Source organism: Oncorhynchus nerka, linkage group LG27, assembly GCF_034236695.1.
Source record: "Oncorhynchus nerka isolate Pitt River linkage group LG27, Oner_Uvic_2.0, whole genome shotgun sequence".
Classification (NCBI taxonomy): domain Eukaryota; kingdom Metazoa; phylum Chordata; class Actinopteri; order Salmoniformes; family Salmonidae; genus Oncorhynchus; species Oncorhynchus nerka.
This window is the reverse complement of record NC_088422.1, coordinates 87,543,660-87,672,619: the sequence shown is the minus strand read 5'-3', so window position 1 is coordinate 87,672,619 and position 128,960 is coordinate 87,543,660. Positions and strand designations below refer to the sequence as shown.

Genomic DNA, 128,960 nt, shown 5'->3' with positions numbered 1-128,960 from the left:
GTTCATTCCACACCTCTGCAGTTAGATGGATAGTATTACCTCTGTTCATTCCACACCTCTGCAGTTAGATGGATAGTATTACCTCTGTTCATTCCACACCTCTGCAGTTAGATGGATAGTATTACCTCTGTTCATTCCACACCTCTGCAGTTAGATGGATAGTATTACCTCTGTTCATTACCTCTGTTCATTCCACACCTCTGCAGTTAGATGGATAGTATTACCTCTGTTTCATTCACACCTCTGCAGTTAGATGGACAGTATTACCTCTGTTCATTCCACACCTCTGCAGTTAGATGGATAGTATTACCTCTGTTCATTCCACACCTCTGCAGTTAGATGGATAGTATTACCTCTGTTCATTCCACACCTCTGCAGTTAGATGGATAGTATTACCTCTGTTCATTCCACACCTCTGCAGTTAGATGGATAGTATTACCTCTGTTCATTCCACACCTCTGCAGTTAGATGGACAGTATTACCTCTGTTCATTCCACACCTCTGCAGTTAGATGGACAGTATTACCTCTGTTCATTCCACACCTCTGCAGTTAGATGGATAGTATTACCTCTGTTCATTCCACACCTCTGCAGTTAGATGGATAGTATTACCTCTGTTCATTCCACACCTCTGCAGTTAGATGGACAGTATTACCTCTGTTCATTCCACACCTCTGCAGTTAGATGGATAGTATTACCTCTGTTCATTTTCACACCTCTGCAGTTAGATGGATAGTATTACCTCTGTTCATTCCACACCTCTGCAGTTAGATGGACAGTATTACCTCTGTTCATTCCACACCTCTGCAGTTAGATGGATAGTATTACATTCCACACCTCTGCAGTTAGATGGACAGTATTACCTCTGTTCATTCCACACTCTGCAGTTAGATGGATAGTATTACCTCTGTTCATTCCACACCTCTGCAGTTAGATGGATAGTATTACCTCTGTTCATTCCACACCTCTGCAGTTATGATAGTATTACCTCTATTCATTCCACACCTCTGCAGTTAGATGGATAGTATTACCTCTCATTCCACACCTCTGCAGTTCCTCTGTTCATTCCACACCTCTGCAGTTAGATGGACAGTATTACCTCTGTTCATTCCACACCTCTGCAGTTAGATGGATAGTATTACCTCTGTTCATTCCACACCTCTGCAGTTAGATGGATAGTATTACCTCTGTTCATTCCATCTGCAGTTAGATAGTTCTATTACTCATTCCACACCTGTTCATTCCACACCTCTGCAGTTAGATGGATAGTATTACCTCTGTTCATTCCACACCTCTGCAGTTAGATGGATAGTATTACCTCTGTTCATTCCACACCTCTGCAGTTAGATGGATAGTATTACCTCTGTTCATTCCACACCTCTGCAGTTAGATGGATAGTATTACCTCTGTTCATTCCACACCTCTGCAGTTAGATGGACAGTATTACCTCTGTTCATTCCACACCTCTGCAGTTAGATGGACATTACCTCTGTTCATTCCACACTCTGCAGTTAGATGGACAGTATTACCTCTGTTCATTCACCTCTGCAGTTAGATGGATAGTATTACCTCTGTTCATTCCACACCTCTGCAGTGGATAGATGGTTAGATGGATATATTACCTCTGTTCATTCCACACCTCTGCAGTTAGATGGACAGTATTACCTCTGTTCATTCCACACCTCTGCAGTTAGATGGATAGTATTACCTCTGTTCATTCCACACCTCTGCAGTTAGATGGATAGTATTACCTCTGTTCATTCCACACCTCTGCAGTTAGATGGATAGTATTACCTCTGTTCATTCCACACCTCTGCAGTTAGATGGATAGTATTACCTCTGTTCATTCCACACCTCTGCAGTTAGATGGACAGTATTACCATTCTCTGTTCATTCCTGTTCATTCACACTCTGCAGTTAGATGGACAGTATTACCTCTGTTCATTCCACACCTCTGCAGTTAGATGGACAGTATTACCTCTGTTCATTCCACACCTCTGCAGTTAGATGGATAGTATATTACCTCTGTTCATTCCACACCTCTGCAGTTAGATGGACAGTATTACCTCTGTTCATTCCACACCTCTGCAGTTAGATGGACAGTATTACCTCTGTTCATTTCCACACCTCTGCAGTTAGATGGACAGTATTACCTCTGTTCATTCCACACCTCTGCAGTTAGATGGATAGTATTACCTCTGTTCATTCCACACCTCTGCAGTTAGATGGATAGTATTACCTCTGTTCATTCCACACCTCTGCAGTTAGATGGACAGTATTACCTCTGTTCATTCCACACCTCTGCAGTTAGATGGATAGTATTACCTCTGTTCATTCCACACCTCTGCAGTTAGATGGATAGTATTACCTCTGTTCATTCCACACCTCTGCAGTTAGATGGACAGTATTACCTCTGTTCATTCCATTTTCACACCTCTGCAGTTAGATGGATAGTATTACCTCTGTTCATTCCACACCTCTGCAGTTAGATGGACAGTATTACCTCTGTTCATTCCACACCTCTGCAGTTAGATGGATAGTATTACCTCTGTTCATTCCACACCTCTGCAGTTAGATGGATAGTATTACCTCTGTTCATTCCACACCTCTGCAGTTAGATGGATAGTATTACCTCTGTTCATTCCACACCTCTGCAGTTAGATGGATAGTATTACCTCTGTTCATTCCACACCTCTGCAGTTAGATGGATAGTATTACCTCTGTTCATTCCACACCTCTGCAGTTAGATGGATAGTATTACCTCTGTTCATTCCACACCTCTGCAGTTAGATGGATAGTATTACCTCTGTTCATTCCACACCTCTCTGTTCATTCCACACCTCTGCAGTTAGATGGATAGTATTACCTCTGTTCATTCCACACCTCTGCAGTTAGATGGATAGTATTACCTGTTCATTCCACCTCTGCAGTTAGATGGATAGTATTACCTCTGTTCATTCCACACCTCTGCAGTTAGATGGACAGTATTACCTCTGTTCATTCCACACCTCTGCAGTTAGATGGACAGTATTACCTCTGTTCATTCCACACCTCTGCAGTTAGATGGACAGTATTACCTCTGTTCATTCCACACCTCTGCAGTTAGATGGACAGTATTACCTCTGTTCATTCCACACCTCTGCAGTTAGATGGATAGTATTACCTCTGTTCATTCCACACCTCTGCAGTTAGATGGATAGTATTACCTCTGTTCATTCCACACCTCTGCAGTTAGATGGATAGTATTACCTCTGTTCATTCCACACCTCTGCAGTTAGATGGATAGTATTACCTCTGTTCATTCCACACCTCTGCAGTTAGATGGATAGTATTACCTCTGTTCATTCCACACCTCTGCAGTTAGATGGACAGTATTACCTCTGTTCATTCCACACCTCTGCAGTTAGATGGATAGTATTACCTCTGTTCATTCCACACCTCTGCAGTTAGATGGATAGTATTACCTCTGTTCATTCCACACCTCTGCAGTTAGATGGACAGTATTACCTCTGTTCATTCCACACCTCTGCAGTTAGATGGATAGTATTACCTCTGTTCATTCCACACCTCTGCAGTTAGATGGACAGTATTACCTCTGTTCATTCCACACCTCTGCAGTTAGATGGACAGTATTACCTCTGTTCATTCCACACCTCTGCAGTTAGATGGATAGTATTACCTCTGTTCATTCCACACCTCTGCAGTTAGATGGACAGTATTACCTCTGTTCATTCCACACCTCTGCAGTTAGATGGATAGTATTACCTCTGTTCATTCCACACCTCTGCAGTTAGATGGATAGTATTACCTCTGTTCATTCCACACCTCTGCAGTTAGATGGACAGTATTACCTCTGTTCATTCCACACCTCTGCAGTTAGATGGATAGTATTACCTCTGTTCATTCCACACCTCTGCAGTTAGATGGATAGTATTACCTCTGTTCATTCCACACCTCTGCAGTTAGATGGATAGTATTACCTCTGTTCATTCCACACCTCTGCAGTTAGATGGACAGTATTACCTCTGTTCATTCCACACCTCTGCAGTTAGATGGATAGTATTCCACACCTCTGCAGTTAGATGGATAGTATTACCTCTGTTCATTTCACACTCTGCAGTTAGATGGATAGTATTACCTCTGTTCATTCCACACCTCTGCAGTTAGATGGATAGTATTACCTCTGTTCATTCCACACCTCTGCAGTTAGATGGACAGTATTACCTCTGTTCATTCCACACCTCTGCAGTTAGATGGATAGTATTACCTCTGTTCATTCCACACCTCTGCAGTTAGATGGACAGTATTACCTCTGTTCATTCCACACCTCTGCAGTTAGATGGATAGTATTACCTCTGTTCATTCCACACCTCTGCAGTTAGATGGATAGTATTACCTCTGTTCATTCCACACCTCTGCAGTTAGATGGATAGTATTACCTCTGTTCATTCCACACCTCTGCAGTTAGATGGATTCCACACCTCTGCAGTATTACCTCTGTTCATTCCACACCTCTGCAGTTAGATGGATAGTATTACCTCTGTTCATTCCACACCTCTGCAGTTATAGTATTACCTCTGTTCATTCCACACCTCTGCAGTTAGATGGACAGTATTACCTCTGTTCATTCCACACCTCTGCAGTTAGATGGATAGTATTACCTCTGTTCATTCCACACCTCTGCAGTTAGATGGACAGTATTACCTCTGTTCATTCCACACCTCTGCAGTTAGATGGATAGTATTACCTCTGTTCATTCCACACCTCTGCAGTTAGATGGACAGTATTACCTCTGTTCATTCCACACCTCTGCAGTTAGATGGATAGTATTACCTCTGTTCATTCCACACCTCTGCAGTTAGATGGATAGTATTACCTCTGTTCATTCCACATTCCACACTCTGCAGTTAGATGGATAGTATTACCTCTGTTCATTCCACACCTCTGCAGTTAGATGGATAGTATTACCTCTGTTCATTCCACACCTCTGCAGTTAGATGGATAGTATTACCTCTGTTCATTCCACACCTCTGCAGTTAGATGGATAGTATTACCTCTGTTCATTCCACACCTCTGCAGTTAGATGGATAGTATTACCTCTGTTCATTCCACACCTCTGCAGTTAGATGGACAGTATTACCTCTGTTCATTCCACACCTCTGCAGTTAGATGGATAGTATTACCTCTGTTCATTCCACACCTCTGCAGTTAGATGGATAGTATTCCACCTCTGTTCATTCCACACCTCTGCAGTTAGATGGATAGTATTACCTCTGTTCATTCCACACCTCTGCAGTTAGATGGACAGTATTACCTCTGTTCATTCCACACCTCTGCAGTTAGATGGATAGTATTACCTCTGTTCATTCCACACCTCTGCAGTTAGATGGACAGTATTACCTCTGTTCATTCCACACCTCTGCAGTTAGATGGATAGTATTACCTCTGTTCATTCCACACCTCTGCAGTTAGATGGATAGTATTACCTCTGTTCATTCCACACCTCTGCAGTTAGATGGATAGTATTACCTCTGTTCATTCCACACCTCTGCAGTTAGATGGATAGTATTACCTCTGTTCATTCCACACCTCAGTTAGATGGATAGTATTACCTTCATTACATTTACCTCTGCAGTTAGATGGACAGTATTACAAATCTGTTCATTCCACACCTCTGCAGTTAGATGGACAGTATTACCTCTGTTCATTCCACACCTCTGCAGTTAGATGGATAGTATTACCTCTGTTCATTCCACACCTCTGCAGTTAGATGGATAGTATTACCTCTGTTCAGGGAGTTTGTTCACACCATCTGCAGTTAGATGGACAGTATTACCTCTGTTCATTCCACACCTCTGCAGTTAGATGGATAGTATTACCTCCCTGTTCATTCCACAGAGCCTGCAGTTAGATGGACAGCTATTACAAGCACTGGTCTTCCACACCTCTGCAGTTAGATGGACAGTATTACCTTGTTCATTCCACACCTCTGCAGTTAGATGGACAGTATTACCTCTGTTCATTCCACACCTCTGCAGTTAGATGGAGATGACAAGTATTACCTCTGTTCATTCCACACCTCTCTGCAGTTAGATGGATAGCATTAACCTCTGTTCATTCCACCGCCTCTGCAGTTGAGATGGACAGGGTGTTGTCCAGGATCTGTTCATTCCACACCTCTGCAGTTAGATGGACAGTATTACCTCTGTTCATTCCACACCTCTGCAGTTAGATGGATAGTATTATCCTCTATTCTTCCAGACACAGAGATGCTCTGCAGGTCATAGATTGGGAAAGGAGAAGATTAATTGTGTTCATTCCACACAATCTGCAGTTAGATGGACAGTATTACTTGTTCATTCCACACCTCTGCACCAGTTAGACGTGGAGAGGATTACCTCTGTTCATTCCACACCTCTGCAGTTAGATGGATAGTATTACCTCTGTTCATTCCACACCTCTGCAGTTAGATGGATAGTATTACCTCTGTTCATTCCACACCTCTGCAGTTAGATGGACAGTATTACCTCTGTTCATTCCACACCTCTGCAGTTAGATGGATAGTATTACCTCTGTTCATTCCACACCTCTGCAGTTAGATGGACAGTATTACCTCTGTTCATTCCACACCTCTGCAGTTAGATGGATAGTATTACCTCTGTTCATTCCACACCTCTGCAGTTAGATGGATAGTATTACCTCTGTTCATTCCACACCTCTGCAGTTAGATGGATAGTATTACCTCTGTTCATTCCACACCTCTGCAGTTAGATGGATAGTATTACCTCTGTTCATTCCACACCTCTGCAGTTAGATGGATAGTATTACCTCTGTTCATTCCACACCTCTGCAGTTAGATGGACAGTATTACCTCTGTTCATTCCACACCTCTGCAGTTAGATGGACAGTATTACCTCTGTTCATTCCACACCTCTGCAGTTAGATGGATAGTATTACCTCTGTTCATTCCACACCTCTGCAGTTAGATGGATAGTATTACCTCTGTTCATTCCACACCTCTGCAGTTAGATGGATAGTATTACCTCTGTTCATTCCACACCTCTGCAGTTAGATGGATAGTATTACCTCTGTTCATTCCACACCTCTGCAGTTAGATGGATAGTATTACCTCTGTTCATTCCACACCTCTGCAGTTAGATGGATAGTATTACCTCTGTTCATTCCACACCTCTGCAGTTAGATGGATAGTATTACCTCTGTTCATTCCACACCTCTGCAGTTAGATGGATAGTATTACCTCTGTTCATTCCACACCTCTGCAGTTAGATGGATAGTATTACCTCTGTTCATTCCACACTTCTGCAGTTAGATGGACAGTATTACCTCTGTTCATTCCACACCTCTGCAGTTAGATGGATAGTATTACCTCTGGCTCCTTCACAGGGTGGGGACCTTCTTCTCCAACCCCCCCCTGCTTTCCCTCTCTCTTACTGTCTTTCTCTCTCTCTTTCTCTCTGTCTTTCTCGCTCACATCATTGTCATAATAGTGACATAAACACATTAATACATTACAGATGATGTCATCTAATGGTAACTGACTTTACACCGTCACGACACAAACTGCTGTGTAGGTAACCTTGTTGGCTCATGTATACATTATGATAATTCAGCTCCACTTCTCCCCCTTCTCACTCTCTCTCCCTTTCTCTCTCTCACTCTCTCTCTAGGATGGGTTCGTTCTTCTCTCCCTGTCTGCCTGCCTTTAACGTGTTGAAGCTGATAGGCTTGATGTACCTGAGGAGTTGGGCTGTGCTCACCTGTAACGTCCCTCACCAACAGGTGTTCAGAGCATCCAGGTCAGGGGCAGAGACACACACACACAGTCACACACACAGGCACGCACACACACACAGTCATGCACACAGTCATGCACACACACACACACACACACACACACACACACACACACACACACACACACACACACACACACACACAGTCACACACACAGGCACGCACACACACACAGTCACACACACAGTCACACACACAGGCACGCACACACACACAGTCATGCACACACACAGTCACACACACAGTCATGCACACACACACACACACACACACACACACACACACACACACAGGCACGCACACAGGCACGCACACACACAGTCATGCACACACATACAGGCATGCACATACATAATAAACCTTATTTACATAAGTATTCAGACCCTTTGCTTTGAGACTCAAAATTGAGCTCAGGTAGATGGGTCAGGGAGGTGACCAAGAACCCAATGGTCACTCTGACAGAACTCCAGAGTTCCTTTGTGGAGATGGGAGAACCTTCCAGAAGGACAACCATCTCTGGAGCACTCCACTAATCAGGTCTTTATGGTAGAGCCTCTCCTCAGGTAAAGATTAACGGAGGAAAATACAGGAAGATCCTTGAAGAAAACCTGCTCCAGAGCGCTCAGGACCACAGACTGGGGCGAAGGTTCACCTTCCAACAGGACAACAACCCTAAGCACAAAAAAACACAGATTTCATCCATTTTAGAATATGGCTGTAGCAAAATGTGGAAAAAGTCAAGGGGTCTGAATAATTTCCCAAAGCACTGTACATATACACACACTCATACTGGACGAGCATGTTCAGAAGACACAGCCACTCTACCATTCACTTCTCTCGCTCTCTCTCTCTCTCGCTAGTACTGATGAATACATAATTAACAGTACCACAAAAGACTAACATTACATAACAGCATTGTGCGACACTGCCTCTTCTGGACAGTGAGTGAGTCTGATTCACTCTGGGCCTATAATCCTGGTTCTGTGGTTCTGGTTCTGTGGTTCTGGTCTCATTACTCCTCTCCTCCCCTCCCATCGGATCTTATTTTCCAGCTCTGTGGAGAGAGAGAACAAAATGAGCACATCTCTGTGATGAGCTACTACACTGCTCCCTCAAACACGCGCACGCACGCGCACACACACACACGCACGCACACACACACACACACACACACACACACACACACGCACGCACACACGCACGCACGCACGCACGCACGCACACACACACACACACACACACACACACAGAGTGGGCCTGCAGGCACTCAGCCCACTCTGATTTATGTAACGAGTCTGTTGCTGCCTCTTTCAGGCCTTATCAGTCACTCTCAGATGTACAGGAAAATACACACTTATGCAAGCGCACACACACACCATACACTTCACTTGGTTATGTAAAATAGCATGATAGTTTAAAGAAATAGCATATAAGTTTATTAAAGAAATAGAATGATATGAATAAATAGTATATGTGACTCACCACCTGGATTTGGTCTTCATTAAGTAGCAATATTTTAAATGATGTATTTTACATTTTTGAGGAACAATGGGAAAGTAATTATTTGAAAGTTGATAAGCTTTGAAACTTACTTTTGAGAAAATGGCATTTGAATGTTTTGATATCTAGTGAAGAGCTCTCCTATGTCTACACCCATTCAGCATCGTTCACACCCTCTTAAGCTTTATCCCCACCCATCTCGTTTCATTCTCGGAGCATTCAGAGCTCAAACTTGACACTCTGAACGATGATTTGTTTACCTCTGGATAACATGAAAACAGCCTAACCAGCTCTGCTGGCAACAATTTCATTACACTTTTTTGCAGACCGCCCATATACAACGGGTGTTGTACACTTTACCTTAAGACATCTAGCTAGCTAGGTAAACAAAGCTCAAATAGACAGAAGCCGTCTATATGGCAGACCAATCCAAACTCCTCTCTTTGCATGTCCAGCCTACTCATTAGCTCAGCCAATCATGGCTGGTTGGACGGTTGCTGGCTTTATCTGTGGCTTAACCAACAAGTCTTGTAATTTAACAATTTTATTTGCATTTACAGATGGCCTGCAAGTTTGTTATTAAGGCACATGAAAGTTGACATGTTCCAGAAGGCATTTCTGCCAAAAATCTTCTTTAAAATAAATGGCTCTCCTGTGAATGCGTGACTTGCGACATGAGCCTAGTTTCCTGAAACGGGTCACATATGATCAACCTTACCAAGTTCTCTCATGTCACCACGCTCCTCTGCACACTCCACTGGCTTCCAGTTGAAGCTCACATCCACTACAAGACCATGGTGCTTACCTACAGAGCAGCAAGAGGAGCTACCCCTCCATACCTTCAGGCTATGATCAAACCCTACACCCCAACCTGAGCACTACATTCTGCCACCTCAGGTCTCTTGGCCCCTCCACCTCTACGGGAGGACAGCTCCCGCACAGCCCAGTCCAAGCTCTTCTCTGTCCTCTCACCCCAATGGTAGAAACTTCTACCTGAAGCTAGGACAGTCCCTGATAGCTACATTATTGAGTTATTTATTTTTTTGATGAGTGTGATATGTGGTTGTCCCACCTAGCTATCTTAAGTTTAATGCACTAACTGTAAGTCGCTCTGGATAAGAGCGTCTGCTAAATTACTAAAATGTAAATGTCAAAATGTATAACCAAACAATAATATGATAGTATATTAAAAATATATTCCTATTGTCTCTAACCAAACATTGTCACGTTCTGACCTTAGTTCCTTTATTATGTCTTTGTGTTAGTTTGGTCAGGGCGTGAGTTGGGGTGGGTAGTCTATGTTCTTTTTTCTTTGTTGTATTTCTGTGTTTGGCCTGGTATGGTTCTCAATCAGAGGCAGCTGTCGATCGTTGTCTCTGATTGAGAATCATACTTAGGTAACCTGTTTTCCCCATTTTGGTTGTGGGTGATTCTTTTCTGTTTAGTGTTTTTCGTCACCTTTACAGGACTGTTCACTTGTCGTTTTTGTTGTTTTGTTCAGCGTTCAGTAGTTTTATTAAAATAATGGACACTTACCACGCTGCGCATTGGTCCTCCTCTCTTTCTCCAGACAACAACCGTTATAAACATGGATTATGGTTTTTGATTATCTTTGATTATAGTTGATCAGGATTACAAAGACAGAAAAACTTGAAATAACACAGATAAATAAACAATATAGAAATAAAAGTACCATTTTATTTCTCTCATTTGTTTCCAGATCAAATAATTTCTACCTGGCTATGCTGTTGTTCATGCTTTTTCTGTGTATGCTGCCCACCATCTTCGCCATAGTGAGATACAGACCTTCCCAACACTGTGGGCCATTTAGGTAAGCGATTATTCCCGTGAAGCTCTTTAAATGTGGTGCCCATTTTAAAGTTAGCCCTTGTAATTTAAGGTCATTTAAGGTAAGCCACACTTTCAATAGTGTTGCAGTATACTGTGTGTGTGTGTGTGTGTGTGTGTGTGTGTGTGTGTGTGTGTGTGTGTGTGTGTGTGTGTGTGTGTGTGTGTGTGTGTGTGTGTGTGTGTGTGTGTGTGTGTGTGTGTGTGTGTGCATGTTTGTGTGTGTTAGTGGATGATCTAACTCCTATTGAGAACCTTGAAAATCGCTATAAAACATCAATCCATGATTATTTTTATTATCATCACACATCATAATCTGCTGAAATCACAATAAGGCCAAGAAGAAAAGCCTGTAAAGCTTTAATTCTGCTGTGTGTGTGTGTGTGTGTCTGTGCGTGCGCGTTCGTTCCCCTGCAGCGGTCAGGAGAAGATTTATGACATCATCTCAGAGACGATAGCCAATGACTTCCCGCTGTGGTTCAGTAAAGTGATGAGTTACGTCACCAGCCCTGTCGTAGCGTTGCCCGCTCTGCTGCTGCTGTTGTGAGTGCACTCACACACACAGACAGACTCACACAGACTCACACACAGACTCACACACACACACACACAAACACACAGGAATGCAGACTCTCTCACACACAGACTCACACACACACGCAGACTTACACACAGACTCACACACACACACACACACAGACTTACTCACACACACACACAGACTTACTCTCACACACACACACACACACACACACACACACACACACACACACACACACACACACACACACACACACACACAATGTAGCCTGACTTGCTCTATGCATTGTTAATGTGTCAGTGCTCTTGGGGTAACTCTCTCTGTGTCTTTCAGCATGTTGATCAGTCATTGTGTCAGTCCTCTTGGGGTAACTCTCTCTGTGTCTTTCAGCATGTTGATCAGTCATTGTGTCAGTCCTCTTGGGGTAACTCTCTCTGTGTCTTTCAGCATGTTGATCAGTCATTGTGTCAGTCCTCTTGGGGTAACTCTCTCTGTGTCTTTCAGCATGTTGATCAGTCATTGTGTCAGTCCTCTTGGGGTAACTCTCTCTGTGTCTTTCAGCATGTTGATCAGTCATTGTGTCAGTCCTCTTGGGGTAACTCTCTCTGTGTCCTTCAGCATGTTGATCTACTACCTTCAGGCCATTGCCAGATCCCTTAAATTCACCAACAACCAGCTGAGGATGCAGCTTCAGACTGTGAGTTATAGACGCTATAGTTATAGTTCTCGAAGTCAGTCACTATTATACATTAAACAAAAATACATATGAACTTAGAGTGCATCCCAAATATTCCCTAGACAGTGTACTACTATTGGCTTTGGTTAAAAGTAGTGGACTATGTAGGCGATATGGTGCCATTTGGGATGCCCACTTAGTCTCATGACTGTATGCTGAACAGAAATGTATTTGTCAGGAGAGAACAGAAGACAAGAAGAAGGTATTACAGCTGGCTTCAGGTAAACCTCATCATTCTACTTTCTGGTTGGTTGGTTCTATGTAGTCTATGTCTACATATCCCCTAACATCTTACATCTTAAAATGTTGAACTTTTGAACACCTAAGCTATAATCTCTGACCTGTAACCCCTGACCTCTGACCCCCAACCATAGCGAGGCTACAGGCCCCAGAGGTCCCCGGGGGGGACAGGAAGCCTGACCAGCAGGATGGTGACATCACCAGCCGCGAGTCGTCCATTCGCACGCCGTCGCCACGACCCAACGGCAGTGTCACAAACTTCCAGTCGCCCGATCGTCGTGGCAACGGCATCCGCACCATCACCCAGTCGGCATCGAGAGTCGAGACCGCTAGGGCGACATTTGCTGCTGGGGCGCCTAGAAGTCCAACAGTGTCCATACTTCACAAGCAAAGGCCGGAGATAATCCCTAACAGGTGTGTCACACACACACACACACACATATTATGTGTTATTCTGTCTGGTCAGTCACAGGCTTTTATACAGTCCTCTACAGGTGTGTCTACGGGAGGATTAAGGGTTAGTGTCCATGTTGTTAGTCCTAAATAAACCTCTGAAGGGGGACTCCAGCACCTAGCCCAAAGTTTGAACTTAGTCTCCCATTAACATCAATGCATGACGAAGTGAAAATTACACTTAGGTGGAAGTCAGGATTCACCCCTAAGAAATTGAATGGGATTCCATCTCATTGCTTTCACTCAAGTCAGGGGTCAAAGGAAAAGAAAAGTGTAGTTTTCTTCAACAGTAGCTAATAAGCAGTGGGGTATTTAAGTTCTTCTAAAGCCGGTTTGGGCATACTATGTCCTGGACTACTGTCACTACCAAAGGAATCAACGATACACAGTATCAGTAGTATTTGTTACTGTAATGATTCAAGTCGAAGTGGTCTCTCATTACGACCACATACAGTAGTAACATTTATCATCCGTATTTCCCTCTGTCACCAGACACCCTTCCTACCTGGGGGGCCCTAGCGGTACCTGCAGGTCCAAGTCCTACCATCATGTGGCGTACAACCCCCCGACACGCTACTCCTCAGAGAACATCCACTCCGACCCACTCTACAGGAAGACCATCAGGCCCATGCACTCCGCAGAGGCAGCTGGGATAGTGACCGCCCAGAGCTACGTGGGCCGTCGCCCCTACACCACGCGCTACGTCATCGTCAACGAGCACGAAGCTAGGAAAAAGTTGCTTCGATCAGCCACACGCGTCCCTCGCCACTTCCGAGCGGAGGACCCGGGGGGTGAAATCGTAGAGCTGATCCCGCGGAATACCAAGCGGTATAATCCAAGGGCTCCGCATCTGCATGGGCACCCACACAGGTCGAATCCGCCGCAGTCACACCTGAGTGATGAAGAGGAGGAGGAAGAGGCAGGGGGGAAGAGGGAGTCTAGGAGGGGGTCGTTCGGGCAGACTCACCGGCCCCGCTCACTCTCCGACCTCCAACAGCCAGCTCGCTTCTACATCGGAGAGCGCCTGGAGACCAAGCTGTCTATGGCGTCAAAAGACAGCCACACTGCTAGGGGGCGCTACGGCGGTGAAGCTCAAAAAGGGGACTGGGAGGATATGGAGACGCGCTTGCACTCCCTCTCCCAGACCAGCATCAGAGGAGCGGAGCTTCCACCACCAGTCAGGCACACACAGTCCCCAGCCAGACACCCCCACTCCCCCAGCAGACTTGTACACTCAACCCCCCAGGGCCCTGGAAGACGCCTGGAGCCCCAGGTCAAGCCCAAGACATCCAGGTCCAAGCTGGAGCCTTCCCTGACTGAGTCGGACTCGGCCTCTCTGGCCTCCAGTAGCGACCAGCAGAACAGCAGCACAGACCAGTACATCCAGGTCATTCACAACAAGGAGAAGTATCTCAAGTCAGAGGCAAGGCAAGGCAAACTGGCTAAGAAGAAGTCCAAAGCTAGTATAGATCTCAATGTGTCTGGGTCCAAAGACCTGGTCTGCTCCAACGTGTAGTTGGTGTATTTGCAATGTGAATATATCTAGGTTTATTTAACCTTTATTAATCCATGTAAGTTATTAACAGTAGTGTAAAGTACTTAAGTAAAAAATACTTTAATGTACTACTTAAGCAGTTTTTTGGGGTATATGTACTTTACTTTTACTCAAATCAAATCAAATGTATTTATATAGCCCTCCGTACATCAGCTGATATTTCAAAGTGCTGTACAGAAACCCAGCCTAAATACCCCAAACAGCAAGCAATGCAGGTATAGAAGCACGGTGGCTAGGAAAAACTCCCTAGAAAGGCCAAAAACTAGGAAGAAACCTAGAGAGGAACCAGGCTATGAGGGGTGGCCAGTCCTCTTCTGGCTGTGCCGGGTGGAGATTATAACAGAACATGGCCAAGATGTTCAAATGTTCATAAATGACCAGCATGGTCAAATAATAATAATCACAGTAGTTGTCGAGGTGCAGCAAGTCAGCACCTCAGGAGTAAATGTCAGTTGGCTTTTCATAGCCGATCATTAAGAGTATCTCTACCACTCCTGCTGTCTCTAGAGAGTTGAAAATAGCAGGTCTGGGACAGGTAGCATGTCGAGTGAACAGGTCAGGATTCCATAGCCGCAGGCAGAACAGTTGAAACTGGAGCAGCAGCACGGCCAGGTGGACTGGGGACAGTAAGGAGTCATCATGCCAGGTAGTCCTGAGGCATGGTCCTAGGGCTCAGGTCCTCCGAGAGAAAGAGAGAATTAGAGAGAGCATACTTAAATTCACACAGGACACCGGATAAGACAGGAGAAGTACTCCAGATATAACAAACTGACCCTAGCCCCCCGACACATAAACTACTGCAGCATAAATACTGGAGGCTGAGACAGGAGGGGTCAGGAGACACTGTGGCCTCATCCGATGATACCCCCGGACAGGGCCAAACAGGAAGGATATAACCCCACCCACTTTGCCAAAGCACAGCCCCCACACCACTAGAGGGATATCTTCAACCACCAACTTACCATCCTGAGACAAGGACGAGTATAGCCCACAAAGATCTCCGCCACGGCACAACCCAAGGGGGGAGCGCCAACCCAGACAGGAAGATCACATCAGTGACTCTACCCACTCAAGTGATTCACCCCTCCTAGGACGGCATGAAAGAGCACCAGTAAGCCAGTGACTCAGCCCCCGTAATAGGGTTAGAGGCAGAGAATCCCAGTGGAGAGAGGGGAACAAGCCAGGCAGAGACAGCAAGTGCGGTTCGTTGCTCCAGAGCCTTTCCGTTCACCTTCACACTCCTGGGCCAGACTACACTCAATCATATGATCCACTGAAGAGACTCTTCAGTAAAGACTTAAAGGTTGAGACCGAGTCTGCGTCTCTCACATGGGTAGGCAGACCATTCCATAAAAATTGAGCTCTATAGGAGAAAGCCCTGCCTCCAGCTGTTTGCTTAGAAATTCAAGGAGGCCTGCGTCTTGTGACCGTAGATTACGTGTAGGTATGTACGGCAGGACCAAATCAGAAAGATAGGTACTACATTACATTCCTAAAGAAAATAATGTGCTTTTTACTCCTGACACCCAAAAGTACTTGTTACATTTTGAATGCTTAGCAGGACAGGAAAACTGTCTATTTCACACACATCAAGAGAACATCCCTGGTCATCCCTACTGCCTCTGATCTGGCAGACTCACTAAACACAAATACTTAATTTGTAAATTATGTCTGTATGTTGAATTGTGCCCCTAGCTATCCGTAAATTTAAAAAACAAGAAAATCGTGCAGTCTGGGTTTCTTCTGCCCCTGTGCAAGCCAGTTAACCCATTGTTCCCCGGGTGCCGAAGACGTGGATGTCGATTATGGCAGCCACCCGCACCTCTCTGATTCAGAGGGGTTGAGTTAAATGTAGAAGACACATTGTAGTCGAATGTATTCAGTTGTACGACTGACTAGGTATCCCCCTTTCCCTTTCCTAAATTAATATAAGGAATTTGAAATGTACTTTTTATACTTAAGTATATTTTAGCGATTCACATTTACTTTTGATACTTAAGTAGATTTAAAACCAAACACTTTTAGACTTTTACTCAAGTAGAATTTTACTGGGTGACTTTCACTTTTACTTGAGTCATTTTCTTTTAAGATATATTTACTTTTACTCAAGTACGACAATTAGGTACTTTTTCCACCACTGGTTATTGAAAGCAAATGATATTTTACAATAATGACCTGTTGAGTTAATTGTTTTGTAATGGGTTACATAAAGTCCTATTGTAAACCACAGAAAATGTGAATAGCCCATTCATGGCCAATGCTATACTTTGTGTGTGTTAACAAACAGCTCTATGTGCATAATATGCATAACATATTATATGCTCACATTGTCATGGATACTGTGCTTGCTCTCAATCAAATAAATATCATGGTCAATGGTCCAAAGTAGTATACCTAAGCATCAGATTGTTTTGTTCTACTCAAGGTTATGTGTACAGCCCTTGATGTTTGTTTTGGGGTTATCACAAACAGGTGTTATATTGGCTATTATGTGTGTGTACATTACATTGTACCATTCAAACATGGCCTTCAATTCAGTAAAATTATGATACCGTAGTAAAGTATGATGTGCAACATATATAATATACTCTGCAAAAAAAGAAATGTCCCTTTTTCAGCACCCTGTCTTTCAAAGATAATTAGTAAAAATCAAAAATAACTTCACAGATCTTCATTGTAAAGGGTTTAAACACTGTTTACCATGCTTGCTCAATGAACCATAAACAATTAATGAACATGCACCTGTGGAACGGTCTTAAGACACTAACAGCTTACGGACGGTAGGCAATTAAGGTCACAGTTATGAAAACGTAGGACACTAAAGAGGCCTTTCTACTGACTCTGAAAAACACCAAAAGAAGGATGCCCAGGGTCCCTGCTCATCTGTGTGAACGTGCCTTGGGCATGCTGCAAGGAGGCATGAGGACTGAAGATGTGGCCAGAGCAATAAATTGCAATGTCCGTACTGTGAGACACCTAAGACAGCGCTACAGGGAGACAGGATGGACAGCTGATCATCCTCGCAGTGGCAGACCACATGTAACAACACCTGCACAGGATCGGTACATCCGAAGATAACACCTGCGGGACAGGAACAGGATGGCAACAACAACTGCCTGAGTTACACTAGGAACGCACAATCACTCAATCAGTGCTCAGACTGTCCACAATAGGCTGAGAGAGGCTGGGCTGAGGGCTTGTAGGCCTGTTGTAAGGCAGGTCCTCACGAAACATCACCGGCAACAATGTCGCCTATGGGCACAAACCCACCGTCGCTGGACCAGACAGTACTGGCAAAAAGTGCTCTTCACTGACGAATCACGGTTTTGTCTCACCAGGGATGATGTTCAGATTTGCGTTTATTGTCAAAGGAATGAGCGTTACACCGAGGCCTGTACTCTGGAGCGGGATCGATTTGGAGGTGGAGGGTCCATCATGGTCTGGGGCGGTGTGTCACAGCATCATCAGACTGAGCTTGTTGTCATTGTAAGCAATCTCAAAGCTGTGCGTTACAGGGAAGACTTCCTCCTCCCTCATGTGGTACCCTTCCTGCAGGTTCATCCTGACATGACCCTCCAGCATGACAATGACACCAGCCATACTGCTCGTTCTGTGCATGATTTCCTGCCAGACAGGAATGTCAGTGTTCTGCCATGGCCAGTGCAAAGAGCCCGGATCTCAATCCCATTGAGCACGTCTGGGACCTGTTGGATCGGAGGGTGAGGACTAGGGCCATTCCCCCCAGAAATGTCTAGGAACTTGCAGGTGCCTAGCTGGAAGAGTGGTGTAACATCTCACAGCAAGAACGGGCAAATCTGGTGCAGTCCATGAGGAGGAGATGTACTGCAGTACTTAATGCAGGTGGTGGCCACACCAGATACTGACTGTTACTTTTGATTTTGACCCCTCCTTTGTTCAGGGACACATTATTCCATTTCTGTTCGTCACATGTCTGTGGAACTTGTTCAGTTTATGTCTCAGTTGTTGAATCTTGTTATGTCTATACAAATATTTACACATGTTAAGTTTTCTGAAAATAAACACAGTTGACAGTGAGAGGATGTTTCTTTTTTTTGCTGAGTTTATAACACCTTGGGATATGTATAAAGTACTGTAATGACCCTGGGTTTATAATTTACAAAAGGAATGACATGTCATAACTTCTAGACTAAAAGTGGTCTGAGTCTGCTCTGTGGGTGGAGAAAAAAACGTGACATATTAACGTATGTGTTTCGATAACTGATTATCGTTGCAGTAAGAACATTGAAAGTACCAATTGTTTTCACCCTTCTATCCGGGGCATGATCTGGTGGACACGTAACTATCCTTTTCAAACTACAATTCCCAGCATTCATTTGAACACTGTTCCAAGCTTTTCCAACGAATCAGAAAGCGTACTTTCATCACATGATTTTTTTGTCATCAGTTGATGGGAACACGGCTAGCTAGCCTGCTGGCTAAATAAGCTTACTTTTTATTACAAGTTCGTGTTAGATGTTTATGACAATCAATATTTTATTTTAAGCAAGTCTGAGTCTTACTGACTTCAGGAACCTCGCGGCTAACGATAATGCAAGTCTTTCATTCAATATTTGCACTAGCTAACTAACGTTAGGTAGCTATTGTAAATTGTCTTATATTGGCTTACGGTCTCATATTCATAGTTCATATTTTACGCGTCATACTCTACGATAACTTCAGCTAGTTATCTTGTGTGTCAGTCTAAATCCATCCATTTGGAATCACGGCTAATGTTAACTATCTAACTAGTCAGTTAGCCTGACAGGTGGCTAGCTATTGAACAGGTTGTAAGTCCTCCATCATCACATCTGCCAGACGGACTCAACCAGCATGGATTACCAGAACACAGCGAATGCAGTTGGGGACTGTCTTTTGAGCTACACCAAGGACGAGTCTGGGTGGAAAGTCTGCAAGAAATCGGTGCGTAATGTTCTAGGTAGCAATATTAATATATTATAATTACAGGTGACGTGCCTTTCCGTGCACCGTGTTAACAGCTCCATTTTGCTGTGTCATTGTATATAACGTAGACCGTAGTTAGGTAAATGCAGTCAGTGGGTTGACAACAGCAACCAATGTTTTGTTTCTGATAAATGGATGTCGGTCCATTTGTAGAATGACGTCATCGTGTCCTGGCGGCCATCGACTGAGTTCCCTGGGAATGTGTAAGTATGAGCTGTTCTCCTTATCTAGGCCAAATCATCAATCATCATAACGGTCTAAAGAGGGCTACTTTCCCCTCCTCGACCAGTTTCCTTCAGCTGTTTATCATAACGGTCTAAAAAGGGCTACTTTCCCCTCCTCGACCAGTTTCCTTCAGCTGTTTATCATAACGGTCTAAAAAGGGCTACTTTCCCCTCCTCGACCAGTTTCCTTCAGCTGTTTATCATAACGGTCTAAAAAGGGCTACTTTCCCCTCCTCGACCAGTTTCCTTCAGCTGTTTATCAAAAGGGCTAAGTTTCGGTTTATCATAAAAAGGGCTACTTTCCCCTCCTCGACCAGTTTCCTTCAGCTGTTTATCATAACGGTCTAAAGAGGGCTACTTTCCCCTCCTCGACCAGTTTCCTTCAGCTGTTTATCATAACGGTCTAAAGAGGGCTACTTTCCCCTCCTCGACCAGTTTCCTTCAGCTGTTTATCATAACGGTCTAAAAGGGCTACTTTCCCTCCTCGACCAGTTTCCTTCAGCTGTTTATCATAACGGTCTAAAAACGGGCTACTTTCCCCTCCTTTCGCTGTTTACCAGTTTCCTTCAGCTGTTTTATCATAACGGTCTAAAAGCTGGGTCTAAAGAGGGCTACTTTCCCCTCCTCGACCAGTTTCCTTCAGCTGTTTATCATAACGGTCTAAAAAGGGCTACTTTCCCCTCCTCGACCAGTTTCCTTCAGCTGTTTATCATAACGGTCTAAAAAGGGCTACTTTCCCCTCCTCGACCAGTTTCCTTCAGCTGTTTATCATAACGGTCTAAAAAGGGCTACTTTCCCCTCCTCGACCAGTTTCCTTCAGCTGTTTATCATAACGGTCTAAAAAGGGCTACTTTCCCCTCCTCGACCAGTTTCCTTCAGCTGCATTGATATGAAAAAACTGAGAAAGAAATATCCACCATCTTGCTTTTACTGTTGCTGTTTTCAGTTCAGTGCAGATGATGGAGAGAACATGGAGATGAAGCCATGTTAGACTGTTAATTAAGAAAGCACCAATAACAGGCTGGCTTCCCAGACCCAGATTAAGCCTAGTCCTGGACTAAAAAGCATTCTTAATGGAAAATCTCCATTGACAACACTTTTTAGTTTAGGGCTTAATCGGTCTCTCAGAAACCGTCCCCCAGGAAGACCTATCTCTACATGTTATGTTTGATGTGTATTAGGGTTATTGTTCTGTCTATCTCTATGTAACAGTATAGACTTTATGTCCGTCCCCTCGCCCCGACCTGGGTGCGAACCAGGGACGCTCTGCACACGTCAACAGTCACCCTCGAAGCATCGTTACCCATCGCTCCACAAAAGCCGCCGCCCTTGCAGAGCAAGGGGAACCACTACTTCAAGGTCTCGGAGCAAGTGACGTCACCGATTGAAACGCCACTAGCGCGCATCACCGCTAACTAGCTAGCCATTTCACATCGGCTACATGTTATGTTTGATGTGTATTAGGGTTAGTGTTCTGTCTATCTCTACATGTGTTGTGTTTGACAGGTACAGTGCATTCACAAATTATTCAGACCCCTTCACTTGTTCTACTTTGTTACGTTAGCCTTATTCAAAAATGGATTTAATTTAGTTTTATCCTCATCAATCAACACACAATCCCCCATAATGACAAAGCAAAAACAGGATTTTAAATTCTTGCAAATGTATTCAAAATATTTAAAAAATGATATCACATTTACATAAGTATTCAGACCCTTTACTCATTACTTTTTTGAAGCACCTTTGGCAGCGATTACAGCCTTGAGTCTTCTTGGGTATGATGCTACCAGCTTAGCACACCTGTATTTGGGGAGTTTCTCCCATTCTTCTCTCTAGATCCTCTCAAGCTCTGTCAGGTTGGATGGGTAGCGTTGCTGAACAGCTATTTTCAGGTCTCTCCAGAGATGTTTAGATCGGGTTCAAGTCTGGGCTCTGGCTTAGCTACTCAAGGTCATTCAGAGACTTGTCTCGAATACACTCTTACATTGTCTTGGCTGTGTGTTTAGGGTCGTTGTCCTGTTGGAAGGTGAACCTTTGCCCCAGTCTGAGGTCCTGAGTGCTCTGGGGCAGGTTTTCATCAAGGATTAAAATATATATATATATATATATATATATATATATATATATGTATTTCACCTTTATTTAACTAGGTAGGCTAGTTGAGAACAAGTTCTCATTTGCAACTGCGACCTGGCCAAGATAAAGCAAAGCAGTTCGACACATACAACAACACAGAGTTACACATGGAATAAACAAACATACAGTCAATAATACAGTAGAAAAAGTCTATATACAGCATGTGCAAATTAGGTAAGATAAGGGAGGTATAAGCAAATAAATAGGCCATAGTGGCGAAGTAATTACAATATAGCAATTAAACACTAGAATGGTAGATGTGCAGAAGATGAATGTGCAAGTAGAGATACTGGGGTGCAAAGGAGCAAGATAAATAAATACCGTATGGGAATGAGTTAGTTGGATGGGCTGTTTACAGATGGGCTATGTACAGGTGCAGTGATCTGTGCGCTGCTCTGACAGCTGGTGCTTAAAGCTAGTGAGGGAGATATGAGTCTCCAGCTTCAGTGATTTTTGCAGTTCGTTCCAGTCATTGGCAGCAGAGAATTGGAAGGAAAGGCGGCCAAAGGAAGAATTGGCTTTGGGTGTAACCAGTGAGATATACCTGCTGGAGCACTTGCTACGGGTGGGTGCTGCTATGTTTACCAGTGAGCTGAGATGAGGCAGGGCTTTACTTAGAAAATACTTGTAGATGACCTGGAGCCAGTGGGTTTGGCGACGAGTATGAAGCGAGGGCCAGCCAACGAGAGCGTACAGGTCGCAGTGGTGGGTCGTATATAGGGCTTTGGTGACAAAACGGATGGCACTGTGATAGACTGCATCCAATTTGTTGAGTAGAGTGTTGGAGGCTATATTGAAAATGACATCGCCGAAGTCGAGGATCGGTAGGATGGTCAGTTTTACAAGGGTAAGTTTGGCAGCATGAGTGAAGGATGCTTTGTTGTGAAATAGGAAGCCGATTCTCGATCTAATTTTGGATTGGAGATGCTTAATGTGAGTCTGGAAGGAGAGTTTACAGTCTCACCAGACACCTAGTTATTTGTAGTTGTCCACAAGCCAGAACCGCCCAGAGCAATGATGCTGGGCGGGCGGGGATCTCTGTACTTTATTCCGTTAATCTTACTCTCAATCCTGACTAGTCTCCCAGTCCCTGCTGCTGAAAAACATCACCACTGCATGATGCTGCCACCACCATGCTTCACCGTAGGGATGGTATTGGCCAGGTGATGAGCTCTGCCTGGTTTCCACCAGATGTAACGCTTGGCATTCAGTCCAAAGAGTCCAATCTTGGTTTCATCAGACCAGAGAATCTTATTTCTCATGGTCTGAGAGTCCTTTAGGTACCTTTTGGCAAACTCCAAGCGGGCTGTCATGTTCCTTTTTCTGAGGACTGGCTTAATTCTGGCCACTCTATCATGAAGCCCTGATTGGTGGTGCTGCAGAGATGGTTGTCCTTCTGGAAGGTTATCCCATCTTCACAGAGGAACTCTGGAGCTCTGTCAGTGACCATCGGGTTTTTGGTCACCTTCCTGACCAAGGCCCTTTTCCCTCGATTGCTCAGTTTGGCTGGGTGGCCAGCTCTAGGAAGAGTCTTGGTGGTTCCAAACTTCATCCATTTAAGAACGGAGGTCACTGTGTTCTTGGGGACCTTCAATGCTGTAGAAAAGTTTTGTTAACCTTCCCCAGATCTGTGCCTTGACACAATCCTGTCTCGGAGCTCTACGGACAATTCCTTCCACCTCATGGCTTGGTTTTTGCTCAAACATGAACTGTCAAATTATATGTACAGGTGTGTGCCTTTCCAAGTCATGTCCAATCAATCATTTTTCTACTGTATTATTGACTGTATGTTTGTTTTACTCCATGTGTAACTCTGTGTTGTTGTATGTGTCGAACTGCTTTGCTTTATCTTGGCCAGGTCGCAATTGTAAATGAGAACTTCTTCTCAACATGCCTACCTGGTTAAATAAAAGGTGAAATAAAATAAATACAATTGAATTTACCACAGGTGGACTCCAATCAAGTTGTAGAAACATCTCAAGGATGATCAGTGGAAACAGGATGCACCTGAGCTCAATTTCCAGTCTCATAGCAAAGGGTCTGAATAGTTATGTAAATAAGGTATTTTCATTTATTTTATACACTTGCAAAAAATTCTAAACCTGTTTTTGCTTTGTCATTATGGGGTATTGTGTGTAGATTGGTGAGACCATTTTTTTATTTAATCAATTTTAGGTCTGAATACTTTCTGAATGCACTGTATTGTAAGAGTTAGGGTTAGTGGTGCTCTGTCTCTCTACATGTGTTGTGTCTGACAGATATAAGGGGGAGTCGGTGGTGAAGGGAAGCCCAGAGAAGGTATGGGAGTGTCTGAAGCCTGTTCCAAATGGACTGCGGGTGAAATGGGACAACAATGTCAAGAAGTTTGAGCTGGTAGAGCAAGTCACTGAGGTAGGCTGAGTTTCAAACCAATGGACCAGACTGTAGTCACAGTCATTCACAATTCTGTTGTTTTGTCCCCATCGTCATCATCTATGTTCTGAGTTTGCTTTAGAGAGTTGTCACTGATCATTTGATTCCATTGATTCTTTATCATTCCTCACTCACTCACACACCCACAAACAAATCACAGCTGAATAAATACTCTGTCATCCATTCTTGCTGTATAGTTCTGTCTACTCCCCCAACTTTGTTGATAAGCCTTAGGATTTTATGGAAGTGAGTTTTACCTGATCTCTATGGGACTTCCTGGTTACGTGACGGTTAAATAAGTTATCCAAGCAACCAAAGTGTGTGATCCAGTTTGTTCATGGTTTTGATACAGGTTTCCTAAAGGGCACCTGCCAGCGATCGCCACACCCACAACACCAATGCAGCACTCCTACCCTTTGTTCTCTATTCCATTAGTCATGTTAATATTTATTTGCTTTAGGGCAAACACAAGTACAGGGACATGCTCAGTAGGAAAACATAGATAAATGCTATGGATAGAACTGATGCCATACCTTATTCTGCAGATCAGAGGGGTACTTTTGTTGTGTCCTGTTGAACAAGGCCCAGCGTTTTATCTTGTGGAACGTTGCAGATAGAAATGTCATGAATAGAACTGACGTGATGCCTTATTCTGCTTATCAAAGGTGTTTGTTTCATTCTACTTTGTATATTTCTATATGAACATTCCACAACGCCTGCTGAGCGAGGCCCAGAGTTTACCTGCCTAGTCTCTCCCCCCTCACACAGAACGTCACTGTCTGCAGAACAGTCACTCCATCAGCAGCCATGGGCATCATAGCTCCCAGAGACTTTGTCGACGTTATTCTAGTGAAGCAATACGAAGACGGCACCATTACATCCAATGGTGCGTAACGCCTCTATATATCTCTCTTCCTTCTGTCTTTTCTCTCTCTCTTCGCTTTATGATAAATAGGTGTTCTAACAACAAGAAACAGTAGATCTAGAGCGAAGGGTAGTTCTAGAGCGAAGGTTAGCAGTAGAACAGTAGTTCTAAAGCGAAGGGTAGTTCTAGAGCGAACGGTAGCAGTAGAACAGTAGTTCTAAAGCGAAGGGTAGTTCTAGAGCGAAGGTTAGCAGTAGAACAGTAGTTCTAGAGCGAAGGGTAGTTCTAGAGCGAATGGTAGCAGTAGAACAGTAGTTCTAGAGCGAAGGGTAGTTCTAGAGCGAAGGGTAGTTCTAGAGCGAAGGGTAGCAGTAGAACAGTAGTTCTAGAGCGAACGGTAGCAGTAGAACAGTAGTTCTAAAGCGAAGGGCAGTTCTAGAGCGAAGGTTAGCAGTAGAATAGTAGATCTAGAGCGAACGGTAGATCTAGAGCGAACGGTAGATCTAGAGTGAACGGTAGTTCTAGAGCGAACGTTATCAGTAGAATAGTAGTTCTAGAGCGAACGCTATCAGTAGAATAGTAGTTCTAGAGCGAACGGTAGTTCTAGACCAAACGGAAGATCTATAGCGAACGGTAGTTCTAGAGCGAACGGTAGCAGTAGAACAGTAGTTCTAAAGCGAAGGGTAGTTCTAGAGCGAAGGTTAGCAGTAGAACAGTAGTTCTAGAGCGAAGGGTAGTTCTAGAGCGAAGGTTAGCAGTAGAATAGTAGTTCTAGAGCGAAGGGTAGTTCTAGAGCGAAGGGTAGTTCTAGAGCGAAGGTTAGCAGTAGAATAGTAGTTCTAGAGCGAAGGGTAGTTCTAGAGCGAAGGGTAGTTCTAGAGCGAAGGGTAGTTCTAGAGCGAAGGGTAGCAGTAGAACAGTAGATCTAGAGCGAACGGTAGATCTAGAGCGAACGGTAGATCTAGAGTGAACGGTAGTTCTAGAGCGAACGTTATCAGTAGAATAGTAGTTCTAGAGCGAACGCTATCAGTAGAATAGTAGTTCTAGAGCGAACGGTAGTTCTAGACCAAACGGAAGATCTATAGCGAACGGTAGTTCTAGAGCGAACGGTAGCAGTAGAACAGTAGTTCTAAAGCGAAGGGTAGTTCTAGAGCGAAGGTTAGCAGTAGAACAGTAGTTCTAGAGCGAAGGGTAGTTCTAGAGCGAAGGTTAGCAGTAGAATAGTAGTTCTAGAGCGAAGGGTAGTTCTAGAGCGAAGGGTAGCAGTAGAACAGTAGTTCTAGAGCGAACGGTAGTTATAGAACGAACGGTAGCAGTAGAATAGTAGTTCTAGAGTGAACGGTAGATCTAGAGCGAACGGTAGATCTAGAGCGAACGGTAGATCTAGAGCGAACGGTAGTTCTAGAGCGAACGGTAGCTCTAGAGCGAACGTTATCAGTAGAATAGTAGTTCTAGAGCGAACGGTAGATCTAGAGCGAACGTTATCAGTAGAATAGTAGTTCTAGAGTGAACGGTAGATCTAGAGCGAACGGTAGATCTAGAGCGAACGTTATCAGTAGAATAGTAGTTCTAGAGTGAACGGTAGATCTAGAGCGAACGGTAGTTCTAGAGCGAACGTTATCAGTAGAATAGTAGTTCTAGAGTGAACGCTATCAGTAGAATAGTAGTTCTAGAGCGAACGGTAGTTCTATACCAAACGGAAGATCTATAGCGAACGGTAGTTCTAGAGCGAACGGTAGCAGTAGAACAGTAGTTCTAAAGCGAAGGGTAGTTCTAGAGCGAAGGTTAGCAGTAGAACAGTAGTTCTAGAGCGAAGGGTAGTTCTAGAGCGAAGGTTAGCAGTAGAATAGTAGTTCTAGAGCGAAGGGTAGTTCTAGAGCGAAGGGTAGTTCTAGAGCGAAGGGTAGTTCTAGAGCGAAGGGTAGCAGTAGAACAGTAGTTCTAGAGCGAACGGTAGTTCTAGAACGAACGGTAGCAGTAGAACAGTAGTTCTAAAGGGAAGGGCAGTTCTAGAGCGAAGGTTAGCAGTAGAATAGTAGTTCTAGAGCGAATGGTAGATCTAGAGCGAACGGTAGATCTAGAGCGAACGGTAGTTCTAGAGCGAACGGTAGTTCTAGAGCGAACGGTAGATCTAGAGCGAACGGTAGATCTAGAGCGAACGGTAGTTCTAGAGCGAACGGTAGTTCTAGAGCGAACGGTAGCTCTAGAGCGAACGGTAGCTCTAGAGCGAACGTTATCAGTAGAATAGTAGTTCTAGAGCGAACGGTAGTTCTAGACCAAACAGAAGATCTATAGCGAACGGTAGTTCTAGAGCGATAGGTAGCTGTAGGACAGTAGATTTAGAGCGGACGGTAGATCTAGAGTGAATGGTCGATTTAGAGCGAGCGGTAGTTTTAGAGCGAACGGTAGCTGTAGAGCGGACGGTAGATCTAGAGCGGACGGTAGATCTAGAGCGGACGGTAGTTCTAGAGCTTTATGATAAAATAACATTTTGGAACATTTCTCTATCAATGTATTGTTGAACTAAATTTCTCTACTGACTCAATTCACGTTTCTATTGGAGTGTAGCTCTTTTTGTTCTTTATCTGTCCCAGGACTCTCCTTGGAAGACCGCGCAGACCTGTTTATTATTATTTATTTTAGTCAATGTTAGGCTATTTTTATTCAATGTTGAGGCATTTACAGAAGACATAACAGCACAGACATTAAGAAATATAAAGGAATAAATAGGTATTCTAAAAACATAATTAATGATATACAAATCAAGCACTGGGATGCACAGACATAACACGCCAACGGCAGTAGGCTGAAATCAGTAGAGTACAAGAGGAACTATCGTCACTTGTCACTAATGCAGTGCTAGTGTGTGGATGATGTAGCCTAATCATCAGCCCTAACCCTCAGAGAGGCTGGCTGGGTGGGGATCTCTGGAACAGACAACTGTCTTATCCACTGCCCCAGACTGAGGCCTAATCATCAGCCCTAACCCTCAGAGAGGCTGGCTGGGTGGGGATCTCTAGAACAGACAACTGTCTTATCCACTGCCCCAGACTGAGGCCAATCATCAGCCCCCCTCAGAGAGGCTGGCTGGGTGGGGATCTAACAGACAACTGTCTTATCCACTGCCCCAGACTGAGGCCTAGCCCTAACCCTCAGAGAGGCTGGCTGGGTGGGGATCTCTGGAACAGACAACTGTCTTATCCACTGCCCCAGACTGAGGCCTAATCATCAGCCCTAACCCTCAGAGAGGCTGGCTGGGTGGGGATCTCTAGAACAGACAACTGTCTTATCCACTGCCCCAGACTGAGGCCTAATCATCAGCCCTAACCCTCAGAGAGGCTGGCTGGGTGGGGATCTCTAGAACAGACAACTGTCTTATCCAATCATGCCCCAGACTGGCTGGGTGGGGATCTCTGGACCTAATCAGACTGAGGCCTAATCAGCCCTAACCCTCAGAGAGGCTGGCTGGGTGGGGATCTCTAGAACAGACAACTGTCTTATCCACTGCCCCAGACTGAGGCCTAATCATCAGCCCTAACCCTCAGAGAGGCTGGCTGGGTGGGGATCTCTGGAACAGACAACTGTCTTATCCACTGCCCCAGACTGAGGCCTAATCAGCCCTAACCCTCAGCCTGGGTGGGGATCTAACCAACTGTCTCAGACTGAGGCTGGCTGGCTGGGTGGGGATCTCTGGAACAGACAACTGTCTTATCCACTGCCCCAGACTGAGGCCTAATCATCAGCCCTAACCCTCAGAGAGGCTGGCTGGGTGGGGATCTCTAGAACAGACAACTGTCTTATCCACTGCCCCAGACTGAGGCCTAATCTCAGCCCTAACCCTCAGAAGGCTGGCTGGGTGGGGATCTCTGGAACAGACAACTCATCAGCCCCTCAGAGAGGCTGGCTGGGTGGGGATCTCTGAACAGACAACCCCACTGCCCCAGACTGAGGCCTAATCATCAGCCCTAACCCTCAGAGAGGCTGGCTGGGTGGGGATCTCTGGAACAGACAACTGTCTTATCCACTGCCCCAGACTGAGGCCTAATCATCAGCCCTAACCCTCAGAGAGGCTGGCTGGGTGGGGATCTCTGGAACAGACAACTGTCTTATCCACTGCCCCAGACTGAGGCCTAATCATCAGCCCTAACCCTCAGAGAGGCTGGCTGGGTGGGGATCTCTGGAACAGACAACTGGACAACTGTCTTACTGCCCCAGACTGGGAGATCTCTGGAACAGACAACTCTTATCCACTGCCCCAGACTGAAATCATCAGCCCCCCTCAGAGAGGCTGGCTGGGTGGGGATCTCTGGAACAGACAACTGTCTTATCCACTGCCCCAGACTGAGGCCTAATCATCCCCTAACCCTCATGGCTTAAAACAGACAACTGTCTTATCCACTGCCCCAGACTGAGGCCTAATCATCCATGTTAAAACGTGGGTTGTGTTCAGTAGGCACGAAAAGGAAGAAAACTCTCAAACTGTGATGTATTAGGCCTAGCCTACATGTTCTTGTCCAATAAGAAAGGCTTGGTTCTGTATACCGTTGCAAAACGCTTTGCTATGGTGTGCCCAAGATGAGATTTGCATTTTACCTTCACTATCAGTATACTAAGTAACTTTATGTGATTGATTGAATGAAAATAGACTTAATTATATCTACACATATTTGTATCCTCATATGTTCTCTCCCTGTGTTCTGTCCGTTAGCCACCCATGTGACCCACCCCAGCTGCCCTCCCCAGTCAGGGTATGTGAGGGGCTTCAACCACCCCTGTGGCTGCATCTGTGTCCCCATCTCTGGGTGAGTCACGCGCTTAGACACACTTCTGTTTCAGAATATTGTCATTGTCTGATAACCTCATCTCCAAAACAAACTTTTCAGGAAATTGAAAAAATGTCCATATTTTCCCGTTAATAAACAGTCATTAAACTTCTAAAGCTATTCTGAATACATTTTATTGGTCGTAGAACCGTACAATGTTCAGAGTACATTTCATTCAAAAATATAAATGAGCAAAAATGGAGTTCCGGTTTTCATCAGACAGCGACTTTACATACAGTACACATGCTTTAGTTTACAAACCCATCTGCAACATTCTGAACAATGTGTTGAGTTCTGTCAGAACCAAGGACATTGTTGTAGAGACAATGGTCCATCACAGGAGGGCAGTAGAGAGCTAAACTTCAGTTCACTCAGGTAGACTAATTGAGGTATCTATAATGTGCACAGCAACAGGTTTGGTTTGAGCATTGTCTCTCAACAACATTATCTCACATGACCACCTGTCTTGATAGCTATGTAGCTGAAGAAGCACTGTCTAATATTGTTCATACAGTATAGTGTATATTCAACCTTCTTTCTTTCTTTTTCCCTTCCCCCCCAGGGAGCCAAACAAAACCCAGCTGTTCAGTTTCTTCCAAACGGACCTGGGGGGCTTCCTGCCTCGCTCCGTGGTCGACTCTTTCTTCCCATCCAGCATGGTGGAGTTCTACAGCAACCTGGCCAAGGCCATCAAGTCCCTCAAGGACCACTGATACACTCCTACTATACCTTCCCTTAGCCCTGGTCCCAGATCTGTTTGTGCTGCATAACCAACTCCTGGCACCAGGTGATACTCAGATCTGGGACCAGCATTCAGCGGGACCAAAAAACACAATGATTAGCTATGTGAATGGTTTAGTTTTAAAGAGGCTATATGGAACTTTTCACCTCCGGGGGCTTTTTAACTGAAAGGGACAGATGGATGTAAATGGATTTGAAAGATCCTTATTTGAGAGCATGGGGCACACCTCCCCAGACCATATCTTTCTAGACTAAAAATAAGGATTGTGTTGTTTCATGAGTAAATAAATATTTTATATCAACCATACAGGCAACACTCAAGCCAAAAATGTAGATAAACAATTAGCAACTCAACTTCTGTACAGCCTCTTTAAAAGAGTGGTCACCTGGCCTTGGCTTGGAGCAAACTGTATCTGAGCTTAAAGGGAGATGATATTGGATGATATGAGGGAAGGAAGTGTGCAGCTTGTTTGTCCCAGCACTAAACACAGCTGATTTCAGGTCGTTGAGGTCTTGGTTCATTTGTGTAATAATGGAGTGTTAGTGCTGGAGCAAAAAGCCTGCAACCCTGGTAGTGTTGCTCTCTTGGACCAGGTATGGTGGCCACTAGTGTAGTCTTACAAAAAGGTTGAGTGTCTGTTCTAATTTCATTCATTCAACCCTGGAAAAATATTGAATATGAATTTCTCATAGAGGTTGATGTGCAATTTTCTTGAGTTGAAGCGATTGAAATGGAATTGACCTTAGCCCTGATGTTAAAGTTGCAATTTGTAAGTTATTTTTCCCTCTATTGTAACAAGAAAGAGTACCAAAAACAATAATCATGAACCCACCCCCAAAAAAACACGTTACATTATTGGACATAATGTAGTTCCTGTTCTTCTTGGTTAGTTTTTTTTCTTCATGTGGGTACACTAGCAAACACCCTGCCTCTTAGTCCTCGAACCGGAAATCCAACTTACAGACCACACCTTTAAGCACTCTGGGCCGCACCTTTAAGACTAGATCTAGAGAGGTCAATTTTGCCAAACTCTACTTACAAAACAAATATTTCCTGTACATTTCCTTTTTAGTGATGCATTTCCCCCCTTTTCCCACCACAAAAGAATGAGAATAGATTTGAAATTTATATTTTGTATTTAGTGTCCTAAACACAACGGAGGATATGTCCTCCTTCCCTTTTGTACTGTTGCTGTTGAATACAGTCCATTCTGTTACACTGGCTGCATCCTACCTACAGCACCATGCATGTTGCATGGACCTTACAGGGACCCCAGAATGGAATCGGATTCCATTGGGATGAGTCATACCTCATTTTTTGTTGTCCTTTGTATATGGTAGTACTGTACTTGAAATGTTCTGGTTTAACCTGTCTCCACAGCCCTTTAACCAATACCTAAAGATGGAATCCGCAGTAGGGGAAACGGTGCTAACGGATTGTTGTTGCTGAGCTGAGGAGCGTCGTGCAGCATGGTTATGAAATGCAGTACATATTGTGCTCTTCTATCGTGCAGCATGGTTATGAAATGCAGTACATATTGTGCTCTTCTATCGTGCAGCATGGTTATGAAATGCAGTACATATTGTGTTCTTCTATCGTGCAGCATGGTTATGAAATGCAGTACATATTGTGCTGGTTATGAAATATCTATTGTGCAGCATGGTTATGAAATGCAGTACATATTGTGCTTTCTATCGTGCAGCATGGTTATGAAATGCAGTACATATTGTGTTCTATCGAAATGAAATGCAGTACATATTGTGTTCTTCTATCGTGCAGCATGGTTATGAAATGCAGTACATATTGTGTTCTTCTATCGTGCAGCATGGTTATGAAATGCAGTACATATTGTGCTCTTCTATCGTGCAGCATGGTTATGAAATGCAGTACATATTGTGTTCTATCTATCGTGCAGCATGGTTATGAAATGCAGTACATATTGTGTTCTTCTATCGTGCAGCATGGTTATGAAATGCAGTACATATTGTGCTCTTCTATAGCATGGTTATGAAATGCAGTACATTCTATCGTGCAGCATGGTTATGAAATGCAGTACATATTGTGTTTCTATGAGCATGGTTATGAAATGCAGTACATATTGTGTTCTATCGTGCAGCATGGTTATGAAATGCAGTACATATTGTGTTCTATCGTGCAGCATGGTTATGAAATGCAGTACATATTGTGCTCTTCTATCGTGCAGTGCGATGATGTCAGAGATGGAAATAACAGTGTTTGTTGTTTGCAGTAACTGGAAAGCATTATGGACATGGTTGTTTTACCGTTGAGGATTCCAGCTTTAACCAGTAACCTTTAGAGGGTGTATATACAGCCGGCAGATGTTTCCACCCCCCCCTAAACTCTATCCTGTTCCTTACCTTAACATCTGCCCGCTTTGTAGACGCCTAACCTCCAAGCAAGGATTCCTGCCTCAGTTACTTTTCTCTATGTAGATGTCAATACTAAGAACACTGCATTATTCTTAAGCAAAGTTATTTGCAGTATGTCTGGGCAAATGGCAATATGAACAGCTTCATCTAATGAAAAGGGGACATCTGCTCGATTAGGAGAGCTTCTGAAGGATTTGGGGTTTTATTCAGTGGGGTACAACATGGTACGTGTCCCATAAGTCTCTGGTCCAAATTAGTGCACTATATAGGGAGTAGGATGCCATTTGGGACAGCTATGGATTCCAACATATTTTGAAGCGCAGCAGCATAGGACTGCCATATTCTGGCATCAGTTGTGACTAGTGTGTCATTTTACACTGTAAAGAAAAGTATTACCAGCATAGAATTGAGAAAACCACTGTCTTTAATATGGCACAAGGAGGGCATGGTCATCTGTCTTGGCCAGGGTGCGTCTCCATAGCTTTTATAAAAATCATCAGTGAAGGGAAACAATGAGAGCAAGCATGAATAGTATTGAGATATATCCCTAGTTGGTTGAGGAAGCCTCTTCAGAGTTTTGAGATACAGCCCTATTAGGGGGAGAGGAAGCCTCCACAGAGTATTGAGATATAGCCCTAGAAGGTGTCTTTACAGTGATGTACAGTCAACCATCTGCATGCCTGCTGAGTCCTCTACATGTATGATGATAAGCCATCATACTAATGATGTTTTAGATCAATCTTTTTAGAAGCTTTGTGGTTAAGTTTCCTTTTGAAATGAAAACACACTACTTAACGTCCTTTTCTTATCCCGAGTGGATAATAACCTTAAGTGACAAACCTTTACAAGTGCATTGCATTCCACCTCATCCACAACCAAGTCCTATATGCTTGCTTTTTTAAAGTCATTGTTTGCCTTTTGTTGGTGTAATACTATGAAGGCATTGTTTTGATGTGTGTTATTGTACTGTAAGTGGAGCCTGAAGATCATACCTACCTACAGTGTATTGCTGTCTTAATGTCAGAGTACACATTGTCTATTTGGTGGCTTGTTTTTCAAATGTACTCCATCATGCGTTTTGGGACAGATGTGTATGTTTTAGGGTATGTGTTGAATGCCGTTTGTTGTCCTCAGCTCCTGATTGGAAAGCACAGCTGCTATGGAAAATGGCTGCTATTGAAATATACTATGAGTTCAGTTGTCAATAAAAGCAACACAGGAAAATAACATGTTTTCTTAGGTCAGGATTAGGGTTATGAATTCTGGTCATTTTTCAAAAATGTTCAAGTTTTCCTGAAATCCCAGTTGGCAGATTCCTGGAATCAGTAGGGAATACGCAGGGAATCTGGAAACCCTCCAAACAGGATTTCTGGAATCAGTAGGGAATACACAGGGGATCTGGAAACCCTCCAAACAGGATTTCTGGAATCAGTAGGGAATACACAGGGGATCTGGAATCAGTAGGAAATCTGGAAACCCTCCAAACAGGATTTCTGGAATCAGTAGGGAATACACAGGGGATCTGGAAACCCTCCAAACAGGATTCCTGGAATCAGTAGGGAATACGCAGGGAATCTGGAAACCCTCCAAACAGGATTTCTGGAATCAGTAGGGAATACACAGGGTATCTGGAAACCCTCCAAACAGGATTCCTGGAATCATTAGGGAATACACAGGGGATCTGGAATCAGTAGGAAATCTGGAAATCCTCCAAACAGGATTTCTGGGAAATTGGGGAGAGCTACCACAATTTTGTGACCCTAATCCTGACCTGCACTCTACTGTACCGTAGGACTGTACTGTATGTTCCACCCAGCAGGTTTTGTGTTTCACCAGCATCTGCATTAAAAACTACTGAACGTTCCAATGTCCTCCTTTCTTGTTGTATTATATTACCATCACCACAGGTAGGAATGGCTAAACCCACTACATTCACCGGCTAGTTTTCAAACACCGGAGAAGAGAAATGAAGGATTACAATGATGGATGAATAATGGTTCCTCAACTTTCCCAGAAAGTTCCCAAAGCCAGAAGGGAGTAATCAGGGAATGCAGAATCCTCCAACCAGGATTTCTGGAAAACCTGGGAATTTTGGGAAAATAAAAGGAGTTTTGCCTAGAACTTGCATAGTCTCATTAACTGAGTGGTAAATGCATCTGTTTGTTCCATATGAAGTCAAATAACTACATAGGTTTTAAAACATTAATGGTTATTGGCACAACAGTCTTGTGAATACACTTTTGAAACATACAGATTGGGTTAAATTATTGTATTACTATAATGTATATTGCGATAAATCTTTAGTACCGATACACAGAGTTTTAAATATCTATATTCTAATAGATTTTGGTACAAAATGTTCACACCCTGTGTTTTCCTTAATATCAAACTAGGAGAGAAAACAAGGTGAGAATTTGCTCCGGTTTAGTTATATCTTTGGTTTCACCCATAGGGAGAATCTCAATTAGATATTCCTCACGTCCTCTCGCCTGGCCTCCTCAAAACCAATTGGAGAAGGTCAGAGGGGCGGGACCTCTGGCTTTCTCATCCAATGGGTTTTGAGAAGGAGAGAGGATGCGAGCACTATGCAATTGAGATTCTACCATTGTCATCTAATAAACGAACTAAGGACTATTAAATCCGTAGCTCTGAAGATCCACTTTATTGTGCGATAGACAATTAAAGGCAATGTTCCCGCGGTCGCGGAGACTGCATTCATGGTAAACGGAAATTAAGTTTACCTTTTGATGCTGATCTTCCGCGATATGGATTGAATCCAACTCACAGTCTTTGGTCTAAACAATGATTCCAACGTCAAGCACAAAACAACAATACTACAATTCCATGAAAAATGCAAATCCCATTTTAAATATTTTGCATCAGTATAATACTCTTTTGGACTACATTACAGTATTGTACACTATTTCTAACAGTCAAAAGCAATGGAATGTCTCTCCCTTCCTTCATGTAAATACTGTATATCTGTGCAAATCTCAAACTCACTGTGGTCCCTGGTCTAGAAGTTCTGGGTGTAGGAAGGCAATCAGAGCAAAGCACCTGTAAATGCACCTCTTTCTACAGTAACAGTCCCTGATTGTCATTGCAATATGATTTGATATAGAATATAGATGTTATATTCATAACTACAGTATGTTAATAGTGCTCATATGAAATGGTATGATGGCTTGTGGTTGATTTGTGTTCTAGTTGGCCCTGTTTATACCTGGTGCTAACTCTGATCTCGGGCTCTATTCAATCCGTAGCACTGAAGACCTGCACTTCAGCGTAATTGAAATATAAAAGCAATGTTCCTATGTTCACGGAGCCTGCATTCACGGTAAATTCATGTGTAGGCTCAATCGGAAATTACCTTTAATTTTCAATCACCCTATAACGCTAAACTTCAGCGATACGGATTGAATCGAGGCCGTTGTCCACATTCTAATAGATCCACATTTTTGCCGTTGCATCTAAACATTGTATTAAAATGTGTCTCTTATCCGTCCACTGTTTCCGCATTGTGACCAAGATTTACTGTTCCTCCCTGTATGCAAATTATTCTACAGATATTCTTTCAAAATAATATGTATTTTCTTTATTTAAAGACACATATTGATGCCATAAGACGATGGCGCCCCCTGTCAATGATTTTAGAGGGATAATGATGATTTAAAGGGTTTCTCTGTCCACATCCGTCTACACTTGGAAGACATCCAGACAACATGTGTGCCTGACTACCTCCAGTGGTGATCAGGAAGATCTGATCACAATCCAATCACAATAGATATTATAATTGCGGACACCTGTCAATAAATGTGGCCACAATCAATATGTGGCCAAATCTTGAGAATCAATAGCTCCGTTTATAGCTGGTGCTAACATGAGTCCTTTGTCCTGATCTTGTCCACATTCTGATTGTGCCCACATTTTTAAAGAAGTGTATTTGTGATCAGATCTTTCTGACTACCTCTGTAGGTAGTCAGGGACCTATTGTAACTGGAAATCAATTAAGTATAAACAGTGTAAACTGACCTGAAATCAGTGTCTAGGGGTAACTCCTCAATATCCTCCTCCTTCCTCCTCCTGTTAACTACAGTGAGATGTCCCTCAGGCAGACCCTTCTGCCTCATCCTCCTTCCTCCTCCGGATGACTAGAGTGATGTGCCCCTCAGGCAGAGCCTTGACAATGTTCCAGGCCTCGAAGCGGCTCAGCTCCTGTAGGGAGGTGCTCTGGACCTGCAGCAGCTCATCACCAGACTGCAACCCGCTCTGCTCCGCAGCACCACCTATTGGGGAGCAGGAGACGTCGTGATGTTTCCCCTAGGTGCAGATCTGGTATCAGCTTTCGCCTCCCCCAACTTATAAAAGTTCAAGCTTATAAAACTGTGCTTCTCTGCGTTGTTTGCATGGTTTCCTACTTTCCGTGACATCACAACTCCTTTAACAATAAATTACATTGTTAAAAGTGTTAAGAAAAGGTCCTGTGTGGCTCAGCTGGTAGAGTATGGCACTTCTAACGTCAAGATCGTTGGTTTGATTTCTGCTGGGGTCACCCTTACTAGAAATGTATGCACACACTACTGTAAGTCACTTGGATAACAGTGTCTGCTAAATTTCCTTACCCCCGAAGAGTTTAGGGACATAGTAAGGCAGCAATCTGTGCTTTTTCTCCATGGATAGTACTGTACCTTTAAATATCCTGTTAATGACCAGAGGCCTGTCTCCATGGATAGTACTGTACCTTTAAATATCCTGTTGATGACCAGAGGCCTGTCTGCATGGATAGTACTGTACCTTTAAATATCCGGTTGATGACCAGAGGCCTGTCTCCATGGATAGTACTGTACCTTTAAATATCCTGTTGATGACCAGAGGCCTGTCTCCATGGATAGTACTGTACCTTTAAATATCCTGTTGATGACCAGAGGCCTGTCTCCATGGATAGTACTGTACCTTTAAATATCCTGTTGATGACCAGAGGCCTGTCTCCATGGATAGTACTGTACCTTTAAATATCCTGTTGATGACCAGAGGCCTGTCTCCATGGATAGAGCCTTTCCCTCCATCCAAACTGAAGCCCACGCCCCCTCCTCCTGTCTCCAGCTCCACAGTCAGCATGTCTCCCCCATCCTCCACTACAGACAGACATACCGAGAGAGAGAGAGAGAGAGAGAGAGAGAGAGACAGAGACAGATCGAGAGAGAGAGAGAGAGAGAGAGAGAGAGAGAGTCGCTCTGGATAAGAGCGTCTGCTAAATGACTTAAATGTAAATGTAGAAAGAGACAGATCGAGAGAGAGAGAGAGATGAACAACCAATGTATACATACAGTACACACAGCCTGTACTGTATGTATACTCCACAAATGCAAGTATATGTGTGTGTGTGTGTGTGTGTGTGTGTGTGTGTGTGTGTGTGTGTGTGTGTGTGTGTGTGTGTGTGTGTGTGTGTGTGTGTGTGTGTGTGTGTGTGTGTGTGTGTGTGTGTGTGTGCTGTCTTACTAGGTGAACTTCTACCACCTTCTACTCACCTGTGGGGTTGAGGTCTGTACTGCTACTGCTGACAGAGGAATCATCAGTCTTGTTCCCTCCCTCTCTCCCCTTGCTCACCACCACCACGGCCAGTCTCATGGTGCGGGCCTGGCGCAGCGTGGCGGTGGCGTCCGCGTGTGTCGCACCCCTTAGTGTCTGGCCGTTGATGGACAGCACCTCGTCACCCTTCTCCACGGTCCCCTCTTGAGCCGCCAGGCCGTGGGGGAAAACACGATGCACCTGGGGGGAGGGAGGGAGAAAAGTCAGAACATTTACAATTGACATTCCCATTCTAAGCAATTCGCCTTGATTGGTGGAGCAGCTGGCAGACATTTTGTAGAGTTGCCACTATCTGGCCATGCTAGAAAGGACAGTACCAGGGCTTTATAGCCATGGGATCCTATCTTTAATATTTAACTCCAAAATCACGCTCCTAACTAATACAGACACTGTATTTTGTACAATACAACTTTATTGTCCATACAATGTTACAGTGAACAACAGAAATGTGTCTTCTGCAGAATTCTCAACTCCCTCAGATAGCACACATCATACAGAAATACAATCTTTAACATAAATTCTAAGGATCATCACTTTTCATCTGCTCTAGCATGACCTTTCAGTTTACTCACTGTGGTAGCCTTGCTCTCCAGGTCTATCCCACCTGCAATGCTGAAACCCAGACCTGCTCCTTCCTCCTTGTGCAGAATCACCACTTGGATGTGCTCAAATTGCTAGAAAGAGGGAAGGAAAAATGTCATCTCTTTCATTCTAACATTCAAAATAATATGTTCATGTTTTTCATTCACTTTACAATGTTACTGCTGGTTCTTGTTCTTATCTATTAAGTAGGTTTGCTGATCTAGGATCAGGTCACCCGTCCATGTAATCTTACTCAATGTGATCTAAAAGACTAATTTGATCCTAGATCAGTAGCCCTGTTACTCTGAGACGATTAATACTTTTATGATGTGAGTCAGACGATTCATGGCCATTCACAGAGATATCTCAGTTTGATTATTAAACCCCAGCTGTTGTTGACAGTTTCCAGATGATTGTATGTCTGTGAGAGAGGGGACCAAGTGTCCCACACACACACACACACACACACACACACACACACACACACACACACACACACACACACACACACACACACACACACACACACACACACACACACACACACACACACACACACACACACACACACACACACACACACACACACACACACACACACACACACACACACACACAGACACACACACACAAACAGACACACACCAGACACACACAAACACACACCAGACACACACACAAACGCACACCAGACACACACAAACACACACCAGACACACACACACACACACACAAACAGACAAACACACACACACACACACACACCAGACACACGTACACACTAGACACACACACACAAACAGACACACACACACACATTGTAGTAAGAGTGCGGTAATGACATAATGACATATCGAGAAAGGAAATGCATACAGATGTTCTCCTGAACACAGAGCCAAGTGGTCCTTCGAGAGAGGTGTTTGTGTGTGTGTGTGTGTGTGTGTGTGTGTGTGTGTGTGTGTGTGTGTGTGTGTGTGTGTGTGTGTGTGTGTGTGTGTGTGTGTGTGTGTGTGCGTGCGTTTGCATATACAAAAGCTTTGATTGCCTCAGAATGGAAATGGTAAACAGAAACACAATACACACTGTGATACTCTGTCCTCCCTGAAAGCCTCTTAATACACACGCACAAACACAGACAGACTCACACACACAGACAGACAGACACACACACACACACACACACACACACACACACACACACACACACACACACACACACACACACACACACACGCACGCACGCACATGCACACATGCACACACACACATACACATACACACACACACCTGCAGCTGAACACTCTAACGGAATCCTTAATGGTCCCTCCAGTCCTGTAGTGGAGCTCATTCCTACAGGCTTGTTGTTTTGCAGAAGCCAGTGGTGAGTATTGCATGAGAGAGCAGCTCTTACCAGGCTTCCCACACAGCACCCTATTATCCAGAGCCTTATGGGCCCTGGTCAAAAGTAGTGCATTTTAGAGGGAATAGCATGTCATTTGGGATGCCTTGGACTAGATTAGGGGGTATAGATTACCTCAACCCCATAGAGAGTAGACCAGAGCTGAGATATTCTCAACAGTAAGAGTTGACAGTCTGTCATGACTGGATGTTCATGTGGTGTTGATGTGGTGTTGATGTGGTGTTATCGTGGTGTTAACGTGGTGTTGATGTGGTGTTGATGTGGTGTTATCGTGGTGTTGATGTGGTGTTGATGTGGTGTTATTGTGGTGTTGATGTGGTGTTGATGTGGTCCTGATCTGGTGTTGATGTGGTGTTGATGTGGTGCTGATGTGGTGTTACTGTGGTGTTGATGTGGTGTTGATGTGGTGTTATCGTGGTGTTGATGTGGTGTTACCGTGGTGTTGATGTGGTGTTGATGTGGGGTCATTATTTGACATCCTAATGATGTGAGTCCTTCTTGTGAGGAAGAGGTGGACGGACCTCCAAATAAATGAAAAACAATGAAACAGACAGGCCGGACACACGGACAGAAAGACTGACAAAGTTTCACCTTCAGTGTTTCCTCATCCAGAGCTTTCACTTCCTGGATCATGGTCTGTATTTCCTGTGGAGGGATGGCTGAGATAACAGATGGGCACATGCTGATGTGGGCGCTGAGACCAGGTCCCCTCCCTCCTCCCCCGCTGGTGTGCCTCAGATGTGGCTGAGAGGAATAAGGAAGCAAACAGAGTTCAACTGACTGACACTGGTCGCTGATGTGGTGTTACTGGGTGTTGATGTGGTCTTAATCATGCATTTCACTGTATGAAAACTAAATGATGTGTTTTAGTCGCTGAATCTGGTGTTAAACTGTGGTGTTGATTTCAGTGTTACTTTGGTGTAATGATGTCAGAACAGGACTGATGTGTGACATCCTGTTTGTTACTGTGGTGTTGATGTTCCTGTTACTAAAGATGTTGATGATTGCATTAAGCCCTGTGATGTGGGACAAAATACAGAAAAGATTTGATGTAAAATGTGCCTGTTCCATGTGGTGTTATATATATAATATATAATGCCATCTCTCCTTTACAGAATCTGACTTGATGTGGTGCTATCTGTGGTTTTGATGTGGTGTTACTGTGGGTCCATAGACATACTAGACTGTATCAGCTCTTGTGAAATCAGTGTATACTATGGTGTTGATGTCACCTGGTGGTAGTATGATGTCTGGTATCAGATTGAAACAGAGGTGTTACTGGGTGTTGATGTTGTTACATCAATTTAGGTGTTGATGTGGTGTTAAAATTCTTCTCCATAGAGAAGCATTGATGTGGTGTTACTTCCTGGTTGTTGATGTGGTTGACCCCAACCCTGATGTGGTGTTGATGTTTTGAGATGTGGTGTTGACCTGTGGTGTTATTCTCATTGTTGATGTGGTGCCAGATGTGGTGTTCTGGGCCGGCGGGCTCCTGGGTGCAGACTGAGGGGATACAGTGGTGTTGACCGTGGGTTACCCGATGTGAGGGAGGTTACTGGGAGTGCATGGTGTTCAGGGCATGGTGCCTGATGTAGTGCTGATGTGGTGTTACTAGTGGTGTTGATGTGGTGAACAGAGGTGTTGATGTGGTGCAAAGATGTGGCAGAGCTGATGTGGTGTTACCGTGGTGTTGATGTGGTGTTACAGATAAGAGGTGTTGATGTGGTGTTATAAGTAGAGCAGTTGATGAGCAGATGTTATATAAGGTGTTGAAAAAAGTGGCAGAGCAGTGGTAGAGATGATGTGGTGTTAGCAGATGGTGTTGATGTGGTGTTACTGATAAGAGTAGATGTGCAGAGCTGATGTGATGATGTGGTGTTACAGAGCAGAGCAGTGGTGTTGATGTGGTGTTACTGTGGTGTGATGTGGTGCAGATGTGCAGAGCAGATGTGGTGTTACCGTGGTGTTGATGTGGTGTTACTGTGGTGTTGATGTGGTGCTGATAACTGTGGTGTTGATGTGGTGTTACCGTGGTGTTGATGTGGTGTTACCGTGGTGTTGATGTGGTGTTACTGTGGTGTTGATGTGGTGTTACTGTGGTGTTGATGTGGTGTTACTGTGGTGTTGATGTGGTGTTACTGTGGTGTTGATGTGGTGTTACTGTGGTGAGTTATAAGATGAGTGGTGTTACTGTGGTGTTGATGTGGTGTTATGTGGTGAGATCCTGAGTGGTGTTGATGTGAGGTGACCTACTGAGCAGATTTGACTGTAGTAGAGCAGATAAGAGTTGATGTGAGAAGATATCAGTGTTTCCTCATCCAGAGTGGACTTCCTGTGAGTCAAATAAATAAGAAAAACAATGAAACAGACAGGCAGATGAGCACACAGACAGAAAGACTGACAAAGTTTCACCTTCAGTGTTTCCTCATCCAGAGCTTTCACTTCCTGGATCAGAAGGTCTGTAGAGCAGAATATGTGGAGGGATGGCTGTAGATAACAGAGTGGACATGCTGACGGAGATGGGCGTGAGACCAGGAGAAGAGCAGAGCAGCTCATGGTACACTGCCTCAGATCAGACAGGCTGAGAGGAATAAGTAGAGTAAGTAGAGTTCAGTAGAGTAGAGTATATAAGAACATAGACAGGAGAAGAGCAGAGTATAGTCTGGTCAGTTACAGACTAAATAGAGGATTTCAGATAAACTCACTACAGAAATACACACAGACACACCTTTTGTAGAGTTCATATAAGCTACTCTCATAATCATGCATTTCACTGTATGAAAAAGAAATAGAGAATTGCCTGTTTTAGTCTAAGTAATATGTTACAGACTAAATTTTGAGAATCAGACAGAGTCAGTCAGTGAGTATAACACTTTTAGACATAATGACACATCTCAGAACAGAAATAACACGTGTGACTTCCTGTTTGTTCACTTCCTGTGTTCATACTATCCTCTTACTAAAGATGATACTGCCATGATTGCATTAAGCCCTGATAAGAAGAGCAGAGCAGAAGAGAAATAGCAGAGTTCCATACAAAATAGAGCAGAGCAGAGCAGAGTAGAGTAGAAATCTTAGAATGTAAAATATGCCTGTTCCAGCATCTCACAGAATCTGACAGGGAGCAGTGCTATCTTAGTTTTTCATAGCAAGCACTACTAAGGTCCATAGACATACTAGACTTCTATCAGCTCTTGTGAAATCAGTGTATATCTATACCTTTTCATCCAATCACCTGAGAGGTAGCATGTGTATGCCTGTCTGGTATCAGTCATTGAAACAGTGAACATGCTGTATATAGAACAGGGTAAGGGTCAATTAGATTTCAATTACATCAATTTAGGAAGCAAACTGAAATTCCAATTTAAAATTCTTCTCATAGAGAAGCATTGGGAAAAGCTGTAATAGGAACGTCCTTTACTTCCTGAATTGATTGAATTGTGAATTGAGAAGACCAGAGCAGGTATATGCAGTAGAGTTGAGTGAGTAGAGTATATAAGAGTAGAGTGGATTGACCCCATACCCTGGTCTATGCAGATATGTTGATGTTTTGAGAGAGTGTTTTACCTGACAGAGAAGTATATTCTCATTGCTGTCGGGGCCAGGGGAGAGGGGAGTGTTCTGGGCCAGATAAGGCAGGGCTCCTCCGGGCTGCAGACTAGAGGGGATACAGGGGTGGGTCTGACCCGGCAGTTAAGAGCAGAGCAGAGGACAGAGGGAGGAAGAGAGCAGGGAGTGCATGGAACGCATCAGGGCATGGGAAACCTGGAATAAAGTAGAGCAGAGCAGTTAATAGTAGAGCAGAGCAGAGCAGATAAGAGTAGAACAGAGAAGAGTAGAGCAGATAAGAGTAGAGCAAAGCAGAGTAGAGCAGAGCAGAGTAGAGCAGATAAGAGTAGAGTAAAGCAGAGTAGAGCAGATAAGAGTACAGTAAAGCAGAGTAGAGGAGAGCAGAGCAGATAAGAGTAGAGTAGAGCAGAGCAGATAAAAGTAGAGCAGAGCAGATAAGAGTAGAGCAGAAAAAAGTAGAGCAGAGCAGAGTAGAGATGAGCCCATAAGAGTAGAACAGAGCCGAGCAGATAAGAGTAGATAGAGCAGAGTAGATTATAGCAGATAAGAGTAGAGTAGAGCAGAGCAGATTAGAGTGGAGTAGAGTAGAGTAGAGTAGAGTAGAGTAGAGTAGAGTAGAGCAGAGCAGAGCAGATACGAGTAGAGTAAAGTAGAGCAGATACGAGTAGAGCAGAGTGTAGTAGAGCAGAGCAGAGCAGAGTAGAGTAGAGTAGAGTAGAGTAGAGTAGAGTATATAAGAGTAGAGTAGAGTAGAGTAGAGAAGAGCAGAGCAGAGTATAGTAGAGCAGATAAGAGTAGAGCAGAGCAGAGTAGAGTAGAGTAGAGTAGAGAAGAGTAGAGAAGAGAAGAAGAGCAGAGCAGAGTATAGTAGAGCAGATAAGAGTAGAGCAGAGCAGAGTATAGTAGAGTAGAGTAGAGTAGAGAAGAGCAGAGCAGAGTAGAGTATATAAGAGTAGAGTATATAAGAGTAGAGTAGAGTAGAGTAGAGTAGAGTAGAGTAGAGTAGAGAAGAGAAGAGAAGAGAAGAGAAGAGAGCAGAGCAGAGTATAGTAGAGCAGATAAGAGTAGAGCAGAGCAGAGTATAACACATGTTATGGTTAGGGCTCTGCTGTTATTTTCTACCCTTCATCCCACCTCAAGAGGCCATTATAGCACCTTCTTACACCATGGGTGAAACAACTGTCACGTGTTCTTTCGATAATAGTCTAAAATAATTATCCAATTAGTCCACAATAAGTTGAAAAATCCCAACCGGGCGAATTGACTTCAAATTGAATGTCTGCTGACACTCATTCCCATCAGCAGCCTACACTGTAGTAATTATTCATTATTATTATCTCAATGACATTAATCAACATAATGAACCACTTAAATCATTATCTGTTCACAACATTATATGATAATAATAGACCTTTTATCTAAGAAAATGGAGGGAAAAACAAATGAAAAAGAACAGAACAGCTGAGTTGACTATGTCACGGTGCTTAGACTGGCATCCCACTGGGCACACACTGTTTTAATCAACATTGTTTCCACGTCATTCCCACGTTACAGATGTTGAATTGACGTTAAATTGACGTCTGTGCCAGTGGGATGGCCTGTAGTTAATTTGTTCATTTAGCAGACAAGATACTTATATTTCTGTGCTCTTACCACAGTCAAAACACACATATTTTATAGTAAGAATATAATGAAATATAAGAGAATATTATATAAATGATATTGTTTCCCAAGCAAACTATTGCCAAGTGTCGCAGGTGCACACAATCCACACACTAAATGACAGTTACAAACGTTTTGCATGCACCTGTTACAGAGTAATTACATGGGTTATTCAACTGGTATGACGCTTATGTGACATTTCATACATTTCTTCAGTTAAATTGGACATTTTACAATTTACACTTGGACAATGTGATGTAATGTAAAGTGTGGACCAAAGACGCACCTGGTTACTGAAGGAAAGTATCTTCCCCAGGCTCTCTCCCTCCAGTCCTTGTAGAGTTGTTGACCCATCTGGGGAGGGAGAGGTAGGCAGGGGCAGGCTACGCGTCCGCAGGCTGGCCTGCTTGCCCTGAGCCTGGGCATGGCTCTGGTCTCCCTCCCCCTCCTCTGGTGGTTGTAGTGGACCAAAGCTCTCTCCCTTGGAGCTGCTGGACCTCCTGGGCACCGGGCCCGAGGGGGAGATGGAGGCCTCTACAGCCCCATCCAGGGGCTCTGTTTCTGGTTCAGCCTCGGGGAGAGGTGCCTCTAGGGTGGATGGGGAGGTGGTGGTGTCCTCGGGGGATGGCGAGTCAGAGATCTCTGCATTGGGGTCTGTTGTCTCTTCCACTGGGGTCTGGAGCTCCGAGGTAGGGTGGGGGGTCGGAAGAAGAGAAAAGCAGGTAGGAGGAGAAGGTTGGGAGGCAGGAGAGGGCGGAAGGATGGAGTGAGGAGAGGCTCCAGGGGGAAAAGAGGACATCCTCCTGTCCTGGTCCTCGTCGGGGATTGGAGAGGTCACTTTGGCTCCTTTGCCCATGTCATTTTGGATTGTGTCATTCTCCTCTAAGAGGGGGGGGTCACTCCTGACGGGTGCCTTGTCCTTCAGAGGGAGGGGAGTGGAGGGGGCTAGGGGCCTCCTGTTGTTGCCCTCCATCTCCTGACCCTTACCCTCAGGACTAGAGAAGGTCTCAAATGAATGGATCTTCTGCTTGATTGACAGCTGGGCTGTAGAGGAGGTGGGCCGCAGACGTACCCCGAAGGTGCTGTTGAAATACACATTTTTAACTGTTATTGTCCATCCACCTGGATAATTTACATGAGACAGAAATTATTGTTGGCTTATAACTCATGAACACACAATATTAGATGGACAGACTGGGAATCAAACCCAGGTTGCCTATACCCTTCAACACCACCTCAACCGACTGAAATAAAAGCCTACACTTTAGGCGCTAACACAAGTCTTCAGATGTCAGGCAAGACTGCACCGCCTCCGCTACATTTGCATAAAACACAAGATAAAGGAGAAATGTTATGGAGAAACACTACGTACGTTCCACCGCCTCTGATGTCAAGGGGTTTGGCCAGCTCAGCCTGGGGCCTCCCATTCCTAATACTCCTGAGGCTCTGACGGTTCCACACAGGCTTGGGGGCAACTGGGGGGCCCTTCCTCACCCCTGGGGGGTCCTCAGTCCTTGGGCTGGGGGTGGGGGTGGAGATTAGGGAGGCAGGGGTGGAGGGGGTGGTGGAGTCTGGGGCGGTGTGGTGGGTGGAAGTACAGTTGAGTTCAGGAAGCTCGGGAAACTCACTCGGTTGGCTCATGGCGACTGGGGAGTGTGTGTCGTTGGGGTGTCTGTCGGTTTGGGATGGAGTGTGTGTGGCGTCGTGGTGTGAGCTGAGATGGTGTGTTTGTTGTTGGTGTGTGCTACTGTGGGAGTGTGTGTTGTGACGGTGTGTGCTCGGATGAGTCAGACTCTGGTTCTGATGGGGGTCTTCAGGACCTCCAAGATCAGGGGCGCTGTCGGAGATCCTAACCCAGGGGTCGTGAAGCTTTTCTGGGGGGAGTTGCTCCACGCGGCCCTGCCTCCTCAGGCCCGGCCTCTTACTCTGGGAGCAGAGGTGGAAGGCAGATTCAGCACCTGAACACAGACAACACAGGAAACACAGTCTAAGAGGAGGAGAGATACAAGTACTTCATAAGGAGCTAGACTCACACTGCCCTCATTCAAATAATGCATTCATACCTGCACAGCTTTCTGCTTTACTAATAATGGTATATAGTAAGTTGTGGTGCCATTAAACGTCACAATGTAACAAATGATCCTAAAGATGGCGTTCACAACTAAATAACATGTTGTCTTTCAGAAAACAAACTGCAAATTAACAGCAAATGGCCCCTATATGTGTCTCAAATAACTGTATATTTGACTGCTCTGTATTTACAAATGGTGTACTCATACATTTTTGGAAATTGAATGAGAACGACAAAAAAAGTATTGAGGTTCCCCTACGATACCTGTGTGTAGTCTGTCTTCTGTGCAGGATGAGTATCGAGGGCAGTCAGTGATGGCAGCGGAGCGAGCCTCTGAGTGGGTGAGAGTCTCTCCACTTCCCCCTGAGTGTTCTCGCTCTCTTTCTCTCTCCCTTTCTCTCTCACTCTCTACTTCCTGGAACACAGATAAACAGGAAGTTAAAACGTTGAGCACACTACTCAGCCTCTGACCGCAGAACGGTGTAGTAATTCACCCTGCATTTACTAGCGCCCGTTACCCTCCACCACTTCACATGGACATGCATCCATCCATCACACTCACAACGACCAGATGCAGAACATAACTGAATCACACACACAGTGCCAAGGCAAGGCCATTCTATGATATCCAATAGCTTCATGCCTGATGTGGGTATAACACAAGCATCCTCCAGAATTACAGGTGAGTCACTTACAAACACACAAGCAAATACTTCCAGAACGGAGAGAAGCCATCCTTACTATAAAAGCTTGCATTGTGAGACAGGTTTAAGGTTGGATGTTTCAGGGACAGGATACATAGGGAAGAGGTGTCATATTTGTCCATCCATGCCGTTCAAAGGCATGAATGTACGACATTCTGTAAACAAAAATGTAAAGGTATGACTGGTATGTTCATGAAAAAGCACCATTCTCAGTCCAAAGTCATCTCCATGCAAAACATTCACCAACCCACATTCAGGAGGATGAAACGGTTCCACGTACATTTCTACACAGTAGCCTTATGATCTTTCCCAAAGCCTTGTACACACTGCTAACCAGCTGGTAGCATGTAGGTGTGGATGCAGAAACAACACATGGGACGATACACATTAGTTACAGGCAAATTATATTAGTATACTGTATTTAGTCAATTCAGCATGTTTTAGCATATTGCTTACAGACAGAGAAAAAGAAAAACAGTGTCTATGTCTAATGTTATCCTTCTCTGCACTAATGTCTAGTGTTATCCTTCTCTGCACTAATGTCTAATGTTATCCTTCTCTGCACTAATGTCTAATGTTATCCTTCTCTGCACTAATGTTATCTAATGTCTAATCCTTATCCTTCTGCACTAATGTCTAATGTTATCCTTCTCTGCACTAATGTCTAATGTTATCCTTCTCTGCACTAATGTCTAATGTTATCCTTCTCTGCACTAATGTCTAATGTTATCCTTCTCTGCACTAATGTCTAATGTTATCCTTCTCTGCACTAATGTCTAATGTTATCCTTCTCTGCACTAATGTCTAATGTTATCCTTCTCTGCACTAATGTCTAATGTTATCCTTCTCTGCACTAATGTCTATGTTATCCTTCTCTGCACTAATGTCTAATGTTAATGTTATCCTTCTCTGCACTAATGTCTAATGTTATCCTTCTCTGTACTAATGTCTAATGTTATCCTTCTCTGTACTAATGTCTAATGTTATCCTTCTCTGTACTAATGTCTAATGTTATCCTTCTCTGCACTAATGTCTAATGTTATCCTTCTCTGCACTAATGTTAATGTTATCCTTCTCTGCACTAATGTCTAATGTTATCCTTCTCTGCACTAATGTCTAATGTTATCCTTCTCTGCACTAATGTCTAATGTTATCCTTCTCTGCACTAATGTCAGTTATCCTTCTCTGCACTAATGTCTAATGTTATCCTTCTCTGCACTAATGTCTAATGTTATCCTTCTCTGCACTAATGTCTAATGTTATCCTTCTCTGCACTAATGTCTAATGTTATCTAAATGTCTAATGTTATCCTTATCCTTCTTCTGCACTAATGTCTAATGTTATCCTTCTCTGCACTAATGTCTAATGTTATCCTTCTCTGCACTAATGTCTAATGTTATCCTTCTCTGCACTAATGTCTAATGTTATCCTTCTCTGCACTAATGTCTAATGTTATCCTTCTCTGCACTAATGTCTAATGTTATCCTTCTCTGCACTAATGTCTAATGTTATCCTTCTCTGCACTAATGTCTAATCCTTCTCTGCACTAATGTCTCATGTTATCCTTCTCTGCACTAATGTCTAATGTTATCCTTCTCTGCACTAATGTCTAATGTTATCCTTCTCTGCACTAATGTCTAATGTTATCCTTCTCTGCACTAATGCTACCTTCTCTGCACTAATGTCTAATGTTATCCTTCTCTGCACTAATGTCTAATGTTATCCTTCTCTGTACTAATGTCTAATGTTATCCTTCTCTGCACTAATGTCTAATGTTATCCTGACACCAATGTCTAGTGTTATCCTTCTCTGTCTAATGTTAATGGTATCCTTCTCTGCACTAATGTCTAATGTTATCCTTCTCTGTACTAATGTCTAATGTTATCCTTCTCTGTACTAATGTCTAATGTTATCCTTCTCTACACTAATGTCTAGTAATCCTTCTCTGCACTAATGTCTAATGTTATCCTTCTCTGTACTAATGTCTAATGTTATCCTTCTCTGCACTAATGTCTAATGTTATCCTTCTCTGTACTAATGTCTAATGTTATCCTTCTCTGCACTAATGTCTAATGTCTAATGTTATCCTTCTCTGCACTAATGTCTAATGTTGTCCTTCTCTGCACTAATGTGGTTGTATTCTTACACAGGGACCTTCGCACTAATGTCAATCTGAAGTGAATCACTCTTTATTGTCAGCAGGTTGGACTAATGGTCCCAGTCAGACTTAGATACATATAGTAGCAATCTGAAGTGAGCTCTAACAGGTTGGACAGTCCCTTTAGTTCAATCTGAAGTGAGCTTATATACTGACAAGTTATATTTGCATGATTTAGCTTATTCATCATTCATAATTCATGTTTGTTTCATGCATGTGACAGACCAATACCTCACGAGGCTTCTTCTCTAAGCTGAGACCTTGAAACTGAGATATCATTTCTCTAAACAAGGTTCTGGGCCTTCTGCCAAATTGCAGATATTGAGAGTGAGGATTTGTTCAATCAGTAACTTGATTGAACACAGAAATTGGTTTATACAAAAGCACAAACAGAGAACATAGAAATTGGTTTATAGAAAAGCACAAACATAAAAATGTCCATCACATTGTCCTGTTGTGTTCATTAGGCACCAAATGGAAGAAACAGGGAGGGACTACCTGGACTTGTCCAATAAGAAACGGTCATTTTCGTATTAAGACGTTTCCGTTGCATGCCTTAATGAAGTCGACCCAGCTCTGCAGATCAGCTTCACAGACAATTGTGGTTTCAGAGAATATGCAAGCTGAAGAACCTTTGCAAAACAGAGTGATGTGTCTCAACCACAGCTGATGTCTGATGCATGGAGACTACGCAACTCTGTTTTACAGAGATTTTGATCACGCCCCCTTCTCCCCTACAGTAGCTACCATTTATGGGCAGTAGAAGCATGCAGTCTAGCTCTTCCTCAGATGTACGGCGGTATGAATGACAGCCAGTCATATCATGCTGCTAAAGTCCTGTTGAGATGCATCGATATTTACATTATTTTGATCCATCGATTCAAATTCATTACTTTAAAAAAGTTCAAACCTGCTTACAATATTCATCCATCCATCCACAGTAATACATGTTTAAGTCAATATGCCTGGTTAGATAAGTGTATACTTAGTAAATTCAGCATCTTTAAGCATATTACTTGGGAACAAAAAAATACAAAAACAGTGAGATTATGTGAGATGCTGTCCTTTTCTGCACTAGTGGGTTGTGTTCATTAGGCACCAAATGGGAGAAACCAGACTATCATTGTAAATAGGTGTAAATAATGTTGTCTCCCTACCTGACAGTTGGTATGTGTGGGACTCCATCCGTCCTCTCTAACAGGGGAGCCTCTACTGGAAACATTGGAGTCTGGCAGGCCCCCAGGGGCCCCCTCCTCACTAGTGACGTCCTGGTGTCGGCAGTACCTCCTTGGAGGTGCCAGGGCTTTGGGCCTGTTCTAGGGTCAGATTAGGAAAATATATGTTATATAAACATTTCTTATTGGACAAGTCCAGGTAGTCCCAGCCTGTTTCAGTGCATTATTCTTCCATTTGGTGCCTAAAGTGTGGCCTTCCAAAAGCTTGTATGGAGTTAAGCTACCTTATTTCCCCTTGTGGCCAGGTCTAACGTGCGCTGGCAGGAGAGGTTGGCTGCTGGGGAGTTGTAGGGGACGTTATAGTCGTCATCAGGGACAGGGTAGACCAATGCAGACAGTCTGTTATCACACCAGGGCTCAGGCGTGGACCCCTAGAACCATGAGATCAAGACGGATAAGGACCCTAGAACCATGACCCCTAGAACTCCAACACCAATGAGACAAAGAGGTATTTGAACCTCTAGAACCATGACAGATTATTCTGGGATGCTTGGTTGTGTTGGGTTACCATGGGGATGTCGAGGCTGTGGACCCTTTCCATCAGATTATGGTGCATGTTGTGGTTGTGGTTGGGTATAGTCAGGGTTTGACCATTAACCAGGTTGGTTCCTGGTCCGGGGCAGCGGTTGTGCTGATGGTTATGATGGTGGTTCTGGTTGTATGTGTTGCTGTCACTACAGGAGCGGGTCATGTTCTTCTGGGCTCGCCGGGCAGTCAGTTGGCTGAAGCTCCTCGCCACACAGCGCTCACACTTCCCTCTGGAGTGGGAGCAGGGGTCAGACCTACGCAGGCCTGGGTTTAGAGGTCACAGAGAGAGACCAGATAAAAAGAAAGGTAGGTAGGTAGGTAGGTAGGTAGGTAGGTAGGTAGGGTGCAGGTTAATAAAGGTTGTTACTGTCTATACTCCACTGTTGGTAAAGGTTGTTACTGGAGTAGGTAGGTTAGGTTGTTAGGTTAGGTAGGTAGGTAGGTTGAGGTTGTTACTGTCTATACTCCACTGAGTTGAGGTACTCCACTGGTTGATAAAGGTTGTTAGGAGTTAGGTTGAGGAGTTGGTAGGTGAAGGTTGTTAAGGACTGTCTATACTCCACTGAGTTAATAAAGGTTGTTATCCTGATGAAACACAATGCAGTAATATTCTATACAGAGTTAGGTAATGTGGTGCATGTATCGAGTCTGGCATCGCTGAACTAGCTGAGTTGATAAAGGTTGTTACTGTCTATACTCCACTGAGTTAATAAAGGTTGTTACTGTCTATACTCCACTGAGTTAATAAAGGTTGTTACTGTCTATTACTGAGTTAATAAAGGTTGTTACTCCACTGAGTTGATAAAGGTTGTTACTAAAGGTTGTTACTGTCTATACTCCACTGAGTTGATAAAGGTTGTTACTGTCTATACTCCACTGAGTTAATAAAGGTTGTTACTGTCTATACTCCACTGAGTTGATAAAGGTTGTTACTGTCTATACTCCACTGAGTTAATAAAGGTTGTTACTGTCTATACTCCACTGAGTTAATAAAGGTTGTTACTGTCTATACTCCACTGAGTTAATAAAGGTTGTTACTGTCTATACTCCACTGAGTTAATAAAGGTTGTTACTGTCTATACTCCACTGAGTTGATAAAGGTTGTTACTGTCTATAAGTTGATAAAGGTTGTTACTGTCTATACTCCACTGAGTTAATAAAGGTTGTTACTGTCTATACTCCACTGAGTTAATAAAGGTTGTTACTGTCTATACTCCACTGAGTTGATAAAGGTTGTTACTGTCTACTCCACTGAGTTGATAAAGGTTGTTACTGTCTATACTCCACTGAGTTGATAAAGGTTGGTTACTGTCTATACTCCACTGAGTTAATAAAGGTTGTTACTGTCTATACTCCACTGAGTTGATAAAGGTTGTTACTGTCTATACTCCACTGAGTTGATAAAGGTTGTTACTGTCTATACTCCACTGAGTTAATAAAGGTTGTTACTGTCTATACTCCACTGAGTTAATAAAGGTTGTTACTGTCTATACTCCACTGAGTTAATAAAGGTTGTTACTGTCTATACTCCACTGAGTTGATAAAGGTTGTTACTGTCTATACTCCACTGAGTTGATAAAGGTTGTTACTGTCTATACTCCACTGAGTTAATAAAGGTTGTTACTGTCTATACTCCACTGAGTTAATAAAGGTTGTTACTGTCTATACTCCACTGAGTTAATAAAGGTTGTTACTGTCTATACTCCACTGAGTTGATAAAGGTTGTTACTGTCTATACTCCACTGAGTTGATAAAGTTGTTACTGTCTATACTCCACTGAGTTAATAAAGGTTGTTACTGTCTATACTCCACTGAGTTAATAAAGGTTGTTACTGTCTATACTCCACTGAGTTAATAAAGGTTGTTACTGTCTATACTCCACTGAGTTAATAAAGGTTGTTACTGTCTATACTCCACTGAGTTGATAAAGGTTGTTACTGTCTATACTCCACTGAGTTAATAAAGGTTGTTACTGTCTATACTCCACTGAGTTGATAAAGGTTGTTACTGTCTATACTCCACTGAGTTAATAAAGGTTGTTACTGTCTATACTCCACTGAGTTGATAAAGGTTGTTACTGTCTATACTCCACTGAGTTGATAAAGGTTGTTACTGTCTATACTCCACTGAGTTAATAAAGGTTGTTACTGTCTATACTCCACTGAGTTGATAAAGGTTGTTACTGTCTATACTCCACTGAGTTAATAAAGGTTGTTACTGTCTATACTCCACTGAGTTGATAAAGGTTGTTACTGAGTTGACTGTCTATACTCCACTGAGTTGATAAAGGTTGTTACTGTCTATACTCCACTGAGTTAATAAAGGTTGTTACTGTCTATACTCCACTGAGTTAATAAAGGTTGTTACTGTCTATACTCCACTGAGTTAATAAAGGTTGTTACTGAGTTGATAAAGGTTGTTACTATACTCCACTGAGTTGATAAAGGTTGTTACTGTCTATACTCCACTGAGTTGATAAAGGTTGTTACTGTCTATACTCCACTGAGTTAATAAAGGTTGTTACTGTCTATACTCCACTGAGTTAATAAAGGTTGTTACTGTCTACTCCACTGAGTTAATAAAGGTTGTTACTGTCTATACTCCACTGAGTTGATAAAGGTTGTTACTGTCTATACTCCACTGAGTTGGTTGTTACTAAAGGTTGGTTGTTACTGTCTATACTCCACTGAGTTAATAAAGGTTGTTACTGTCTATACTCCACTGAGTTAATAAAGGTTGTTACTGTCTATACTCCACTGAGTTAATAAAGGTTGTTACTGTCTATACTCCACTGAGTTAATAAAGGTTGTTACTGTCTATACACTGAGTTAATAAAGGTTGTTACTGTCTATACTCCACTGAGTTGATAAACTGAGTTGTTACTGTCTATACTCCACTGAGTTAATAAAGGTTGTTACTGTCTATACTCCACTGAGTTGATAAAGGTTGTTACTGTCTATACTCCACTGAGTTAATAAAGGTTGTTACTTATTACTGAGTTGATAAAGGTTGTTACTGTCTATACTCCACTGAGTTAATAAAGGTTGTTACTGTCTATACTCCACTGAGTTAATAAAGGTTGTTACTGTCTATACTCCACTGAGTTGATAAAGGTTGTTACTGTCTATACTGAGTTAATAAAGGTTGTTACCACTGAGTTAATAAAGGTTGTTACTGTCTATACTCCACTGAGTTAATAAAGGTTGTTACTGTCTATACTCCACTGAGTTAATAAAGGTTGTTACTGTCTATACTCCACTGAGTTGATAAAGGTTGTTACTCCACTGAGTTGATAAAGGTTGTTACTGTCTATACTCCACTGAGTTGATAAAGGTTGTTACTGTCTATACTCCACTGAGTTGATAAAGGTTGTTACTGTCTATACTCCACTGAGTTAATAAAGGTTGGTACTGTCTATACTCCACTGAGTTGATAAAGGTTGTTACTGTCTATACTCCACTGAGTTGATAAAGGTTGTTACTGTCTATACTCCACTGAGTTGATAAAGGTTACTGTTACTCTATACTCCACTGAGTTAATAAAGGTTGTTACTGTCTATACTCCACTGAGTTAATAAAGGTTGTTACTGTCTATACTCCACTGAGTTAATAAAGGTTGTTACTGTCTATACTCCACTGAGTTGATAAAGGTTGTTACTGTCTATACTCCACTGAGTTGGTAAAGGTTGTTACTGTCTATACTCCACTGAGTTGATAAAGGTTGTTACTGTCTATACTCCACTGAGTTAATAAAGGTTGTTACTGTCTATACTCCACTGAGTTAATAAAGGTTGTTACTGTCTATACTCCACTGAGTTAATAAAGGTTGTTACTGTCTATACTCCACTGAGTTAATAAAGGTTGTTACTGTCTATACTCCACTGAGTTAATAAAGGTTGTTACTGTCTATACTCCACTGAGTTAATAAAGGTTGTTACTGTCTATACTCCACTGAGTTAATAAAGGTTGTTACTGTTAATAAAGGTTATACTCCACTGAGTTAATAAAGGTTGTTACTGTCTATACTCCACTGAGTTGATAAAGGTTGTTACTGTCTATACTCCACTGAGTTGAGTAAAAGGTTGTTACTGTCTATACTCCACTGAGTTAATAAAGGTTGTTACTGTCTATACTCCACTGAGTTAATAAAGGTTGTTACTGTCTATACTCCACTGAGTTAATAAAGGTTGTTACTGTCTATACTCCACTGAGTTGATAAAGGTTGTTACTGTCTATACTCCACTGAGTTGATAAAGGTTGTTACTGTCTATACTCCACTGAGTTAATAAAGGTTGTTACTGTCTATACTCCACTGAGTTGATAAAGGTTGTTACTGTCTATACTCCACTGAGTTAATAAAGGTTGTTACTGTCTATACTCCACTGAGTTGATAAAGGTTGTTACTGTCTATACTCCACTGAGTTGACTGTCTATACTCCACTGAGTTGATAAAGGTTGTTACTGTCTATACTCCACTGAGTTAATAAAGGTTGTTACTGTCTATACTCCACTGAGTTAATAAAGGTTGTTACTGTCTATACTCCACTGAGTTGATAACTCCACTGAGTTGATAAAGGTTGTTACTGTCTATACTCCACTGAGTTGATAAAGGTTGTTACTGTCTATAGTTAATAAAGGTTGTTACTCCACTGAGTTGATGTCTATACTCCACTGAGTTAAAAGGTAAAGTTAATAAAGTTGTTACTGTCTATACTCCACTGAGTTGATAAAGGTTGTTACTGTCTATACTCCACTGAGTTAATAAAGGTTGTTACTGTCTATACTCCACTGAGTTGATAAAGGTTGTTACTGTCTATACTCCACTGAGTTGATAAAGGTTGTTACTCTATACTCCACTGAGTTGATAAAGGTTGTTACTGTCTATACTCCAGTTAATAAAGAGTCTATACTCCACTGAGTTAATAAAGGTTGTTACTCTATACTCCACTGAGTTGATAAAGGTTGTTACTGTCTATACTCCACTGAGTTAATAAAGGTTGTTACTGTCTATACTCCACTGAGTTAATAAAGGTTGTTACTGTCTATACTCCACTGAGTTGGTAAAGGTTGTTACTGTCTATACTCCACTGAGTTGATAAAGGTTGTTACTGTCTATACTCCACTGAGTTAATAAAGGTTGTTACTGTCTATACTCCACTGAGTTAATAAAGGTTGTTACTGTCTATACTCCACTGAGTTAATAAAGGTTGTTACTGTCTATACTGAGTTAATAAAGGTTGTTACTGTCCACTGAGTTAATAAAGGTTGTTACTGTCTATACTCCACTGAGTTGATAAAGGTTGTTACTGTCTATACTCCACTGAGTTGATAAAGGTTGTTACTGTCTATACTCCACTGAGTTGATAAAGGTTGTTACTGTCTATACTCCACTGAGTTAATAAAGGTTGTTACTGTCTATACTATACTTGTTACTGAGTTGAGTTGATAAAGGTTGTTACTGTCTATACTCCACTGAGTTGAATAAAGGTTGTTACTGTCTATACTCCACTGAGTTGATAAAGGTTGTTACTGTCTATACTCCACTGAGTTAATAAAGGTTGTTACTGTCTATACTCCACTGAGTTGATAAAGGTTGTTACTGTCTATACTCCACTGAGTTGATAAAGGTTGTTACTAAACTGGTTGTTACTGTCTATACTCCACTGAGTTAATAAAGGTTGTTACTGTCTATACTCCACTGAGTTAATAAAGGTTGTTACTGTCTATACTCCACTGAGTTAATAAAGGTTGTTACTGTCTATACTCCACTGAGTTAATAAAGGTTGTTACTCTATACTCCACTGAGTTGATAAAGGTTGTTACTGTCTATACTCCACTGAGTTGATAAAGGTTGTTACTGTCTATACTCCACTGAGTTGAATAAAGGTTGTTACTGTCTATACTCCACTGAGTTGATAAAGGTTGTTACTGTCTATACTCCACTGAGTTGATAAAGGTTGTTACTGTCTATACTCCACTGAGTTAATAAAGGTTGTTACTGTCTATACTCCACTGAGTTAATAAAGGTTGTTACTGTCTATACTCCACTGAGTTAATAAAGGTTGTTACTGTCTATACTCCACTGAGTTAATAAAGGTTGTTACTGTCTATACTCCACTGAGTTGATAAAGGTTGTTACTGTCTATACTCCACTGAGTTGATAAAGGTTGTTACTGTCTATACTCCACTGAGTTAATAAAGGTTGTTACTGTCTATACTCCACTGAGTTAATAAAGGTTGTTACTGTCTATACTCCACTGAGTTGGTAAAGGTTGTTACTGTCTATACTCCACTGAGTTGGTAAAGGTTGTTACTGTCTATACTCCACTGAGTTGATAATCCACTGAGTTGTTACTGTCTATACTCCACTGAGTTAATAAAGGTTGTTACTGTCTATACTCCACTGAGTTAATAAAGGTTGTTACTGTCTATACTCCACTGAGTTAATAAAGGTTGTTACTGTCTATACTCCACTGAGTTAATAAAGGTTGTTACTGTCTATACTCCACTGAGTTAATAAAGGTTGTTACTGAGTTAATAAAGGTACTCCACTGAGATAATAAAGGTTGTTAGTGTCTATACTCCACTGAGTTGATAAAGGTTGTTACCGTCTATACTCCACTGAGTTAATAAAGGTTGTTACTCCACTGAGTTGATAAAGGTTGTTACTGTCTATACTCCACTGAGTTGATAAAGGTTGTTACTGTCTATACTCCACTGAGTTAATAAAGGTTGTTAGTGTCTATACTCCACTGAGTTGATAAAGGTTGTTACTGTCTATACTCCACTGAGTTAATAAAGGTTGTTAGTGTCTATACTCCACTGAGTTGATAAAGGTTGTTACTGTCTATACTCCACTGGTACTGTCTATACTCCACTGAGTTGATAAAGGTTGTTACTGTCTATACTCCACTGAGTTAATAAAGGTTGGTACTGTCTATACTCCACTGAGTTAATAAAGGTTGTTACTGTCTATACTCCACTGAGTTGATAAAGGTTGTTACTCCACTGAGTTGATAAAGGTTGTTACTGTCTATACTCCACTGAGTTGATAAAGGTTTTTACTGTCTATACTCCACTGAGTTGATAAAGGTTGTTACTGTCTATACTCCACTGAGTTAATAAAGGTTGGTACTGTCTATACTCCACTGAGTTGGTAAAGGTTGTTACTGTCTATACTCCACTGAGTTAATAAAGGTTGGTACTGTCTATACTCCACTGAGTTGATAAAGGTTGTTACTGTCTATACTCCACTGAGTTGATAAAGGTTGTTACTTTCTATACTCCACTGAGTTGATAAAGGTTTTTACTGTCTATACTCCACTGAGTTGATAAAGGTTGTTACCGTCTATACTCCACTGAGTTAATAAAGGTTGTTACTGTCTATACTCCACTGAGTTAATAAAGGTTGGTACTGTCTATACTCCACTGAGTTGGTAAAGGTTGGTACTGTCTATACTCCACTGAGTTGGTAAAGGTTGTTACTGTCTATACTCCACTGAGTTAATAAAGGTTGGTACTGTCTATACTCCACTGAGATAATAAAGGTGGTTACCGTCTATACTCCACTGAGTTAATAAAGGTTGTTACCGTCTATACTCCACTGAGATAATAAAGGTTGTTGCTGTCTATACTCCACTGAGTTGATAAAGGTTGTTACTGTCTATACTCCACTGAGTTGATAAAGGTTTTTACTGTCTATACTCCACTGAGTTGATAAAGGTTGTTACTGTCTATACTCCACTGAGTTAATAAAGGTTGTTACTGTCTATACTCCACTGAGTTGGTAAAGGTTGTTACTGTCTATACTCCACTGAGTTGATAAAGGTTGTTACTGTCTATACTCCACTGAGTTGATAAAGGTTGGTACTGTCTATACTCCACTGAGTTAATAAAGGTTGGTACTGTCTATACTCCACTGAGTTGGTAAGGTTGTTACCGTCTATACTCCACTGAGTTGATAAAGGTTGTTACTGTCTATACTCCACTGAGTTAATAAAGGTTGTTACTGTCTATACTCCACTGAGTTAATAAAGGTTGTTACTGTCTATACTCCACTGAGTTAATAACGGTTGTTACTGTCTCTACTCCACTGAGTTAATAAAGGTTGTTACCGTCTATACTCCACTGAGTTGATAAAGGTTGTTACCGTCTATACTCCACTGAGTTGATAAAGGTTGTTACTGTCTATACTCCACTGAGTTAATAAAGGTTGTTACTCCACTGAGTTGATAAAGGTTGTTACTGTCTATACTCCACTGAGTTAATAAAGGTTGTTACTGTCTATACTCCACTGAGATAATAAAGGTGGTTACCGTCTATACTCCACTGAGTTAATAAAGGTTGTTACCGTCTATACTCCACTGAGATAATAAAGGTTGTTGCTGTCTATACTCCACTGAGTTGATAAAGGTTGTTACTGTCTATACTCCACTGAGTTGATAAAGGTTGTTACTGTCTATACTCCACTGAGTTGATAAAGGTTGGTACTGTCTATACTCCACTGAGTTAATAAAGGTTGGTACTGTCTATACTCCACTGAGTTGGTGAGGTTGTTACCGTCTATACTCCACTGAGTTGATAAAGGTTGTTACTGTCTATACTCCACTGAGTTAATAAAGGTTGTTACTGTCTATACTCCACTGAGTTAATAAAGGTTGTTACTGTCTATACTCCACTGAGTTAATAACGGTTGTTACTGTCTCTACTCCACTGAGTTAATAAAGGTTGTTACCGTCTATACTCCACTGAGTTGATAAAGGTTGTTACCGTCTATACTCCACTGAGTTGATAAAGGTTGTTACTGTCTATACTCCACTGAGTTAATAAAGGTTGTTACTGTCTATACTCCACTGAGTTAATAAAGGTTGTTACTGTCTATACTCCACTGAGTTGATAAAGGTTGTTACTGTCTATACTCCACTGAGTTAATAAAGGTTGTTACTGTCTATACTCCACTGAGTTGATAAAGGTTGTTACTGTCTATACTCCACTGAGTTAATAAAGGTTGTTACTGTCTATACTCCACTGAGTTGATAAAGGTTGTTACCGTCTATACTCCACTGAGTTAATAAAGGTTGTTACCGTCTATACTCCACTGAGTTAATAAAGGTTGTTACTGTCTCTACTCCACTGAGTTAATAAAGGTTGTTACTGTCTATACTCCACTGAGTTAATAAAGGTTGTTACTGTCTATACTCCACTGAGTTAATAAAGGTTGTTACTGTCTATACTCCACTGAGTTAATAAAGGTTGTTACCATCTATACTCCACTGAGTTGGTAAAGGTTGTTACTGTCTATACTCCACTGAGTTGATAAAGGTTGTTACTGTCTATACTCCACTGAGTTAATAAAGGTTGTTACCGTCTATACTCCACTGACTGGCGTCCTGCTTTAGTTGGCTGGTCTCTACAGCCTGGGATATGGCATCGTTCAGCTGCTGCTCTGACACCTAAAGATACACACAGGCACATTGCATTTAACACACACACCACAAAAATCAACACTACACACATGTGCATCTGTACCACAGTAAACTAGTTTATTTAAGGCCAGACAGTGTGTGTACAGTATATTTTATATATTTTCATTTAACCGTTATTGAACTAGGCAAGTCAGTTAAGAACAAATTCTTATTTACAATGACAGCCTACCCCAGACAGCGCCTTATGGACTCAGACAGGGCGTGTATATAAGATTATATAAGGTTATAGCCTTATATGAGGTATATAAGGTCAGCCAGGGTGTGTATATAAGGTCAGACAGGGTGTGCATAGAAGGTTAGACAGGGTGTGTATATAAGGATAGACAGGGTGTTTATGTAAGGTCAGACAGGGTGTGTATATAAGGTTAGACAGGGTGTATGTAAGGTTAGACAGGGTGTGTATGTAAGGTCAGACAGGGTGTGTATATAAGGTCAAACAGGGTGTGTATATAAGGTCAGACAGGGTGTGCAAGGAAGGTTAGACAGGGTGTGTATATAAGGTTAGACAGGGTGTTTATGTAAGGTCAGACAGGGTGTGTATATATAAGGTTAGACAGGGTGTGTATGTAAGGTTAGACAGGGTGTGTATGTAAGGTCAGACATTGTGTGTATATAAGGTTAGACAGGGTGTGCATATAAGGTTAGACAGGGTGTGCATATAAGGTCAGACAGGGTGTGTATATAAGGTTAGACAGGGTGTGCATAGAAGGTTAGACAGGGTGTGTATATAAGGTCAGACAGGATGTGTATATAAGGTCAGACAGGGTGTGTATATAAGGTCAGACAGGGTGTGTATATAAGGTCAGACAGGGTGTGTATATAAGGTCAGACAGGGTATGTATATAAGGTCAGACAGGGTGTGTATATAAGGTCAGACAGGGTGTGTATATAAGGTCAGACAGAGTGTGTATAAGGTCAGACAGGGTGTGTATATCAGGTTAAATGGGGTATTTACTTTGGGGTCAGGGTGTCGACTGATGATGATCTGGACTGGCCCGGGGGAGCACTGACTCAGAACCGTGTACACATCATTCAGTACCATGTTGTACACCACTGTGTTGTTGATCTCCATAATCTCATCTCCACATCTAGGAGATGAAAGAGGGGGAGAGGGGAGGGGGAGATGGAGAGGTGAGGGGGAGGGGAGGGGAGGGGGAAAGAGAGGGGAGGTGGAGAGAGAGAGGGGAGGGGACGAGAGAGAAGCGAGGAAAGAGAGAGGGGAGGGGGAGATGGAGAGTGAGTGTGGAGATTAAAGTACATTAACTGATTCAAGTTGAGCATATGCACAGACTATGTGTCAACAATAAACTGCTCTGGATGAGTCAGTCTGCTAAATGACTAATGAAGAGCGGTTATGTAATGTCCTCTCCAGAGTCTCCTCGTTCACTCCCTCTCTCATGCATTGAAATGCATTGGATTAGTGCAAGCATGGCTGGAGGGAGTTTCCACGACATCGATTCCTTTCAAAATCCATGATAGTGAGGGTACAAGTGCACACTTGGTGGGAAGGTAAAGAATGGGACCACAGCCAGGGAATAAGGAAGTTGGGAAGTGTACTGAGGTAAGAGACTCCTTTTCATGACAAGGTGTGAAACGTTAGCACAAACAGACTGGTACCCAGGCTATGCGTATTCAGAATTTACAGAATGTTTGTTTAATCCTTACCTGAGTCTACTGTCCATGTGTGCCACCGACCCAGGGGACAGGGTGTGGATATAGACGCCACGGCAACCATCTCCAGACGGCACGCAACACAGCCCAATGCCCAGCCCCACTCCAGCCTCTACACACGCACGCACGCACGCACGCACACGCACGCACACACACACACACACACACACACACACACACACACACACACACACACACAGAAGACAGATAGGACATTGTGTATGTTAGATGCTCTAGGTCCAAGTCATAAGGCAACGTAGAACTTCTTATCTTTGACCCCTGACCTTTATGCAAGGTGATCTCCATCATGACACGATCTTGGGGTTTGGCCAAAGGTGGCTGAGGTACGGTGTTAGTGTGTGTGTTGGCTGTGGTGACACCACTGAGGTAATTGTAGTCCCCCATTTCAGTGCTGACCCTGGACATGCCAGTACTGGAGCTGAGAGAGCGAGACCGACACAGCTGTGCTACCGCTGCCTGGCCACAGAGGGCGCCGACACGCAGGCTGGTCCTCACCACCAGAGTCAACAGACCCTTCTTTATCTGCTGTGGAGGGGAGAGGGAGAAGTAGAGTAGGAAGGAGAGGGAGAGAGAGAGGAGAAGGCGAGGGAGAAGGAGAAGTAGAGCAGGATGGAGAGGGAGAGAGGGAGAAGGAGAAGGCGAGGGAGGGAGGGGGAGAAGTAGAGCGGGAAGGAGAGGGAGAGAGGGAGAGAGGGAGGAGAAGGCGAGGGAGGGAGGGGGAGAAGTAGAGCGGGAAGGAGAGGGAGAGAGGGAGGAGAGGGCGAGGGAGGGAGGGAGGGGGGAGAAGTAGAGCGGGAAGGAGAGGGAGAGAGGGAGAAGGAGAAGGCGAGGGAGGGAGGGGGAGAAGTAGAGCGGGAAGGAGAGGGAGAGAGGGAGGAGAAGGCGAGGGAGGGAGGGGGAGAAGTAGAGCGGGAAGGAGAGGGAGAGAGGGAGGAGAAGGCGAGGGAGGGAGGGGGAGAAGTAGAGCGGGAAGGAGAGGGAGAGAGGGAGGAGAAGGCGAGGGAGGGAGGGGGAGAAGTAGAGCGGGAAGGAGAGGGAGAGAGGGAGAAGGAGAAGGCGAGGGAGGGAGGGGGAGAAGTAGAGCGGGAAGGAAAGGGAGAGAGGGAGAAGGAGAAGGCGAGGGAGGGAGGGGGAGAAGTAGAGCGGGAAGGAGAGGGAGAGAGGGAGAAGGAGAAGGCGAGGGAGGGAGGGGGAGAAGTAGAGTGGGAAGGAGAGGGAGAGAGGGAGGAGAAGGCGAGGGAGGGAGGGGGAGAAGTAGAGCGGGAAGGAGAGGGAGAGAGGGAGGAGAAGGCGACGGAGGGAGGGGGAGAAGTAGAGCGGGAAGGAGAGGGAGAGAGGGAGGAGAAGGCGAGGGAGGGAGGGGGGAGAAGTAGAGCGGGAAGGAGAGGGAGAGAGGGAGAAGGAGAAGGCGAGGAGGGAGGGGGAGAAGTAGAGCGGGAAGGAGAGGGAGAGAGGGAGAAGGAGAAGGCGAGGGAGGGAGGGGGAGAAGTAGAGCGGGAAGGAGAGGGAGAGAGAGAGAAGGAGAAGGAGAAGGAGAAGGAGAAGTAGAGCGGGAAGGAGAGGGAGAGAGAGAGAAGGAGAAGGAGAAGGAGAAGGAGAAGGAGAAGGAGAAGGAGAAGTAGAGCGGGAGGGAGAGGGAGAGAGGGAGGAGAAGGCGAGGGAGGGAGGGAGGGGGAGAAGTAGAGCGGGAAGGAGAGGGAGAGAGGGAGAAGGAGAAGGCGAGGGAGGGAGGGAGGGGGAGAAGTAGAGCGGGAAGGAGAGGGAGAGAGGGAGAAGGAGAAGGCGAGGGAGGGAGGGGGAGAAGTAGAGCGGGAAGGAGAGGGAGAGAGGGAGAAGGAGAAGGCGAGGGAGGGAGGGGGAGAAGTAGAGTGGGAAGGAGAGGGAGAGAGGGAGGAGAAGGCGAGGGAGGGAGGGGGGGGAGAAGTAGAGCGGGAAGGAGAGGGAGAGAGGGAGAAGGAGAAGGCAAGGGAGGGAGGGAGGGGGAGAAGTAGAGCGGGAAGGAGAGGGAGAGAGGGAGGAGAAGGCGAGGGAGGGAGGGGGAGAAGTAGAGCGGGAAGGAGAGGGAGAGAGGGAGGAGAAGGCGAGGGAGGGAGGGGGGGTGAAGTAGAGCGGGAAGGAGAGGGAGAGAGGGAGGAGAAGGCGAGGGAGGGAGGGGGAGAAGTAGAGCGGGAAGGAGAGGGAGAGAGAGAGAAGGAGAAGGAGAAGGAGAAGTAGAGCGGGAAGGAGAGGGAGAGAGAGAGAAGGAGAAGGAGAATGAGAAGGAGAAGGAGAAGGAGAAGTAGAGCGGGAAGGAGAGGGAGAGAGGGAGGAGAAGGCGAGGGAGAAGGAGAGAGGGAGAAGTAGAGTGAGAGGGAAAGAGAAGATCATTCTGAATTTAGACAATCAAGTGTGGTGCCTAGTTGGTACAAAATCATGCAGTACCTGCGGCCCTCCAGGAACAGGGTTAAAATATCTTCACTAATCAAAAGGGATCCTTTTAACTCCATCATGTTGTAATATGGCTGTAATAATGTTGTAATATGTCTGTAATAATGTTGTAATATGGCTGTAATAATGTTGTATTATGGCTGTAATAATGTTGTAATATGGCTGTAATAATGTTGTAATATGGCTGTAATAATGTTGTAATATGGCTGTAATAATGTTGTATTATGGCTGTAATAATGTTGTAATATGGCTGTAATAATGTTGTAATATGTCTGTAATAATGTTGTATTATGGATGTAATAATGTTGTAATATGGCTGCAATAATGTTGTAATATGGCTGTAATAATGTTGTATTATGTCTGTAATAATGTTGTATTATGGCTGTAATAATGTTGTAATATGGCTGTAATAATGTTGTATTATGGCTGTAATAATGTTGTATTATGGATGTAATAATGTTGTAATATGGCTGCAATAATGTTGTAATATGGCTGTAATAATGTTGTAATATGGCTGTAATAATGTTGTATTATGGCTGTAATAATGTTGTAATATGACCGGTGTTGCAGTCTTACTTTGAATCTCTGTAGTGCATCCTCATGAGTTAGTCCATGTAGAGACTCTCCATTCAACTCCAGGATCTCATCCCCTAAGAGACAGAGAGAGAGACAGAGAGAGAGACAGAGACAGAGACAGAGAGAGAGAGAGAGAGAGAGAGAGAGAGAGAGAGAGAGAGAGAGAGAGAGAGAGAGAGACATTTGTTTTGTTGACGTTGAGTGAGAGGTTATATTCCTGACACCACACTCCAAGGGCCCTCACCTCCTCCCTGTAGGCCGTCTCGTCGTTGTTGGTAATCAAGCCTACCACTGTAGTGTTGTCTAAACTTGATGATTGAGTTGGAGGCGTGCGTGGCCACGCAGTCGTGGGTGAACAGGGAGTACAGGAGACGGCTGAGTACGCACCCTTGTGGGGCCCCAGTGTTGAGGATCAGCGGGATGGAGATGTTGTTACCTACCCTTACCACCTGGGGGCAGCCCGTCAGGAAGTCCAGGACCTAGTTGCACAGGGCGGAGTCGAGACCCACGGTCTCGAGCTTAATGACGGGTTTGGAGGGTACTATGGTGTTAAATGCTGAGCTGTAGTCGATTAACAGCATTCTTACATAGGTATTCCTCTTGTCCAGATGGGTTAGGGCAGTGTGCAGTGTGATTGTGTCGTCTGTGGACCTATTGGGGCGGTAAGCAAATTGGAGTGGGTCTAGGGTGTCAGGTAGGGTGGAGGTGATATGGTCCTTGACTAGTCTCTCAAAGCACTTCATGATGATGGAAGTGAGTGCTACGGGGCGGCTATTCTAGCCATATGCCATAGTGTATAGATCTAAGACAGTGGTCACCAACACTGGTCCAGCAGTCCAGGAAGGCTACAGGGTGTGTGTAGGCTTTTGTGTATGTTAGTGTTGGACTGAGATCAACTCTGTTGTTGTAGTACCATTTTAACAGAAGCAATGAGTCTCTCGTTCTCCTCTTACCCTCCTGTAGTCTGCCATCGGCAGCCGCGGCCCCTCCAGCGAAGATGGTCTTGACGTAGATACCCATGGGTCCGTACATGCTGTCCCTGCCCCCCACAATGCTGAACCCCAGACCCTGCGTGGGACAATACAACAGTTAGGAGAGACTTGAAACTACAGATTGCACCTTTAAGGAGGAGTATTCACCCCCTTTAAAGAGGTCATTTGTAGTTTCATTTCTGGTAACAAAAAATATTAACCCGACCAATAGCACTGAGGGGATGGGCTTAAATGTAACTAGGAGTTTTCCCATTATGTTATATGGTCAAGGGAAAACCCAGGGCCAAAGCAACAACTCATCACTAGTATGTTTAAAGATTGGATGCTACTCCATAGTACTCCATGGTAGAGCAAACAATGATGCTTTATTATGGATTAGCCTCAGGGCCACGGGCTGCGTTCAAGCTCCTGGAGCAGATGTTCAAACGTGCTGCATAATTACCTTGCCATGGCCCTTCATCAGCACGATGTTACAGATGATGAAGGCTTGGACGTTACTGCAGGAGTGGACCAGATGGGCGGAGCTAAGAGAGCGAGAGGGACGGGGAACGGGCTGGGGAGGGGGGAGGAGAAGGGGGAGGAGGGGGACAGATGGGAGACAACACCCTCAGTCAGGTTCCACACACACGTGAGGAGAGGCCTCACGCATACACACACATACATTGGTTTCACACACACACACACACGCTGGTTTCACACACACACATTTTTCCTCGCTCGCTAGCCAAGTTCTGCTAAGCAGGAAGAAGGCTGACAAATTGAGTTGACTAGTTCCAGATGCTTTTTGGAAGTGATTTCTACACCTGTTTTTAATCTCTCTTCTTTTCGTATTGTTCTGACGTTCTGAACAGAAATACATATTTTTCTCCTCTCTCTGTCTCACTCTGACGGTCTCTCACTGTATGAGCGAATAATTGAATTATGTCATGATTATAATGAAAAAAGAGGAAATTGTTTAGTCCCCTTCCAAGAACTGAATTGAATCAAAAGGTTTATTCTTTTTTGAAAAGCCTGCTGTCTGCATGAGAACTCAAATTGAACAAACAGGGCAATGGGAGCAGCAGCTACCGTAGAAATCTCAGGAATGTAATAAGTCAGTATCAATCTGGATTCATTGTAATCAGAGAATTTGCAGGTACAGAAACTCTCAAGGCAGGTAGGCAGACATGCGCACACACACACCTGGTTGGGGTTGTGAGGAAACTCCAGCTGCTGGGACTGGGACTTCCTGCTGCCAAAGAAACCGACGGTTCCGTGGGTGTTGCTCCCGCAAAGCTCAGGCGTCTTCAGGATAATGGTGTCCAGGTCTCCAATCCAGTATGGATGGACACCTGAGCACAATTCAATACAATGTCATGTGATTCAATACTATCCAGAGACCAAGCAAAAACCCCAGACACCAACTGTATGGAACCTGGGTTATCTGCTTCCCTCAATACCACATTAGCCCAGTGAGCTAAAGCCTATGACATTTTCTCTGGGAGCTAACAAGATGGCTTGGTTACTCATCACAAAAGCAGGTCAAAACAGGGAAAGGCTAGTTGCTCACACAGCAAGGAATGAAATTTGTTAAAACAAGTGACTTACAAAACATACCCAGGTCAATTTAAAGCATCATTATATTTAGTCATTTCCAGAGTTTAGAAAACATCTGTACAGGATGTGACAAACTCAACATCCAGTTAGAGATGATGATGTCCTCATGTTCTTGTAGGAAAGGAAGGAAATCACTTAATAGTATCTAATGATGTACCACAGGAAACTCATGACAACTGCCTTACAGGCCCCATATTGGTGTGTGTGTGTGTGTGTGTGTGTGTGTGTGTGTGTGTGTGTGTGTGTGTGTGTGTGTGTGTGTGTGTGTGTGTGTGTGTGTGTGTGTGTGTGTGTGTGTGTGTGTGTGTGTGTGTGTGTGCATGTGCGTGTGTGTGTGTTACTGGTAGAGTTGGAGCGGGTCCTCTTGCAGACCGTCTGTCCCTGAAGACCATGTCCTCTCCTCTCTGTGTCCCAACCTCTGTCCTCATCCACCTCTGGGATTGCCAGCTACAACACACAACACACCAGGGTGATGTTCATTAGGCACCAAATGGAGGAAAACACACTGAAACAGAGGCAGACTAGGGTGGTTGCCAGTCTGTTTCGCTTACATTCCACTCCATGTACTCCATGTCCTGTGCTACCCTGGAGGAGTAGAATGTTAGCTTAACAGACTGGTACCCAGACTAAGGATGGACTACCTGGACCTGTGCTACCCTGGAGGAGTAGAATGTTAGCTTAACAGACTGGTACCCAGACTAAGGATAGAATGGACCTGTGCTACCCTGGAGGAGTAGAATGTTAGCTTAACAGACTGGTACCCAGACTAAGGATGGACTACCTGGACCTGTGCTACCCTGGAGGAGTAGAATGTTAGCTTAACAGACTGGTACCCAGACTAAGGATGGACTACCTGGACCTGTGCTACCCTGGAGGAGTAGAATGTTAGCTTAACAGACTGGTACCCAGACTAAGGATGGACTACCTGGACCTGTGCTACCCTGGAGGAGTAGAATGTTAGCTTAACAGACTGGTACCCAGACTAAGGATGGACTACCTGGACCTGTGCTACCCTGGAGGAGTAGAATGTTAGCTTAACAGACTGGTACCCAGACTAAGGATGGACTACCTGGACCTGTGCTACCCTGGAGGAGTAGAATGTTAGCTTAACAGACTGGTACCCAGACTAAGGATGGACTACCTGGACCTGTGCTACCCTGGAGGAGTAGAATGTTAGCTTAACAGACTGGTACCCAGACTAGGAGTAGAATGTTAGCTTAACAGGACTATGGACTACCTGGACCTGTGCTACCCTGGAGGAGTAGAATGTTAGCTTAACAGACTGGTACCCAGACTAAGGATGGACTACCTGGACCTGTGCTACCCTGGAGGAGTAGAATGTTAGCTTAACAGACTGGTACCCAGACTAAGGATGGACTACCTGGACCTGTGCTACCCTGGAGGAGTAGAATGTTAGCTTAACAGACTGGTACCCAGACTAAGGATGGACTACCTGGACCTGTGCTACCCTGGAGGAGTAGAATGTTAGCTTAACAGACTGGTACCCAGACTAAGGATGGACTACCTGGACCTGTGCTACCCTGGAGGAGTAGAATGTTAGCTTAACAGACTGGTACCCAGACTAAGGATGGACTACCTGGACCTGTGCTACCCTGGAGGAGTAGAATGTTAGCTTAACAGACTGGTACCCAGACTAAGGATGGACTACCTGGACCTGTGCTACCCTGGAGGAGTAGAATGTTAGCTTAACAGACTGGTACCCAGACTAAGGATGGACTACCTGGACCTGTGCTACCCTGGAGGAGTAGAATGTTAGCTTAACAGACTGGTACCCAGACTAAGGATGGACTACCTGGACCTGTGCTACCCTGGAGGAGTAGAATGTTAGCTTAACAGACTGGTACCCAGACTAAGGATGGACTACCTGGACCTGTGCTACCCTGGAGGAGTAGAATGTTAGCTTAACAGACTGGTACCCAGACTAAGGATGGACTACCTGGACCTGTGCTACCCTGGAGGAGTAGAATGTTAGCTTAACAGACTGGTACCCAGACTAAGGATGGACTACCTGGACCTGTGCTACCCTGGAGGAGTAGAATGTTAGCTTAACAGACTGGTACCCAGACTAAGGATGGACTACCTGGACCTGTGCTACCCTGGAGGAGTAGAATGTTAGCTTAACAGACTGGTACCCAGACTAAGGATGGACTACCTGTGCTACTGGAGGAGTAGAATGTGCTACCCTGGAGCTACCCTGGAGGAGTAGAATGTTAGCTTAACAGACTGGTACCCAGACTAAGGATGGACTACCTGGACCTGTGCTACCCTGGAGGAGTAGAATGTTAGCTTAACAGACTGGTACCCAGACTAAGGATGGACTACCTGGACCTGTGCTACCCTGGAGGAGTAGAATGTTAGCTTAACAGACTGGTACCCAGACTAAGGATGGACTACCTGGACCTGTGCTACCCTGGAGGAGTAGAATGTTAGCTTAACAGACTGGTACCCAGACTAAGGATGGACTACCTGGACCTGTGCTACCCTGGAGGAGTAGAATGTTAGCTTAACAGACTGGTACCCAGACTAAGGATGGACTACCTGGACCTGTGCTACCCTGGAGGAGTAGAATGTTAGCTTAACAGACTGGTACCCAGACTAAGGATGGACTACCTGGACCTGTGCTACCCTGGAGGAGTAGAATGTTAGCTTAACAGACTGGTACCCAGACTAAGGATGGACTACCTGGACCTGTGCTACCCTGGAGGAGTAGAATGTTAGCTTAACAGACTGGTACCCAGACTAAGGATGGACTACCTGGACCTGTGCTACCCTGGAGGAGTAGAATGTTAGCTTAACAGACTGGTACCCAGACTAAGGATGGACTACCTGGACCTGTGCTACCCTGGAGGAGTAGAATGTTAGCTTAACAGACTGGTACCCAGACTAAGGATGGACTACCTGGACCTGTGCTACCCTGGAGGAGTAGAATGTTAGCTTAACAGACTGGTACCCAGACTAAGGATGGACTACCTGGACCTGTGCTACCCTGGAGGAGTAGAATGTTAGCTTAACAGACTGGTACCCAGACTAAGGATGGACTACCTGGACCTGTGCTACCCTGGAGGAGTAGAATGTTAGCTTAACAGACTGGTACCCAGACTAAGGATGGACTACCTGGACCTGTGCTACCCTGGAGGAGTAGAATGTTAGCTTAACAGACTGGTACCCAGACTAAGGATGGACTACCTGGACCTGTGCTACCCTGGAGGAGTAGAATGTTAGCTTAACAGACTGGTACCCAGACTAAGGATGGACTACCTGGACCTGTGCTACCCTGGAGGAGTAGAATGTTAGCTTAACAGACTGGTACCCAGACTAAGGATGGACTACCTGGACCTGTGCTACCCTGGAGGAGTAGAATGTTAGCTTAACAGACTGGTACCCAGACTAAGGATGGACTACCTGGACCTGTGCTACCCTGGAGGAGTAGAATGTTAGCTTAACAGACTGGTACCCAGACTAAGGATGGACTACCTGGACCTGTGCTACCCTGGAGGAGTAGAATGTTAGCTTAACAGACTGGTACCCAGACTAAGGATGGACTACCTGGACCTGTGCTACCCTGGAGGAGTAGAATGTTAGCTTAACAGACTGGTACCCAGACTAAGGATGGACTACCTGGACCTGTGCTACCCTGGAGGAGTAGAATGTTAGCTTAACAGACTGGTACCCAGACTAGGATGGACTACCTGGACCTGTGCTACCCTGGAGGAGTAGAATGTTAGCTTAACAGACTGGTACCCAGACTGGATGGACTACCTGGACCTGTGCTACCCTGGAGGAGGTTAGTAGACTGGTATGGATGGACTACCTGCCTGTAACAACAGACTGGTACCCAGACTAAGGATGGACTACCTGGACCTGTGCTACCCTGGAGGAGTAGAATGTTAGCTTAACAGACTGGTACCCAGACTAAGGATGGACTACCTGGACCTGTGCTACCCTGGAGGAGTAGAATGTTAGCTTAACAGACTGGTACCCAGACTAAGGATGGACTACCTGGACCTGTGCTACCCTGGAGGAGTAGAATGTTAGCCCCAGACTGGTACCCAGAAGGATGGACTACCTGGACCTGTGCTACCCTGGAGGAGTAGAATGTTAGCTTAACAGACTGGTACCCAGACTAAGGATGGACTACCTGGACCTGTGCTACCCTGGAGGAGTAGAATGTTAGCTTAACAGACTGGTACCCAGACTAAGGATGGACTACCTGGACCTGTGCTACCCTGGAGGAGTAGAATGTTAGCTTAACAGACTGGTACCCAGACTAAGGATGGACTACCTGGACCTGTGCTACCCTGGAGGAGTAGAATGTTAGCTTAACAGACTGGTACCCAGACTAAGGATGGACTACCTGGACCTGTGCTACCCTGGAGGAGTAGAATGTTAGCTTAACAGACTGGTACCCAGACTAAGGATGGACTACCTGGACCTGTGCTACCCTGGAGGAGTAGAATGTTAGCTTAACAGACTGGTACCCAGACTAAGGATGGACTACCTGGACCTGTGCTACCCTGGAGGAGTAGAATGTTAGCTTAACAGACTGGTACCCAGACTAAGGATGGACTACCTGGACCTGTGCTACCCTGGAGGAGTAGAATGTTAGCTTAACAGACTGGTACCCAGACTAAGGATGGACTACCTGGACCTGTGCTACCCTGGAGGAGTAGAATGTTAGCTTAACAGACTGGTACCCAGACTAAGGATGGACTACCTGGACCTGTGCTACCCTGGAGGAGTAGAATGTTAGCTTAACAGACTGGTACCCAGACTAAGGATGGACTACCTGGACCTGTGCTACCCTGGAGGAGTAGAATGTTAGCTTAACAGACTGGTACCCAGACTAAGGATGGACTACCTGGACCTGTGCTACCCTGGAGGAGTAGAATGTTAGCTTAACAGACTGGTACCCAGACTAAGGATGGACTACCTGGACCTGTGCTACCCTGGAGGAGTAGAATGTTAGCTTAACAGACTGGTACCCAGACTAAGGATGGACTACCTGGACCTGTGCTACCCTGGAGGAGTAGAATGTTAGCTTAACAGACTGGTACCCAGACTAAGGATGGACTACCTGGACCTGTGCTACCCTGGAGGAGTAGAATGTTAGCTTAACAGACTGGTACCCAGACTAAGGATGGACTACCTGGACCTGTGCTACCCTGGAGGAGTAGAATGTTAGCTTAACAGACTGGTACCCAGACTAAGGATGGACTACCTGGACCTGTGCTACCCTGGAGGAGTAGAATGTTAGCTTAACAGACTGGTACCCAGACTAAGGATGGACTACCTGGACCTGTGCTACCCTGGAGGAGTAGAATGTTAGCTTAACAGACTGGTACCCAGACTAAGGATGGACTACCTGGACCTGTGCTACCCTGGAGGAGTAGAATGTTAGCTTAACAGACTGGTACCCAGACTAAGGATGGACTACCTGGACCTGTGCTACCCTGGAGGAGTAGAATGTTAGCTTAACAGACTGGTACCCAGACTAAGGATGGACTACCTGGACCTGTGCTACCCTGGAGGAGTAGAATGTTAGCTTAACAGACTGGTACCCAGACTAAGGATGGACTACCTGGACCTGTGCTACCCTGGAGGAGTAGAATGTTAGCTTAACAGACTGGTACCCAGACTAAGGATGGACTACCTGGACCTGTGCTACCCTGGAGGAGTAGAATGTTAGCTTAACAGACTGGTACCCAGACTAAGGATGGACTACCTGGACCTGTGCTACCCTGGAGGAGTAGAATGTTAGCTTAACAGACTGGTACCCAGACTAAGGATGGACTACCTGGACCTGTGCTACCCTGGAGGAGTAGAATGTTAGCTTAACAGACTGGTACCCAGACTAAGGATGGACTACCTGGACCTGTGCTACCCTGGAGGAGTAGAATGTTAGCTTAACAGACTGGTACCCAGACTAAGGATGGACTACCTGGACCTGTGCTACCCTGGAGGAGTAGAATGTTAGCTTAACAGACTGGTACCCAGACTAAGGATGGACTACCTGGACCTGTGCTACCCTGGAGGAGTAGAATGTTAGCTTAACAGACTGGTACCCAGACTAAGGATGGACTACCTGGACCTGTGCTACCCTGGAGGAGTAGAATGTTAGCTTAACAGACTGGTACCCAGACTAAGGATGGACTACCTGGACCTGTGCTACCCTGGAGGAGTAGAATGTTAGCTTAACAGACTGGTACCCAGACTAAGGATGGACTACCTGGACCTGTGCTACCCTGGAGGAGTAGAATGTTAGCTTAACAGACTGGTACCCAGACTAAGGATGGACTACCTGGACCTGTGCTACCCTGGAGGAGTAGAATGTTAGCTTAACAGACTGGTACCCAGACTAAGGATGGACTACCTGGACCTGTGCTACCCTGGAGGAGTAGAATGTTAGCTTAACAGACTGGTACCCAGACTAAGGATGGACTACCTGATGGACTACCTGGACCTGTGCTACCCTGGAGGAGTAGAATGTTAGCGTAACAGACTGGTACCCAGACTAAGGATGGACTACCTGGACCTGTGCTACCCTGGAGGAGTAGAATGTTAGCTTAACAGACTGGTACCCAGACTAAGGATGGACTACCTGGACCTGTGCTACCCTGGAGGAGTAGAATGTTAGCTTAACAGACTGGTACCCAGACTAAGGATGGACTACCTGGACCTGTGCTACCCTGGAGGAGTAGAATGTTAGCTTAACAGACTGGTACCCAGACTAAGGATGGACTACCTGGACCTGTGCTACCCTGGAGGAGTAGAATGTTAGCTTAACAGACTGGTACCCAGACTAAGGATGGACTACCTGGACCTGTGCTACCCTGGAGGAGTAGAATGTTAGCTTAACAGACTGGTACCCAGACTAAGGATGGACTACCTGGACCTGTGCTACCCTGGAGGAGTAGAATGTTAGCGTAACAGACTGGTACCCAGACTAAGGATGGACTACCTGGACCTGTGCTACCCTGGAGGAGTAGAATGTTAGCTTAACAGACTGGTACCCAGACTAAGGATGGACTACCTGGACCTGTGCTACCCTGGAGGAGTAGAATGTTAGCTTAACAGACTGGTACCCAGACTAAGGATGGACTACCTGGACCTGTGCTACCCTGGAGGAGTAGAATGTTAGCTTAACAGACTGGTACCCAGACTAAGGATGGACTACCTGGACCTGTGCTACCCTGGAGGAGTAGAATGTTAGCTTAACAGACTGGTACCCAGACTAAGGATGGACTACCTGGACCTGTGCTACCCTGGAGGAGTAGAATGTTAGCTTAACAGACTGGTACCCAGACTAAGGATGGACTACCTGGACCTGTGCTACCCTGGAGGAGTAGAATGTTAGCTTAACAGACTGGTACCCAGACTAAGGATGGACTACCTGGACCTGTGCTACCCTGGAGGAGTAGAATGTTAGCTTAACAGACTGGTACCCAGACTAAGGATGGACTACCTGGACCTGTGCTACCCTGGAGGAGTAGAATGTTAGCTTAACAGACTGGTACCCAGACTAAGGATGGACTACCTGGACCTGTGCTACCCTGGAGGAGTAGAATGTTAGCTTAACAGACTGGTACCCAGACTAAGGATGGACTACCTGGACCTGTGCTACCCTGGAGGAGTAGAATGTTAGCTTAACAGACTGGTACCCAGACTAAGGATGGACTACCTGGACCTGTGCTACCCTGGAGGAGTAGAATGTTAGCTTAACAGACTGGTACCCAGACTAAGGATGGACTACCTGGACCTGTGCTACCCTGGAGGAGTAGAATGTTAGCTTAACAGACTGGTACCCAGACTAAGGATGGACTACCTGGACCTGTGCTACCCTGGAGGAGTAGAATGTTAGCTTAACAGACTGGTACCCAGACTAAGGATGGACTACCTGGACCTGTGCTACCCTGGAGGAGTAGAATGTTAGCTTAACAGACTGGTACCCAGACTAAGGATGGACTACCTGGACCTGTGCTACCCTGGAGGAGTAGAATGTTAGCTACCTAACAGACTGGTACCCAGACTAAGGATGGACTACCTGGACCTGTGCTACCCTGGAGGAGTAGAATGTTAGCTTAACAGACTGGTACCCAGACTAAGGATGGACTACCTGGACCTGTGCTACCCTGGAGGAGTAGAATGTTAGCTTAACAGACTGGTACCCAGACTAAGGATGGACTACCTGGACCTGTGCTACCCTGGAGGAGTAGAATGTTAGCTTAACAGACTGGTACCCAGACTAAGGATGGACTACCTGGACCTGTGCTACCCTGGAGGAGTAGAATGTTAGCTTAACAGACTGGTACCCAGACTAAGGATGGACTACCTGGACCTGTGCTACCCTGGAGGAGTAGAATGTTAGCTTAACAGACTGGTACCCAGACTAAGGATGGACTACCTGGACCTGTGCTACCCTGGAGGAGTAGAATGTTAGCTTAACAGACTGGTACCCAGACTAAGGATGGACTACCTGGACCTGTGCTACCCTGGAGGAGTAGAATGTTAGCTTAACAGACTGGTACCCAGACTAAGGATGGACTACCTGGACCTGTGCTACCCTGGAGGAGTAGAATGTTAGCTTAACAGACTGGTACCCAGACTAAGGATGGACTACCTGGACCTGTGCTACCCTGGAGGAGTAGAATGTTAGCTTAACAGACTGGTACCCAGACTAAGGATGGACTACCTGGACCTGTGCTACCCTGGAGGAGTAGAATGTTAGCTTAACAGACTGGTACCCAGACTAAGGATGGACTACCTGGACCTGTGCTACCCTGGAGGAGTAGAATGTTAGCTTAACAGACTGGTACCCAGACTAAGGATGGACTACCTGGACCTGTGCTACCCTGGAGGAGTAGAATGTTAGCTTAACAGACTGGTACCCAGACTAAGGATGGACTACCTGGACCTGTGCTACCCTGGAGGAGTAGAATGTTAGCTTAACAGACTGGTACCCAGACTAAGGATGGACTACCTGGACCTGTGCTACCCTGGAGGAGTAGAATGTTAGCTTAACAGACTGGTACCCAGACTAAGGATGGACTACCTGGACCTGTGCTACCCTGGAGGAGTAGAATGTTAGCTAACAGACTGGTACCCAGACTAAGGATGGACTACCTGGACCTGTGCTACCCTGGAGGAGTAGAATGTTAGCTTAACAGACTGGTACCCAGACTAAGGATGGACTACCTGGACCTGTGCTACCCTGGAGGAGTAGAATGTTAGCTTAACAGACTGGTACCCAGACTAAGGATGGACTACCTGGACCTGTGCTACCCTGGAGGAGTAGAATGTTAGCTTAACAGACTGGTACCCAGACTAAGGATGGACTACCTGGACCTGTGCTACCCTGGAGGAGGAATGTTAGCTAACAGACTGGTACCCAGACTAAGGATGGACTACCTGGACCTGTGCTACCCTGGAGGAGTAGAATGTTAGCTTAACAGACTGGTACCCAGACTAAGGATGGACTACCTGGACCTGTGCTACCCTGGAGGAGTAGAATGTTAGCTTAACAGACTGGTACCCAGACTAAGGATGGACTACCTGGACCTGTGCTACCCTGGAGGAGTAGAATGTTAGCTTAACAGACTGGTACCCAGACTAAGGATGGACTACCTGGACCTGTGCTACCCTGGAGGAGTAGAATGTTAGCTTAACAGACTGGTACCCAGACTAAGGATGGACTACCTGGACCTGTGCTACCCTGGAGGAGTAGAATGTTAGCTTAACAGACTGGTACCCAGACTAAGGATGGACTACCTGGACCTGTGCTACCCTGGAGGAGTAGAATGTTAGCTTAACAGACTGGTACCCAGACTAAGGATGGACTACCTGGACCTGTGCTACCCTGGAGGAGTAGAATGTTAGCTTAACAGACTGGTACCCAGACTAAGGATGGACTACCTGGACCTGTGCTACCCTGGAGGAGTAGAATGTTAGCTTAACAGACTGGTACCCAGACTAAGGATGGACTACCTGGACCTGTGCTACCCTGGAGGAGTAGAATGTTAGCTAACAGACTGGTACCCAGACTAAGGATGGACTACCTGGACCTGTGCTACCCTGGAGGAGTAGAATGTTAGCGTAACAGACTGGTACCCAGACTAAGGATGGACTACCTGGACCTGTGCTACCCTGGAGGAGTAGAATGTTAGCTTAACAGACTGGTACCCAGACTAAGGATGGACTACCTGGACCTGTGCTACCCTGGAGGAGTAGAATGTTAGCTTAACAGACTGGTACCCAGACTAAGGATGGACTACCTGGACCTGTGCTACCCTGGAGGAGTAGAATGTTAGCTTAACAGACTGGTACCCAGACTAAGGATGGACTACCTGGACCTGTGCTACCCTGGAGGAGTAGAATGTTAGCCAGACTGGTACCCAGACTAAGGATGGACTACCTGGACCTGTGCTACCCTGGAGGAGTAGAATGTTAGCTTAACAGACTGGTACCCAGACTAAGGATGGACTACCTGGACCTGTGCTACCCTGGAGGAGTAGAATGTTAGCGTAACAGACTGGTACCCAGACTAAGGATGGACTACCTGGTACCTGTGCTACCTGGACCTGGAGGAGTAGAATGTTAGCTTAACAGACTGGTACCCAGACTAAGGATGGACTACCTGGACCTGTGCTACCCTGGAGGAGTAGAATGTTAGCTTAACAGACTGGTACCCAGACTAAGGATGGACTACCTGGACCTGTGCTACCCTGGAGGAGTAGAATGTTAGCTTAACAGACTGGTACCCAGACTAAGGATGGACTACCTGGACCTGTGCTACCCTGGAGGAGTAGAATGTTAGCTTAACAGACTGGTACCCAGACTAAGGATGGACTACCTGGACCTGTGCTACCCTGGAGGAGTAGAATGTTAGCTAACAGACTGGTACCCAGACTGGATGGACTACCTGGACCTGTGCTACCCTGGAGGAGTAGAATGTTAGCTTAACAGACTGGTACCCAGACTAAGGATGGACTACCTGGACCTGTGCTACCCTGGAGGAGTAGAATGTTAGCTTAACAGACTGGTACCCAGACTAAGGATGGACTACCTGGACCTGTGCTACCCTGGAGGAGTAGAATGTTAGCGTAACAGACTGGTACCCAGACTAAGGATGGACTACCTGGACCTGTGCTACCCTGGAGGAGTAGAATGTTAGCTTAACAGACTGGTACCCAGACTAAGGATGGACTACCTGGACCTGTGCTACCCTGGAGGAGTAGAATGTTAGACTGGTAACAGACTGGTACCCAGACTAAGGATGGACTACCTGGACCTGTGCTACCCTGGAGGAGTAGAATGTTAGCTTAACAGACTGGTACCCAGACTAAGGATGGACTACCTGGACCTGTGCTACCCTGGAGGAGTAGAATGTTAGCGTAACAGACTGGTACCCAGACTAAGGATGGACTACCTGGACCTGTGCTACCCTGGAGGAGTAGAATGTTAGCTTAACAGACTGGTACCCAGACTAAGGATGGACTACCTGGACCTGTGCTACCCTGGAGGAGTAGAATGTTAGCGTTAACAGACTGGTACCCAGACTAAGGATGGACTACCTGGACCTGTGCTACCCTGGAGGAGTAGAATGTTAGCTTAACAGACTGGTACCCAGACTAAGGATGGACTACCTGGACCTGTGCTACCCTGGAGGAGTAGAATGTTAGCTTAACAGACTGGTACCCAGACTAAGGATGGACTACCTGGACCTGTGCTACCCTGGAGGAGTAGAATGTTAGCTTAACAGACTGGTACCCAGACTAAGGATGGACTACCTGGACCTGTGCTACCCTGGAGGAGTAGAATGTTAGCGTAACAGACTGGTACCCAGACTAAGGATGGACTACCTGGACCTGTGCTACCCTGGAGGAGTAGAATGTTAGCGTAACAGACTGGTACCCAGACTAAGGATGGACTACCTGGACCTGTGCTACCCTGGAGGAGTAGAATGTTAGCGTAACAGACTGGTACCCAGACTAAGGATGGACTACCTGGACCTGTGCTACCCTGGAGGAGTAGAATGTTAGCGTAACAGACTGGTACCCAGACTAAGGATGGACTACCTGGACCTGTGCTACCCTGGAGGAGTAGAATGTTAGCGTAACAGACTGGTACCCAGACTAAGGATGGACTACCTGGACCTGTGCTACCCTGGAGGAGTAGAATGTTAGCGTAACAGACTGGTACCCAGACTAAGGATGGACTACCTGGACCTGTGCTACCCTGGAGGAGTAGAATGTTAGCGTAACAGACTGGTACCCAGACTAAGGATGGACTACCTGGACCTGTGCTACCCTGGAGGAGTAGAATGTTAGCGTAACAGACTGGTACCCAGACTAAGGATGGACTACCCTGGACCTGTGCTACCCTGGAGGACTACCTGACCTGTAGGAATAGAATGTTAGCTTAACAGACTGGTACCCAGACTAAGGATGGACTACCTGGACCTGTGCTACCCTGGAGGAGTAGAATGTTAGCTTAACAGACTGGTACCCAGACTAAGGATGGACTACCTGGACCTGTGCTACCCTGGAGGAGTAGAATGTTAGCTTAACAGACTGGTACCCAGACTAAGGATGGACTACCTGGACCTGTGCTACCCTGGAGGAGTAGAATGTTAGCGTAACAGACTGGTACCCAGACTAAGGATGGACTACCTGGACCTGTGCTACCCTGGAGGAGTAGAATGTTAGCGTAACAGACTGGTACCCAGACTAAGGATGGACTACCTGGACCTGTGCTACCCTGGAGGAGTAGAATGTTAGCTTAACAGACTGGTACCCAGACTAAGGATGGACTACCTGGACCTGTGCTACCCTGGAGGAGTAGAATGTTAGCGTAACAGACTGGTACCCAGACTAAGGATGGACTACCTGGACCTGTGCTACCCTGGAGGAGTAGAATGTTAGCGTAACAGACTGGTACCCAGACTAAGGATGGACTACCTGGACCTGTGCTACCCTGGAGTAGAATGTTAGAATGGTACCCAGACTAAGGATGGACTACCTGGAGACTGGTGGTACCCAGACTAAGGATGGACTACCTGGACCTGTGCTACCCTGGAGGAGTAGAATGTTAGCGTAACAGACTGGTACCCAGACTAAGGATGGACTACCTGGACCTGTGCTACCCTGGAGGAGTAGAATGTTAGCGTAACAGACTGGTACCCAGACTAAGGATGGACTACCTGGACCTGTGCTACCCTGGAGGAGTAGAATGTTAGCGTAACAGACTGGTACCCAGACTAAGGATGGACTACCTGGACCTGTGCTACCCTGGAGGAGTAGAATGTTAGCGTAACAGACTGGTACCCAGACTAAGGATGGACTACCTGGACCTGTGCTACCCTGGAGGAGTAGAATGTTAGCGTAACAGACTGGTACCCAGACTAAGGATGGACTACCTGGACCTGTGCTACCCTGGAGGAGTAGAATGTTAGCGTAACAGACTGGTACCCAGACTAAGGATGGACTACCTGGACCTGTGCTACCCTGGAGGAGTAGAATGTTAGCGTAACAGACTGGTACCCAGACTAAGGATGGACTACCTGGACCTGTGCTACCCTGGAGGAGTAGAATGTTAGCGTAACAGACTGGTACCCAGACTAAGGATGGACTACCTGGACCTGTGCTACCCTGGAGGAGTAGAATGTTAGGTAACAGACTGGTACCCAGACTAAGGATGGACTACCTGGACCTGTGCTACCCTGGAGGAGTAGAATGTTAGCGTAACAGACTGGTACCCAGACTAAGGATGGACTACCTGGACCTGTGCTACCCTGGAGGAGTAGAATGTTAGCGTAACAGACTGGTACCCAGACTAAGGATGGACTACCTGGACCTGTGCTACCCTGGAGGAGTAGAATGTTAGCTTAACAGACTGGTACCCAGACTAAGGATGGACTACCTGGACCTGTGCTACCCTGGAGGAGTAGAATGTTAGCGTAACAGACTGGTACCCAGACTAAGGATGGACTACCTGGACCTGTGCTACCCTGGAGGAGTAGAATGTTAGCTTAACAGACTGGTACCCAGACTAAGGATGGACTACCTGGACCTGTGCTACCCTGGAGGAGTAGAATGTTAGCGTAACAGACTGGTACCCAGACTAAGGATGGACTACCTGGACCTGTGCTACCCTGGAGGAGTAGAATGTTAGCTTAACAGACTGGTACCCAGACTAAGGATGGACTACCTGGACCTGTGCTACCCTGGAGGAGTAGAATGTTAGCGTAACAGACTGGTACCCAGACTAAGGATGGACTACCTGGACCTGTGCTACCCTGGAGGAGTAGAATGTTAGCTTAACAGACTGGTACCCAGACTAAGGATGGACTACCTGGACCTGTGCTACCCTGGAGGAGTAGAATGTTAGCGTAACAGACTGGTACCCAGACTAAGGATGGACTACCTGGACCTGTGCTACCCTGGAGGAGTAGAATGTTAGCGTAACAGACTGGTACCCAGACTAAGGATGGACTACCTGGACCTGTGCTACCCTGGAGGAGTAGAATGTTAGCGTAACAGACTGGTACCCAGACTAAGGATGGACTACCTGGACCTGTGCTACCCTGGAGGAGTAGAATGTTAGCGTAACAGACTGGTACCCAGACTAAGGATGGACTACCTGGACCTTTTGTTTTCTGTTTCAAAACGTTTTACAATGATGAGCCCTTCTGAACTCAACCAAGGTATTCATCCACTCTTGGAGGGAAATGGACGTTCAAACAACAATTTTCAAAGTTAAAGCCTAAAGATAATGAAGATACACAGAACCAAACAGGCTGTGAATGTTTATCAAGAGGACTTAGAAGAGTCCTAATTGATACCTTGAGGTGGTTGTTGTTCCCAGTTTGTTCTGTCTCTGTGTAGTTGGTCACTGCCAGGGGGTCTGCCAGGCACAGGGGGGCCGAGTGCAGGGGGGCCGGGGTTAGACCTCCAGGGGACTGGGGCTGCTGCTCACATGTTGAGCTTTCCTACAAAAACACACAGAAAGGACTCAAAGTTGAATCGTTATGGAATTTAATGTTGTACAAGTGCCAATCTTTCTATGATTGGAGAGAATTATTTGGACTTATACTGATTGGGTAAGACTCAGAATTATTCCAAATAAAACATGTGAATATAATATTTGGTGGAATTAAAATGAACTAATAAGCTACTAAAATATCTAAAACTGCATTTGGCCATTGATTGCCTTTTTGGTTAATATCTGGAATATATTTGGAATATATTAGTTAATATATTTAAACACCTTCTCACTTCAGTTAGAGAAGTCTGGTTTGATTATTGAATTTCCTGTTTTCAATTTGTTCTCCATAACAACACATACTATTTCTCAGTGGTGTAAAGTACTTAAGTAAAAATACTTGAAAGTACTACTTAAGTCGTTTTTTGTGTATCTGTACTTTACTATTCATATTTTTGACTACTTTTACTTTTACTTCACTACATTCCTAAAGAGAATAATGTACTTTTTACTCCATATATTTTCACTGACACCAAAAAGTACTCGTTTCATTTTGAATGCTTAGCAGGACAGGAAAATGGTCAAATTCACACACTTATCAAGAGAACATCCCTGGTCGTCCCTACTGCCTCTGATCTAACGAACTCACTGAACATACATGCTTCATTTGTAAATGATGTCTGAGTGTTGGAGTGTTGGAGTGTGTCCCTGGGGGGGATACTTAAGTATATTTACTAGATGACTTTCACTTACTTGAGTCATTTTCTGTTAAGGTATCTTTACTTTTACTCAGGATTGGAAATTGGGTACTTTTTTCACCACTGCTAGAGGCAGGATGGAGTTTTATAGGAAAGATTTGAGGGAGACTGAAACAGTGTTCAAAACACAATCAGCTGAGTCCAAAGTTGTCACATGTTCTAGACATTCTGTCCTGCTGTCTGTCCCTTCCTTCTCTTCTTCTTCTCTGTCTGTATCGCTCTCTCTCCCTGCCTGTATCTCTCTTTCTCACGTGCTCCCTCACTTGCTCTCTCTCTCTCTCTCTCTCTCTCTCTTTACTTTACTTTACTTTACTGACTTTATTGTCCCCATGGGGAAATTTTGTTGCAGTGTCATGTACACGTTTAAAGTGGCGTTTAAAAAACAAAACAAATTGACAATACAACTTTCTCAACAGTTACATACTAATAAAAAGAGACTAGCCTGCTGGCCTTACTGGGAGGATAGGAACATTAGCCTGCTGGCCTTACTGGGAGGATAGGAACATTAGCCTGCTGGCCTTACTGGGAGGATAGGAACATTAGCCTGCTGGCCTTACTGGGAGGATAGGAACATTAGCCTGCTGTCCTTACTGGGAGGATAGGAACATTAGCCTGCTGGCCTTACTGGGAGGATAGGAACATTAGCCTGCTGTCCTTACTGGGAGGATAGGAACATTAGCCTGCTGTCCTTACTGGGAGGATAGGAACATTAGCCTGCTGGCCTTACTGGGAGGATAGGAACATTAGCCTGCTGGCCTTACTGGGAGGATAGGAACATTAGCCTGCTGGCCTTACTGGGAGGATAGGAACATTAGCCTGCTGGCCTTACTGGGAGGATAGGAACATTATCCTGCTGGCCTTACTGGGAGGATAGGAACATTAGCCTGCTGGCCTTACTGGGAGGATAGGAACATTAGCCTGCTGGCCTTACTGGGAGGATAGGAACATTATCCTGCTGGCCTTACTGGGAGGATAGGAACATTATCCTGCTGGCCTTACTGGGTCGATAGGAACATTATCCTGCTGGCCTTACTGGGAGGATAGGAACATTATCCTGCTGGCCTTACTGGGAGGATAGGAACATTATCCTGCTGGCCTTACTGGGTCGATAGGAACATTAGCCTGCTGGCCTTACTGGGAGGATAGGAACATTATCCTGCTGGCCTTACTGGGAGGATAGGAACATTATCCTGCTGGCCTTACTGGGTCGATAGGAACATTATCCTGCTGGCCTTACTGGGTCGATAGGAACATTATCCTGCTGGCCTTACTGGGTCGATAGGAACATTAGCCTGCTGGCCTTACTGGGTCGATAGGAACATTAGCCTGCTGGCCTTACTGGGAACATTAGCCTGAGGATAGAACATTATCCTGCTGGCCTTACTGGGTCGATAGGAACATTATCCTGCTGGCCTTACTGGGTCGATAGGAACATTATCCTGCTGGCCTTACTGGGTCGATAGGAACATTAGCCTGCTGGCCTTACTGGGTCGACATTAGGGAGGACTGGGTCGAAGGAACATTATCCTGCTGGCCTTACTGGGTCCTTACTAGGAACATTAGCCTGCTGGCCTTACTGGGTCGATAGGAACATTAGCCTGCTGGCCTTACTGGGTCGATAGGAACATTAGCCTGCTGGCCTTACTGGGTCGATAGGAACATTAGCCTGCTGGCCTTACTGGGTCGATAGGAACATTAGCCTGCTGGCCTTACTGGGTCGATAGGAACATTAGCCTGCTGGCCTTACTGGGTCGATAGGAACATTAGCCTGCTGGCCTTACTGGGTCGATAGGAACATTAGCCTGCTGGCCTTACTGGGTCGATAACATTATCCTGCTGGCCTTACTGGGTCGATAGGAACATTAGCCTGCTGGCCTTACTGGGTCGATAGGAACATTAGGCCTTACTGGGTCGATAGGAACATTAGCCTGCTGGCCTTACTGGGTCGACTGGGAGGAACATTAGCCTGCTGGCCTTACTGGGTCGATAGGAACATTAGCCTGCTGGCCTTACTGGGTCGATAGGAACATTAGCCTGCTGGCCTTACTGGGTAGGAACATTAGCCTGATAGGAACATTAGCCTGCTGGCCTTACTGGGAGGATAGGAACATTAGCCTGCTGGCCTTACTGGGTCGATAGCCTGCTGGCCTTACTGGGAGGATAGGAACATTAGCCTGCTGGCCTTACTGGGAGGATAGGAACATTAGCCTGCTGGCCTTACTGGGAGGATAGGAACATTATCCTGCTGGCCTTACTGGGAGGATAGGAACATTAGCCTGCTGGCCTTACTGGGAGGATAGGAACATTAGCCTGCTGGCCTTACTGGGAGGATAGGAACATTAGCCTGCTGGCCTTACTGGGAGGATAGGAACATTATCCTGCTGGCCTTACTGGGAGGATAGGAACATTAGCCTGCTGGCCTTACTGGGAGGATAGGAACATTAGCCTGCTGGCCTTACTGGGAGGATAGGAACATTAGCCTGCTGGCCTTACTGGGAGGATAGGAACATTAGCCTGCTGGCCTTACTGGGAGGATAGGAACATTAGCCTGCTGGCCTTACTGGGAGGATAGGAACATTAGCCTGCTGGCCTTACTGGGAGGATAGGAACATTAGCCTGCTGGCCTTACTGGGAGGATAGGAACATTAGCCTGCTGGCCTTACTGGGAGGATAGGAACATTAGCCTGCTGGCCTTACTGGGAGGATAGGAACATTATCCTGCTGGCCTTACTGGGAGGATAGGAACATTAGCCTGCTGGCCTTACTGGGAGGATAGGAACATTAGCCTGCTGGCCTTACTGGGAGGATAGGAACACTTAGGAACATTAGCCTGCTGGCCTTACTGGGAGGATAGGAACATTAGCCTGCTGGCCTTACTGGGAGGATAGGAACATTAGCCTGCTGGCCTTACTGGGAGGATAGGAACATTAGCCTGCGGCCTTACTGGGAGGATAGGAACATTAGCCTGCTGGCCTTACTGGGAGGATAGGAACATTAGCCTGCTGGCCTTACTGGGAGGATAGGAACATTAGCCTGCTGGCCTTACTGGGAGGATAGGAACATTAGCCTGCTGGCCTTACTGGGAGGATAGGAACATTAGCCTGCTGGCCTTACTGGGAGGATAGGAACATTAGCCTGCTGGCCTTACTGGGAGGAACATTAGCCTGCTGGCCTTACTGGGAGGATAGGAACATTAGCCTGCTGGCCTTACTGGGAGGATAGGAACATTAGCCTGCTGGCCTTACTGGGAGGATAGGAACATTAGCCTGCTGGCCTTAACATTAGCCTGCTGGCCTTACTGGGAGGATAGGAACATTAGCCTGCTGGCCTTACTGGGAGGATAGGAACATTAGCCTGCTGGCCTTACTGGGAGGATAGGAACATTAGCCTGCTGGCCTTACTGGGTCGATAGGAACATTAGCCTGCTGGCCTTACTGGGTCGATAGGAACATTAGCCTGCTGGCCTTACTGGGAGGATAGGAACATTAGCCTGCTGGCCTTACTGGGAGGATAGGAACATTAGCCTGCTGGCCTTACTGGGAGGATAGGAACATTAGCCTGCTGGCCTTACTGGGAGGATGGCCTTACTGGGGAGGATAGGAACATTAGCCTGCTGGCCTTACTGGGAGGATAGGAACATTAGCCTGCTGGCCTTACTGGGAGGATAGGAACATTAGATAGGAACATTAGCCTGCTGGCCTTACTGGGAGGATAGGAACATTAGCCTGCTGGCCTTACTGGGAGGATAGGAACATTATCCTGCTGGCCTTACTGGGAGGATAGGAACATTAGCCTGCTGGCCTTACTGGGAGGATAGGAACATTAGCCTGCTGGCCTTACTGGGAGGATAGGAACATTAGCCTGCTGGCCTTACTGGGAGGATAGGAACATTAGCCTGCTGGCCTTACTGGGAGGATAGGAACATTAGCCTGCTGGCCTTACTGGGATAGGAACATTATCCTGCTGGCCTTACTGGGAGGATAGGAACATTATCCTGCTGGCCTTACTGGGAGGATAGGAACATTATCCTGCTGGCCTTACTGGGTCGATAGGAACATTATCCTGCTGGCCTTACTGGGAGGATAGGAACATTAGCCTGCTGGCCTTACTGGGAGGATAGGAACATTATCCTGCTGGCCTTACTGGGAGGATAGGAACATTATCCTGCTGGCCTTACTGGGTCGATAGGAACATTATCCTGCTGGCCTTACTGGGTGATAGGAACATTATCCTGCTGGCCTTACTGGGTTACTGATAGGAACATTATCCTGCTGGCCTTACTGGGTGATAGGAACATTATCCTGCTGGCCTTACTGGGAGGATAGGAACATTATCCTGCTGGCCTTACTGGGAGGATAGGAACATTATCCTGCTGGCCTTACTGGGAGGATAGGAACATTATCCTGCTGGCCTTACTGGGTGGATAGGAACATTATCCTGCTGGCCTTACTGGGGATAGGAACATTATCCTGCTGGCTTACTGGGTGGATAGGAACATTATCCTGCTGGCCTTACTGGGAGGATAGGAACATTATCCTGCTGGCCTTACTGGGAGGATAGGAACATTATCCTGCTGGCCTTACTGGGTCGATAGGAACATTATCCTGCTGGCCTTACTGGGTCGATAGGAACATTATCCTGCTGGCCTTACTGGGTAGGAACATTATCCTGATAGGAACATTATCCTGCTGGCCTTACTGGGAGGATAGGAACATTATCCTGCTGGCCTTACTGGGAGGGCCTTACTGGGATAGGAACATTATCCTGCTGGCCTTACTGGGAGGATAGGAACATTAGCCTGCTGGCCTTACTGGGTCGATAGGAACATTATCCTGCTGGCCTTACTGGGAGGATAGGAACATTATCCTGCTGGCCTTACTGGGTCGATAGGAACATTATCCTGCTGGCCTTACTGGGTCGATAGGAACATTATCCTGCTGGCCTTACTGGGTCGATAGGAACATTATCCTGCTGGCCTTACTGGGTCCTGATAGGAAGGAACATTATCCTGCTGGCCTTACTGGGTCGATAGGAACATTATCCTGCTGGCCTTACTGGGTCGATAGGAACATTAGCCTGCTGGTCTTACTGGGTCGATAGGAACATTAGCCTGCTGGCCTTACTGGGTCGATAGGAACATTATCCTGCTGGTCTTACTGGGTCGATAGGAACATTATCCTGCTGGCCTTACTGGGTCGATAGGAACATTATCCTGCTGGCCTTACTGGGTCGATAGGAACATTATCCTGCTGGCCTTACTGGGTCGATAGGAACATTATCCTGCTGGCCTTACTGGGTCGATAGGAACATTATCCTGCTGGCCTTACTGGGTCGATAGGAACATTATCCTGCTGGCATTATCCTTACTGGGTCGATAGGAACATTATCCTGCTGGCCTTACTGGGAGGATAGGAACATTATCCTGCTGGCCTTACTGGGTCGATAGGAACATTATCCTGCTGGCCTTACTGGGTCGATAGGAACATTATCCTGCTGGCCTTACTGGGTCGATAGGAACATTATCCTGCTGGCCTTACTGGGTCTTACTGGGTCGATAGGAACATTATCCTGCTGGCCTTACTGGGTCGATAGGAACATTATCCTGCTGGCCTTACTGGGTCGATAGGAACATTATCCTGCTGGTCTTACTGGGTCGATAGGAACATTATCCTGCTGGTCTTACTGGGTCGATAGGAACATTATCCTGCTGGTCTTACTGGGTCGATAGGAACATTATCCTGCTGGCCTTACTGGGTCGATAGGAACATTATCCTCCTGCTGGCCTTACTGGGTCGATAGGAACATTATCCTGCTGGCCTTACTGGGTCGATAGGAACATTATCCTGCTGGCCTTACTGGGTCGATAGGAACATTATCCTGCTGGCCTTACTGGGTGGATAGGAACATTATCCTGCTGGCCTTACTGGGATAGGAACATTATCCTGCTGGCCTTACTGGGTCGAGGAACATTATCCTGCTGGCCTTACTGGGTCCATTATCCTGCTGGCCTTACTGGGTCGATAGGAACATTATCCTGCTGGCCTTACTGGGTCGATAGGAACATTATCCTGCTGGCCTTACTGGGTCGATAGGAACATTATCCTGCTGGCCTTACTGGGTCGATAGGAACATTATCCTGCTGGCCTTACTGGGTCGATAGGAACATTATCCTGCTGGCCTTACTGGGTCGATAGGAACATTAGCCTGCTGGCCTTACTGGGTCGATAGGGCCTTACTGGGTCGATAGGAACATTATCCTGCTGGCCTTACTGGGTCGATAGGAACATTATCCTGCTGGCCTTACTGGGAGGATAGGAACATTATCCTGCTGGCCTTACTGGGTCGATAGGAACATTAGCTGGCCTGGGTCTGGCATTAGCCTGCTGGCCTTACTGGGTCGATAGGAACATTATCCTGCTGGCCTTACTGGGTCGATAGGAACATTATCCTGCTGGCCTTACTGGGAGGATAGGAACATTATCCTGCTGGCCTTACTGGGAGGATAGGAACATTATCCTGCTGGCCTTACTGGCCATTATCCTGCTGGCCTTACTGGGTCGATAGGAACATTATCCTGCTGGCCTTACTGGGTCGATAGGAACATTATCCTGCTGGCCTTACTGGGTCGATAGGAACATTATCCTGCTGGCCTTACTGGGTCGATAGGAACATTATCCTGCTGGCCTTACTGGGTCGATAGGAACATTATCCTGCTGGCCTTACTGGGTCGATAGGAACATTATCCTGCTGGCCTTACTGGGTCGATAGGAACATTATCCTGCTGGCCTTACTGGGTCGATAGGAACATTATCCTGCTGGCCTTACTGGGTCGATAGGAACATTATCCTGCTGGCCTTACTGGGTCGATAGGAACATTATCCTGCTGGCCTTACTGGGTCGATAGGAACATTATCCTGCTGGCCTTACTGGGTCGATAGGAACATTATCCTGCTGGCCTTACTGGGTCGATAGGAACATTATCCTGCTGGCCTTACTGGGTCGATAGGAACATTATCCTGCTGGCCTTACTGGGTCGATAGGAACATTATCCTATCCTGGGTCTGGCCATTATCCTGGGCCTTACTGGGTCGATAGGAACATTATCCTGCTGGCCTTACTGGGTCGATAGGAACATTAGCCTGCTGGCCTTACTGGGTCGATAGGAACATTAGCCTGCTGGCCTTACTGGGTCGATAGGAACATTAGCCTGCTGGCCTTACTGGGTCGATAGGAACATTAGCCTGCTGGCCTTACTGGGTCGATAGGAACATTAGCCTGCTGGCCTTACTGGGTCGATAGGAACATTAGCCTGCTGGCCTTACTGGGTCGATAGGAACATTAGCCTGCTGGCCTTACTGGGTCGATAGGAACATTAGCCTGCTGGCCTTACTGGGTCGATAGGAACATTATCCCAAACTATTTAGGAGGGATATCACACCTGGCACAAATTATTGTCTCGTTCTGTTTTTCTCTCTCTCTCTGTCTCTCTCTCTCTCTGTCACATCCTTTGTCTCTCTCTCTCTCTGAGTCTCTGCAGTATAGACTTCTGTATCATCTCAAACAGATGGGGACTTGGCTTGGTCAGATATAGTGTGACCTATCATGAGAGAGCTTCAACATGTCCTCAGTCTGACCTCTGTAAAATGATTACACATTGGATGAGGGAGGAAGATGTGAGAGGGCCTTCCTTCCACGTAGTGTGAAAGCTGCTTCAACAGCAGTGGGGGAAGTAGAATGAACTCTTAAGCCAGAACTCACACTCTATATCCATTCATGAGATATGACCCTACTGGGAAATGTCATCTCTCTCTCCCTTTTCACCAAATGGCCAACTGCAAAGTAAGTAATCTCTTCCTATTCAATTTCTGTTTTGCTTTTCTACACTGTTCAGCCAAATGAGGATGGGCCCTCATCAATTTGATTGATTGATCATTTGGAACTGTCTCTGTCAATGTTACTACGCTGGCTCTTTATCCCGTACAAGTATACTGCATAGTGTCAGTGCAGTGACTGTGGCTTTTCAACTCATTCCATTTCTGAAGCAACGCAGATATTCTGCCCCACAGATTCCATCTGGGCCAAGTGTTGTCTGGGACCAGTGTCTGGTGGGTGTAGGATGGGAATGTGGCTACAGCATGTGAAGAAATGCCAGACCCACACAGACTTCGTGGCTAGAGGGATGACGGAGAATAAACTACTGTGACACAGGTGGAGTGTCAAATCTGTATTATAGTGAGGGTCCAAAATGGTACCCTATTCTCTATATTGTCAATACTTTGGTCAAAAATCGTGAACTATACAGGGAATAGGGTGCCATTTGGGACTCACAGGAACATATTATGGGATGTATTCATTTAGAATGGCCAGCATAGCAGTTGTCTATGGAAAAACTTGAATAGTCCCCAAGTGCAAAACTCTCCCACTGCATGGAACTCCAAGCAGGCTCAAAGTATTTGAAGTAAAACAAATACTATTTGAACCCAGGTCTGGTATGAAGTGCCAACATTTTTATTTTTTCTTCATTTCAGCAACAGAACAAGTGGGATGTGAGTGGTGCTACCTCACTGTAGGCTGTTATGTGGCTGTTCCTGGAGGCGGCATGCCTCCCTCCCTCCCCCTCTGTCCTTGCAGCATGGCCGTTCTTGGCCTGCCTCTCCCCCTCTGTCCTGGCATGGCCGTTCAGACACTGTCCGTTAAAAGGTGCAAGCTTGTCTGTACTCTGAAGGTAACTGCTCCAGGAGAGGCAGGAAGAAAGACACAGTTAGACAGAAGCTTTTCTCTGAGAACTAAACATAACAAAATAACCACTGTTGTTTGGCAGTGTGGGTGCATTAGCCAGTACACTTTGACAATCTGCTGCATGCATTCCCCCAAACTGGCCATCTTAGAAAAACCATGAACTGACAGGTATAATGCACTATGCTAACAGCCGTGTTGAATCAGTTCAAAATGTATTACATAGAAAGCCATAACATAATAATAATCAACCTGAAAGGGATACTTCTGGATTTTGGCCATGAGGCCCCTTATCCACCTCCCCAGAATCAGATGAACTCATGGATACCATCTGTATGTCTCTGTGTCCAGTATGAAGCTAGTAGATCCCCATAGACTTCCAGTAACTGCACTAATGCTAGTTAGCATTGGCTCGCAAAAGTAACTCTAACTTCCTTCATGCTGGACACAGAGACATACAAATATTATCCATGAGTTTATCTGACTCTGGGGAAGTATGACCAAAAGTATGTGGACACCAGCTCGCTTAACATCTCATTACAAATTCATGGGCATTAATATGGAGTTGGTCCCCCCTTTGCTGCTATAAAATCCTCCCCATTTCTGGGAAGGTTTTATATTAGATGTTGGAACATTGCACTGTTGGGACTTGCTTCCATTCAGCCACTCCATTCCATTCCATTCAGTGAATCCGGACACTGATGTTGGGCGATAAGGCCAGGCTCGCAGTCGGCGTTCCAATTCATCCCAAAGGTGTTTGATGGGGTTGAGGTAAGGGCTCTGTGCAGACCAGTCAAGTTCTTCCACACGGACAAACAATTTCTGAATGGACCAAGCTTTGTGCAAGGGGGCATTGTCATGCTGAAACAGGAAAGGTCCTTCCCTAAATTGTTGCCACAACCTTGGAAGCACAGAATCGTCTAGAACAGTGGTTCCCAACCAGGGGTACTAGGTTTGGCCTATCCTCAGGGGTTACATGAGAAGACTCATGAGACCATAGGTCTACTGGTAAAATGCACATGCGGGGGTATTTCAGGGGCCCTCCGGGCAGAGCAAAATTCAGTTGGTGGTACAGTAAGCAAAGCAGTTGGGAACCACTGGCCTAGAATGCCATTGTATGCTGAAGCATTAATATTTCCCTTCACTGGAACTAAGGAGCCTAGTCCGAACCATGAAAAACAGCCCCAGACCATTATTCCTCCTCCACCAAACATTACAGTTGGCACTATGCATTGGGGCAGGAAGCATTCTTTTGGCATCCACCAAATCCAGATTAGTTGCACTACCAGATGGTGAAGCGTGATTCATCACTCCAGAGAATGCGTTTCCACTGCTCCAGAGTCAAATGTCAACAAGCTTTACACCATTCCAGCGGACGCTTGGCATTGCGCACGGTGATCTTAGGCTTGTGTGTGGCTGCTCGGCTATGAAAACCCATTCCATGAAGCTCCTGACGAACAGTTATTGTGCTGACGTTGCTTCCTGAGGCAGTTTGGAACCCGGTAGTGAGTGTTGCAACCGAGGACAGATGATTTTTACGTGTTTGAGCACATGGCGGTCCCGTTATGTGAGCTTGTGTGGCCTACCTCTTTGCGGCTGAGCCGTTGTTGCTCCTAAACGTTTCCACTTCACAATAACAGCACTTCCAGTTGACCGGGCAGCTCTAGCAGGGCAGAAATTTGACGAACTGACTTGTTGGAAAGATGGCATCCTATGACGGTGCCACATTGAAAGTCTCTGAGCTCTTCAGTAAGGCCATTCTACTGCCAATGTCTATGGAGATTGCATGGCTGTGTGCTCGATTTTACTCACCTGTCAGCAACGGGTGTGGCTGAAATAGCCAAATCCACTCATTTGAAGGGGTGTCCACATACTTTTGTATATATAGTGTATATAAAGAACCTCATTGATATAATCACGACGTGTCCCTTTAAGAAAACATTATAAAGGCACAGACATGCTTACAACAAGTAATAAAGCATTATAGCACTCTGCTTATATCTGTATGGCTTGTTACCTGTGTCCATCCCCTCCTCCCTTCCTCCCTCGCTCCACACTGGGTTCTTTGTCCTCCGTCTGGGGGCTGCTATCGCCAGTCTGTCGGCCCAGACCCTCCTCACCCGCCCCCGTCGTTACACACATCCTCCAGATACTGCTCTCCTGCACCAATAGGACAGATAGTTAGCACAAGGGGATATCTATGCAGGGGTAGAATTCTCCTGTGCCAATAGGACAGAGCGTTAGGACAAGGGGGGTATCTATGCAGGGACAGTACTCTCCTGCTCCAATACAGTCCCAGGAGAGATGAGGTTCCAACATGCTCAACTTTGTTTTCTTCAAATCAAATCAGATGTTATTCGTCACATGCGCCGAATACAACAGGTGTAGACCTTACATTGAAATGCTTACTTACAAGCCACTAACCAACAATACAGTACAAATAAGAATAAGAAAGAAAAGTAATAAGCAATTAAAGAGCGGCAGTAAAATAACAATAGCGAGACAATATACAGGGGTGTACCGGTACAGAGTCAATGTGGAGACTATATACAGGGGGTACCGGTACAGAGTCAATGTGGAGACTATATACAGGGGGTACCGGTACAGAGTCAATGTGGAGACTATATACAGGGGGTACCGGTACAGAGTCAATGTGGAGACTATATACAGGGGGTACCGCTACAGAGTCAATGTGCGGGGGCACCGGTACAGAGTCATTGTGGAGACTATATACAGGGGGTACCGGTACAGAGTCAATGTGGAGACCATATACAGGGGGGTACCGGTACAGAGTCAATGTGGAGACTATATACAGGGGGTACCGGTACAGAGTCAATGTGCGGGGGCACCGGTACAGAGTCAATGTGGAGACTATATACAGGGGGTACCGGTACAGAGTCAATGTGGAGACCATATACAGGGGGTACCGGTACAGAGTCAATGTGGAGACTATATACAGGGGGGTACCGGTACAGAGTCAATGTGGAGACTATATACAGGGGGTACCGGTACAGAGTCAATGTGGAGACTATATACAGGGGGTACCGGTACAGAGTCAATGTGGAGACTATATACAGGGGGGTACCGGTACAGAGTCAATGTGGAGACTATATACAGGGGGGTACCGGTACAGAGTCAATGTGCGGGGGCACCGGTACAGAGTCAATGTGGAGACTATATACAGGGGGTACCGGTACAGAGTCAATGTGGAGACTATATATACAGTCAATGGGGGGCACGGTACAGAGTCAATGTGGAGACTATATACAGAGGGGTACACGGTACAGAGTCAATGTGGAGACTATATACAGGGGGTACCGGTACAGAGTCAATGTGGAGAGTATATACAGGGGGGTACCGGTACAGAGTCAATGTGGAGACTATATACAGGGGGGTACCGGTACAGAGTCAATGTGCGGGGGCACCGGTTAGTCGAGATAATTGAGGTACATGTAGGTAGAGTTATTAAAGTGACTATGCATAGATGATAACAACAGAGAGTAGCAGGTGTGTAAAAGGGGGGGTGGGGGCAATGCAAATAGTCTGGGTAGCCATTTGATTAGATGTTCAGGAGTCTTATGGCTTGGGGGTAGAAGCTGTTTAGAAACCTCTTGGACCTAGACTTGGCATTCCGGTACTGCTTGCAGTGCGGTAGCAGAAAGAACCGTCTATAACTAGGGTGGCTGACAATTTTTAGGGCCTTCCTCTGACACCGCCTGGTATAGAGGCCCTGGATGCACTACCCTCTGTAGTGCCGTGCGGTCGGAGGACGAATAGTTGCCATACCAGGCAGTGATGCAACCAGATACTCTCGATGGTGCAGCTGTAGAACTTTTTGAGGATCTGAGGACCCATGCCAAGTCTTTTCAGTCTCCTGAGGGGGAATAGGTTTTGTCGTGACCTTTTCACGACTGTCTTTGTGTGCTTGGACCATGTTAGTTTGTTGGTGATGTGGACACCAAGGAACTTGAAGCTCTCAACCTGCTCCACTACAGCCCCATCGATGAGAATGGGGGCGTGCTCGGCCCTCTTTTTCCTGTAGTCCAATATCATCTCTTTTGTCTTGATCACATTGAGGGAGAGGTTGTTGTCCTGGCACCACACAGCCAGGTCTCTGACCTCCTCCTTATAGGCTGTCTCGTCGTTGTCGGTGATCAGGCCTACCACTGTTGTGTCATCGGCAAACTTAATGAGGGTGTTGAAGTTGTGCCTGATCATGCAGTCATGAGTGAACAGGAAGTAGAGGAGGGGACTGAGCACACACCCCTGAGGGGCCCGTGTTGAGGATCACTGTGGCGGATGTGTTGTTACCTACCCTACCCACCTGGGGGCGGCCCGTCAGGAAGTCCAGGATCCAGGTGTTTAGTACCTTAGGTCCTTAGCTTATTAGCTTATTGATGAGCTTTGAGGGCACTATGGTGTTGAACGCTGAGCTGTAGTCAATTAATAGCATTCTCACATAGGTGTTCCTTTTGTCCAGGTGGGAAAGGGCAGTGTGGCGTGCAATAGACATTGCATCATCTGTGGATCTGTTGGGGTGGTATGCAAATTGGAGTGGGTCTAGGGCTTCTGGGATAATGGTGTTGATGTGAGCCATGACCAACCTTTCAAAGCATTTCATGGCTACAGACGTGAGTGCTATGGGTTGGTAGTCATTTAGGCAGGCTACCTTAGTGTTATTGGGCACAAGGACTATGGTGGTCTGCTTAAAACATGCTGGTATTACAGACTCGGACAGGGAGAGGTTGCAAATGTCAGTAAAGACACTTGCCAGGTGGTCAGCGCATGCTCGCAGTACATGTCCTGGTAATCCGTCTGGCCCTGCGGCCTTGTGAATGTTGACCTGTTTAAAGGTCTTACTCACATTGGCTGTGGAGAGCATGAGCACACAGTCTTCCGGAACAGCTGGTACTCTCATGCATGTTTCAGTGTTATTTGCCTCGAAGAGAGCATAGAAGTAGTATAGCTCTTCTGATAGGCTCGTGTCACTGGGCAGCTCTCGGCTGTGCTTCCCTTTCTAGTCTGTATGGTTTGCAAGTCCTGCCACATCCGATGAGTGTCAGAGCCGGTGTAGTACAATTTGATATTAGTCCTGAATTGACGCTTTGCCTGTTTAACGGTTCGTCGGAGGACATAGCAGGATTTCTTATAAGTTTCCGGGTCTCGTTCCTTGAAAGCAGCAGCTCTAGCCTTTAGCTCACTGCTGATGTTGCCTATCATCCATAGCTTCTGGTTGGGGTATGTACGTACGGTCACTGTGAGGATGACGTCATCGATGCACTTATTGATGAAGCCAATGACTGATGTGGTGTACTGTTCAATGCCATCGGAGCAATCCCAGAACATATTCCAGTCTGTGCTAGCAAAACAGTCATGTAGCTTAGCATCTGCTTCATCTGACCACTTTTTATTGATCGAGTCACTGGTGCTTCCTGCTTAAATTTTTGCCTGTAAATCAGGAGGATACAATTATGGTCAGATTTGCCAAATGGAGGGTGAGGGAGAGTTGTCTATGCGTCTCTGCGTGTGGAATAAAGGTGGTCCAGAGTTTTTTCCCTCTGGTTGCACATTTAACATGCTGATAGGAATTTGGTGAGACCGATTTAAGTTTCCCTGCATTAAAGTTGCCGGCCACTATGAGCATTGCCTCTGGGTGAGCGTTTTCCTGTTTGCTTATGACGGAATACAACTAATTGAGTGCGGTCTTAGTGTCAGCCTCAGTCTGTGGTGGTATGTAGACAGCTACGAAAAACACAGATAGAAACTCTCTAGGAAGATGGTGTGGTCTACAGCTTATCATGAGATACTCTGCCTCAGACGAGCAAAACCTCGAGACTTCCTTAGATATCCTGCATGAGCTGTTATTTACAAGAATACATAGTCCGCCGCCCCTTGTCTTACCAGACGCTATTGTTCTATCCTGCCGATACAGCGTATAACCAGCCAGCTGTATGTTGATAATGTTGTCGTTCAGCCACGACTCCGTGAAGCATAAGATATTACAGTTTTGAATGTCCCATTGCTAGTTTAATCTTCCACGTAGGTCATCTATTTTATTTTCCAAAGATTGCACGTTTGCTAGCAGAATGGAAGGCAGTGGTGGTTTTTTCGAACGCCTACAAATTCTCAGAAGGCAGCCCGCCCTCTGGCGCAAATGACGGGAATTTGGGCCTGTTCCCGGGAAAGCTGTACATCATTCGCGTTGGGCTTGTCAGACTCGTTAAAGGAAAAATAGGATTCTGCCAGATCATTGTGAGTAATCGCCGTTCTGATGTCCAGAAGTTATTTTTGGTCATAAGAGACGATAGCAGCAACATTATGTACAAATTAAGGTACAAAATAAGTTACAAACAACACAAAGAAACAAACAAAAAAACACAATTGGATAGGAACACGTAAAACGTCAGCCTACTTCTCCGGCGCCATTCATTAGACAAGGGTGTTATAAGTCAAGGTGTGATACAAGTATGTGAAAAGGCTAGCACTCAGTTGATGAAGCCGCATTATGCTGATTTGAATGGTTCATATGGATGGTTTCAACATATCACGATAGCATAAAATATGTTGGTTCAGAGAGTAAAACCAGGGAAGTTGGGGATGGATCTTCAGAGGGGTTAAGGCAACACATTGCCTGGAACAAAGCTAATTTGACCATTAGGGCCACCGTACAACTTTAGGGACACTATACATATACTGCATATGTATAGAGCAGCTCAGAGTAGGAGTGCTGATCTAAGATCAGGTCACCCCTATCTGTATTATCTTATTCATCGTGATCTAAAAGGCAAAGCTGATCCTAAATCAGCTCTCCTACTCTGAGATGTTAGATACATATGGCACCCCTGGCCTTTTCTTACACCAGCACAGTCCAGTCCAGCAGAGCCAACACAAGGGCACCTCTATGCAGGGTTATAAAAGCCAGCTTTATGACCAAATCAAGACCTTGAGTTAACGGGTTGACAGCTTCAGAACAAATAGCAAAGTAGTAGAGCGTTTATAGGTCTATGAACTGTACCACAGTGTGTGTAAGTTAACTTTATGAGACAACCACTAGTGTGTTTAGGCTCCTTTTTAAAGAGAACCATATGATTAACTTAAATCTAACAAGACATTGTCGTTATGAAATGCAGGAGCCATGTTTGGAACCATAGTAAAGGTATTGCCCCACACCCACTATGCCTTCACATTGTTTGAGGTAAAATGCTGTAGTCTGACTGTGGGGTGCAGTGAGTCTGGGCTGGTGGGTAAAACTGTAACCTGCAGCACAAGGAACCCCTTCTTTATATCCCTTTCAATGTTGCTCCTTCTTCCATTATATATCTCTATCTGAATATAAAGAACAACCCAGAGGTATTAAACACACATTCTAATGTGGCACAGGATAGAAATACAAAACAGTGTAAAAACACAGTGAATGTCTGCTCAATGTTTGTTTCAATTGTGATCTTTTTCCATATATCTGAATGTCTGTTATCGACTGTCCTGTGACATAGCCTTCTGTCAGCTCAGAGTAGCAGGATTGGGCTCAATTCCATTTCTCCTAGGCCAGTTCAGGGGTTGATTTGAAAAGGAATCAATACTTTTTTCTATGTGAACTTCTCAATTAATTTGTGACCGGTTGGACACTAACAAGCTCTCTCCTCTGTCTCACCCACCAGATGTGTCTTGTCATAATCAACAGTAGGATTTTTGTATGACACTTTTTATATGACAGCCTTCCACTTCAGTATCAACACATGAATTATTAATGAGTTGACATGGAATCCACCTAACGTTGATGAGTAGAATTCATTCATGAACTTTAGAGTAACCTTGGGGTTCTCTCTGAATGTACATAGGATCACATTGTCTTGTGACATAGTCCTCATGTTATCCTAATGATGAAGTAAGTAGCATTCATTCATTCATGAAGTCTGATTTATGTTCTGCTACTGAACAGTACTTCCTGACATCAATCTGACTGAAGGTTGGCCTGAATAGAATCAGTCTGCTATGGAACAGTACTTCCTGACATCAATCTGACTGAAGGTTAGCCTGAACAGAATCAGTCTGCTACAGAACACTACTTCCTGACATCAATCTGGCTGAAGGTTGGCCTGAATAGAATCAGTCTGCTAGGAACAGTACTTCCTGACATCAATCTGGCTGAAGGTTGGCCTGAATAGAATCAGTCTGCTACAGAACACTACTTCCTGACATCAATCTGGCTGAAGGTTGGCCTGAATAGAATCAGTCTGCTACAGAACACTACTTCCTGACATCAATCTGGCTGAAGGTTGGCCTGAATAGAATCAGTCTGCTATGGAACACTACTTCCTGACATCAATCTGACCGAAGGTTGGCCTGAATAGAATCAGTCTGCTATGGAAAAGTACTTCCTGACATCAATCTGACTGAAGGTTGGCCTGAATAGAATCAGTCTGCTATGGAACACTATTTCCTGACATCAATCTGGCTGAAGGTTGGCCAGAATAGAATCAATCTGCTACAGAACAGTAGTTAATGACATCAATATGACTGAAGGTTGGCCTGAATAGAATCAGTCTGCTATGGAACAGTACTTCCTGACATCAATCTGGCTGAAGGTTGGCCTGAACAGAATCAGTCTGCTACAGAACACTACTTCCTGACATCAATCTGGCTGAAGATTGGCCTGAATAGAATCAGCCAGGTGAGTTCACAGCTACTGACAGACTGGGGCTTTTATCTTATAACACATAGCTAGGAGGAAGACTAACAGACCAGTCATAACCTCAAATAGGGGAGGGATGAAGGAACGAAGGGTGCATTTATTCATTATTTGAACATGGCCACATTGTCCCGAGGCTCTATGACATCAGTGCAATGTCCTCATAGCCTTGTGTTAGCAAGTTAACATGTCTCTGCTTCCACTATGGCCTAATGCCTCTCTCCCTCCCCTGGTTCACAACAAACACTGTCTTTGTGTGTGAGGTAAGCAGGCCCAACAGCAGCACTCAGCCCTCTGACACACAGGCCATGTGATTTTTGTTATGCATTTGCACAAGAAACACAGTCCAGACAGAGATGACTAGAGGAACACATTCCAGACTACATTATGGGCAGGACCAGAGTTTTTCATACTCTGGACTCAATCTCCAGATACAATACTGTGTTGTATATTTGTTCTCCTAAATGCTTTTCATATTGAGACGAAACCTAACTTGAGATCGACATGCATTATTCATTTCCCCCTCACAAATCTCCCATTGCCTTCAATGCATGATTTTTGAGTGAGTATCAGACCCCTTTTGAGCAACTCTCTCTACCCACCACACATAACAAGAAGGAAGTCATATGCTTTTGAAGGCTGGAGTGTTTAGCTTGTTTCCTCTTGGAGTAGCAGTGGCAGCCTGAACACTCAACATGTACGGTATGAACACGGTATGCGAATCCATCTTGATGCCTAGCTGTCAGCTGAGAAATGATCTACATGTCTGACCAATACACTGCCTGGGAGACTGAAATACATTTATTGTTTTTCCGGATTCATTAAGACTTCTTATCATAGTTCTCCTAGTTAAGTAATACTGTGTTTGATGTGCATTAACAATTATTATGTGCATAAAAAATCTTTTCACATTATTTCTACAAATGCATTGATAAAAACAGTCAATGCAAAGATAGCACTTAGTGCATAACAGTCATAATTCAGGACCAGGAGACATACATTGTTAATGCCACTTTGCAAACAGCAACCCTGTTGGCTTAGCGCCACATTATGATGTAATATATCATTGAAATGTCCAAACAAAACGCCATAATGTGATAAGAAAATAACCCCCATTCATACCTTGATACTGAAGGACCTCCTCATATTCCTCTTGTGTTCTCCTGTAGCCCTGAGTGTGTTGGTGGCCCCTACGGGTGGCTGTGTAGATGCCTGCATAGTTCCTCCACTCTCCTGGGGTCCTTCCTGGATCTTCTTCCGGGACCTCTCCACCTCCCTGTTCCCCTTCCCATCTCTCCCCAAGCCCCCGTCTCCCTTCCAGGCCTCCCCTGGCGGTCTCTCTTCGGGACTGGGGCAGTCATCACTGGCTCTGGAGTGACAGAGGATCAGGGACCTGGAGGGAAGAAGAAGAAGAAGAAGAAGAAGAAGAAGAAGAAGAAGTAAAGGGGAAAGGAAAAGGTCAACCGTTGCTACTGTACCTAGTATTCCAACCAAAAAGGCATTAGGCACCCAGCGAGGCTGTCCTGTAATTCTGCTACACGTTGGCTTTAACCAAATCAACCAGCCTGACGAGCTGTGTGCTACAAACAGATTCCATACCTGGAGAGCATGGCGAGCTTCTTGGAGCGGTGGCTGTGGCTAGTGTTGGTGTTGTTGGTCTTCCCAGAGTCCCTGCCTCGCCTCTCCATCCTCCGAGCTGCTGCCGTGCTGGCTTTCCTCTTCTGGTAGGAGTATCTCTGGGGCATGGCCGTTAGAGTGTGTGTGTGTGCTGCGTGTGTGTGTGTGTGTGGTGCTAACACACTCTCACACACACTCCTCCCAGCCGGCACACAGGCTAATGGAGAGGGACACTCTGCAGGGAAATTCTCAAATTCAATTAGGAAGCCTGTCTGTGTGTGTGTATGTGTACGTGTGTTTGTGCGTGTCTGTGTGTGTGTGTGTGTGTGTGTCTGTGCGTCTGTGTGCTTGTGTTCTGAGAATCTGCTGAAGCAATAGTGGTGTTAGAGATAAGAGATCTTTTCTTCCCTGAAAACAGCAGCATGTTGCAGCTAGAGCCTCCTGAATATGACTCCTAACATTCACACTGCACACACTGCACACACATACACGTGCAAACACAGACACGCATTAATATACACACGTGCACACACATGCACACACGTGCACACATGGGCACGGACACACACACCAAAGCTCCTTCCCACGGGATTTGAGGTCACGGATACCATGAACTTACAGTAACTACACTAACGGAGATCTGCACTGAGATTGATCTGGGCTCACAAAGTGCCTCCCAATTGGCCTTATGAGCCCTGGTGACAAGCAGTGTACTAAATAGGGAATAGGGTGCCATTTGGCGTGCATGCCTTAGAATGGGAAAACCCCTACATAATAAAGTAAACAAACCAATACACATTTCAACTGATGCAGCTGCTACTGTTTATAATCTACCCTGTTGTCTAGTCACCTTATTCCTACACTCTTAGAAAAAAAGAGTTCCAAAAGGGTTCTTCGGCTGTCCCCATAGGAGTACCCTTTTTTGTTCCAGGTAGAACCCTTTTGGGTTTCATGTAGAACCCTCTGGAACCAAAAATAGTTCTTCAAAGGGTTGTCCTCTGGGGACAGTCGAAGAACCCTTTAAGGTTCTAGATAGCACCTCTTTCTAAGAGTGTAGTTACATGTACAGTATCAGTCAAAAGTTTGGACACAGCTACTCATCAAGGGTTTTTCTTAGTTTGTTCTATTTTCTAATGAACCGTCGTAATGATGACCCGTCGTTTCTCTTTGTTTAATAGAGCTGTTCTTGCCATAATATGGACTTGGTCTTTTACCAAATAGGGCTGTTTTATGTTTTTATAGAATTATAGTCCGGTAGTAATACTAGTGGAGAGTATTATTAATATTAGAAGTATAGTCCAGTATTATAATAGTGGAGAGTATTATTAGTATTAGAAGTATAGTCCAGTAGTAATAATAGTGGAGAGTACTTTTAGTGTTAGAATTATAGTCCAGTAGTAATAATAGTAGAGAGTATTATTAGTATTAGAAGTATAGTCCAGTAGTATAATAGTGGAGAGTATTATTAGTATTAGAAGTATAGTCCCATAGTATAATAGTAGAGAGTATTATTAGTTTTAGAATTATAGTCCAGTAGTAATAGTAAGAGTTGGAAGTTGGTGTGTCTGTCACACTAATAGTAGAAGTGAAGGTCTCCTGACTAACTGCTTCTCACTCCCTATAACAGAGCTATATGATGACCCTGCATATGCATTATAGATGTTGCTTTAAATGGATCTTTGTTTCACTCAAGTCAGAAACACTTATCTAAGTATACAGCTGTCTACATACAGCGGGCTACATACAGCAGGCTACATACAGCAGGCAACATACAGAAGGCTACATACAGCAGGCTACATACAGCAGGCTTACATACAGCAGGCTACATACAGCAGGCAACATACAGAAGGCCTCATACAGCAGGCTACAATCAGCAGGCAACATACAGAAGGCTACATACAGCAGGCTACATACATTGTGTACTGAGATATGACATTGTGTAAAACAAATATTTGAAGATTTTCTGCACAGTATGTTTATTAGCTAGCCAGTCAGTTTAAGTGGAATGATTCCAATAATTGTTCAACATAACTACCAATATGCCAACATTCCATACAGACAATGCTGTCAGTCCTCAGCCATACCCTGGCTGAAATCAGTTGATGATAGTACTGAGACAAGTTATAAATGCTGTCAGTCCTCAGCCATACCCTGGCTGAAATCAGTTGATGATAGTACTGAGACAAGTTGTAAATGCTGTCAGTCCTCAGCCGCACCCTGGCTGAAATCAGTTGATGATAGTACTGAGACAAGTTGTAAATGCTGTCAGTCCTCAGCCGCACCCTGGCTGAAATCAGTTGATGGTAGTACTGAGACAAGTTGTAAATGCAACAAGTACTGACACTGTATCATATTATAACAAAGTTTATTACAACAGCTTTCCAAGAAAACAAACATTGAAAGGGAAAGGTGGATACCTAGTCAGAATGTATTCAACTGAAATCTGACCGCATTTAACCCAACCCCTCTGAGACAGTTGTGGCCTGTTTTTATATATTTTAGAGGCTATTTAAACAGAAAATGTCTATAAAAACCTGTATCAACTGTATTTATAATTATATATTTTAGGTTAAGGGATATCTATGCTCCTGCCCTATGGGCTGCTTACTTACTTATTTACTTTACCAACAGTAATACAACCCCACTGTCATGCTTTGCTCTGTATTGTGTTGTTTGCTGTTGACTGTCATAAACAGACCCTTTCTCTGTATTGTGTTGTTTGCTGTTGACTGCCATAAACAGACCCTTTCTCTGTATTGTGTTGTTTGCTGTTGACTGTCATGTACAGACCCTTTCTCTGTATTGTGTTGTTTGCTGTTGACTGTCATGTACAGGCTCTTTCTCTGCTGTTGACTGTCATGGACAGACTCTCTCTCTGCTGTTGACTGTCATGGACAGACCCTTTCTCTGTATTGTGTTGTTTGCTGTTGACTGTCATAAACAGACCATTTCTCTGTATTGTGTTGTTTGCTGTTGACTGTCATAAACAGACCATTTCTCTGTATTGTGTTGTTTGCTGTTGACTGTCATAAACAGACCCTTTCTCTTCATTGTGTTGTTTGCTGTTGACTGTCGTGAAATCCTGACATAAACTGTAATCTCACGTCTCTACCACCGGTTTACAGCCAGAGAAGGGCATCCCATGACAAATTATTGTAGTTGTATATGTTTGAGGGGGGTGAGAAAGGTTGTTGAGCATGTGTGATTCTTTTGAAAGCATTGCCTCTTCAAAAATCAATCAACATTATTCAGCAATCTTTGAGGGAGTTCGATTAAGTCCACCGGGCGATGGCCTGTGACGTGAATGGGGAAAAGCGGTGAGGAAGGAGCTCCCTTCTTAAATCCAACCGTAATCTGCGCTGCTCGGTCATGTTGTCAACAAGGCAGCATGATGCATCGTTCAGAAACGTATTTTTTCCATCAAATCTATGTTCGATTTTTTTGTAACTAGTTTTCATTGGGAAGCAGATAAAGCCTTTTTATCAAAAGCAAACCCGTCTGCATGTAAAAACTCTACTCATCACTCCACCTGCTTAACCTTCGCCACTTTTGTTTCGAGACAACTTTGCGGTCGGACAAAACGGGTCACCTGGCTCATTTCCAGGAGTGATCCTGGTTCCAGAACGAATGTAATCAACGCTAACCCGGTTCACCCCAGGGCAGGCCCAGGGCATAAGTAGAATCCCCTCATTCGTCGGGAGACATGAAAGTACGCATGATTGGTTGGTTGTTGTTCTGATGGTGTCACACAACCAATAAAAACGGCTATCAGTGCCGCCTCAAAATAACATTGGGTACTCAATGTTCCCAGCCCAGTAAACTAGATAATTTACAAAACACTTCATTCATGGACCAACTGCAATAATGAAAGAAACCAGACAGCTTGGAATGTAAATCATTCCATGGAGTCATCTGGAGAGAGAGCAATCTCTGCAATAATGCCTGTAAATAATGCCTGTAAATAATGTCTGTCAATAATGCCTGTAATTAATGCCTGTGAATAATGCCTGTAAATAATGCCTGTAAATAATGCCTGTAAATAATGTCTGTCAATAATGCCTGTTAACAATGCCGGTCAATAATGCCTGTAAATAATGTCTGTCAATAATGCCTGTTAACAATGCCGGTCAATAATGCCTGTAAATAATGCCTGTTAACAATGCCGGTCAATAATGCCTGTAAATAATGCCTGTCAATAATGCCTGTAAATAATGCATGTCAATAATGCCTGTAAATAATGTCTGTCAATAATGCCTGTCAAACATGCCTGTAAATAATGCCGGTCAATAATGCCTGTAAATAATGCCTGTAAATAATGCCTGTCAAACATGCCTGTAAATAATGCCGGTCAATAATGCCTGTAAATAATGCCTGTAAATAATGCCTGTAAATAATGCCTGTAAATAATGTCTGTCAATAATGCCTGTCAATAATGCCTGTAAATAATGTCTGTAAATAATGCCTGTAAATAATGTCTGTCAATAATGCCTGTTAACAATGCCGGTCAATAAAGCCTGTAAATAATGCCTGTTAACAATGCCGGTCAATAATGCCTGTAGATAATGCCTGTAAATAATGTCTGTCAATAATGCCTGTTAACAATGCCGGTCAATAATGCCTGTAAATAATGCCTATAAATAATGTCTGTCAATAATGCCTGTAAATAATGCCTGTAGATAATGCCTGTCAATAATGCCTGTAGATAATGCCGGTCAATAATGCCTGTAAATAATGCCTGTCAATAATGCCTATAAATAATGCCTGTCAATAATGCCTGTAAATAATGTCTGTAAATAATGTCTGTAAATAATGCCTGTAAATAATGCCTGTCAATAATGCTTGTAAATAATGCCTGTCAATAATGCCTGTCAATTATGCCCAAGAATATAAATAAAATATGACAAGTAAAAAAATGTATTAACAAACAGATGGAAAGGTAAGACTTTATGAACCCTGTGTCATAAGGGTTACATAAGACTGTCATAAGGGTTACATAAGACTGTCATACATAAGACTGTCATACATAAGACTGTCATAAGGGTTACATAAGACTGTCATACATAAGACTGTCATACATAAGACTGTCATAAGGGTTACATAAGCCTGTCATACATAAGACTGTCATAAGGGTTACATAAGACTGTCATACATAAGACTGTCATACATAAGACTGTCTCTCTCATGCTGAGCCAATGCATATTGGGTCTTCGTTTCCCCACACACACACACACACACACACACACACACACACACACACACACACACACACACACACACACACAGTCCCATTTAGTGTGTTTGTTGTAAATGCTTCAGGCTGGCTAATAATCCCTCAGATCAGATACAGTAGATAGACTGGAGACACAGATCTGTATCATGTTGAAGGTTTGTTGAAGGTCTCCCTCTCTATCTTTCTCTGTTTACTGTTCACTGCTGCCCGAGACCGCTCTACCTGTCATCCCCACGTATCTTTCTCTCTCCCTTCTCTATCTCTGTCTCTGTCTCTCTGTCTCTCTCTCACTCTCCTCCTCCCCTTCTCTGTCTCTGTCTCGCTCTGTCTCTCTCCCTCCTCTGTCTCTCTTCCCCCTTCTCTATCGCTGTCTCTCTGTCTCTCTCTCTCTCTCCTCCCCCTTCTCTCTCTCTTTCCCCCTTCTCTGTCTCTGTCTCTCTCTGTCTCTCTCCCTCTTCTGTCTCACCTCCCCTTCTCTATCTCTGTTTCACTCTTCCCCCTTCTCTATCTCTGTCTCTCTCTCCCCCTCTCTATCTCTGTTTCACTCTTCCCCCTTCTCTATCTCTGTCTCTCTCTTCCCCTGTCTCTCTCCATCTCTGTCTCTCTCTTCCCCCTCTCTATCTCTGTCTCTCTCTTCCCCCTCTCTATCTCTGTGTCTCTCTTCCCCCCTCTCTATCTCTGTCTCTCTCACCCCCTCTTCCCCCTCTCTATCTCTGTCTCTCTCTTCCCCCTCTCTATCTCTGTCTCTCTCTTCCCCCTCTCTATCTCTGTCTCTCTCTTCCCCCTCTCTATCTCTGTCTCTCTCTTCCCCCTCTCTATCTCTGTCTCTCTCTTCCCCCTTTCTATCTCTGTCTCTCTCTTCCCCCCTCTCTATCTCTGTCTCTCTGTCTCTCTCTCTCTCTCCCCATGTTGGTTTGCGAGAACAGTAAACCCCACATGTACACGCACACGCACACGCAACAAACTAACACACACACACGGATGCTGACACAGCTTAAGCTCAAGGTCAACTTTCCTCTTCTAGACTGTTGACTTGACTTCTACTCAGGGTAGGGTATTAGTTAGTGCACTAGGTAGATATGAATGGCTTTTCCATTATTTGATTTCAGACAATTGTCTTTACCAAAGTGAAAGAATAGGTCTACAGGGTAGATGTGTCAGCAGTGACATGCCTGGGCCGACATTGACTCTGGTCTAGGTTGGCATATGTGACGCAGCACGCGGACGGGGCGCATGCCGGACGTTACTACTTTACAGGACAGTCATTTGAAAGTTTAAAAAAAGGGTTTTCATCAAAAATGCATTTTTTGCAGAAATTCCTTCTTGTGATCTTTCATGTGCCTTAATAACAAACTAGTATGTGAAGTGTAAACACACAAAAATAAAAATAATAATGAGCGTAATTGGTAAGAATTTTATTTTAACATATACCTGCCAAACAAGAGGAGGATGGGCTCCTTCTTTAGATCTTGGTTCCTCTCAAGGTAGTTAGTCTTAGTCTACTATCATATCTTTAGGGGTCAGGCCCAGGTTATTGTTAAGCACATTGCCAGAAATGCATTTAGGAAAAAGCAATATACACATCTCATCATAGTATCTAGGTACTCAGCATCTAATGGCCAGGTTTTCAGTCGGGTCTATACTCCAGTACTTGGCGCTATTAGGCCCATAGAAATAGAATAACTAGAAGAGCCTTTCTCATTAAAGTCAATGTACCATGATGGGTGGACCGGTGGCCATATTGAGTGAACCCATGCCAGTCATTATATTTCTAGGCCCTTGCCAGGCACAGAGTTGGTGACTGTGTGTATTTATAGGTCTGTTTTGTATAATCCTCTGGTATAAGGTCACTTGTTTAAAGGACTTAAGGGAGAAACGTTCACTTCTTCCAGCAATGGAACAGCAGCACTACAGAGTGACTCGGAATTTCCTCTGACACGAATAAAGTCTATTGATGTAATGGGACACAGCAGTAACACTGTTTTCAGAACTTTGGACGGGGAAGAGAGAGAGCGAGAAAGAGAGGGCTGTATATGAAGCTCTGTGTGTGTGTGTGTGTGTGTGTGTGTGTGTGTGTGTGTGTGTGTGTGTGTGTGTGTGTGTGTGTGTGTGTGTGTGTGTGTGTGTGTGTGTGTGTGTGTGTGTGTGTGTGTGTGTGTGTGTGTGTGTGTGTGTGCGCTCACTAGTCGTGCATGCGTGAATGCCAGTGCTCTCACAGAAAACACATATTCTGCCCATAAGCTGCAGCGGTGAGCTGTCATTACTGAGTGCAATAGGGCCTGATTCAGAGAGAGGGGGGGGGGACCTCTGCAGACGAGGGAGGCAAACAAAGTGTGTGTTGTTCCGTATTTACATGAGGTCTTTTTTCCTTCTGAGGGCAGCTTTGGTTAAAGGACATAACATTGTTTAATTTTCGATAACTTTACAGCGCCTTCTGTCAAGTCACTCAATCATGGATAATGAATGTATTCAGATCCTGTCGCTGGATTTGGTTGGATTAGAATGAACTCCACATTTAAAGGGGCAATCTAGGATTGTCACATCCATTTTTGACTTTTAAATGAATGATAAATAGCCATTGATTGTTGAAGAATATAACCAGTACATGCCATTAGCTCAGATCAACTATTAAAACTGTGATGTTGTAGGAATCCTAGATAGCCCTTTAATGTCATCATTTCTGGATGTTTACTTAAAGGACAATTCCACCCAAAAACTATATTTTGTTATTTGTTTCATTAGTCCATTGTTATTATAGTCCCAAAGTGTTTTGCATGTCAGCAATACAGTTTTCAAGATAAGATTTTGAAAGTTATATATCTTGAAAACGTTATTGCTGACATTTTGGGACAATATCAACAATGGACTAATGAAACAAATAACAAAATATAGTTTTGGGTGGAGTTTTCCTTTAAATGCAGTCTGGATAACTGTCAATTTAAGTTGTGTTGTGTGTTTATGTGGAATGCTAAGTATGCAGTGTATAACCAGAGTGTCCAGTCTGCGGCTAGCATGGACTAGCATTCTTCGGCCAAAGATGTAATGTGTCCCTGTGTGTTAGCCAAGAGGAAACCTTGCCCATCCACCCCTGTATTCACTTGGCTATTTGTGTTTTTAAATATGTCTTTGAGCTGCTGTACACACAGTGTTACATAATTGGTCTACTCAGTGTGTGTGTGTGTGTGTGTGTGTGTGTGTGTGTGTGTGTGTGTGTGTGTGTGTGTGTGTGTGTGTGTGTGTGTGTGTGTGTGTGTGTGTGTGTGTGTGTGTGTGTGTGTGTGTGTCCACAAGAATAGTAAACAAACATAAATCTGACAAACTGGGTTAGGAGCTAGGTTTAGGGTTAGGGTTAAGTTTTTGGGTTAGGGTTAGGGTAAGAGTACGGGTTAGGGTTAGGGTTAGGGTTAGGCGTTAGGGAAAATAGGATTTTGAATGGGACTGAATTATGTGTCCCAACAAGGTTAGCTGTACAAGACTGTGTGTGTGCGTGTGTGCGTGCTTCTGTGTGTGTGCGTGTGTGCATGATTGTATACACACATCCATCTCTCAAGGCCAACAAGTGCACTATTGAACTGCTCTGCAACCAATTTTGATAGTTGCAAAATATCATCCAAGTATTTTATGGATCCCAGGACCCTGTGGAAAAGATTCCAAACTCTTCCTGAATAATAGATTCAAACTCTTCCTGAGGAATAGATTCCAAACTCTTCCTGAGGAATAGATTCCAAACTCTTCCTGAGTAATAGATTCCAAACTCTTCCTGAGTAATAGATTCCAAACTCTTCCTGAGTAATAGATTCCAAACTCTTCCTGAGGAATAGATTCCAAACTCTTCCTGAGGAATAGATTCCAAACTCTTCCTGAGTAATAGATTCCAAACTCTTCCTGAGTAATGGATTCCAAACTCTTCCTGAGGAATAGATTCAAAGCTCTTCCTGTGTGTCTTCATTACATAGACTTAAGTCATAACTTAAAGAATCACACATTACCAATATGATATTGCTGTGTGAATTACGATATGATATGGACAGTATTCTCTGTTAATATTCTTTGTAAAACAGACAACATCTGTCTTTCCACTAAGGAGTTATTCAATTGAATTTGGGTAATGGGAAAACATTTACACCACCTTAGTACAGTAAATAACAAAGAATTTCATAGGAATTGATTTATAAAAATCATTATGGAAAAAGACACATTTTGGGAACAGTATCAATATATTCCAATTAAACCCTTGTATACAACGTGAGAGGTAAAAACTCACCATAGTCAATCATCATCTCTTTCCCACAGCAGCCATGCTGTCCAGGGGTTAACACCAGCGAACCCAGGGTTAGTTATAGTTGTCCAGGGGTTAACAACAGCGAACCCAGGGTTAGTTATAGTTGTCCAGGGGTTAAAACCAACGAACCCAAGGTTAGTAATAGTTGTCTAACGGTTAACACCGGCAAACCCAGGGTTAGTTATAGTTGTCCAGTAATCCAGAGAAAGATGCTGAGACAGATGAGATCTCAAAGTAGGAAGACATTGCTTCTAGACACTGATCTGAGGTCAGTTTTTGTTAGATATCAGAGTTGATCCTAGATCTGTGCCTAAGGATATTTACCTTAAGCTGTTTACCTCTGTTTAATACTTCTCTCCTCCACAGAGCAGATCTGACATTTCTCTAAAAGCATGGTCAGAGTTAGATTGGGCATTTGTAACTACCGCCCTCCCTCCTAGCCTCCCTCCCTTCTCTCCCTCCTCGTCCGCCCTCCCTCCTTTTCCCAGCTGACTAGAGGACACAAGAGGACACAAGAGCTCCAGTCCTCCAAATCATTGGTCTTTTCCTGTGAGCCAAATCCAGAGAGGGAGCACTTAGTACTGTCTGACCTCACACCTACTCTGTGTCGCACAATGCTGCAGTCTTCACCGACTGTGTGTGGGTGTGTTTGGGGAGGGGATTGTGTGTGTGGTTGTGTGTGTGTGTACTTGGGTCAGCCAGTGTCTGTTTGGGTATACTTTATGTGTCTCTAAGGATTAATAGACGCTCCATAGCCAACATGTTACTTTCAGGAACCACTTTATAAAGTCTAGTTCTAGTTAGGGAAAGATATGCATAGAGTAGATCTGGTTAGAGAAACGTATGCTCAGAAAAGTCCTACAGAGGAAAAGTTATAGAGTCATCCTGGTGAGGGAAAGATGTACACAGTTCTAATAGTACTGATCAAAACAGTTAATGACATACAGTTCTAATAGTACTGATCAAAACAGTTAAAGACATGCAGTTCTAATAGTACTGATCAACTCAAATCAAATCAAATGTATTTATATAGCCCTTCGTACATCAGCTGATATCTCAAAGTGCTGTACAGAAACCCAGCCTAAAACCCCAAACAGCAAGCAATGCAGGTGTAGAAGCACGGTGGCTAGGAAAAACTCCCTAGATAGACCAAAACCTAGGAAGAAACCTAGAGAGGAACCAGGCTATGGGGGGTGGCCAGTCCTCTTCTGGCTGTGCCAGTTGGAGATTATAACAGAACATGGCCAAGATGTTCAAATGTTCATAAATAGCATGGTCAAATAATAATAATCACAGGCAGAAATCAAAACAGTTTCAAGACATCAAAACAGTTAAAGACATGCAGTTCTAATAGTACTGATCAAAACAGTTAAAGACATGCAGTTCTAATAGTACTGATCAAAACAGTTAAAGACATGCAGTTCTAATAGTACTGATCAAAACAGTTAAAGACATGCAGTTCTAATAGTACTGATCAAAACAGTTAAAGACATGCAGTTCTAATAGTACTGATCAAAACAGTTAAAGACATGCAGTTCTAATAGTACTGATCAAAACAGTTAAAGACATGCAGTTCTAATAGTACTGATCAAAACAGTTAAAGACATGCAGTTCTAATAGTACTGATCAAAACAGTTAAAGACATGCAGTTCTAATAGTACTGATCAAAACAGTTAAAGACATGCAGTTCTAATAGTACTGATCAAAACAGTTAAAGACATACAGTTCTAATAGTACTGATCAAAACAGTTAAAGACATGCAGTTCTAATAGTACTGATCAAAACAGTTAAAGACATGCAGTTCTAATAGTACTGATCAAAACAGTTAAAGACATGCAGTTCTAATAGTACTGATCAAAACAGTTAAAGACATACAGTTCTAATAGTACTGATCAAAACCGTTAAAGACATACAGTTCTAATAGTACTGATCAAAACAGTTAAAGACATGCAGTTCTAATAGTACTGATCAAAACAGTTAAAGACATGCAGTTCTAAAACAGTCAGTAATGATGATATGAGAAGTAGTTTCTCTAACTAACAGGTCACAGCACAGTAAATATATTTTTATAATTGTACACAAATATATTTGTGACCTATGAATGGACTGTTGTTTCATATGTTTTAGGGCAGGGGACCCACAGATTGCTAAATACTGTAGGCTACTGTATATTTTACTCAGGGTCAGTGTAGACCAGACCTTCACAAGCATCTCTGCATGAATAAACCTGACCCCAATGAGCTCATGAACAGACAGGCAGTCTGCTAGAATAAATGAATAAAGTCTAACTCGCAGTCCGCAGTCTCACACACTCTCACACGTGCACATGGACTCATACACACACATGCACACACACAGACACAGGGTTTCTCTGTGACGAGGAAGATGCAGGTTCTAAAAGCAACCAATTGAGGGAACGGTGTGTATGAATCATTGGGCGCAAGGATCCCAAAACCAACACACAGGTCAGGTTGTGAAGCCTCTCTCCCTGCTACTGGTTGTATCAAGTAGAAGTGAAGGGTCCCTAAAGGACTGTTAACCCTAAAATACTGTTCACCCTAACCCTAAAGGACTGTTAACCCTAACCCTAAAGGACTGTTAACCCTAAATGACTGTTAACCCTAATCCTAAAGGACTGTTAACCCTAACCCTACAGGACTGTTAACCCTAAAGGACTGTTAAACCTAACCTAAAGGACTGTTAACCTAAATTACTCCCTAAAGGACTGTTAATTTTAACCTAAAGGACTGTTAACCCTAACCCTAAAGGACTGTTAACCCTAACCCTAAAGGACTGTTAAACCCTAAAGGAATGTTAAAGGACTAACCCTAAAATCCTGTTAACCCTAACCCTAAAATACTGTTAACCCTAATCCTAAAGTGACTGTTAACCTGGACTCAACCCTAAATGACTGTAAATGTAAATGTAAATGTTAACCCTAACCCTAAACTGTTAACCCTAACCTAAAGGACTTTAACCCTAACCCTAAAGGACTGTTAACCCTAACCTAAAGGACCCTAACCCTAAAGGACTGTTAACCCTAACCCTAAAATACTGTTAACCCTAACCTAAAGGACTGTTAACCCTAACCCTAAAGGACTGTTAACCCCTAAAGGTGTTAACCCTAAAGGACTGTTAACCCTAAAAAGGACTGTTAACCCTAAAATACTGTTAACCCTAACCTAAAGGACTGTTAACCTAACCCTAAAGGACTGTTAACCCTAACCCTAAAGGACTGTTAACCCTAAAGGACTGTTAACCCTAACCCTAAAGGACTGTTAACCCTAACCCTAAAGGACTGTTAACCCTAACCCTAAAGGACTGTTAAACCTGGTCCTAAAGGACTGTTAACCCTAATCCTAAAGGACTGTTAACCCTAAATGACTGTTAACCCTAATCCTAAAGGACTGTTAACCCTAACCCTACAGGACTGTTAACCCTAACCCTAAAGGACTGTTAACCCTAAAGGACTGTTAAACCTAACCCTAAAGGACTGTTAATCCTAACCCTAAACCACTGTTAACCCTAATCCTAAAGGACTGTTAACCCTAACCCTAAAGGACTGTTAACCCTAACCCTAAAGGACTGTTAACCCTAACCCTAAAGGACTGTTAACCCTAACCCTAAAGGACTGTTAACCCTAAAGGACTGTTAACCCTAACCTAAAGGACTGTTAACCCTAACCCTAAAGGACTGTTAACCCTAAAATACTGTTAACCCTAACCCTAAAGGACTGTTAACCCTAACCCTAAAGGACTGTTAACCCTAACCCTAAAGGACTGTTAACCCTAAAGGACTGTTAACCCTAACCCTAAAATACTGTTAACCCTAAACCTAAAGGACTGTTAACCCTAACCCTAAAGGACTGTTAACCCCTAAAGGAACCCTAAAGGACTGTTAACCCTAACCCTAAAATACTGTTAACCCTAAACCCTAAAGGACTGTTAACCCTAAATAAAGGACTGTTAACCCTAACCCTAAAGGACTGTTAACCCTAACCCTAAAGGACTGTTAACCCTAAAGGACTGTTAACCCTAACCCTAAAGGACTGTTAAAGGACTAAAGGACTGTTAAACCTAACCTAAAGGACTGTTAACCCTAAAAAGGACTGTTAACCCTAACCCTAAAACTGTTAACCCTAACCTAAAGGACTGTTAACCCTAACCTAAAGGACTGTTAACCCTAACCCTAAAGGACTGTTAACCCTAAAGGGACTGTTAACCCTAACCCTAAAGGACTGTTAACCCTAACCCTAAAGGACTGTTAACCCTGTTAACCCTAAAGGACTGGGACTTAACCCTAACCCTAAAGGACTGTTAACCCTAACCTAAAGGACTGTTAACCCTAACCCTAAAGGACTGTTAACCCTAACCCTAAAGGACTGTTAACCCTAAAAAACTGTTAACCCTAACCCTAACCCTAAAGGACTGTTAACCCTAACCTAAAGGACTGTTAACCCTAACCCTAAAGGACTGTTAACCCTAACCCTAAAGGACTGTTAACCCTAACCCTAAAGGACTGTTAACCCTAACCCTAAAATACTGTTAACCCTAATAAAAGGACTGTTAACCTAAAAGGACTGTTAACCCTAACCTAAAGGACTGTTAACCCTAAAGGACTGTTAACCCTAACCCTAAAGGACTGTTAACCCTAACCTAAAGGACTGTTAACCCTAACCCTAAAGGACTGTTAACCCCTAAAGGACTGTTAACCCTAACCCTAAAGGACTGTTAACCCTAACCCTAAAGGACTGTTAACCCTAACCCTAAAGGACTGTTAACCCTAACCCTAAAGGACTGTTAACCCTAAAGGACTAACCCTAAAATACTGTTAACCCTAACCTAAAGGACTGTTAACCCCTAAAGGACTGTAACCCCCTAAAGGACTGTTAACCCTAACCCTAAAGGACTGTTAAACCCTAATCCTAAAGGACTGTTAACCCTAACCCTAAAATACTGTTAACCCTAACCCTAAAGGACTGTTAACCCTAACCCTAAAGGACTGTTAACCCTAAAGGACTGTTAACCCTAAAGGACTGTTAACCCTAACCCTAAAATACTGTTAACCCTAACCCTAAAACCCTAAAGGACTGTTAACCCTAACCCTAAAGGACTGTTAACCCTAAACCTAAAGGACTGTTAACCCTAACCCTAAAGGACTGTTAACCCTAACCCTAAAGGACTGTTAACCCTAAAGGACTGTTAACCCTAAAAGGACTGTTAACCCTAAAGGACTGTTAACCCTAACCCTAAAGGACTGTTAACCCTAACCCTAAAGGACTGTTAACCCTAACCCTAAAGGACTGTTAACCCTAACCCTAAACCCTAAACCTAAAGGACTGTTAACCTAACCCTAAAGGACTGTTAACCCTAACCTAAAGGACTGTTAACCCTAAATGACTGTTAACCCTAACCCTAAAGGACTGTTAACCCTAACCCTAAAGGACTGTTAACTGTAAAGGACTGTTAACCCTAACCCTAAAGGACTGTTAACCCTAACCCTAAAGGACTGTTAACCCTAACCCTAAAGGACTGTTAACCCTAACCCTAAAAAATACTGTTAACCCTAACCCTAAAGGACTGTTAACCCTAAAGGACTGTTAACCCTAACCCTAAAGGACTGTTAACCCTAACCCTAAAGGACTGTTAACCCTAACCCTAAAGGACTGTTAACCCTAACCCTAAAGGACTGTTAACCCCTAACCCTAAAGGACTGTTAACCCTAACCCTAAAAACTGTTAACCCTAAAGGGACTGTTAACCCTAACCCTAAAGGACTGTTAACCCTAACCCTAAAGGACTGTTAACCCTAACCCTAAAGGACTGTTAACCCTAACCCTAAAGGACTGTTAACCCTAAAGGACTGTTAACCCTAACCCTAAAGGACTGTAACCCAAACCCTAAAGGACTGTTAAACCTAATCCTAAATTACTGTTAACCCTAAAGGACTGTTAACCCTAACCCTAAAATACTGTTAACCCTAAACCTGAAGGACTGTTAACCCTAACCCTAAAGGACTGTTAACCCTAACCCTAAAGGACTGTTAACCTAAAGGACTGTTAACCCTAAAGGACTGTTAACCCTAACCCTAAAATACTGTTAACCCTAATCCTAAAGGACTGTTAACCCTAAAGGACTGTTAACCCTAACCCTAAAATACTGTTAACCCTAAACCTAAAGGACTGTTAACCCTAACCCTAAAGGACTGTTAACCCTAACCCTAAAGGACTGTTAACCCTAAAGGACTGTTAACCCTAACCCTAAAGGACTGTTAACCCTAACCCTAAAGGACTGTTAACCCTAACCCTAAAGGACTGTTAACCCTAAACCTAAAGGACTGTTAACCCTAAAGGACTGTTAACCCTAACCCTAAAGGACTGTTAAACCTAATCCTAAAGGACTGTTAACCCTAACCCTAAAGGACTGTTAACCCTAACCCTAAAGGACTGTTAACCCTAAAGGACTGTTAAAAAGGACTGTTAACCCTAACCCTAAAGGACTGTTAACCCTAACCCTAAAGGACTGTTAACCCTAACCCTAAAGGACTGTTAAACCTAAAGGACTGTTAACCCTAAAGGACTGTTAACCCTAACCCTAAAGGACTGTTAACCCTAAAGGACTGTTAACCCTAACCCTAAAGGACTGTTAACCCTAACCCTACAGGACTGTTAACCCTAACCCTAAAGGACTGTTAACCCTAAAGGACTGTTAAACCTAACCCTAAAGGACTGTTAATCCTAACCCTAAAATACTGTTAACCCTAATCCTAAAGCACTGTTAACCCTAAAGGACTGTTAACCCTAACCCTAAAATACTGTTAACCCTAAACCTGAAGGACTGTTAACCCTAACCCTAAAGGACTGTTAACCCTAACCCTAAAGGACTGTTAACCCTAAAGGACTGTTAACCCTAACCCTAAAGTACTGTTAACCCTAACCCTAAAGGACTGTTAACCCTAACCCTAAAGGACTGTTAACCCTAAAAAGGACTGTTAACCCCTAACTGTTAACCCTAAAGGACTGTTAACCCTAACCCTAAAGGACTGTTAACCCTAACCTAAAGGACTGTTAACCCTAAAGGACTGTTAACCCTAACCCTAAAGGACTGTTAACCCTAACCCTAAAGGACTGTTAACCCTAACCCTAAAATACTGTTAACCCTAAACCTAAAGGACTGTTAACCCTAACCCTAAAGGACTGTTAACCCTAACCCTAAAGGACTGTTAACCCTAAACCTAAAGGACTGTTAACCCTAACCCTAAAGGACTGTTAACCCTAACCCTAAAGGACTGTTAACCCTAACCCTAAAGGACTGTTAACCCTAACCCTAAAGGACTGTTAACCCTAACCCTAAAGGACTGTTAACCCTAACCCTAAAGGACTGTTAACCCTAAAGGACTGTTAACCCTAAACCTGAAGGACTGTTAACCCTAACCCTAAAGGACTGTTAACCCTAACCCTAAAGGACTGTTAACCCTAAAGGACTGTTAACCCTAACCCTAAAGGACTGTTAACCCTAACCCTAAAGGACTGTTAACCCTAACCCTAAAGGACTGTTAACCCTAACCCTAAAGGACTGTTAACCTAAACCTAAAGGACTGTTAACCCTAACCCTAAAGGACTGTTAACCCTAAAGGACTGTTGACCCTAACCCTAAAGGACTGTAACCCTAAATGACTGTAACCCTAACCCTAAAGGACTGTTAACCCTAAAGGACTGTTAACCCTAACCCTAAAGGACTGTTAACCCTAATCCTAAGGGACTGTTAACCCTAACCCTAAAGGACTGTTAAACCTAAAGGGCTGTTAACCCTAACCCTAAAGGACTGTTAAACCTAACCCTAAAGGACTGTTAACCCTAAAGGGCTGTTAACCCTAACCCTAAAGGACTGTAACCCTAACCCTAAAGGACTGTTAAACCTAATCCTAATGGACTGTTAACCCTAAAGGACTGTTAACCCTAACCCTAAAGGACTGTTAACCCTAACCCTAAAATACTGTTAACCCTAAACCTAAAGGACTGTTAACCCTAACCCTAAAGGACTGTTAACCCTAAAGGACTGTTAACCCTAACCCTAAAGGACTGTTAACCCTAAAGGACTGTTAACCCTAAAGGACTGTTAACCCTAAAGGACTGTTAAACCTAATCCCAAAGGACTGTTAACCCTAACCCTAAAATACTGTTAACCCTAACCCTGAAGGACTGTTAAACCTAATCCTAAAGGACTGTTAACCCTAAAGGACTGTTAACCCTAACCCTGAAGGACTGTTAAACCTAATCCTAAAGGACTGTTAACCCTAAAGGACTGTTAGCCCTAACCCCAAAGGACTGTTAACCCTAAACCTAAGGGACTGTTAACCCTAACCCTAAAGGACTGTTAACCCTAACCCTAAAGGACTGTTAACCCTAAAGGGCTGTTAACCCTAACCCTAAAGGACTGTAACCCTAACCCTAAAGGACTGTAACCCTAACCCTAAAGGACTGTTAAACCTAATCCTAAAGGACTGTTAACCCTAAAGGACTGTTAACCCTAACCCTAAAGGACTGTTAACCCTAACCCTAAATGACTGTTAACCCTAAAGGGCTGTTAACCCTAACCCTAAAGGACTGTAACCCTAACCCTAAAGGACTGTAACCCTAACCCTAAAGGACTGTTAAACCTAATCCTAAAGGACTGTTAACCCTAAAGGACTGTTAACCCTAACCCTAAAGGACTGTTAAACCTAACCCTAAAGGACTGTTAAACCTAACCCTAAAGGACTGTTAACCCTAACCCTAAAGGACTGTTAACCCTAAAGGACTGTTAACCCTAACCCTAAAGGACTGTTAACCCTAACCCTAAAGGACTGTTAACCCTAACCCTAAAGGACTGTTAACCCTAACCCTAAAGGACTGTTAACCCTAACCCTAAAGGACTGTTAAACCTAATCCTAATGGACTGTTAACCCTAAAGGACTGTTAACCCTAACCCTAAAGGACTGTTAAACCTAACCCTAAAGGACTGTTAACCCTAAAGGACTGTTAACCCTAACCCTAAAGGACTGTTAACCCTAACCCTAAAGGACTGTTAACCCTAATCCTAAAGGACTGTTAACCCTAAAGGACTGTTAACCCTAACCCTAAAATACTGTTAACCCTAAACCTGAAGGACTGTTAACCCTAACCCTAAAGGACTGTTAACCCTAACCCTAAAGGACTGTTAACCCTAACCCTAAAATACTGTTAACCTTAATCCTAAAGGACTGTTAACCCTAACCCTAAAATACTGTTAATCCTAAACCTAAAGGACTGTTAACCCTAAAGGACTGTTAACCCTAACCCTAAAGGACTGTTAACCCTAACCTAAAGGACTGTTAACCCTAACCCTAAAGGACTGTTAACCCTAACCCTAAAGGACTGTTAACCCTAACCCTAAAGGACTGTTAACCCTAACCCTAAAGGACTGTTAACCCTAACCCTAAAGGACTGTTAACCCTAAAGGACTGTTAACCCTAACCCTAAAGGACTGTTAACCCTAACCCTAAAGGACTGTAACCCTAACCCTAAAGGACTGTTAACCCCTAAAGGACTGTTAACCCTAACCCTAAAGGACTGTTAACCCTAACCCTAAAGGACTGTTAAACCTAACCCTAAAGGACTGTTAAACCTAACCCTAAAATACTGTTAACCCTAATCCTAAAGGACTGTTAACCCTAAAGGACTGTTAACCCTAACCCTAAAATACTGTTAACCCTAAACCTAAAGGACTGTTAACCCTAACCCTAAAGGACTGTTAAAAGGACTGTTAACCTAACCCTAAAGGACTGTTAACCCTAAAAAGGACTGTTAACCCTAACCCTAAAGGACTGTTAACCCTAACCCTAAAGGACTGTTAACCCTAACCCTAAAGGACTGTTAACCCTAAAGGACTGTTAACCCTAACCCTAAAGGACTGTTAACCCTAAAACCCTAAAGGACTGTTAACCCTGTTAACCCTAAAGGACTGTTAACCCTAACCCTAAAGGACTGTTAACCCTAACCCTAAAGGACTGTTAACCCTAAAACCCTAAAGGACTGTTAACCCTAACCCTAAAGGACTGTTAACCTAACCCTAAAGGACTGTTAACCTAAAGGACTAAAAAGGACTGTTAACCCTAAAGGACTGTTAACCCTAAAGGACTGTTAACCCTAACCCTAAAAAGGACTGTTAACCCTAACCCTAAAGGACTGTTAACCCTAACCCTAAAGGACTGTTAACCTAACCTAACCCTAAAGGACTGTTAACCCTAACCCTAAAGGACTGTTAACCCTAACCCTGTTAACCCTAAAGGACTGTTAACCCTAACCCTAAAGGACTGTTAAACCCTAAAGGACTGTTAACCCTAAAAAGGACTGTTAACCCTAACCCTAAAGGACTGTTAACCCTAAAGGGACTGTTAACCCTAACCCTAAAGGACTGTTAAACCTAACCCTAAAGGACTGTTAACCCCCTAAAAAGGACTGTTAACCCTAAAAAGGACTGTTAAACCCTAAAGGACCCTAAAAAGGACTGTTAACCCTAACCCTAAAGGACTGTTAAACCTAACCCTAAAGGACTGTTAACCCTAACCCTAAAGGACTGTTAACCCTAACCCTAAAGGACTGTTAACCCTAACCCTAAAAAGGACTGTTAACCCTAACCCTAAAGGACTGTTAAACCTAATCCTAAAGGACTGTTAACCCTAAAGGACTGTTAACCCTAACCCTAAAGGACTGTTAACCTAACCCTAAAATACTGTTAACCCTAAACTGTTAACCCTAAAGGACTGTTAACCCTAACCCTAAAGGACTGTTAACCCTAACCCTAAAGGACTGTTAACCCTAACCCTAAAGGACTGTTAAACCTAATCCTAAAGGACTGTTAACCCTAAAGGACTGTTAACCCTAAAGGACTGTTAACCCTAACCCTAAAGGACTGTTAACCCTAAACCTAAGGGACTGTTAACCCTAACCTAAAGGACTGTTAACCCTAACCCTAAAGGACTGTTAACCTAACCCTAAAGGACTGTTAACCCTAAAGGACTGTTAACCCTAACCCTAAAGGACTGTTAACCCTAACCCTAAAGGACTGTTAACCCTAATCCTAAAGGACTGTTAACCCTAACCCTAAAGGACTGTTAACCCTAAAGGACTGTTAACCCTAACCCTAAAGGACTGTTAACCCTAACCCTAAAGGACTGTTAACCCTAACCCTAAAGGACTGTTAAACCTAATCCTAAAGGACTGTTAACCCTAAAGGACTGTTAACCCTAACCCTAAAGGACTGTTAAACCTAACCCTAAAGGACTGTTAAACCTAACCCTAAAATACTGTTAACCCTAATCCTAAAGGACTGTTAACCCTAAAGGACTGTTAACCCTAACCCTAAAATACTGTTAACCCTAAACCTGAAGGACTGTTAACCCTAACCCTAAAGGACTGTTAACCCTAACCCTAAAGGACTGTTAACCCTAAAGGACTGTTAACCCTAACCCTAAAGGACTGTTAACCCTAACCCTAAAGGACTGTTAAACCTAACCCTAAAGGACTGTTAACCCTAAAGGACTGTTAACCCTAACCCTAAAGGACTGTTAAACCTAATCCTAATGGACTGTTAACCCTAAAGGACTGTTAACCCTAACCCTAAAGGACTGTTAAACCTAATCCTAATGGACTGTTAACCCTAAAGGACTGTTAACCCTAACCCTAAAGGACTGTTAACCCTAACCCTAAAGGACTGTTAACCCTAACCCTAAAGGACTGTTAACCCTAACCCTAAAGGACTGTTAACCCTAAAGGACTGTTAACCCTAACCCTAAAATACTGTTAACCCTAAACCTGAAGGACTGTTAACCCTAACCCTAAAGGACTGTTAACCCTAACCCTAAAGGACTGTTAACCCTAAAGGACTGTTCACCCTAATCCTAAAATACTGTTAACCTTAATCCTAAAGGACTGTTAACCCTAACCCTAAAATACTGTTAATCCTAAACCTAAAGGACTGTTAGCCCTAAAGGACTGTTAACCCTAACCCTAAAGGACTGTTACACCTAACCCTAAAGGACTGTTAACCCTAAAGGACTGTTAACCCTAACCCTAAAGGACTGTTAACCCTAACCCTAAAGGACTGTTAAACCTAATCCTAAAGGACTGTTAACCCTAACCCTAAATGACTGTTAACCCTAAAGGGCTGTTAACCCTAACCCTAAAGGACTGTAACCCTAACCCTAAAGGACTGTAACCCTAACCCTAAAGGACTGTTAACCTAAAGGACTGTTAAACCTAACCCTAAAGGACTGTTAACCCTAAAGGACTGTTAACCCTAACCCTAAAGGACTGTTAAACCTAACCCTAAAGGACTGTTAAACCTAACCCTAAAATACTGTTAACCCTAATCCTAAAGGACTGTTAACCCTAAAGGATTGTTAACCCTTACCCTAAAATACTGTTAACCCTAAACCTGAAGGACTGTTAACCCTAACCCTAAAGGACTGTTAACCCTAACCCTAAAGGACTGTTAACCCTAAAGGACTGTTAACCCTAACCCTAAAGGACTGTTAAACCTAACCCTAAAGGACTGTTAACCTAACCCTAAAGGACTGTTAACCCTAAAGGACTGTTAACCCTAACCTAAAGGACTGTTAAACCTAATCCTAATGGACTGTTAACCCTAAAGGACTGTTAACCCTAACCCTAAAGGACTGTTAAACCTAATCCTAAAGGACTGTTAACCCTAACCCTAAAGGACTGTTAACCTAACCCCCTAAAGGACTGTTAAACCTAACCCTAAAAGACTGTTAACCCTAACCTAAAGGACTGTTAACCCTAAAGGACCCCTAAAAAGGACTGTTAACCCTAACCCTAAAGGACTGTTAACCCTAACCCTAAAGGACTGTTAACCCTAACCCTAAAGGACTGTTAAACCCTAAAGGACTGTTAACCCTAACCCTAAAGGACTGTTAACCCTAAACCTAAAGGACTGTTAACCCTAAAGGACTGTTAACCCTAAAGGACTGTTAACCCTGTTAACCTAAAGGACTGTTAACCCTAACCCTAAAGGACTGTTAACCCTAAAAAGACTGTTAACCCTAACCCTAAAGGACTGTTAACCCTAAAGGACTGTTAACCCTGTTAACCTAAAGGACTGTTAATAATCCTAAAGGACTGTTAACCCTAAAGGACTGTTAACCCTAACCCTAAAGGACTGTTAACCCTAACCCTAAAGGACTGTTAACCCTAACCCTAAAGGACTGTTAACCCTAACCCTAAAGGACTGTTAACCCTAAAGGACTGTTAACCCTAAACCCTAAAGGACTGTTAACCCTAACCTAAAGGACTGTTAACCCTAACCCTAAAGGACTGTTAACCCTAAAGGACTGTTAACCCTAACCCTAAAGGACTGTTAACCCTAAAGGACTGTTAACCCTAAAGGACTGTTAAACCTAATCCTAAAGGACTGTTAACCCTAACCCTAAAGGACTGTTAACCCTAACCCTAAAGGACTGTTAACCCTAACCTAAAGGACTGTTAACCCTAAAGGACTGTTAACCCTAAAGGACTGTTAACCCTAACCCTAAAGGACTGTTAACCCTAACCCTAAAGGACTGTTAACCCTAACCCTAAAGGACTGTTAACCCTAAAGGACTGTTAACCCTAACCCTAAAGGACTGTTAACCCTAACCCTAAAGGACTGTTAACCCTAACCCTAAAGGACTGTTAACCCTAACCCTAAAGGACTGTTAACCCTAACCCTAAAGGACTGTTAACCCTAACCCTAACCCTAAAGGACTGTTAACCCTAACCCTAAAGGACTGTTAACCCTAACCCTAAAGGACTGTTAACCTAATCCTAAAGGACTGTTAACCCTAAAGGATTGTTAACCCTAACCCTAAAATACTGTTAACCCTAACCCTAAAGGACTGTTAACCCTAACCTAAAGGACTGTTAACCCTAACCCTAAAGGACTGTTAACCCTAAAGGACTGTTAACCCTAACCCTAAAGGACTGTTAAACCTAACCCTAAAGGACTGTTAAACCTAACCCTAAAGGACTGTTAACCCTAAAGGACTGTTAACCCTAACCCTAAAGGACTGTTAAACCTAACCCTAAAGGACTGTTAACCCTAAAGGACTGTTAACCCTAACCCTAAAGGACTGTTAAACCTAATCCTAAAGGACTGTTAACCCTAAAGGACTGTTAACCCTAACCCTAAAGGACTGTTAACCTAACCCTAAAGGACTGTTAACCCCCTAACCCTAACCCTAAAGGACTGGACTGTTAACTGTTAACCCTAACCTAAAGGACTGTTAACCCTAACCCTAAAGGACTGTTAACCCTAAAGGACTGTTAACCTAACCCTAAAGGACTGTTAACCCTAAAAAGGACTGTTAACCCTAACCTAAAGGACTGTTAACCCTACTGTTAACCCCTAAAGGACTGTTAACCCTAAAGGACTGTTAACCCTAACCCTAAAGGACTGTTAACCTAACCCTAAAGGACTGTTAACCCTAACCCTAAAGGACTGTTAACCCTAACCTAAAGGACTGTTAACCCTAACCCTAAAGGACTGTTAAACCTAATCCTAAAGGACTGTTAACCCTAAAGGACTGTTAACCCTAAAGGACTGTTAACCCTAACCCTAAAGGACTGTTAACCCTAAACCTAAGGGACTGTTAACCCTAACCCTAAAGGACTGTTAACCCTAAAGGACTGTTAACCCTAACCCTAAAGGACTGTTAACCCTAACCCTAAAGGACTGTTAACCCTAAACCTAAAGGACTGTTAACCCTAACCCTAAAGGACTGTTAACGCTAACCCAAAGGACTGTTAACCCTAACCCTAAAGGACTGTTAACCCTAACCCTAAAGGACTGTTAACCCTAAAGGACTGTTAACCCTAACCCTAAAGGACTGTTAACCCTAAAGGACTGTTAACCCTAACCCTAAAGGACTGTTAACCCTAACCCTAAAGGACTGTTAACCCTAACCCTAAAGGACTGTTAACCCTAACCCTAAAGGACTGTTAACCCTAACCCTAAAGGACTGTTAACCTAACCCTAACCCTAAAGGACTGTTAACCCTAACCCTAAAGGACTGTTAACCTAACCCCC

General features: G+C 44.4%; 3 protein-coding genes across 3 annotated transcripts; 2 read left to right on the top strand and 1 right to left on the bottom strand.

Moving 5' to 3' along the window:
* Positions 1 to 7,688: 7,688 nt before the first annotated feature.
* On the top strand, positions 7,689 to 18,737 carry LOC115117845 (transmembrane channel-like protein 3). The gene is made up of 7 exons (XM_065012224.1): positions 7,689 to 7,816; positions 11,035 to 11,145; positions 11,580 to 11,705; positions 12,322 to 12,400; positions 12,618 to 12,660; positions 12,814 to 13,093; positions 13,625 to 18,737. Exons 1-7 carry the CDS (start codon positions 7,689 to 7,691, stop codon positions 14,646 to 14,648), a joined length of 1,791 nt encoding a protein of 596 aa, XP_064868296.1. The 3' UTR covers positions 14,649 to 18,737.
* A 358-nt stretch (positions 18,738 to 19,095) lies between these two features.
* On the top strand, positions 19,096 to 31,481 carry stard5 (StAR related lipid transfer domain containing 5). Its single transcript, XM_065012223.1, has 6 exons — positions 19,096 to 19,628; positions 19,824 to 19,873; positions 24,289 to 24,421; positions 25,211 to 25,328; positions 30,016 to 30,109; positions 30,693 to 31,481. The coding sequence occupies exons 1-6, from the start codon at positions 19,539 to 19,541 to the stop codon at positions 30,841 to 30,843; spliced, it is 636 nt and encodes a 211-aa protein (XP_064868295.1). The 5' UTR covers positions 19,096 to 19,538; the 3' UTR covers positions 30,844 to 31,481.
* A 2,182-nt stretch (positions 31,482 to 33,663) lies between these two features.
* il16 (interleukin 16) lies at positions 33,664 to 114,207 on the bottom strand. Its single transcript, XM_065011177.1, has 28 exons — positions 113,840 to 114,207; positions 104,328 to 104,580; positions 103,851 to 104,121; positions 96,057 to 96,199; positions 93,864 to 94,032; positions 84,406 to 84,552; positions 69,890 to 69,995; positions 69,135 to 69,283; positions 68,395 to 68,505; positions 67,914 to 68,028; positions 66,961 to 67,034; positions 64,221 to 64,482; positions 63,931 to 64,048; positions 63,221 to 63,353; positions 62,145 to 62,232; positions 52,762 to 53,045; positions 52,478 to 52,624; positions 52,176 to 52,334; positions 48,421 to 48,571; positions 47,458 to 48,043; positions 46,372 to 47,167; positions 44,567 to 44,618; positions 42,217 to 42,356; positions 41,445 to 41,597; positions 39,424 to 39,525; positions 38,791 to 39,031; positions 38,269 to 38,397; positions 33,664 to 37,548 (listed from the first exon to the last, which is right to left on the bottom strand). Exons 1-28 carry the CDS (start codon positions 113,853 to 113,855, stop codon positions 37,370 to 37,372), a joined length of 5,274 nt encoding a protein of 1,757 aa, XP_064867249.1. The 5' UTR covers positions 113,856 to 114,207; the 3' UTR covers positions 33,664 to 37,369.
* Positions 114,208 to 128,960: the final 14,753 nt, after the last annotated feature.

What these genes read in the sequence shown, in the direction of transcription:
- LOC115117845 (XM_065012224.1), top strand. Translation starts at nt 7,689, where the DNA reads ATGGGTTCGTTCTTCTCTCCCTGTCTGCCTGCCTTTAACGTGTTGAAG. An exon ending in CAGGTGTTCAGAGCATCCAG is followed by an intron (nt 7,817 to 11,034) that starts GTCAGGGGCAGA and finishes ATTTGTTTCCAG; the next exon opens with ATCAAATAATTTCTACCTGG. An exon ending in GGTATTACAGCTGGCTTCAG is followed by an intron (nt 12,661 to 12,813) that starts GTAAACCTCATC and finishes CCCCAACCATAG; the next exon opens with CGAGGCTACAGGCCCCAGAG.
- stard5 (XM_065012223.1), top strand. Translation starts at nt 19,539, where the DNA reads ATGGATTACCAGAACACAGCGAATGCAGTTGGGGACTGTCTTTTGAGC. An exon ending in GGAAAGTCTGCAAGAAATCG is followed by an intron (nt 19,629 to 19,823) that starts GTGCGTAATGTT and finishes GTCCATTTGTAG; the next exon opens with AATGACGTCATCGTGTCCTG. An exon ending in CGGCACCATTACATCCAATG is followed by an intron (nt 25,329 to 30,015) that starts GTGCGTAACGCC and finishes TCTGTCCGTTAG; the next exon opens with CCACCCATGTGACCCACCCC.
- il16 (XM_065011177.1), bottom strand. An exon ending in GTCGACACCCTGACCCCAAA is followed by an intron (nt 62,233 to 63,220) that starts GTAAATACCCCA and finishes GTGTATCTTTAG; the next exon opens with GTGTCAGAGCAGCAGCTGAA. An exon ending in GACATCAGAGGCGGTGGAAC is followed by an intron (nt 47,168 to 47,457) that starts GTACGTAGTGTT and finishes GTATTTCAACAG; the next exon opens with CACCTTCGGGGTACGTCTGC.